The sequence below is a fragment of the Rhizophagus irregularis genome, chromosome 13 (assembly GCF_026210795.1).
Source record: "Rhizophagus irregularis chromosome 13, complete sequence".
In the NCBI taxonomy this organism is placed as follows: Eukaryota; Fungi; Glomeromycota; class Glomeromycetes; order Glomerales; family Glomeraceae; genus Rhizophagus; species Rhizophagus irregularis.
The window spans coordinates 172513-315594 of NC_089441.1; the positions used below are offsets into that span (position 1 = coordinate 172513).

Sequence of the window (143082 nt, forward strand, 5' to 3'; positions counted from 1 at the left end):
GTTATTTGCCGAACACTGATTATCATCAGCATCATATTTTTCTGTTTTGGCCATTTTTTCAAGTGAGATTGTCTCATTATGTTTTTTTCTTTTTTTAATATTGGATCAATTAGAACTGTACCTTTTAAATTTCTGTTACATATGTGATGATAAAAGTCACACCAGATGATACAGTATTTTTAACTAATCTTTGATTTTGATTATGAGAAGTGTTACCTTAGGAGTTGGTTTTATATTAATTTGTTCATAAATCTTTCTTTTGATATCAATCCACTTGTTTTCAAACCACTTACACATTCTGTTTTTAAACTCTAAAGACAATCTACAATAGAACATAGACCTAATCTATATTTAAATAACTATTCAAATTAAAAATATTTTTTCATTCAGTAATTATATCAACTATAATAGTATTAAATCATACCTGATAGTACTCAAGATATAAGGTATTTTTTTCTTACTTTTATTAACAACAAGATTCACTGCTTTTGTTACTAATATATCAACAATATTACATCCATCTTTAAACATCCAACCAGCTTTATTTTGTTTATAAATATATTAAATAACATAGTGTTTAGTCAATTTTTGATTCCATATCAAAGTTTGACTTTAGTTAATCTTTAGAATCAAGCTGTATAAATTTTTCTTTCAGTTCAAATATTTTGATTGATAAGTTTTTCAAATGCTTTCTTTCTATGTTATGTGGTGAAATCGCAAGTTCTTTAACCTTTATGTGATTTGAAATGTATAACAATTGTACCCTCTAAGCAAATATTATTATCATTGTAAATAATTTTATCACCAACAACAAGCTTTTTTTCATTGACACATTTTTTGAAGGTAATATGATCAGAAGGTGGATCAATAACAATATAGTATTTCCTAGTATCAAAACACTCAGAGATAAGTTTTGTTAAAGGCAACTCTTCACCTCCTAGGAATGTCTTAATGTTGACAAAAGATTTAGATTCTATGAGGATTTGTTTATCACTTAACTTGTCAAGAGAAAGATTCTAACTTTAAAATTTTGAGTCTGTTGTCATATGAGAAAAGTGGCCACCTTTTTCACAAGACCATAACAAGTGATGTTAAGTTAAAATTAAATAAAATAAGAACTTTATTAAATAACTTAGTTTATTATTACATAAAAATATTAAGACACAAATTTTGGGTTATAAAATATAATATTTATTGGGTTAAAATTATTACATTGTAAAAATAGTACTTAAAAATAAAGATTATATAATATCTGAATGTAAGAAAGTTAGGGTACTTATTTTAGGATTGTTAACTTATAATGTTTCCATAAGTATTAGTTATTTACTGATCTAGTAGTACACAGTGAAATTCGATAAACTGGATCTATCAGTTTCACTAAAAATATCCGGTTTATCGGGATATCCGGTATAGCGAAAAAATTTCGATATATTGGAAATCTATTATACTGAATTTTTTTAAAGAATTCATGCTAATAAAATTAATATACACTATATTTTAATTTTTTATCTTAGTTTTAAGTTGAAAATAAATATAAAATATTTTTAATTGAATATATAAGTAATATAGGACCCCAGACATCACATATATAACTCACATTTGAGTTTTAGCAAATTCAATCAAAATTAGGTTAAACTCATAATTTTAGAAAGAGCAAATTGATTGAAAATTAATTAATAGTCATAATTATGAGTTTTAGCAAATTGTATTGATTTTACAAAGTCATATTTTATATTTGAGCAAATTGGTACTTTTTTTTAAATTTAACTTATCCTTTGTTTTTAACTTTATAAATAATATTTTTAAAAATATTAGTTTCGGGGTCCGGGTCATATTTTGGCCAAAATTAAGTATAATTCCGGCCAAAATTAAGTATAATTCCGGCCAAAATTAAGTATAATTCCGGCCAAAATTAAGCATAATGCGGGCCAAAACCCGTCCGTTTAGTTTCGCAACATTTTATTTTTTAATAATTATTTATTTAATTTATTATTTTTATTAATTATTATTTTATCTATAATCTACATATTTTAATTATAAAAATTGGCAGTTTAATTTATATTAATCATTTATTTTTTTATTGATAATAAAAAAAAGATTATTAACTCATATTTTGAGTTTTAGCAAATTAGTATAGATTTGAAATGTGATAATTTGATTTTTAGCAAATTAGGTCTATTTTAGCAGGAGCAAAAAGTACTTAAATTCATGCAGATCAGTTATGAGTTATATATGTAGTGTTCCGAACGGATCAAATCAGATCGGATTTGAGATGAATCTGATCTGATCCAAATTCGGATCAAAAAAAATGGATCCGATCCGATCTGAATCTGAAACAGACTTGATTCGATTCGGTCTGAATTCAATTCGGATTTATCCAATCCGATCCAAATCCGAAATTTAAAAAACATTGCAAAACATTTTTTATTATTAATTTATTGAAAAAAAAACGTTTCACAACATTTTTTTAACGATTTTAATAAAAAACGTTGCGAAACGTTTTTATTTTTAATTTAAAATAAAAAATACCGTTTTGCAACGGTTTTTTTTACTATTTTAATAAAAAACATTGCGAAACATTTTTTATTATTAATTTATCGAAAAAAAAACATTTTGCAACATTTTTTTAACGATTTAATAAAAAACGTTGCGAAACGTTTTTTATTTTTAATTTAAAATAAAAAATACCGTTTTGCAACGGTTTTTTTTACTATTTTAATAAAAAATGTTGCGAAACGTTTTTTATTATTAATTTATTGAAAAAAATACCATTTCGCAACGGTTTTTTTAACTATTTTAATAAAAAAATGTTGCGAAACGTTTTTTATTATTAATTTATCGAAAAAAAACTTTTTTAACGATTTTAATAAAAAACGTTGCGAAACGTTTTTTATTATTAATTTATTGAAGAAAAAAACGTTTCGCAACGTTTTTTTTGATTTTAATAAAAAACGTTGTGAAACGTTTTTTATTTACCATTTCGCAATGGTTTTGAACTGGATCCGATCCAGATCCATTCGAATCAATCCAATCCAATCCAATTTTAATGAATTGTTGATCCGATCTGATCCGATCTGAAACGGATCAAATTTTTTTGATTCGGATCGGATCATGGATCATAAAATATATGGTCCAATCTGATCTGTCACGGATCAGATCCACGGATATGAATCGGATCAGTTTTTTTTCAGAACACTATATATATGTGATGTCCAGGGTCCTAGTAATATATAACTTCGGCTGGAATTAAGATTTTTATAATTCTGGCCAAAATTAAGATTTACCGCATCACGTTACTTAAATTTTATTGGTTATATACTTTTCGTCAAAATGACAAAATACTAATTAAATTTATTTTGACAGACGTAATGTATTTTGACAGACGTAATTAATTCATAGTAATTTTATAATAAATAGTGAATTGGTCCGTTCGCCGAAATATGATGTAATTAATTAGCGGAGAAGTATAATTGGTTAGTGGTCACATGACCCGGTTTATCAAATCATTTTTACTATAGCTGGTTAGAAAATTGATCCGTTATATCAAATATCGAGCTTTTACTAATAAACTCCGGTATATCAAAACTATTTTAATATACGTGATTTAGTTCCAGCAAAAAAATCTGGTTTAGGGCCAAATCCAGTTTATCGAAGATCCAGTTTATCGAATTTCACTGTGTATATCAATGGGTTATCATCTGAAGGATGATGACCCATTTATATACTAAACTAGATCAGTAAATACTGTATATCACAGGCCATAGTACCCCCCTATGCATAGTACCCCCTTGAAAAATTTCATAGAATTGTATAGTACCTGAGGGGATATTTTACAATTATCTCGTGATCTAGTGATCAGATTTGAGCCATCTTTTTTTTGTTTGATAGCTCTCATTGAGGTCTTCAAAATAAAAAAAGATCGTTCAAATTGGACTGGTAGATCGTGAGATATTCGCAAAAAATGGAATTTTTAGGCTTTGTTTAGTACCCGGGGGTACAGGGTCAACCCCCGATTTTTGCAAGATACCCGGGGTACTGTGGCCCACTATATATGGTAACTTTTTTATCATCCTAGATATACTAATTGGTCCGCCAGTTTATAATTGGCGGAAAAAATCCTAAATACCAATTAGTAGCCAGGTGATAATTACTATTATTATTTTAAAATGTTTATCACCATATGGGTCTTTTATTTTCATATTCGTTCATAATAAAATGATCTACATCACGTGATAATTAATTATTTTAATATTGCGCCACATATTACGAAGTAGTTACTGACCTATCTACTATTTTTAATGATGGTAAAATAATGACACTATACCGTTACCGCCAAAACCAATGTTTCTTTTCTTAATGGCTTCCACGAGATTTCCAACTGTCACATTTTCTTTTTGATTTTAAAAATGTCTTCATAAGAATAATCGTCTATGATCAAGCAGTTTATAAGTATTGTAGCCATTTTTTTGTTGTATAAAAAACAGAATAACAGATATTTGCCAAAAAAACAAAACTGTTAATCAGGGATATACAAGTAAATCTAGTTTGCACCTTTAGTCACTAACTACACAGAGCACCCCCAGTAATAAAAGTCAATCCATTTTTTATATTCCATCTTTTTTCTGTAAAAGGCTCATATTTCTGGAATTAATAACCTTATATCACGGAATTTATCAAATTATTTACATTTTCCGTGAATGGATCCGTGAAAGGCTCATTTTTACGGAGTTTTTACAGAAATAACGGATAAATTTTTTTATAGTGACCGTAACCAAAAGTACAGTCACGGGATATTTTGATTGTACTACAAAACAAAATGTCCAATCAAAAACATCCCTCCTATTCATTAATAACTTGCCGATAAAAATTTGTATTATGAATATTAAGTTTTAGGTATCTGATCAAAATCTCAACAGTCACTTGCACGACTAACACAAGATTGACAACAAAATCTCAACAATCCAAAATCTCAGCAATCCAAAATCCTGACAAGTCATTATATTGACAATTTTGTGATGTGTGTTCTAATAAAATAATTTTTGCAATATGTAATATTTAGTTTAAGTGTGTTATAATTTTGTTGGGATTTTGACTTTCAGGATTTTGACTTGTCATTGTCGAGATTTTGTTGTCAGTCTTGTGTCAGTCGCTCAAATGATTTTTGAAATTTCGTACCAAAACCTAAATTTTGTTTACTTTTTATTATTTTTTTATATTTTTAGTAATCTCCCGTCTTGAAATCCTAATGAGGTGCATCATTGTATGCTACTTTTACCATAAAAATGGTATTGAATAGAAATTTATAATACAATAACTTTAAAATAATTATTAAACGTGTACATATTAATAAAGAAGCTACTCTAAGAACATTGTAATCCTTCCAAGTGTGTGGAAAAATTATTCTTCTTGAATATGATTTAATATCATCAACTACCTTTTTCATTTCTGAAAAATTTTTAATTACTGAATTGACCCAGTGATAATTTTTTGCTTGATGTTGTTCTATCACGTAAAGCTTATAAATAAAAAAAAAATGAAAAAATTAGCAATATTATAATTATTAAATCAATAAAATCTTTTGAAAATTTATCATTTGAGTTTGAAAATGCTATACATGTTTTATTCTTTTGTGAATTGTCACCATTTTCTTGATCTCTTTTTTCATATTTCAAGAATGGATAAACTCCTTATCATTTCACCTTTGTAAAAAATGACAAATCATTTCCTAAACCTTTTTGTAATAGTACAAGGTGATAACACATAGGTCACCGGCTTAAAAGAAATGCATAACAGCTACAAATCCATTTTCAGTATTTGTTACGTCTTCACCTAAGTCACCTTTTCACTTTTGTTGTCTAAAATTTTCATTCACTCTCTCCCTTCTCGCCTCTCACTCTTTGCTACCCGCTCTTGTCTCCCTTCCACTAATGTTCATTTTATCATACTTTTTTTTTCATTGTTGTCTAACTGTTTAAAGTAATATAGCGGGTGGTGGATAAGGTAGTACTTTCATTGATATTTTGGGTATTTCGATGATGCTATGCAGGGATGGTAGCGTGCTTACTTTGCAAGCCCGTGAGTACCAGATTTTCTGCAGTCTCACAGTAGGGCTGATTGGAAAATTGTTTAAAGCGGTATAGTACTATACGAGGGTTGTAGTATAGGTGCTTGCTTTTTAGTAAGCTTATAGGTACCAGCTTTTGCTGCAGTCCTGCGATAGGACCAGTTGGTGTAAAACGGCATGATGGAAGAGAGATAAGGAGGATGATTCTACTCCAAGGCTATGCGTAATATTTTTTTACAGGGTAGAGCATAGTGAAGTCCCTTTGTTGTAGGACCGGAGTACTTTTATATTATATGATAATGAGAGAATCAATACTTTTAATGAAAATTTTCTGTTTTTTTTTGTATATGTATTATTTATTTCATGGGGAGTTGGGAATAATAGGGTTTTTCCCTTTCCCATGAAATAAATGGGTAATCCCTGGAGCCGTGGAGCGTGTCACTCATTAATATTAATTATTTTAACTATTTTAAACTAAAATTAGTAATCTCCGGCTATCTATATAAGGCTGGGAAGTAAGTAAAAGAAGATTCCCAGTCATTTATAAATTCAGCTAATAGGTGGTAAAGAATTTGTTATGCAAAAATATTATCTGTTATAAATAATGAGAATATTTATAAACTCAAATTTATACCTCATTTAAGAACTGATGAAGAGTTTGTAAGCAAAGAAGATTTAGCAATGGTAATTACTCGCAATTTTAAAAAATTAGTATGAAGGTGATCATGAGTGACACTTAGTGCGATAGCCGATAGGGGATTAGTTTAATTATTTAATTATTTAATGTCTTTTTTAATTCATATTTAATTATTTTAAGATGGTATTTAAAAGTGAGGTAGGTTTGTTATGTTGCACATATCATTAATTAGTCCGTTAATAATTATAGTTTATTTTGGTTTTTTTCACGGTGTAACTTTAATAATTTTAAGACTTTATATAATTTCTTAAAGTGCAATTCATATTATAAATTTCTTTTGTGTAAAAGTAAACTCTTTTTCAAATAAAAATAAAATTAGCTATTCGGAAGGCATCGGTGTATATTGAGTATTTATTAGAGATTCATGGAATATCAGGCTTATTTCATTGTGTATTATGTATAACACCGATAAATTTTATACTTTTTATACTTGTGGAGCAATTTAAAATAAATTGAGTTGTTAGTATAGATCCGACAAAAAAATCCATCAGTGTATACATAATACCGATGGGATAACTAAATTTAAACCCTTTTTAATATCGACAAATTTGGTTATATTTATGTAAAAAAATCACTAACATGGCATGAGTTTATTGTAGAATTATTCGCATTTGTATAGCTTCATTTGATGAGCTTTTTGATCTAATATGTTAAAAATACTGTATTATGGTCGTTTCGCTTTGAACAATAAAAAAAAAATCAATAGACATTAGACAGTAAATTTGTATTAATTTATTAAACCTTAAATTTACTTATATCACTTTAATGAATATATATATATATATATGAATTAACCTGCTCTTTTTGTCAATTAATGTCATTTGAAATTTGTATTATTAAATGAAAATAAAATTTTGGCAAGGATTAATAAATAATTTATTTTTAACATCCATGTAAATAATTTTTTTTCGCAGATAATGATAATTAAATTTTTGATGCATAATTAGCTTTATTTTTTATTGGGTGTTTAGATGTTGTACTTCCAGTTTTATTCGATCGGATAAATGCGGATACCTACGATTATGTCCGCAGTTTATCCGGATTTGCAGGTTTCGGATAGGTTGAGAATTGAAGATCAAAATTTATAGTTCATTATGAAGTCATTAATTCTTTTTAAGTATTTCAATCAAAATAGAAAATTGTAATTTAATTAATTTAATTAAATTTATAGTTAAAATTAATTACTGGTATTGGAAACGATGCGATGGAGTATCATTACTTTGATATTATTGCAACAAATTTGGAAGCGTTCTAATTGAAAATATGCACGTTATGCTTATAGTTTAATAATTATTGTCTGAAATGTTTGCAATAACGAAGACATGAAGGTACATATGTCAGGATTTTTACCTGGGTTACTGCCAAAAAAGCAATAGTTCTTCCTTTTTTGAAACAATTCATTCTCACATGTGACATTATCGTTGAATGAATCGAATGAATCCATTTTTTGCTAAAGGTCAGGCATACTCCACATGGTTTTTTGGATATCGATAATGAAAAGAATATTAAAAATATTAAAGTATTTTATTGTAACTTTTGTCGCGGACGCAGGAACACGTGATCATAAATAACGATGACGTAAGTCGTGACGTGTCGTTCGTTTACAAGTTTTTTTTAAAAAATATATGGAATATTTTCAATATTTTTAGTATTCTCATTATTTCTACGTTCTTTAAAATTTTTTTTAATTATAATCAGCAACCGAGAGAAGAAACAGCAATAATGCTACAACGACTCAAACAGAAACTACAGAATTGATGAAAAGCAAGTAGAGGAAGTAGAAGCTCAACCTAAGAACCCACGAAATTGACGACCATATAATATACAAATTTCTATAAAAATTTTACAACAGAATTTTCCTAAATAAAGTTTGTTACAGATAAATTCTAATATAAAAAATAATATTTCTTAGCATTTCACATTCAGTTAAACCGGTTACCTAGTTTCGGTAAATCTTCGGTATTCATTATTAGACGAATCGCAATTAAGTAATTATGTATCGTTCCTACATTTAGCCAGAATTTGACACTATTTTCAATAATAATTGATTATTTATTTAAATTATTTAATTTCGGGTGTTTTATTGGCAGGAGTGACGGCATTAACAGTCAAACTCTGGTATGTATCTTCATAATAATATAAACAAAGTAACGACCCGCTGCGAGATTTAGTTAAATTGTTCTTTACCATGAAAGAGGAGATATATTCCACGATAGTCCATTATTCTTATCTTTCGACGAGATATACAAATATACCAACCAATAAGACATAAATAGTTCGCCAAACGGCCACAGAACGCTCCCAATATAGTAATCATATATGACCCCCTAAGTAACCCTAAAAAAACGCCCACAGAACCTATTCCTGCCTCCTATAATTCCTACCCCTCCGGACCAATTCCAGATATGGTAATTAATAACCTGTAAATTATATTACACATTTGTATAAGTTTATAATTTAATTAATTTAAGAATATATACTTTAGATGAATAGCATGACGTACCTAAATTATTAAAATATTTATCATTAGTGATAGTCATTCTCTTTAATGTGGTAAATGTGGTATATATAAATATATATACACATTACAATAATAACATAAAACTCTCTTGTAAAATTGACGAAAATGACGGGTTGACAACATCCCAGAAAAAAATGGTTAAAGAATCTTCCCGCTATTCACTAATCCTATATTTTCAAGCAAGTCTCCGTTAAGTTACTGTTAATATTAAATAATTTAATATGCATGTTAATAAATATGCAACAACTATAACTCAATCAACAATTATAATATAAAATTCTAATAATATAACAATGTAACAACTATTATAACAACACAATAATTAAAACAACTATAACAACAATTACAACACAATAAATTTATCAAGAGTACCTCCTGTACGATTAAAGTCGATTAATCCTTAAATATAGATCAGAGTGATAAATAATAACCCAACACAAGAAATTCGTATTTGACCATATCGTTCGATATAATGTTATCGTCGTTGAGAATTTAAAACGGAATATTTCTCTTTTGTCGAGATTTTTCTGAAATAAAATCCAATTAAATAATAAATCATTTTAGTTGTTTTGATCATTTGTTTACTAAAATACCATGCATGCTACTATTAATAAATGTAAAAAGTTAAGAAATACCGACAAACGAATAGGAGAATTTTTGAATTTATGATATTATATATATTTTTTTTATTTATTAGATTTACTTTTTTATATGTATTTGAGTCACTACTTTTAAATATTAATTAAAAAGAAAATGGGATTTTTTTTCTTTGCTCAAATTTCAGTTTAAATTTCATAATTTCATGAGAAGAAAAAAGAGGCTGGTGAAAAAAAAAATCATGTGTTTTAAAGTTTGTAACATAAAACTCGTGATCGAAAAGATTTTTATATTGTGTTGATGGGTACAATGTTACCTTTAAAGAAAGAAGGAGACAAAAAAGTAAAATCTTGCACAATAAATCAGGTTAAATATATATTTATATAAAAAAGAATTTTTTTTTGTGTAAATGGAATCGAAAATGGAATGTATCGTTGACTACAAAAGTCGGGTAACTTTTATAGATAGCCCCACATCAAATGACCCAAACCAATTGCACATCAATTACCCTTTACATCTTTAAAGAATAAGATTTCGAAATAAATATATTGATTTTAAAAATAGATTAGTTTAACAAATAATCAAGCATGATCTTACGATATAATTACTTCTTTTGTAATTAAAAAATTCTTTATGGGAACTCGTTAAATAATTTTAAGGATAAATAATTTTAAGGGTAACGTTTCAGAAATAATTCGGGCAACCCTAGTAACTCTTAATTTTTTTTTTTGTAAATCACGTATGATATAATATTTAAATTATTCTTAAAATTTTTTAATTGTTGTACATTTTATCGAATAAGTCTTAGCTAATACTCTTTTTTATTTTATTTTATTTTATTTTTTTCAAACAAAGAAACGAGAAAAAAAAAATTTCGAGAATTTTCAACAAGATTCATAATATTTTGATCGATCATATCAAAAAAATTAATTAATTTTTTCGTGTTATCTTCGCGATACAGAAACGCCAATAGTGCGTAACACAAAACAAAAACAAAAAAATATATGATTCAAACTAATTCTAATAATTTTTTTTTTTTTTTCACCGAATCTAAATTATTTCGTAACCTTTTTCCCAAAGTTATGGAGAAAGTAGTTTAGTTAAAGAACAATAAACAAATAACGTGCGGATCGGCTCTGTGTGTAATTGCGTCATAGTTTGTTGCGCATGTGCAATGTTAAATATGATTATCACAAATCGGGGAAATTTCTTGGGATCGGTTAATTAATTACCGTAAGATTTTATTATATATTTTTTGGAAAATTTTAATAAATTTTTTTTTTTTTCTAATAATAATATTACATCATAATTTCATAAGTTTTTTCATTGATAATGTTTTAAATCGATTATCATGGAAAAGTCTTAACAATGGGAACGTATTTTGAATTATTTTAACTAAATACAGTATATTTTTTTGTTTTGTTTTGAATGGCTTTTAAACTTTTTTTATCATTGAAATTCTTTATTCATAATAATTCGGCTACTCTCTATCAAATGAAAGAGATATGAAGAAAAAAAAAAATAATCTTATTAATTGAGTTGAGTTGTATATTTTTTTTAATCGAAATCACGTGATTTAATTGAGATCGTCAAAGAAAGAAAATTCGAAAAGGGATTAAAAATAAAAAAAAATTCGAATATAATTATAATTTATATATAACAAAATAATCATATTTAAACACGTATTATATTGTACACATAAATAATAATTTATAGATCTATGACACATTAAATTACGCTTTGTTTATATTCCTGCATCACAGAGTACGAATAAAGTTCAAAGATATTCTTGATATTCTTTGTAAAAAAAAAAAAGAAAATAAATTAGGAAATTTGAAATCCGATAACAGTTAAAGAAATTATATTTGATTATATTTAATCTAATCTTTATTTAGATAAATGTCTCGGAAAACAATTTTCAAAGATTTATGATTGTGAAACATTCTAAATATTTTATTAATATATATGTATTATATGTACAAAGTAATTTACTTTATTTAGTTTATTTTATAATTTTTTGTCTTAGGTCTAAATGTTAAGCCACCAGTGACAATAAATGGTTTAGAACGTTTAATGAGATTTTCAAAACGTAAAAATTTTGTGTAATGGAGTCATTTTGGAATTACCAAAAAAAAAAAAAATTTTTTTTTCATAGGTTTTGAAATTTAATATATTTTTTTTATTTGAAAAAAAAAACGCCAATTTACTTAAATTAGTTTTAACATGGCGGAGTAAATTTCTTTAATCGGTATTGAGCGGCCGGCATTATAGAGTGATGTCAGTGAGGCTTTTTTTCTCTCGTGACATAATAATTCCGGGAAACAATAATGATACAATAATACATTTGACAGAAAACTTACAGGAATTTTGTCATTTGTTACTCAAATTTTTATATTTAGTAAAAGAATGCATTACAATTTATTTTAATTAGGTAACAAACAATGTTGATCATTTTACTTTTTACTTTCGCTTTAAAAAAAAAAATTTTTTTTTTTACTTTGTTTTTTTTTAAAAAAAAAAGAAATTACTATTAATGTATGACAATCGAAATCATTCGATATGAATAAAAAAAAATATAATATTTATCGTTTAAAATTGTATATTCTAAATAAAAAAAAACAAAAAAGTAAAAAAAGAAGGCTTAAATAATAGTTAGGGAATATAAATAAATGAAATCATCATTTTTATAAATTAGGGAGAAATGTTCCGTCATAAAAAAATGATTTTCACGGGAAATAAATCGATGATTGTTTATTTGTTTAAAAATTATCACCTGAGGATTTTTTTTTTTTTTAATGATGAAAGTGGTGTAATAACCAATACGTGGGGCATTGTTCCAATATCACCTTTTTTAATCATTTTGTATATGCAAATTAAATTGTTACGTAATAAATAAACGATTTTCTATTCTCTTGATATATTTAGTAACATATAAATATAATACAATATATTATATATATATAGTATCATATAGTATCATATAGTATATAATAGTATAATATAGTATAATATTAAGTATTATATATATAGTATAATATATAATATTATATATATACTTTATACAATACAGCCGAAGTGAAAAAAAAAACCCGAATTAATGTGACTTGTAATATAAATAAGGAATAACAAAAAGTTGTTTAGTAATTATTAGTCAAATAATTCAAATAAATATTAATAAAAGTAGTAATTTGATATTCTAAAGTAGATCATTTTTATTTAACGTTTTATATAAATTATATAAATTATGTGTAATCTTATACATTTTATGACATCAAGCCACATGTGGTTGTTACATATTTGGTTTAGTTCATCTTAACATTGACATTTCATAAATATATTACGAATGTTTTATTTATGTTGTATAACAATCATTTTTTTTTATTTTATTTATGCATTTCTTACCAAATATATTACGTGTTATACTTTGCAACATTTATAAATACGCCCGAATTTTGGTTCCAAAAAAAAATTTAGAAAAAAAAAAAATAATCAAAAAATAATATATATTTTTTTTTAAAAAAAAAACATAAAATAAATAATTATATATATATATTATATATATTAAGATATTATTAAGATATTATTAAGATATATAAAAAAAAACACAATGTCAACAACAGCAACAAGAACACAACAAAAATCAAAAAATTCTTACCATACATCACAACCACCGACAGAATCAATGATTGAAGCAGCAAAAATTGATTACGCTACTCGTCTTTTCTTACATACTCAACAACAACTTCAACAAGTATATTCTTCACCATCAGAAGATAAAGAAAGGAAGAATAATAAAGGTTTTATGAGAAAAGACTACGGTGAAATTCGTGATCAAAAAGTCAAGAAAACGAACAAAAGAAATTGGTGACTAACCGCCCTTTGCGATAAATACGATAAATATTGTTGCAGAAGAAATAAAACTGGTATTGATTCAAGCTAACTAAAAGAAGTGATGATGATCAAATGATCAAAATTACAAAATTAGTATTATAAAGTTAGTTATATATATTATATATATATTATATATATATAGATTTACTTTTTAGCTAGAATTTTTTTTACTTTTTTTTTTTTTTGTATTGATAATTAAAAAGTCGTTGCATTTATTATCCAGGGAATAATTTTTGACTAGCTCATTTAATTCCGCTAATTAATTTTACTTTAGCAATAAAAAAAAAATGTTCAGCTTTATAAGAATATGTTTTTTTTTTAGATTTATAATATAATAATTCTGTGAGCGTTATTTTTATTTTTTTCTTAAAAAAAAATTCCAGATAATAATAATAAAAATACTTTTTCTTTTTTTCGTTAAAATTATTTCGTTATTTTCTTTATTTGTGATATTACTTTTGCGTAATTTTTGTGTAATAACTTGGTGTTTTTTTTTTCGTAAGCCAATATAGGAAATATACTTCCCATTGATACCGAATTTTGGAATTTTGAGCCCACGCATGATTTAGAAGGCGTAAACAAAATACACAAATTCAAAAGGTAACTAAAAAATTTAAACAATTGTATTATAACTTATTGTTTGTATCTTTCATCTAATTTACGCCAATGTAAATCTACTAGAACTACTTTGAAACTATTACGCAAAGGGGATTGTGGAATGATGAAACTTAAAACAACTTTGGAAACAATCACACTTTTGATCATAGTATGAATGATTTTTTCATCATATTTCGATTTTACTATTTTTATTTTTTTTTAATGATGATGAAATCTGATTTCATTTCAAAAATCTTACGACACATTCAGTGATTTCATAAGATTTTCATAATTTTTAACAAATTTGTTTGATGTTTATATATATCCATTTTTTTTTTTTTTAAAGTTGTAGATCTGAGATTACTCATAGTTCTGCACAAACATAATGACGCAATTACACAAATGATCATTCATTTTCACACGTGTGGTTTGAAATTTATTCAGAGTTAGTTTGTTTTTTATAATATATCAATTTTCTTGTATATTAGATCTTTTAAAAAAAGGTGAGAATTTTTAATCATATATCAATTTTTTTTACTTTCATATAATTTATTTTTTTTAAAAAAAAAATATAATATAATGCTAATAAATCATCACGCCACATTTTAAAAGACGCCATTACACAATATAACGCCATAATACTCTTTAATTCTTATTTGGTAAAAAAAAACAAATCTCAATTTTAAATGTTTGTAACTAATTCTGGGTAATCTGATTAGGTTTAGTATTAATGTTTAGTATCGTGTGATGTAAAAATTTCTTATTGATCTTGATAAAAAAGTTATGATTGTTCGATTGAACGAATCTTTATGGCGTAAATAGCGTAAATAATTCTAAAGTTCTAAGATAAGAAAAGTTTTCTTAGATATTAGGTACGAGAAATCTCTTTTTTTAATGGCGTAATTACATAAATATTTGTTATCATTTTCACTATGATATATTATTTTACCACTAAATCATATCCTACTACTTTAGGTAAAGCCAATTTTTAGGTGTGAAATAAAGATGATTATATTTGATCTTAAAAAAGAATATTGACGCCTAAACTAAAAAAATTTATAATAGATCATTTTTTAAAGAATTGGGGTAAGAAAATAGAAATTCCGTTTATTGAAAGAATAATTACTAAATTTTATTTTACTTTTATTATTATTTACGATGATATTATGATCATCACTTGATTCAAATATTAAAAAAAAAATTCTTACTGCGGTAGAAAGATCACGTTACAAAAATTATTGGCTCAAAATTATTTTCCAACATTAGCTCCTAAGAAATATTTGCTTTTAGTATTCCATCTTTGATAAACCATTCTTGGTCCACGTTCTGTAAGAGAAGAATCTTTTGAACACACGTCTTTCCATCTCCCATTAACAAATGATGTGACTGCATCGAATAACGCCTGATCCTCTTCCTTAGTCCAAAATGATTTCGGTCTTTTATTAAGAGATTTTTTATTACTAGACTTTTTGCGTTTTTTATTGGTTGATTCTTCGGTGGATGAGTTGAACTTTATATTGATTTAATTATTAACGTTAATTTTTTTTTACAATTTATTAAATATATTTAGTTTTATACAATACCTCAAAGGAATCTTCGTTCTCTTCTTGTTTAATAACCACGTCCTTTTCTTGTTTAATAATCACGTCCTTTTCTTGTTTAATAACCACGTCCTTTTCTTGTTTAATCACATCCTTCTCTTGTTTAATAATCACGTCCTTTTCTTTTTTAATCACGTCCTTCTCTTGTTTAATCACGTCCTTCTTTTTTTTAATTGAGTTCTTTTTTTTAATCACATCCTTTTCTTGTTTAATCACATCCTTCTTTTTTTTAATCGTGTCCATTTCTTGTCTAATCACATCCTTCTCTTTTTTAATTGCGACTTTTTTTTCTTCTTTAATCAACATTTTTTAGATATGTGGAAATAGAGGTATCGACCACGAAGGATTTCAAAACGAAAAAATTACTATAGTAATAAAAATAAAATTATAATTCCAAAAAAAAGAAAAAAAAAAGAATGGGAATATTTGATAAATCAATCTTTGAGGGCTGAAAATAATGTGATTAACTATTGTGATTAAAATCAAAATAAGTTATCTGTTATGACGTTATTTTTCAAAGATGTTTCAAATGATTTTTATGTTGTTTGATTTATATTTAATAAAAAATTTTTTTAATAAGAATTCATGTCAAATTATAATTTTAATTAAGTTAATAAATATTTCGTTTTAATTTAACGTATTTCTTATAAGTACAAGTTATATAAACAAATTATATAAATATAATGTCAAAATTATATTATAATTTTAAGTTAATAAATATCTCGTTTTAATTCAACGTATTTTTATAAGTACAAGTTATATAAACATGTATACAATAAATGATCTGATGAAGAACGATGTTCGACAAATGAATTGAAACGAACAAATGAACAAATGACGCCATCAAATGCTGAGTTTGGGATTAATGTTGGTAGCACTATAATTATGGCCTACATTATATTAAATCATGTGATAAACGAATAAATTGACAAATGATTATGACTGAAACTCATCCATTTTTTTTTTTTGAAATGAACGTCACTTGTCATTTGTCATTCAAACGCTATTATTAAAAATTCATACTGGATGTAAAAAAATCAATGAATGAATAAATTCTTATTAAGCGCTCAAAATTATCATTAATAAAAATAATCTAGTTTAATCCTATTTACCTAGCAATTGTTGCTTCAACCTAAAATGTAAATTATTGTATATTATCATCGAGGAATTTTTAGGAAATAAATATCGATAATTATTGATCTGTGGTTAAATGCAGACAATTTACTATATTGATAATTATCAATAATAACCTCAAAATTAAATAAGTTAAGTGCAGACAATTTGCAATATTGATAATTATCGTAATTAATTATCATGTTAATTAACGATATTGATAATTATCATAATTAATCATCATGAGATAAATTTCGATAAAGGGATAATTATCAATATTCATCCCCTAAAAAAAAAATTTCCCCTCAAAAAAATTAAAATACGATTGTCAAGATCTTAGACTAGAATCGAACTAGTCAAAGCATAGACATGCTCTCCACCAGGATAAGATTTTAAAAAAATTCTGTTTTCTTAATCTTTTAAACACATAGGAGAAAGAAAAGAAACAGAAAAGAAGAGAAACACCTTAAAATATGGAAGAACTCTAGAGCTATGACCTCAAACACCAATCGGCAAACTCAGAGGGATGCTATGGCTGACCAGCCGGGAGACAGGGGCATATGCTATGGGTTTATCACGTTTCCAATAAACCAAGGTCGTCTACAGTCACATTATGTATATTATACTATACAATGGTCTAGAAAGTTCAACCATCTTTATTATACTGGTGACCAGATGTAAAACCTAGACATCACCAGAAATAACGGGCGTTTTTACTAATAAAACTGCAAAACAAACTCCTTTTGTACGAGAGAGATACCTCGTTACGCGTGACGACCAGATGTAAAACCTAGACATCGTCAGGAAATGGGCGTTTTTACTAATAAAACTGCAAAACAAACTCTTTTTGTACGAGAGAGATACCTCGGTATAAAAAAAATATATATATAAAACGTCATTATAAAACAACGTTATAAAAAAACATCGTTATAAAACGTTGTAAAAAACGTCATTATAAAAAAAAAGAGAGATAAAAAAAAATATAAAAAAATATAAAAACGTCATTATAAAACGTTGTAAAAACGTCGTTATAAAAAAAAAGAGAGAGATATTAAAAATGCGAGAGAAAAAAATGAGAGAGATATTATAAAGAAAATACGAAAGAGATATTAAAAAACGCGAGAGATATTATAAAAAAGGGAGAGATATTATAGAGAAAATACGAGAAAGATATTAAAAACGCGAGATATATCATTAAAAAAAAATGAGAGAGATATTATAAAAAAAAAACGCGAGAGATATTATAAAGAAAATACGAGAGAGATTAAAAAATGAGAGAGATAAAAAAAAATTCCAAAATGTGGTTTATTTATAGAAAAAAAATAATCAGTGGGTATACACAAAATTACGTAACTATTACAAAAAGTTATTCAAAATATAAGTAACTCATTGATCTAGACCTAGCACTTTTAAACGGAGATGTCTCAATAAATAATTATAGGAGTAAAATCAGTACAGTCTAACCTCATATTCTTAAAAACTTGATATACCGATAAAATTTTATTTTCAATATCGGTATAACTTTGATATAACGATGTTTCCTAAATATTTCATACATGTTTGACTGTAAAACTTTATTCCAACCAATAATCGAAGATTTGTAAGTTATTAACAAAATAATGTCTGAAAGTTAGATTTATGATTATTTATCTCTAGAAACCGCTTCTATCTTTTTTTTTGTACTTCGTATAATTCTTTAAGTAAAAATTAATGAACTCCAGCTACAATAACTTTTCGAACAGGAGAAATTCTCCTAGTCTATGGCCTACCATTCTAAAATATCGTACGAATTACTGTACGTTTCTTATCTCTTTTTGTAAGAAAGGGATACGTGTACGTTGAAACGGTAAATTTCGAACGGTTAGTTTCGCGTTGCAAAACTTTGAATATTTTATTATTTTTTTTAAGAAACGCATTTAGTTTCGGTAAGTTTCGCAACTATTTAGTTGCGAAACTTTATATTTTGGTTTTTTTATTAATAGAAACGTTTTTAACGTTTCGTTTATTATTACCCGTGGCGAATATGATATATATGATATATTCATTCAGCCAATCATTCACCGAGTTGAACGGTTAAAAATTTGAAATACTTATCCGTATTTTGTTTGATCGGTAATTGAAGTTTGTAATTGTGGTATCAATTAGTAATTTTGTTTCGGGAATTGTTTCAATTGTGAGAGATACTAAAGGTATAAATTTTCTTAAGTTCGTTTGGTTCAAAAAACTGGTGGTAAACTGAACCGACTGTACTGCGGTTTAAGCCACAGTTTGAACTTTTGGCTTCGAAAAAATTTTTTTAGAAAATTATAATATTTACACTGCCATCCGTGAAATAATTAAATTATTGATATTATCTAAATAGATAATTTTTAGCTCATTATTGATCACTTAAGCAATCTCTTTTAAATTAATTAACACTTCATATGTTTTTATCGGTCAATATTCCATTTAGGGGCAATTCAACCCAAATTGTACTGTACATATATTAGATAATAAGCAATTAATTTTATACTCATAAATTTTGAGTTAATCCACCCGTCCTATAAAAAAGAATGCCCAGAAATTGGTCATCGAAAATGTCCGGAAAATTAGTCACTTTCAGGACACCAGTCCTAGACATTTTCTGGACATTTTCTGGAAATTCAAAATGTCTCGGCGTCCGGAATATTGCACCAGACATTTTCCGGACACCTGGACACATTTTTAATGCCCTATAAAAAAAAGAATGTCCGGAAATTGTCATCGAAAAAACAGCTTTATATGTTTTATGCATGCAAGGATGATGATTTTAATTTTAATAAAACTTCGTAAAATTTATTTCTTCTATTTTCTTTATTTTCTTATTAATATACTGAATGTCCGTCTCATAAATTTCTATAGTGAATCAAAAAATTTAAATATGATATCCTTGATGTTTCAAAGTTAGATAAATGAATACTTTTTTATATTTTTAATATTTTAATAAATTCCAGGGTTCGGCCAAAAATTGTTTTCTGAGATTTTATTACACGCTAATCTATCTAACCTTTTAAAAAAGATAAAAAATATAATTTTTAAGAATTTGTAATTTTTGTACTTTCTTTTATTATATTGCCCTGTAGAAAATGTTTGATCCGTGTTTATATTTCCATGTTTTTTCCGTGAATGTATCATTTTCACGAAAATTACAGAGAAATAATGGAAATATTCGGATAAAAAATTTTTTATAGGGTTGATATAAATTTATTAATACTTTTAATTAATTCCTTGTAAAATTTTACCCTAATTTGTATAATTCAAAATTCCGTTTAGGAGTGCAGAAACCCTACAAAAAAAATTAATGAAACGTTTGTCAACGTTCCGTTTGAGTAAAAAAAATAATTTCAAAGTTACCTTCGAAATGGAGCCTGGGACCAGTACCTTCGTGTTCTGACCTACAAAAAAGTTAACGTTTGTTAAAATAAAAAATTTTTTTTTCAAAGTTTAGCTTCGAAATGGGCCCGGCGGTACAAAAGATAAAAAACGAATGTTAGTTAATGTTTGTTAAATAAAATTAATAGTAAAGAAAAAATTAATTTTCGAAGCAAAATCTTATAATTAGCCGAACCCCATTTATCAAAGATTTAAATTGTATTTGTACCATAACATTGTATAATTATCAGCGTGTTGGATTATGTATCTTTGCATGTAAATTCATAGAGTCTATATTTATAAAAACAGTAATTTATTGAATCATTTGGATAATTTTACACAATCAAATGATATAAAATAGAAAAGAGGATAATTAATAATACATACGTTTATTTATACGTAAAAAAAATGAAAAGACTAAAAAGAATTAGTCAAATAGAAAGAAAGAATAGTAAATAATATCGGCAATAAAAAAAATCATATTTCTATTTTATGAGAAACACCAGTCGAAATTACTTGAATTCACCAACTAATTATGTCTGTATTATTAAATTTTTTCTGTCGAATTTAAGTGATCAATAAAGTTTAAAAATTGTATGTGCGCGAGCGTAATGGATGAATACTATTCGCTTCTTCATCTATTATTAGTGGATATTTCCGAGTTGTGAAACGTTTCCATATATCATTTAATAGAACGAGGAAGCTGGAAGCAATAATATTAAATGAAGTTGATATTAGTACATTGACTACATTAAGAATGATTACTTTGCAACGGGTTTATTTTCATTTATCCGAAGAGTACTCCTATATGTACGTGAGAAAAAAATCATAGAATTCATAGAACTCTATGCTTTCTTAGAATCGGGGAATTCTATATGAAAATAAATGTGTTTATCATGTTTGTTACGTTAGTTTTAAAAAGGACATTTTTATTCAGAAAGAATTTTATTTTTATTTTTATTAGCAGATGAACCAAATTGAAGTACAAGATGTAAAGACAACAATAAATTGAGTCTAAAACAAACATGGCTACAAACAAAAAAACCGCCACAACAGGCAGTGACATCTGATCATTAAAGGACAACAAAACGGAACAGTTCCACAAACTGTCCCAGAATGCGCCGCCAAAGAACTTAAAATAAAATAAAAAAATTAGTAAAACTAAATTAGGATTATACACGACCACTAGGTGACCAGAAGTTTCAATAATTGGGTAAGCAAAGAACGTGTATCATCAGTCCTTTTGACATGTTGTAATTTGCCACGCGAACGAGTCGAAGGCTTAGGCTTACCGCCCACAGCTTTCCCTTTGCCTGAGGTCGTGTTTTTCTTTTTGTCGTTAGACGACTGTCTCGAAGGTCGAGTGAGCGAATGGGATTGGGCGACTTTCCAAAGATGCGGAGCCTCCAAACAACGGAGGAGGTGTTCATGCGATTCAAAGTAAAAGATCCCATATCTTTTGCTCTTGTCCATAACTTGCGTACAGGACCTGGCTTTTTTATTCAGAAAGAATTATTTTTGCGGAACGCTATTGCCAAAATGGAAATGACCGACATAGCCGTGAATTATAATTCAGGCCAGGATGGCCAGGATTATATATTGGCCTGAATAACTGCTGATCAATAGTAATCATGTAATCATGTAGTGATACGGATTATCTGACGGATGAACCTTTGGATTTGGATTTGGATTTTTCTTGACGTATGACGGATCAGATGGTTCAAATTTTCCCGGATGACGGGTGACGGATGATTCGCGGATTGGAACAGATACAGAATGATGGAAATTCGAGGAATTTGTGGAAATAAAAAATAATTAACTATGTATGTGGGTAAGAACGTATAGACTAATTGGAACTCATCGTTTGTTCACATCACACGACAAAGTATATAGCAATGTTAAGTAAAAATGCGTCTTTGGTTTATTATTTGTTTAAAAGAAAAAAATACATATTGCGATAATAAAAAAAAATATTATAATTCATTAGGGCTTATTGCCAGACATCTTATTAGTAAAGAATAGATTAAGAAATTGTGTATAAGAATCATGATTAGGGAAATACCCCAATCCCCTAAACCATCTTCCCACTATATGTCTTAACATTAAGTAATGCCCATTTGGTAAAATCATTGCGTACATGTATGACTCCTTAGGAACGATATTATAAATGTCTAATTTTGATCCGATTAGCTCCATTCGATCACGTTTTTTATTATATTTAAATTCTCTAACCACTCCAATAATATCACATCCAATCACGTCGTTAAGAATATTGTCTTTTTTTAGATCTAATCATCTGATTCGTATACCTCGCTAACGTTGGGAACTCGTTTGAGTCCAGAAGCTTGACCACAATATTCACCTTCCTTACGGTTGGTGGTTTTGGTTCTTGTTGCGGAAGGAGTTCCATTGCTTGTTTTCCCGGCGTTTCGATCCGCATTCCTGGGGTTTCTCTGAGTACTAACTCCATTTCTGCATTCTCTTCCTCCGTCAGCATATTTTCTGGTTCCTTAAAAAGAATTTTATTTATAAGTTTGACTATATAACCAAACATATACATGAAAACGAAATAGTAGAATGAGTACAAATCAATAGACTTACCAACTGATCTTTTCTGAGATTCATATTCATGTTTCAGATTCATAAGTACTTCTTCGTGTTCCTCATACGGTCTTCCCGCTTCAACCCACTTATTGTATTTATTCCAATTCACAGGGCACTTGGAAATTTCTATTGCCTTTTTTAGTACTTCTTCCTTAAATTGAGGAAAAAGGGACCGGAGAGACTGATAATCAGACATATTTACGAGTTTTTCTTAATAGTTTAAAAAAGTTTAAAGAGTAAGTGATGTAGTGATGTCATTTTGTGGTTTTTATTAAATTTAATGTAACACAAGCTCGGCATATTTGTGATTTGTAATGTCGCGAACAGATCTCACATGACCGACCTAGCTGCGGCACGTTATTATGAGAATTTACCCCACGTGATTTTGTGGCGTCTAAATTTTGATTGGCTTAATTGATTTTCGCACATCTTAAGAGAAATTTATCGATGACATAATTAGTAATACTTTTTTACGATGGAATTATTTAATATTATATTGCGAATGTAAAGACTTTCAAAAATAAATATATATATCGGACGTTAAAATACAGGATCGGGACTTTGCCCATGATTTACTACGCTAAGAACTATCTGTAGTATCAGATTTTTCCGCAAGACTGCTCGATGACCCATGATTTTTTCTCCACTTTTGAGAATCTGAATCCGGTTTTTGTACCTCCTCTAATAACCATGCAATATGACCGAGAACTTTCCTAACCATATTTTCCATATTCTCGTCTTTGTATACAAAGACCACCGGTTCAGATAGTTTGAATTTCAGCCTATCTTGGTCGTCAAGCGAGCATTCCACATTCCATAAAGTACTACTTTTCAGCATCTGTGACAATTCCGAATACCTTACCTACAAATACACTCTCTTCCTCCATCTCATTCGCCTTATGTTTACGGTTTGATCGAGTTGAACGACATTCTGTTAAAAAAATCTTCGTCTTTTACCTCTGTCACACCGACAGTTTTTGCGGTTTGGAGTAAGTCTATTGCGAAATCGACTGATCCGTGTCTATTTTGTCCTGTGATGTTTTTCTCTGGTCGGAGCTCAAACTTGCCTTCGTACAGATTTACCCGGCGACAAGATAGGAGAAGACATATTGTGATTTCGATGCTTCATTCTCGCTGATTGGAATGGACTTGAGACGAGCCTTCAGTAGTTCAGTTCAATTACAAGGTTGTTAAGTATTACCTTGGGAGAATCCTCTTTCAGTTCTTTATACTCGCAAGTGAGAGGCGGGAACACTGATAATGAGAGATCGTCTGATTCGCCAAGACCATAAAGCTGACACACCTTCGGAACGACCAATCTGAAAATGATTTCGAGGGTGTTTCAATGAACACGGTAAACTTGAGATTGTTCTTTGATACGAATATGTGGAGCATATCATGAAGGCTCTGATCATTTCGAGGAGAAAATTTTCCACTGTCATTTAACATGCTAAGTTCTGCTCCATTGGTTTCAAGTGCTGGTGCCTTGTACACTCCGTATGTGTTCTTTGAGGCCATCGAGGGTCGCAACCGGGTCAGTAAAAAATCATAACCTAAATTTCGTTTACCTCAGGTAAGGAAAAAATATGTACTATATTAAGTAATGGCGCAATGTTGAGTATATTCTATAAGATTCTTTGGATTGTGATATCATTTATTCTCTACAGTATAACTCTAATTGGCAAGATTTGAAGCAAGACAATAATTAATTACGTCATTTACGTGTTACTCTCTACTATTATGCTGTGTAATTTTTTTAAAATTTTTTTTTCTTTTAAGAGGTATGAATTAAATTGTGCAGCGCTTTTTTTGAGTTTTTGTAAAAGCTAAATAATTTATTATCTTCATAAAAAAAGTAAATGTTATAAATAGATGAAGTGAACTACCAACAAGTACCCATATAAAAATTTTTTAAAAAGATTACTCAATTTGTTTGTTTGTCACTTGCTCAGAATTATTTTCATCATCTATAGTTTAAATAAGACATTAAATATTTTAAGAATAAATATTACAAAGTAAGTAGTAGATTATATTACCTCTTAATTAGGAACCTCCAAGTCAAGTATTTGAGAATCTTGACAATCTTTTAATAAAGCGACAAAATTAGAAATTAGGGAATTAATTATTTGATGATAAAAAACTTAAATACCTTACCGTTATTATTTTCTTCATCATTTAGGTATAAAGATGTAATAATCGATGAATTAATAGGTTTTGATAAATTGCTAAATGTAAATACTCTACTAGTATAAATAGCATCAGAATTCTTTTCATATGAAGTTGAAATATTTGGTATTTCTTTATCGGCTTCTTCAAACATAGCCTTGATTTGTTTTCTTTTATAACCAATTTTTTCTTCTTCTTGATTTTCATTACGTCTAGTACAACCATCCCAAACCGCTAATATATCCAATAATTCATCTGCTGCTGGTCTTTGATCAGGGTTAGCATCCATACATCTATAAGCTAATTTTTTATAAATTTCAGGAGTTCCTTTTCCAAATTCTGGCCTGAGTCCATTACATATTTCTAATGCTAAGGTAGCATCATGTTTTCTTTTATGAAACGGTGATTTTCCAGATGATAATTCAGCCATAATTACACCAAAAACTGTAAATATCAGAGGATAATGTATATGGTTCTTCATTCAAAACTTCTGGAGCAATATATGGTAATACTCCACGTATTTTATTACATGATTTTTGTTCATTTGGTGACCCAGATAGTCCAAAATCTGAAACAAAAGCTCCTCCACTAATATTTTGTAATATATTTCCACTATGGAGGTCTCTATAAAAAAAACCTAATTTATGCAAACTATTGAGGTCATCTGCTAATCCACATAAATAAACAATTTTATCTTTCCATAAAAAGTTGCTGAAATTACTTGAAAGAAAACATTTCAAATTTCCTTTTTCTGCAAATTGTAAAATCATCATGAATTCTTTAGTTGCTGGATCTTTAGTCATTCCATAAAATTTTAATGATGATTTCAGCGATTTATTTAAATTCCAATGCGTTTGAAGCTATTATTTACATTAAATTGAATAAAGTAATAAGGTAGTTGTAATTAAAACATTTATAACTAAAAAATCATAAATGTAAAATTCGTTAGAAAATACCTCATTTAAATATTCAGCTGACATACTCTGCGATCCATTCAAATTTTTCAAAGCAACTTTCATAGGTTCGGGATCTAATTTTTTCCAACCCTCATCATCTTGTCTTTTATATTTTGCCCGACCATCAATCCATGTTGCGGAATACACTTTGGCAAATCCGCCTTCGCCAATTTTCTTTATATCTTCAAATCTATCAAATGATACCCATTCAAGAAATTCTGGATAATAATTACCATAATAATTTAATGCTTCATCATAAATCGTATTCTTGATAAATTCATCAATATCATGATTTTCACTGGTCCATCCTTCAATCATTCTAAATGGATCACATTCTTTACACCATGATTCTTCAATAAATGGCTTATCGCATTGAGAACACTTTTTATGGTTGATAGTCATCGCTGAATTACAATCTTTATCAGAGACATTTAAATTTTTAGATACAAATTCTATTGTAACTTTAGTTTCGTTTTCTTTGTTCATATTAATTTAAATCGTACTTTTTTTAACGGGAATGAATTATTATTGGGCGTTATTTGCAATTAGGCGTTACTTTTATTTACTTTTTACGAAAAAGGAATTTGATTTTCAAAATTAGTTAGTCGTAGATCACAGATACGTCATTTTAACCATTGAATTGATCAAAGTGAAAAACAATCAATTTTTTCATAGTTTCCTATACGAATTTATTATAATAATTAATTCATTAAGAACATAATTTGGATTATTGTTATTCAAATATTCCAAGTTTAAGCTTAAAATAAATTTATTTGTACGACATGTGATATAAAAGTAGGAAAACGGTAACCGTTAAAGTCTGTTGTTACAACATTAAACAAAAAAAAATTGATTACGAAAAATAGCAAATTATCAGTATTACAAAAAAAGGAATATGATTTAAAGGATTTTTCAAAACATATAAAAAATCATTGTTTAAATTTGATCGTTAACAATTTTTTCAACATGTCAAATTATTTATTTAGTTATGTCCTAAATAGCTAATAAGCTAATAATAGCAAATGGCGTCTATAGAATTTGAATTATTATTTTTTTTAACGTACAATGTATTTTATTATATAACGTCTGAGTAAAATTCAAAAATAATCTTATGGAAAAAGACTCATAATTTTAAGTTTAAAATTTAAAATATCAATCCAGGGTTATAAATTGAGTGTTTAAAATGGATAAATTCATACGAACTTTTATTGTATTATATTGCATCGATCATTATTTTTACATTTTTTTCTGTACAACGTTAAAAATTAAACAAACATTTTCTACTATACTATTCTATTTTTGGTATTTATAATAGAATTTATACTTAAAAGAAACAGAAATTAAGAAAGAAGCTTGATCTTCGCAATTAACTAATTATGTGGTAACATAAAATAACAAAAAATGTAAACTGAAAAGATTAGAACTGATTTAATTTCTTGAAGTCCTGGAATTCTCTTTGTTGCATTTCTTTCTGCCACAGGTTCCTATAAATTAACATTAAAAGCTTACATTAGTTCTAGCTCATTCACTTCAGGCTATAATAGCGAATACCAAAATGGTATTGTAAACAGTGACCATTTTGACAAGTGGTTGTACACCACAACCCAACTACCTTAGGGATAAGCATACGTTTCGGGAGTGACTATATATATGGTATCCTTCACTACTATCTATGTCCTCCAGATTGGACACCAAAATGGTATTGTAAACAGTGACCATTTTGACAAGTAGCCATACACCATAACCCAATTACCTTAGGGATAAGCATACATTTCAGGAGTGACTATATATATTATGGTATCCTTCACCACCATCTATATTCTCTATTATGACCATCAGATCCTTTGCAAGAGTGGCTCCAGAGCACTTGGCAGACCAACTACTATATCTTTAAGACGGTGAATTTGAACCTGATGACTTATATTCAGGTACCTTAACCAAGGCTCCACTTTCAAAGATATAACCTTGGGGTGGGTTCTCGTATGATGGGCCCCAGTCATCTGTTTGCAACCCTTTAAAGCCGTCCGGTCAGCCCTCATAAACCTTCGCACGTTGCTTTCGCGGTGTGCAGTCAAGGATTATGGCCAGTGGGTGATAGAATACTCTTTACCCACCTCTTTAAAATCCAGTTAGGTCGGAGGTAACATTATTATCTATAAAAGCCTTTTGTTGTTCGTCATCTTTTTTTTTTTAGGAGAGTTTAGTTTTATCCAAAAAAGCCTTCGTATGGAAGAGAAGGATAGACCTAAAAGGAAGACGAAAAAAAAGAAGTTATAACACCACCCACACACAAACACACACAAACCCACACTCCCGACCCACATACCTAAAGGAAGACGTGAAGAAAAATCGTCTTTTTTTTTGTTAGAAGAGTTTAGAACTCGGAAACAACTTTATTATCAACTTTTTGTTCATATTGTTCATGGTTTTTTTGTTAGGAGAGTAGGTAGTGACTTTTTTTTTTGTTAGGAAGGTGCCCCCTTTTTATATTATTTTCTTATCACGTGAAATAAGTCTACAATTACAACAATATTTATACTTTATAGTCTGAATATTGTTATCAACCATGATTAATAGTTTGTTTGATATATGAGTCATCTTATATAGTAAATTAGATAATACAAAAATTTTCTGTATTCAGACGGACCTTTAAAAATACCCGTTCTAATAATTTACATCGTAACATCATTGTGATCAAATTTCCAATAAAAAAATAATCAGTCGGCATTTTTTTAACTATTATCTTTTCAACCAAATAGAAATATATAATCAAAAAAGGAAAATGCAGGGGTGAATAAGAATGATGTAGACGAAGGAAGGAATATTACATGGGTTAACTATCAAATCGAGAATGTCCTTCGCTACGCTACGCTCCAGACAATTATTCTTAAAAGCTGTATTATGAACTATTGGTGTGAGTCAGTTTTTGTCTAACCGGTGGATAAAACTTTAAATACTTTGTAAGACAGAATAAAATTTTCAAAAAAACTATAAATAATACAAATACTAATCCTAAGAGAATAGAGTACTTTAATCATTTTACCCAAAAAAAAAAAATAATTAAAATTATTTTGATAATTCGATCTTGTCATCCAATAAAAAGAAACAATTTCATCTCAAAAATACATTTATTATAAATAGATAATTAAAATAGTTTACTCTATTTATTTTTCATAATTGAAACGTCCAAAAGTAATTTTTCCAAGTCGATACCCAATTGTACTAGTGTTTCGATCCGTAACAGTTTTATCCGGTATCCAGTACGGCTAATTTAGGGTGGAACTACAGAACAATTATATTAATTCCGGTCGAATTTATAGTCCATTCAGAGCTGAGGCTTATAATATTTTTTTTCAGCCATAATCTTATTTAATTACGAAATGACAAATCCTATATAAATTCTCATCATCGGCCGTGTCATGTTTGAGGAAAAAAATTTATTTGGTCGTGTGATGACGAGTTTGTCCGATCATAATAGTTAAGAAATGAATCTATTCATTTATTAAATATTTAGATAAAGTATAATTTATATAAATTATAAAAGAATAGAAATAATATTACTAAATATATATCAGAAAATGCATGTTGTCTCAAATAAAAAGGAAGTTATAGGTAGATGAAAAGAACAAACAAAATCTCTAATCAATGAGATATTTAAAAAACGATACTACAATACTACATTTCTCATCGTCCTTAAATCGCAATTTGCTATAGCTTAAAAATCAATCATCAATCAGTATCATTTTCATGCGAGCTAGAAACTTCCAAGTTAAATAATTGAGAATCTTTACAATCTATTAAAAATGTAACAAAGTTAGTAATTATAGGATTAATTATTCGATAATAAAAGCCTTTAAACAAAATACCTTTGTTATTTTCTTCATCATTTAAGTATAAAGAAGTAATAATAGGTGAATTAATAGGGTTTGACAAGTTTCTAAATGTAAATACTCTACTAGTATATATAGCATCAGGGTTTATCTCATATGAAGTTGAAATATTTTGTATTTCTTTATCAGCTTCTTTAAACATAAATTTAATCTCTTTTCCTTTATAACCAAAATTTTCTTTTTCTTGATAATTTATACTTTTGATACACTTATCCCAAAAATCAATTATTTCATATAATTCAATTGCCGTTGGTCTTTGATGAGGATTAGCATTCATACATTTATGAGCTAGTTTTTTATAAAATTCAGGAGTTCCTTTTCCAAATTCTGGTCTGAGTCCATTACATATTGCTAATGCTAAGGTAGTATCATGTTTTTTTTTATAAAATGGTGGTTTACCAGATGATAATTCACCCATAATTACACCAAAACTATAGATATCAGAGGATAGTGTGTATGGTTCTCCATTCAAAACTTCTGGAGCAATATATGGCAATACTCCGCATACTTTATTTGATATTTGTTCATTGGATGGTCTAGATAATCCAAAATCTGAAACAAAAGCTCCTCCACTAATATTTTGTAATATATTTCCACTATGAAAATCTCTATGAAAATATCCTAATTTATGTAAATTCTTGAGGTCATATGCTAACCCGTGTAAATTGAAAATTTTATCTTTCCATAAAATATTGTTGAAATTACTTGAGAGAAAACATCTCAAATTTCCTTTTTCTGCAAATTCTAAAATCATCATAAATTCTTTAGTTTCAGGATCTTTTGTCATTCCATAAAATTTTAATGAATCATCAAATGATTGATTTAAATCCCAATGTGTTTTAAGCTATTATTTAAAGTAAAAATTATAACTGAAATATTAATATTTAATACATAGAAAAAAAATAATAATTAATATGCAAAAAAGTCACCTCATTTAAATATTCAGCTGATATATTCTGTGATCCATTTAACCTTTTTAATGCAACTTTTATGGGTTTAGGATCTAATTTTTTCCAATTTCCATCATCTTGTCTTTTATATATTGCTTGACCATCGATCCATATTGCAGTATATACTTTGGCAAATCCACCTACACCAATTTGTCTTATTTTCTTAAATCTTTCAAATGGTACCCATTCAAGAAATAATAGAGAATAATTATCAATACTAGTATGACGTAAATTTGTATTGTAAATCGTATTCTTGATAAATTCATCAATATCGTGATTTCCACTGCTCCATCCTTCAATTATACAACAAGGAACACATTCTTTACACCATGGTATACCATCTTTTTCAGTAGAACAATTTTTATGGTTGATGGCTAATTTCATGTTCAATTTTATTTCGGAAATAAATTGGAAATATTAAGGCGTTATTTTCTTTTATATTAATCAATCAGGACGAAAATGGTATCTAATTTCCAAATTTAGTTAGTGCCCTGTAAAAAAGTCGATCCGTTTTTATATTCCGTCTTTTTTCCGTAAAAGGCTCATTTCCGGAATTAAGAATAATTTACATTTTCCGTGAATGGATCCGTAAAAGGCTCATTTTTACGGAGTTTTTACAGAAATAACGGATAAAATTTTTTATAGGGGCGGTGGAACATAATCGATTTTTTTTTTACCGCAGATTTTATACTATCATAATCAACCAGATTGAATTTATTAAAAATATTTATATTTTCAAATTAAGTAAAATTTAACATAATCAAACATTGTGATATTTTGTTATATTTCACTGACATATTCTTTGATCCATTTAACGGTTCAGTCTTTTATATTTTGCTTTACCATCAAATCCATATTACCACCTTCACCAATATGTTTTATATTTTCTTGATAAATTCATCAATATCATGATTTTCACTGGTCCATCCTTCAATTATGCAACAGGGAGCACATTCTTTCACCATGATCTTATGTCTTTTTCGTTATAACAATTTTTATGGTTGATGATTACTTAATTAGAATCTTTATCAGAGGTATTTAAATTATTAAATTTAGATTCTATTTTAACTTGAGTTTATTCAATTTATGTAATACTTTAGCAGGAATGAACTGCGCTATTTGCGATTAGGATAAGTGAAATCAATTATCAAGATATTACTATTGATTTTTTTTCCTATCACATGTTCACACCTAGATTATTAATAAACTAGTACAGTATAATTTATATAATTTATAAATCTACATGAAGAAATAAATTGTAAAAAAGGTTGAACACAATGTTAATATTAATAATATGTAAATGTAATTACCAATATAAATAGCAGCAAATATACAGTATATATGTTACCACACAGTTGCAATGAGTTAGAGATATTCATATTAAATAATTTAGAATCTTTGAAGTCTATTAGTAAAAAATAAAATTAATAATTATAGGATTAAATAAAAATTACATACAAATTACCTTTATTATTTTCTTCGTTATTAAGGTAAGAAGTACAGTAATAATGGATAAATTAATGGGTTTTGATTTTTATGTTATACATATATTCTCTCTTTATTGAAAATCACGCCTTAAGGCTCAACGTAGACGACGTAGACGTATTGAAATATACATGTACATCCACACAGTTATCGAACACCGCGTCACGTGTCTAAAAAACTTAAACGAAAAAATAGAACGTAGATTAGAAAACTCTTTGCCCAAGTGACAACCGAATATCTCTCTTGATCTCATCAAGATGATGCTGCCGGCTGAATTTCCAATTTCTGGGTAGATATAGGTGTACAAAATCTGCAAGTTCCGTACTTCCGTCTCTCAATTGCCTCATCTCCTTGAAATTTCATCCGTTCCCTCCTTTGCCCTATACCTTCTTTTTTGATTACCACTAACGTGAGCATCTTATTTACTACTTCACCCTCAATTGTCTTCGAAGGTCGAAAATTATTTGTCAATAACTTTCGTATGCCTGTAGTCTTCATAAAATTTGCGTAGTGCATGCACTACTGTACTGGCGCTTAATAATCTTGTTGAATTTTGTATCGAAAGAAACGTGAAACCTTTTTTTCTTCTTGTAAAACGTCTTTGATCGATATTTCTCTATTTTTTTTTTCAAAACAAAACTTTAACAAGAATATATGTGAGTTATAATAAAGGAGTGAAAAAAGACACAAGTATAGTTTTTAACTCTTTATAAAACCTTTGATCTTTTTTTTGACCATGATAAAGTTTTTGGTCGAATGATCGACAAAAAGAGTTTTTCTGATACCATTTTAATAATTTTAAGAGCATTTCGAATCTCTTGTTACCCAGTTAAATGAACTAATTCTGAAACTTGTACACGAACAACTATTAACATACATGTGGCCGAAATTTTTTTCAATTTCGGCTACATCACGGCCCCAAAGTAAAGCTACTCCAGACCTGCAGCAATTTTTAGCAGTTTCGGCCAAATATACAATAATTTCGGCCAGGACTTTGAAATATCGGCCATATCAATCATATCAATATTTTATTAAATACAAGTTTACAAAAATCCCAGGCCGAAACTCTTTCCAAGTGTTGTATAGACATAGCAGAAGCCTTATTTCATTCAGATCTACAAACTGCAGATGATTAATAGCCGACATATTTTCGCCCACAAACCCATAAATGGGTAACAAGAGATCGGCACTCATATTACTATTAGTTCTACGCATCTCTTCGGGTAGAATTACATAATACCGCCGGCATTATCCAGCTCCGCATTCTACGCATTGTTACCTTACTCGAGGTTCTATATATATATACTCTAATAAAGGCGTTTGCCTTATTTTTTAGGAAAAATCTCAATATAATTTATTGTTCAGTAATGGCTAATAGTAACGACGAAGGTAAAAGCATATAGAATTAACGTAGATATTAAATACAAAATTGGAATTCTAAATTTTTTTTATAACAAATTTGCAATATAATAAAACTAGTTTCAATAATTGAAGAAAATAAAGGTAGGCAAAAATACAATGATAATATTACAGCCTGTAAATTATAAATATATAATTTTAAAATTTTAAACTGCGTTTTAACTATTTTAGCTCGTAAGTTATAGTTTGAATAATAGTTGAATTACTTACTCCTATTATATTTTAAATAACCAAATAATTTATTCTATTATTAATGTTATTATAGTTGGTAAGTTAATAGCCATATATTTTTTATTGTATTCTAAATAATATTTCAATTAACTAAATTCTTCACTAAACTAATTGTTTAATAATTAATGATGTTATAGAAAGTAAGTATTTAATTTTTTATATTAATTTAAAAATATTTACATATAATTCAAACTAATAATATTATTATTTAAATAATTAGATTGTAAGTCACTGTATATATTCAATTTTTATATAAGATTATAATATTTTATTAATTGATTATAATTATATTACTTTAAAACTATTATTAATTAATAATACTACAGGGTGTAAGTTACTTATTATTTATGTTTCTGTGACTTTTATATGCAAACTTAACTAAACCCTTTATTTAAAAATTTTAGTTGGTAAGTTATAAATTATTTATTTTTAATTGAAAATTTCTAAATATACACGGGCATTTCAAGCACGGAACACGTGACCATATAACGAAAAAATAATGCGAAAAAAATTGATAAATATACCTTAAAAAAATGTACAGTAAGTGTAGTTTACTTGAAGTGTCAAAGATGATTTTGAATGTTATTTTTGACTTAACTTAATTAACAGTTCTTTTTTCTTCGTTAAATTTAATAGTTACCTTTTGAGCCCCCCGTGTACAAATAGAAATATTGATTTTATTATTATATTCGTATAATATTTACTTATAATTTAAACTAACTAAATTCAAAATATTTTAGATGGTAAGTTACAAGTTATTTATTTAATTCTATAAAATATTAAAATATGATTTAAACTAACTAAATTCTTTATTTATTTAATAATATAGAACGTAAGATATTATTTATTCTATTATACTGTATTTATATAATTTTTGCAAGTAATTTAAACTAACTAAAATCTTTATTTTTAGTTGGCAAGTTATAATTTATTTATTTATATTTGTATAATATTTACATATTAACTAAATTCTTTATTTAAAATATGATTTATTTAATAATATAGAACGTAAGATATTGTTTAATTTTATTACGTTTATGTTATATTTACAAACTAACTAAATTCTTTATTTATTATAGAATGTAAGATATTATTAAATTCTATTATGCTTATATAATATATGCAGATAATTTAAAAACTAACTTTTTATTCAAATTATTTATTTAATTAATAATAGTGTGTAAGTTATTTGTTTAAATTTATATAAGGTTATATATAAATTATACCAACTAAATTTTATATTTTATTTAATACTATAGGGAGTAAGTTATTTATATAATTCTATTATATATTTTTATATAATATTTGCATATGATTAAACTAATTAAATTCTTTATTTGAAAATTATTCAAATCTTTTAGTCGGTAAGTTACAGTCATTTAACTAATTCTATTATATTTATATAATATTCACATATAATTTAAACTAACTAATTTCTTTATTTAAATATTATTCAAATCTTTTAGCTGGTGTGTTAGAGCTAATTATTTCATTCTATTTATCATATTTATATAATTTAAACTAACTAAATTCTTCAATTATTTAGATAGTAAGTTACAAGTACTATATTTATATAATATTTGTATATAATTTAAACTAACTAAATTTTTTATTAAAAAAATTATTCAATATTTCAGTTAGTAAGTCATAAGTTATTTGCTTAATTTCTATTGTATTATATAATATTTACATATAATTTAAAATAACTAAATTCTTTGTTTAAAAAATCATTTATTTAATAATATAGGAAGTAAGTTATTTATTTAATCCTATTATATTTGTATTATATTTGTATATAATTTAAACTAACTAACTGTGAAATTTTTTATTTAAAAAATTATTCAAATATTTTAGTTGGTAAGTTATAGTTTTTTATTTATTATATTTACATATAATTTAAATTAACTAAATGCTTATTTTAAACCATTCAAATATTTTAGCTGGTAAGTTATAGTTATCTATCTGTTATATTTATATAATTTAAACTAACTAAATTTTTATTTTAAAAATCATTAAATATTTTAGACGGTAAGTTATCTATTATATTTATATAATATTTACCTATAATTTATTCTAACTAAATTCTTTATTTTAAAAATTATTCAAATATTTTAGATGGTAAGTCTATTATATATTTTTGTTTATACAATATTTACATATAATTTATACTAAATTCTTTACTTAAAACAATTATTCAAATATTTTAGATGGTAAATTATTTAATTAATTTTATTTATGTTTATTCAATGATATTTACATATAATTTAACCTAAATTCTTTATCTAAAAAATTATTTGAATGTTTTAGTTGGTAAGTTATAACTATTATATTATATAAACATTTCCATATAATTTAAATTAACTAAATTCTTTATTTAAAAATTTATTTAAATATTTTATTAGTTTGTAAGTATAGTACATTACATCATCCAATTATAAAAATCCTGAATTTAATTTATTATATATACTAATCTTTTTAAAAATTTTTGGTAATTTATTTTAGTTGGTAAGTTATAAGTTATTATATATTATTTGTATAAAAATTAATTAATTATTTATTGTATTAAACTTCTAAAAATTTATTTAGAGTAAGTATAATTAACATTATTTAATATTTAAATTTTCGCTTTTATGTTTTATTTTAAATTTTTAACTTATATAATTTTATTTTTTATATTTAAAGATCTGGTACTAGTGGAAGTGAAATTATGGATCAATTTATTTCCGAAAATAAATTAAAATGGATTCCTTATAATAAATTTGAAAATATTAAATATCTTAATAAAGGTGGATTTGGTATTATTTATGAAGCTACATATAATAATTATAAAGTAATTCTTAAATCTCTTAATTATCTTAATAATTCATATGAAAGTTTAAATGAATTTTTAAATAAGGTATGATTAAATATTTTAATTTTAATTACAATTTATTTATGCTAATATATATTCTAATATTATGTTTTTTATAGTGGAAAATTATTGATTCAAATAAAATTATTAAAATATATGGATTTACAAAAGATCCAGATACTTTGAATTATATGTTAGCAATGGAATATGCAAATAAAGGTAATCTAAGAGGATGCTTAACAGAAATAACAAAAAATTGGGGACAGAAATTATATATGTTGTATAAAATTATTATTGGTCTTAAGGATATTCATGAAAAAGGTCTTATTCATTATAACTTTCATGATGGTAATATTTTATGTAACAAATATTCAGAAAATGTATATGAAATTTATATTAGTGATTATTTAAGATCATATCAACTTGCAAAACCTTTCTCAAAAGAAAATAGTATTTATGGCATTATACCATTTATGGCACCTGAAATTTTAAGAGGCAAACCTTATACTCAAGCTAGTGATATTTATAGTTTTTCTATGATTATGTGGGAATTTACATCTGGTATTCCACCATTTAATGATAAGGCACATGATCTTCAACTTGCTTTAAGTATTTGTAAAGGTGAACGTCCTGAAGTCATTGAAAATACTCCACAATGTTTTATAGATTTGATGAAAAAATGTTGGGATGAAGATTCATTAAAAAGGCCATCTGCATCAGAAATTTTAGATACTATTGAAAAATGGATTTTCCTTTCTTCTAATATAGAAAATAATAAAGTATTAAAAAGCAATATTATGGAATTTATAAATGCGCCAATTGGATACAATAACCTTATTGTAGAATCTCATTTACAAGCATATTATACAAGTAAATTACTTGATTTTACTAGTAAAGAATTAAATAAAATTCTAAAAGAATCTCAAGGGTTAAAAGATGATGATGATATTGAGCAGGAACTACTCAAATTAGGAATGATTGCTGAAACCAGTTCTCAAAATGAGCTAAAAGAGGTATATCAAAATATTCAAATAAAATTAGTTGATTTACAACAAAAGAATTTTCAATTTGAGCAAGATAATCAAATTTTAAGGCTTAACTTAGCTGTACAAATTAAAGAATTTGCAGAAAAAGAAAATACTTTACAAACACAAATTACTCTCCTGCAAAAGCAAGCCTTACTAGCCAGTGATTTAACTGAAAATTTGGAACAAAATAAACTGATTAACCAGCAAATTCAAATTCAAATTGACCATTTAGAGCAAGAAAAAATTGGTTTGCAAGAAAAAATAATTCAAACAGAAGCTAATAATCAAGAATTAAAATTTCAGCAAGAAAGTCTAATTGAACAAAAAGAGCAATTAGAAAATAAAATAAGTCAACCTCAAGATAATTATAAGGCAATAGAACAAGGAAAAATCAAGTTGCACAATATGGGAAGAGGCCTCTCACAAGATCATAAATTGAAAGCCAAATTGGAAAAGGAAATTGCTCAATTGGAACAAAAATTGATTATTGAAGATCAAATCAAAATGCAATTAACTCAAGTTTTACAAATCAAAGAAGATAAAGTAAATGAACTAGAACAAAGATTAGTTGTCCTTGATTATGAACGCATTGAAAGGCTAAAAGACAAAGAAAAAGAATTGAGTAAAGTCATAGAGGAATTAGTAAACAAATTAACTAGTGGAGAAAATACTAAGGAAATTCATAAAGAAAAAGAATCTAAACAAAGGGAAATGGTTGAACTCCAACAAGAATTATCAAAAACTTCAGCTTTTTATTATTCCAATAAAAAGAAACAAGTTCTTAATCAAGCAAATAATTTTCTAAAAGCCAAGGATAATTTTTTAGCTTCACGAGAAGAAGCTATTAAAAAACTGCAAAATTGTTGCAATAATCTGGAAAGGTTTACTAATAAAGAGAGAAATACTATTGGTTCTATCAGTGATATGAAAATCTTCAAATTGGCTGATAAATATACTAAAGAGTTTCAAAATACTCTTGTAAAATATAGTGATGGATTACTACAGTTGAATAAAGTTTATGACTCTTTAGTGGATATTGTTCAAAAAAATAAAGAGTTGGAAGTTAGTCTTGTTGTTGAAAATATGCTTAAGTTGAATTCTTTTAATCTTGACAAATACAATATTTTTAAATTTGTTACTAATTCTCAGGAAGGAGCTAGAACTCAATTAAATTCTAACATGATGATGGAAGATATAGATTCATTAAGAAAGAATTTGAATGAATTGAAATCAGAATTAAAACAAGAAAAAAAGGAATTGAAAAATTTAGCGGAGATTAGAATTAACTATATTGATGGAAGTTTATGAATGGCTATTGATTCATTGAAATGAACGTCTTAAGTATTTATTAGAACGTACAAATATACTCTAAAATTTATTAGAAATTTTGAGAATTTTTTTTTCATTGATCTATCATTATCTTATTATAATATTTGGATACTTTCTTGTTTGGTTTATCAAAAGGTTTTAATAAAAGTGTATTAAAAACTTTTTTTTAAAATGTGGTAGAGGAAGAATTCTTTCTCGTTTATTTAAAATAACCATTTTATATGGTGTAAATATTTTTCTTATATTTAAATTAAAACAAGTAAACTGTATACGATATATAAAATCATTTTTATCACGGTCAGTCATGGTCGATCATAGTTGGTCATAACCAGTCAGAGGCTTGACCGACCGTTTGTCTGACCTGCTAAAAAAAATTGGTCAAACGGTCAGTCAAATGGTCGATCGGTCAAACGGTCAGCCAGAAGTCTTTGACCGATGATATCAGTCACGGTCATGACCGGTTCCATCCCTATTCACTTCTAAAATTAACTGACTTCATTTTACTGACTTACAATATTTCACTAACATGATTCATCTACCATTGAAATTTTACTCAAGAATACATGGATAACATTATGATAAATAAATATACACCAAATTCTGAACTTGTCCTGAAACCTTTCCAAAGGATTGACTATCCAGTAACTCTTACCAATTTTTTTAGATTTTCAATTATATCACCTGATAATTTTTTCGTACTTTGAGCTTCTTAAAAATCCATTAATTAATTGATTTATTGTCACTCGTCCAGTTTAGATCTTGAAAATGCTATTTATTGCACTAATACTCTTCAGTTACTCTCATATTTATAATTAATAAAGAAAAATCCACTGCATTAAAATGATGTGATGTCGCAAGTTGGAGAGTTTGTACAAAAATAATGAGTAAGTTCTTCCTTTTCGCTGTAAAAAATTTTATCCGTAAATTTCTGTAAAAGCTTCGTGAGTATGATAATACATTTACAGAAAAATAACTAAAATCTAAGCAGCTTATAAATTATCTGAATATGATACATTTTACGGAAATGACATGGAATAAAACACGTTATAGGATTTTTGGATAATGTCAGGTGGTATTACGTAATTCCGGCCTTAAAGAGCTAATAGTAAACGAGTGGTGGTCATGTTACCTATTTATAAGTAAGCAATTTTATGCATGTCGGATTGTTGGTAAAACAGGTGTCGGTAAAATATTTTATTGTATATGTTCTATGTAAGCACTGGACATTTTTCACGTATGTTATTGATCACTTTATAATAGTGATACACAAATTTTGGTCACTTTATAATTAGTGATATACAAAATTTTGATCACATTATTATAAAATAATAAATAAGATACGCGAAAAAGGTCTCAGTTGCTTTACGTCATACATATCCAATAACTTTATTATCAGTCATGTTTATGATAACTGATTTACACTAGGATGCTACTCTATCATGTGGCCTTCGGCCATATGATATACATAGCAATTCTAGTGGTAAATCAGTTATCATCTACAACATGACCGATAACAATTACGTATTTTATTAGTTTTATTATGCAGTTTGATATTTTTGACGTATTATAATCATTCAGATTAAACATGATCTCGCCTGTATAATAACACAATTATTGGGTATGGTGGTTAAAATACCCTATAAAAAGTCCACATCCTTAAAATGTTCTAGTTTTATGGTTAAAATATCCTTATACAGTGATAATATTCTTAAAATATACTAAAAATTGAACAGACGGTTTATTTAAATAGAATTTTATAATAATAAATTATTTTAAATTATACAAAAAATATACTGAACTTTTGAATTGTAATATTAATGGATATTTAAAATATTCTTATTGGATATGCAAAATATCCTTAAAATTAATTTACCAATAATTTAAGTATGAAATATTTCGATATTAAAATCGATCGGCAAAAAATATACTAAATATATTCTTAAAATAAAAATAAAAATGCCAACGTAATTAGATAATTTTTTTTTTTTTTATCTGATGTAGTTCGATTTTTTATTTCAGATTTTTTTTTTTAAAAAAGTCGAATTACGTATTACGATTAAAAAAATTTTATGAAAAATATTTAAAATTTCGTTTTTTTGGTTTCTCTTTTTTTTCAAATTACCGAATTTCTTTTACCAATTTTATTGCAATTTGAAAAAAAAATATGGACTTCTCAAAACCAGTAAAAATACGAAATATTCACCTACTAAAAACAGCTATTTTACCTTTTCAATTTAATAATACTTCTGCTCAGTCTGAAGAACATCCTGAAACAGGTTTGCAAAGTTAACTAATTAGATATTCTATGATTTCTATTTACGATTTTTTTTTTACTTTAATAGAAACATCGTCTCAACAATATGATCATGAATCATCATCTCGAGTAACTACTGAACAGGAGGAAAATTCGCAAGTAAATAATAAAAAATGTAAGTCAATACAATACCACTTTAATTTATGTTACTTTTTTTAAGCAAATGATAATAATGAAAATAATTTAATAATTCAGACAAAAGAGTCAAGACTAAGTCATCACCTCAAGAAACAGGTTTGCAATTAAAATTATTATTGACGTTTTATTAAATTTTATTATTCCTGCCCGCGTAATAAATATTTGATATTTTCGCAGAAGATTCAAGAGAGATGGAACGAGAGATCAATAAATTTGGAACCAACTTTATCGATGTATTGTTTCATTATTTAGATAATATGAAACAACATGGAGTCTTAAGTGTTACATTTAACATCTCTGAAGGCACCATATCAGTCGTTGATTCTGAGAGTACATTAATATTACGTTCAAATCAGTACGCTGATTATTTTCAGAAGAAAAAAATTAAAGAAATTTGTCCCAGCGCTATTAATGTTGGCAAAGATTTACATATCTTATTAGGTTTATTCTTGAGACTTCCTCAAGAACCTCCTATGCGTGATAAGATCATATTTCCAAAAAAAGAGATTTATCGTAAAGCCTTACTAGACCATTTAAAGATCATTTCTCAAAATAACCAAGAATTCAAATTCTTTAAAGGGACTTAGAGTGTAAATTTGAATCAAGTTGGAGGTAGTTTGGAATTGGTTACTAAAGTACCAATTAAGGTTCAACAAGGAGATAATTTTTCGGTTAATTTCAAATATATTGCAAAAAAATTAGCCGAAAATATTTATCAATCTGTTAATGGTGAAGTAAAGGAACAAATTAACAAAGAAATGTCCAGAAGGAAGGAATTAAGATTCCATGTTGAGGTGTTTAAGGCGTATACACGACTTCAAGCATTTTGTGCGTTAAATCTAAGTCGAAGTAAAAGCGAGACGGCAAGATCACAAGCAAAATCAATTGTTGTCAAATATTTTCCACAAATTTCTTTGCAAAATATGAGTTTAATGTTACAGCGGGCACCGAGAATATACCGATTACTCTTACTTTCAAATGAAGACTGGCGTTTAATTGATTCTTTTGAAGAATTAAGCGCGTGTTTTTTTAAGAGTTCAATGAATTCTGCCGCCAATTTTGAAATTTGGCTTAATTTGGTAAGGACGGGACAGATAGCTGATTACAAAAATGGTACAAGTATGTGCGAAGAAGGAAAGAAGTTCATGAAAGAAGTAAAGCTTAATATTATTAAAGAATATTTTGATGAAGTCGATGAAAAAAATCTAAAGGATTTTATTACTGATGATGACGATGAATAATAAATAATAATAATGTAGAAATTTGTATAATAATAATGTAGAAATTTGTATTTTAGATGTAAAAGAAACAATTTGTAGTATTCATTATAATGCTAATAATGCAATATGTTTAAATAAAAAATTTGTTAAATTTGCTAAATTCGCTTTATTACATTTATCAAAAAGAAAATTTTACTTTTTGTATAATTTTTTTGATTGAAAATAATATACACGTATTACAATAATCTTCATATATTATGGTACTTGTTCGCTATCAATAATAAATTATAGTTTTTTTTCTTTTAACTAATAATAAGTCTTTTTGGGATTATTCATTTCGGGATTTTGCCTTTCAGGCTTATGAAGTATCGGTATTATGAAATTTTTCGAAATTATGGCAATTCAGGATATCATTGTGCAACCAAATAACGATTATTCAACATCAAGCTTTATTCGTTTATTTTCTTGTGATTTTTTTATTACAAATTTAAACATATTTGAATTTTCTATTTTTTCTATTTTTACTTTACTAGTTAATTCAATTCTATCATATCAATAAAAGTTAGTGGATATGCATAATAATAAATATATAATTTATTAATTTAACAACTTACTTTGATGGTAATGTTATAACATATTCGAAATCGCCGACCGGTATCGATTTTTTTAAAATGCTTCCTGCAAAATCGAGTTCTTTATATTCTCCGGAAATTATTATATTTTCTTCGCCTTCCGTGAATAATTTGATTTCGTCCTTATTTGTAATAGAAGGAAGGCAAAGAACAATGATGAAATGGGAACTATATAATGAATATTAAAAGTAAACTATCAGTAAATTTTTTAATTTATATATTAAAATTAAAATGAGAACGTTACCTATCATCATAAAGGTTATAATATGGTTGCCAAGTAGAACCCTATAAGTTAATAAATACTTTAATAATAATAACTTAATAACTTATGCTTTGATATTTCTTAAAAAATTATCAAATTACAGGTTTATTACGGTATTCGCTATGAAGAGATTCGTTACTCTTTCTCTTGATAGGTTGAAATTTAACAGTAATATTTTTCTCCTCTTCAATTTTAAATTTAGCTCCTCTTACACTGTAAAAGAAATTGTCTTTTTCTTGTACATTATTAAAATGTATAAACCCATAACTAAAAAGTTTAAAATTCTCCATTAGTTCATTAAAAATTTAAAATTTTAAACCATTATTAATAAGTTTATACATACTCATCTTTTTTTTTTTACCACATGAACAAAATTTTGTGGAATCTCATCATTTTTTTTAATCAAATCTTCTAATGCTGAGGATTTAAGATCCTCAAGATTACTTCCGCCAAGAAACAGCGCGCAAGTGTCGGGGTGGCAAGATTCTTAAGTGTAAATGAGAAAAGAAAGGCATCATAAAAAGCCTTTATCAGAAAAAGGCGACATAAAAACCTTTATCAGAAAAAGGCGACATAAAAACCTTTATCAGAAAAAGGCGACATAAAAAACCTTTATCAAAAAAGGTGGCATAAAAAACCTTTATCAAAAAAGGCAACATAAAAAACCTTTATCAAAAAAGGTGGCATAAAAAACCTTTATCAAAAAAGGCAACATAAAAAACCTTTATCAAAAAAGGTGGCATAAAAAACCTTTATCAAAAAAAGGCAACATAAAAAGAAAACGCGACATAAAAACCTTTATCAGAAAAAGGCGACATAAAAAACCTTTATCAAAAAAGGCGACATCAAAAACCTTTATCAAAAAAGGCGACATAAAAAACCTTTATCAGAAAAAGGCGACATAAAAAACCTTTATCAAAAAAGGTGGCATAAAAAACCTTTATCAAAAAAGGCAACATAAAAAACCTTTATCAAAAAAGGTGGCATAAAAAACCTTTATCAAAAAAAGGCAACATAAAAAGAAAACGCGACATAAAAACCTTTATCAAAAAAGGCGGCATAAAAAACCTTTATCAAAAAAGGCAACATAAAAAACCTTTATCAAAAAAGGTGGCATAAAAAACCTTTATCAAAAAAAGGCAACATAAAAAGAAAACGCGACATAAAAACCTTTATCAAAAAAGGCGGCATAAAAAACCTTTATCAAAAAAGGCAACATAAAAAACCTTATCAACGAAGGTTAAAAACCTTTATTAAAAAGGCAACAGCGACATAAATGAAAAAGAGCAATATAAAAAACCTTATCAAAGAAGGTTAAAACCCTTTATACAAAAAAACTCACCACTCATTTTACTCTTTTTTCAAAAATAATAAAAATATTTACACGCTAGTTAAAAAGTTAAAACAATTGTGTATTTATTTGTGATGAAAACAGGGTGCATAAGATCATTAGCATGTGTACCCCAAAATAAAAAATTTTTTTTTCAGATGATACTAGCGCAGCCCTGTCCGGGAATGGAAGCTGGCCATCAAATTAAGAAAGTAATGATATGCCTTATTTGCAATGTGAATAGGTCTAGTTTTTTACTGTTATTATCATAAACTAAGAAAGTAATTATGCCTTATTTGTCATGTGAATAGGTCTAGGTTTTTATTGTCATTATCATATAAAAGATAAATAGAGTAATGTTATATATAATTTATGCAAATATTAATGAATCGTGTGAATGTTACAATTGTTTAGCGATTCGTCACAAAAAAATTTGTCTCAAAATAATAAATACATTAGTGATCTATTTTACTTATTAGGATTAGTACAAATACGAGGTAATCTAAACGTTTACATGTCTCACAATCTTTTTTTTAATTATATAGATTTAAGATATCGTTACATAATGTGATGTGAAAAAAAAAACTTCTAATTTACAGCTCTTATAATAATGCAATATTTTTGCTCTTGCCGTACCTGTAAAATAAATCCTGGTGGTGGAAAGTGGTTGTCTACCAAAAAAACTTTTAAAAAACATCAAGAAAAAGAAAAAGCATGTATTGAAAAAATTAATGAATCAGAAACAGAAAGCAGTAGTGAATCAATTTCAAGTTATAATGTAGCTGAAAAAAGAAAGTTTGATGAATTAGATAAATCGGATATAAATTCGGTGAATAGTCTTTCAGATAATGAGAGGTAATTAATGAAATTATAACAAAAAGTAAATTTTACTTTTTGCTAATTATATTATTCATCAAAGTAGTCTTGATAATGAAGACGATAATAATAATCCAAGTCAAGAAGATTATAATGGTGACAATGACAATCCAAGTCAAGATTATAACAATTATAACGAAAATTATAATGGTGATAATGATAATTCAAGTCTTGATGAAGATAATGGTAATAATAACAATCCAAATCAAGATTATGATTGTGATGATAATCCAAGTCTTGATAATGATGAAAATGATAAAGTAGAAGATATGGAAACTGAAAGTGATGTTTCTGAAGAGAATGATGAATTTACAGAAATGGACAATTAATTTAATGACATAGAAGACATAAACGATGGTATATATTTAATATTACATCGATAATTGTGATTACAATTTTTAATTACTTTTTTTTATTTATTTTAGACGAATTGATCAAAGGCTTACGCCTTTTACATACAAAAGTACTTCATTCGATATCCGATATTGCATTTAACAAAATACTCGATAATATTAATTCTAATTTAACAATTTATAAGTTGAAAAAAAATCAATAACATAATTCCTTTTAAACCGCAAAAATATGATACTTGCAAAAACAGTTGTATAGCGTTAAATATGAAAGAAAAGCATATTTTTGGAATGATGAACTTTCGGTAAGTTTCATCAATGGACGAAAGTTTTTTAAAATTTTTGTTTTACTGTTGTCTTACCATTATTTCTCCTATTGTCAGGGACCTCTCGCTACACTAAATTGAGATTGTCAAAGTGAAAACCTTCCCTTATTTGTTAAAATTGCCCTTATTTAAAATCAGCATAGTCAATTTTTTTACTTTATCTACGAATAATTAAAATTATCATTATACCTCCTAAAATATTAGCTAATATATCGTACTGTCATTGCTAAAAGTAAAAATTACTTTTACTAATTTACTAATTGTTGTTATAATATGACTTTAGTGACAGTAATAATCAAAGCTTTGATGTTCCATTTCCTTCAGTGTTAGAAGATACATCTAAAAGGTAATTGATCGATTATTTATAATAAAAAATATAACTTACATTTTCCTAATAATTACAATTATTTTAGCGATGATCAAATTCTTGATGATTATGATTATGGACCTTTTAAGATCATTGATAATTATGATAATGATAATTCAGAGACAGAAAGTGGTACTTCTGAAGAGTATGATGGTTTTGAGGAATTTGAAATAACAGCAGAAAAAGAGAATAAAATATGGGACGGTATGTTTAATATTATAAATTTAAAATTTTAAACTAGATCATTAATTAACATTTAATTTTTTAGATAAATTAATTCAAGGACTACGTCTTTTACATGTAAAAGTACTCCATTCTATATCTGATGAAGCGTTTAACAAAATATCGAACCAACTGGAACAATGTTCCAAACCATTAACAACAAATTGATGTAAATAATAAATGTATTAAAAAAAAACGTTTTTAAATAAATACATAAAAACGTATACATAAATAACATATCGGAGTTTTTTTCATGTAAAAATAGGCTAAGCCACAAATTGATTTATTTATTTATTTATTTATGATAGTAAACGATAGCAATTATAGCAAGTTTATTTAGCAAATGTTAGAATGCGCAAACAATAAAAGATTGCATATTATTTAGCCTTTTATTCATGTAAAATTACTAAATTACTTATAATGTTAATTTATAAATACCTACTCATTACCAACCATCTCGTCAAAATTAACCCCTGAAATATCAAAATATTCCTTAATAATTTCAATTTTAATCCTCTTGTTTTCCCTATTTCTTTCTTGAGTTTTTAATTCTTCGTCATAACTAATCAGCTTGCCTGTACGGACCAAATTGATCCATATTTCAAAGTTAATTGCCGTCTTTACTCCACTCTTAAAAAAACATGCGCTTAATTCTTCGAAAGAATCTAAAAGTCGCCAATCAAAATTGGCTACTTCTAGTAACCTGTATATACGTGGTGCTCTCTGAAGCATCAATTCCAAATTCGGTAAAGAAATTAAGGGGTAAAATTGAGCAATTAATATTTTTGCTTGAGATTTTGTCGTCTCTGATTGTTTTCTGTTTAAGTTTATCTCACAAAAAGCCTGTAATTGTATGTATGACTTAAAAAACCCGACATGGAACCTTAGTTCCTTGCGTCTGGCCATTTCTTTATTTCCTTGCTCATTTGCTTCTCCCATTACGGATAAAAATATATCCTCCGATAAATCTTTTGCAATCTTCTTGAATTCATCGGATAATTCAGTAAGTGATGAAGTCTTTTCTTGCACACGAATTGGTAAAATTTTAAAAGAACTGCAACTTTTTTGATTGTCATCAGAAATCAAATTAATACGTTGAGTACCACGAAATAATTGAAAATCTTGTGTTGAATTAATCTTTTCCAAATGACTAATGAGGGCTTCTCTATACTCTTCTTTTTTACTGAAGATTGACCTATCACGTATAGGTGGATTATTTGGCAATTTACCAATATAACCTAGCAGCTTATGCAAATCTTCCGCCAATCTTATACTTGCCATATCCAATTCTTTGAATTTCTTTAATTCGATAATATTTGCCTCGAAGCTGAGATCCGAGGCTTGATTATAATCATAATGAGGAAAACTGGCATTAATTGTTATATCATCGGAGTTAACGTGATTTGGCTTTATCACTAATGTTCCTGTGGAATCCATAAGTCGTATATTATTATTAACCAAGTTCATTGTTACACTTTTAACTCCGGTATTTTTCAATTTGCTCAATGAATATAATAACGAATCTATTGTGGGACCTCCGATCTTATTAATGGCCAATAATATTTTTTCGTCTAAAGAAAAATATATATATTATTTCAAATTCAAGTTTCAGAGTTTACTTTCTGTGAATTATACAATACCCGGTTTAGCCCTTTTACGCATCGAGGTATCTAATATAATTTAAAATAACAAAAAGTAAGTATCTCTTTTGTTAATCAACAAGGTAAGAAAAAAAATGCGAAAATTTACCAATTTTCGTTCTTTTTTTATCATTTTTTTGGGTTGAACCTTATACATTACAATAAATAGAAAATAATAAACATAAATTTAAATATTACTGTTTGCTCTAAATTACTAAGATTATAAGATATAAATTGAAACTTACAAAAATCTTCGTTAGCATCATCAGTATTGGTATCCAATACTTTTACTTGATCATCTATAAAATATAAATAAGAAAAAAAGAATTTACTTTTTGTAAATAACAAAAGAAAAAGACGAAACAACCTACAAAATCATATTAATTTTAAAACTAACCTTGACCATGATCCTGTTCTTCATTCCTATCATCATTGTCAAAAAATTCATTATTTATATTTGGTTTTTTAGTGCCATTATTACTAAAAGTTTCAGAAACCCCAACCCCGACACTGGGAGAACCAGAAGAGCCATCGTCACTTGTAACACTTGGAGAAATTATTAGGACCAATGGTTCTTGTTTATCTTTAAATATATCCAATTATGAAATATTGATTCAAAATTGAAGTAGATATTAATTGATTGAAAATTTCTAAGTTTACACGGGGTGTTTGCACACGGGTCATATAAATATAATTTTTAATAGACTAATTTTTTGTTTTTTAATTTGAAATTGAATGCTACCGACATTATACTCTTTTACTTTTTATTCTTATTATATTACAGATAAATATATGTATTTTCACCTGCTCTGCAAGTTTACTTAAGGCATTAAAGGAGGTTTTGAATGCCGTTTTTAATCTACTAATATGACCCGTGTTTAAACACCCCGTGTACAAATAGAAATTGCCTAATTGATTTATTAGAATTAGATACAAAATAAATAATTAACTTTGCAAACCTGTTGCAGGCTGTTCTGTTTCGGGTTGTTCTTCAGAATCAAAATTATAAGGTAAAATACTTTTTTGCAGCTGGATAATTGGTATTTTTACTGATCTTAAAGAGTCCATGTTTTAAAATTGCGATAAAGGTGGTAGAAAGAATTCAGTATTTTTTTAAAAAAAGAAGAGAATTAGAGAAAGAAGAAAAACCAAAAAATGAATTTTTAATTTTTTTTTGATAAATTTATTAATCGTAATATGTAATTCTATTTCATGGCTTTTTTGCTGCGACATATTAATCGTAATATGTAATTCGATATTGAATTACATCTTTACATCTTTTAATGGAAGCGGTGTATTTATACTTTAATGGCAAAGTGGGATTTGATGAACCAAAAATGGGTAAGATTTAATTGTGTTATAATAATGATGTTCCACCACCTTAGCGTGACACATTAAACTCTGTGCAACATCCACATTTCTCCCATTCGGTATTTTTTTTCGCAAATAAAAAATTTTCTCACTAAAAAAAAATGACAATTTTGATGGTAGCAGAATGTAACAGTTAGGATTGACAAAAAATTTTTTTTTCTCTTGTAAAAATAATTATTAGATATATAATAAATAAATAAAAAAAATAATAGGTGGGTTATTAAACTTGCGCAATGTGCAATGCGATCATAAATTGGAATCATTACGTTAGACGTTTTCGTCTTACGAACCGAGAGACCTAAAAAAATCTTCAGGTAAAGAAAATTTATCATTCAGTTACACGTCGATTTTTTTATTAAGATTTATTTGAAATATATATATATATTTGCTGATTGACTTTAATATCACAACAGTGTTCGTACAGTATAACATATAATGTATAACGTCAGGTTAGGTCTGCATCATTTTCGTTTACATTCATTTATATCTTTCTTTTTTTCATTCTGTCTTTTGGCTCTTTAGTCATTTTATTCGCAATACCTGTAATTTTATTGCACTTTGTATTGTCACTACTCTTGCGCTAGATTTTATCCTTCATTCTTAAAACTAGTTTACCAAGCACGTCAATATTTACAACTTACAACAACGATAATAAACAATTTGTAACATATTATATTATTAATATTTATTAACATATAGATGAAAAAATATATTAGGAATATAAATAACATTATACAAAAATTTATTTTCCCCTTTTCCCTCGTCCCTGTCCCCTTCTTTGTCTTCTTTCTTGGCCTTCTTCATCCCTTTCCTCCCCTTCTAAACGAGTAATCCTAATAAAATAAAAGTGAAAAATTATATTAATTTAAGGAACCTTATTAGCAAAAAAGTTGATTACTTACTTCCTCTCTGCCTTCTTTAATTCATTATGTACACGCAGCAATTCTCTCTGGTCATCTCTGTAAGCCCGATCCATACCATTCACTTGCTCTTGAAGTTCCTGCACCTTTTTTTCCAATTCCTTTATGTAATCTAATGGGGGAAAAAAATTGGTTAACTTGATCTATGCGCAGCTCGACCAAGCGGGTTTCTCCATCTTAGGTTGACACCGATACCGCTTAGACGTCCACAGATTCGTTTTAGAACAGACGTCCACAAGTCACCTTTAGAACAATCCAAAGACGTCCACAGGATCATTTCAGGACAAACGTCCACAAGCCCTCTTTAGAACAATCTAAGCCCCCAGGATATCATAGAGAGGAACCCACCTGCAACTACCTGACGAGCACTTCCTCTCTTGCTCTTAATGCGAGCAATTCGTTTTTCCTTCGAACGTTGAGAGCGGTGTCTGACCATCGTGAATCTATTATATAAATTAAAAGTTATTCCTATCATTAAAACTATCTCGGCAGGCTAAAACCATCCAAGCAGCCAACCGGTTAAGCGCAGACTTACCTAAAGAGAGTACCACAGTTTTAGACGTTACGAAAACTTAAAATAATTTTTACGTAATTGGATTGTATATATAGGAAAAAATGCGTGAGAAAATACATGTTTCAAAAAGAAGGATTTTAGCAAATACACGAGAACGATAAGATTTTTTGTGAAATGGGAAAAATGGGGACAAAGAAAAGTACAAAATTAATTACAAACAACGTGCTAGAAACTTTAATCGGAATAGTACAGTATGCCGATCTGGTTGTTAACTGAAAGTAAAATTTACTTTTTGTCAGTATTCGTATTTTATTTTATAAATTATACAAATATTAAATATGAGCTATTAGTAATTACGTAAAAGTAGCAGATCTTCAATGTAACAGGATTGTTTGACAAACTCCTTTTCTCGTGAAAAAATGATTTTTTTTCTCACAAAACTTGTTTCGTATGGGAAGATATATCATTTTTATTTCATATGGGAACATATCATTTTTTTCTCCCATGAAAAAAAAAATTTTTCACGTAGTTCTTTGGGGAACAGAATAGTTGGGAGAACTGAATTATAATAACATATAATTTATTAACAAAATTATTCATTTTCTATACATTTGCAATTTAATAGTTTCATTTTCTAATTTATTTTCTATTTCTATTATTTGGTTTAACTTTTGTTGATATAATTCAACGGCAAATGTTTTTTGCCGTTTTAATTGTGTAATTTCTAAATAAATGTTAGTAATTGATATATATTATTTATACAATAATAATTTATAATTACCTTTATCTTTATTTTCAATTGTTTCGTTTAAAGAGTTGACCTAAACCAATTTTTTAATTAGAAACCAGATAACAACCGAATACAATTATATACTCCATCTTTTATTAAACCCTCCAAAAAAAAAATAAAAAAATAAAAAAATAAAAAATAGAAGAAAAAAAATAAAAAAAGCTATCTAAAAGATCTGAAAAACTACGGGCGAACCTAGTAACCACTCTAGGCGGTTCTCAAGTGTTCACTCACCTTATCTCTTTTTCTTTTATTATTCGAAAAGGATTTATTTTTTCGTTCTTGTAATTTATTTTGACTTCTTTTGTGAACCATCTTCATTTGTAAGTTATCATAATTGAAGGGAAAGGTATTTATAAGATTTAAGCGATTTTTTAGAACAAAAAAGATTAAATGTGTAAAATTTCTTATCAAAGTAATTTATAGTGTGTAGATTATTTATTAATGATTAGAACAATTAAACATTGCGTAATGAGGCGTGGACAAATTACGCGTTACACAATTCAAATTATTTATGCGGAGGTAATCTAAACGTCTTCAAATTTTTAATTTAATTCGAATGAAATGCCGAATACTGATATAGTGTATGAGAAGATGAATTAACCAATAGTTTATCATAACAAGATTTATTGAACTAATTAAGTCAAAACTATGTATGATTCGTTTTATACAAGAACGAAGAAATTGTCATCTCCGAGATCAAGTTTATTTATTTACTTGATTTTGCTTTTCTTCCTCTTTTTTTGGGGACATTATTTTGATTTTCTTTGTCATTTACACGTTGTTTCCGGACCCTTTTTGGAGGATCACTTTGAACTTTTTCATTAGTACGTGGTTCTGGAGGCCGGACCTGAACTTGTTCATCAGTACGTGGTTCTGGAGGCCGGATCTGAACTTGTTCATCAGAAGGCTCAACTGGAGGCCGGATCTGAACTTGTTCATCAGAAGGCTCAACTGGAGAAGGAGGATCTTGTTGTGCTTGAGGAGATGGTGGAGGACGGTCCTGTAATGCTGGAGAATTTTGTGGTGGAACTCTTAAATTATTTTCTAATTCATTTTTTTTTTTCAGATAATAGCCTATTATAAATAAAATGAAATAATTAATTTCTACTATAAACCAACTAGGTATAAATAAAGTTATTATTAACTTACGTTTATTTTGTATAGTACTAACAAGCATCTCCTTTACAGCCCAATCGGCTGCGGTTATAGGGAAGTCAGGAGCCTTTTTTTTAAACTATAATATAATAATTTTTAGTATACTTCAAAAAAAAAAGAAATGACGAAAATTAAAATTTAATATTTACAGAACGAACTATTTGTGCAGTTATTGTATGCTTTTGACTCCTATAATCGGCGGTAAAATCTACATTCTTTTCGTAGAGACATTCTCGCATTATCTCCTATTACAAAAATTTACTATTAAAAAACAATTTTTATCTTTTATTAAAAATTAATAAATAGTTACCAAATAAGCAAGCCAGCGTTGCTTTTCATTTTTTAATCCTAACGCATCTTGTAAATTATATTTAGACGTAGGCTTATATATGGGCCTGAGCTATAATATAGTAATAAAGTAAGAATTTTTGATTATAGATTATTAAAAATATTTTTATATTTTTACTCTTATACCTCAGTTTCGGGTGTTTGTTCCATTTTCTTAAATTTTTTTAAAAAAATGCGTAAAGAAATGAAGAATCACTAAAGATAGCATGTATTTATACTTTATACTTAAACGTGACGCGACTGACGCGTTGTTTATTTTTATTTTTTATTGATCGCGAAATACCATTTATAGTTGTTCGACACCATTTTCTGATTTTCTGTCCTGATGGTCTGACAAAGTGCCTCTCCAAAAACTGACTCATTACCCCTGTGAATAATATATTACGACTCGTTTATGCATCAAAGCCCAGCTCGAGGACACTAAGGAGACCAGTATCAAACATGTCTAATAACCGATATAACTTTATTTTAGGTTCTGACTGATTGAGAGCCTTGCGAACAATTGGTGAGAGGGAGTTACCTTTAAATATAACTTTTGCATTTCACTGTAGTGTTGGTGTCATAAAGAAAAAAATATCATGAAAATTATATTATGAAATTATTAATGAAAGATTATTACAAGTATTAGGACTACATTCTTGTCAGTATTAACACGGTTAAATTAACTTCATTGATAATAATACATAAAATATAATGATTCAATTTATCGGTCATCAGTACGAGCGTTGCTCATAACACAATCTCTTAATACAATTAGTATGGCTTTGTATGAACCGTTGCTCATAATAGGCTTTGAACAATTATTATGGCTTTTATATGAACCGTTGCTCATAATAGGCTTTGAACAATTAGTATGGCTTTGTGTGAACCATTGCTCATAATACAATCAGTATAATTATTACGAATATTGTCATTATTATATCATCTCTAATAACGATACACAATCTTGTAACACAACCTCTAACTTTAATGCGTAAATTTAATACAATCATGTAATACAAACTATGTGATTGTTTATAAAAATAGATCGTTACATAAATTCTATCACGTTTCAAAATGCCATTTCTTTGTTCTTGTCGTATTTGTAAAATAAATTCTAAAGATGGTAACGGAAAGTGGTTGTCTACTAGAAAAACTTTTAAAAAACATCAAAAAAGAGAAAAAGCAAATATTGAAAAAATTAATGAATCTGAAGCAGAAAGCGGATCAGAAACAAAAAGCGATAGTGAATCAATTTCAAGTTGTAACGCAGCTGAAAAAAGAAAGTTCGAAGACGATGAATCGGATAAATCAGATACAAGTTCAGAAAGCAATGTTTCAAATAACGATCATGTTCCTGTAATTTTAAAAGACATACCAAAAAGGTAATTAATTAATTGTTTTATAAAAAAAGTAAATTTTACTTTTATTAAACATTATTGTTATAATAATACTTTAATAATCATCAAAATCATGTTAATTGCAGATCAGAAGATTATGATGATGACGATAGCGATGAGCCATTTCTTGACAACGAAGATTATAATAATGGTAATCCAATTCCTAATAACGAAGATTACGATAAGAATAGTGATAGGCAAAGTCTTGATAATAAAGATTGTGATGAAGAAGATGATAAAGGAGACATAGAAACTGAAAGTGATTGTTCACAAACAAGTGCATATATTTCTGAAGAGAATGATGAATTAACAGATGATGATAAAGAATTTGAGGAATCTGAAATGACAAACATAAACGATGGTACAGTTAATACTATGTTTATTGATTTTAATTTTGATAGAATAATAATATTTATTTATTTTAGATGAATTGATTCAAGGTTTACGTCTTTTACATACAAAAGTACTCCATTCAATATCTGACATCGCATTCAACAAAATACTTGATAATGTTAATTCTAATTTAACAATCTATAAGTTGAAAAAAAAATCAATAGCATAGTTCCTTTTGAACCTCATAGATACGATACTTGCAAAAACAGTTGTATTGCATTTACATCATCATATGAAAATTTAGCCAGTTGCCCTATTTGTGGTGAAAACAGATTTGATGATAATGGCAAACCTGTAAATACAACATTTTTTTTTCGGTAAAAGAACGCCTAATAATTCAATACAAGAATAAAGAAAGAGCCGAAGAATTACAATATAGAAGTAATTATTCCCAAAACAAAGGAGAGGAGGAAATATATGCTGATATCTTTGATGGATTGTGAGTATAATTTAATTACTAAAGTAAATTTTTTTTAAAAAAAAGGCCATTAAAATATGTTTCTTTCAATAGGTTATATAAGGATTTATTACAAAGGGGTTTTTTTAAAGATGAACGGGATATCGCACTATCTGGGACATGTGATGGATATCAGATCTTTGAACAACGAACCGATGATTGTTGGGTCATCTTATTAATAAATAATAATCTTCATCCTTCTATTCGTGTAAAAAAAGAAAATCTACTGGTAACAATGATAATACCAGGTCCCCGTTCGCCAAAGAATTTTAATTCTTTTTTATGCCCTCTTATAAAAGAATTACAAGAACTCGAAGGTATAGCTAATTTTAATATCTAATAAAAATGTATTTTTTCTATAATTGAAATTTTATTTTGTTAAATATTATAGAAGGAGTTCAATGTATAGATGGACGAACAAATGAACCTTTTATTTTACGCGCACATTTATTAACATGGACGGGGGATGTTCCAGCGTTAAGCAAAAGCTTAAACCTCTCTGGACACAATTCGTATAAAGGTTGTCGTTTTTGTATGATAAAAGGGACTTGTCACCCATCAAATAAACACATATACTATCCATCATCTGCTCTTTGCAATATAAGAAATCATGATGACACGATCAATATGGGAAAATTAATTGAAGAAGAAACGAATAAAGATCGAAAAGATGAAATGATCAGAGAAACAGGTATGATTTTCTTGAGAAAAAAGTAAAAGTATACTTACATCTCTGTATTAATTATTATTACTTTACTATACAGGAATTAAAGGGTCCAGTGAATTGTTAAAATTACAAACATTATTATTTCCATGGTCTTTCCCAACAGATATAATGCATTTATTCTTCGAGAATGTGGCACCGTCAATGTATGCACATTGGAGTGGAAAATTTTTTTATAACAATCTATTATTGTCTAGTGATTATGAGTTATCAAAATCACAGTGGGAAAGTATTGGCATACAAATGGAAAAAGTAAAAAAAGATATGCCTATTGAAATTGGTCGCCCTCCACGTGACATATTTAAATATCATAATGGTTACAAAGCGGTAGAATGGAGAAATTGGATAATTTTATTTTCATTACCATTACTAAAGGTGTATCTGGATAAAAGGTATTTTAATAAAAAGTAAAAAGTTAAATTAATACATTTTTAAATTTTTTTAACTAATCAAAAAGTAAATTTTACTTTTCGTTACATAATAGGCATCTTCAAGGATGGGCAAACTTTGTGAAGGCTGTAAAGCTTTGTTTAGAACCTGAAATATCTGAAGAACAAATTGATGATGTACAAATTTTGCTTAAAAAATTTTCAGATTATTATGAAAGGTAATGATTTCTGTCTTATAATTTATAATTGTATAATAATTAAAATAATGATTAATTATTTTAGAGAGTATTATCAGAACAATGGCCAACGTTTAGCAGCATGTAAGATAAGTTTCCATTACCTCTTACATGTAGCAGATTCTATTAAATATTGTGGCCCTAGTTGGACCCATTGGCAGTTTCCTATGGAAAGGGTGTGTGGTATATTACAACCACTCATTAAATCAAAGATCAAGCCATATAGCAACCTTGCAAATATGCTTACTTTGTTACAGCAATTTTATATGTTACCATTTTTTTCTATCTCAAAAGCTATTTTCAAAGAAAAACCGCTAAAACAATGGAGTAAGGAACGGGTCTTTAGTACTGAAGGGTATGACGAAGAATTTTATTCCCCTTCTACTCAATATTCTCTGCTAAGCCAAGAACACAAACATCTGATTAAATTTTACGAAGGATCAAGCAATATAAATCGTAATGATTTAGAAATGGTAATATAAAGCTTTATTTTATTTAATTTTAAATTCATCATTACAATAACAAAATAATTTCGTTTTTTAGGAGGTTAATAATTATGGTGTAAGATATGGAAGATTAAGAACTTCAGATGGACAATATATTAGTAGCTGTTGTATAAAAAGAAATAATAAAATTGCAAGAAATAATTATTGTGCTCAGGTAAAATTTATAATCTTTGATTACTATCATTGCTATTTTTTTGATATAATTTTGATTTAATTTTGATTTTATATTTTATTTATAAATATTTTAGATAAGACGCACAATAGATAAACTTGCCCACAGACCCAATGCGCCTCCTCAACTCGTTATTGTAGATATATATGGAATCGTAAATTATTATCTTGTCCATGAATTAAACCATCAGGTTTACATGTTAGCCTATGTACAATTAACATCAAAAATTGTAGAAGATGAATATGGATGTAAACATTTTACTCAATTCAGATCAAAAGAATTTATCGATGTAAGATGTTTAGATCATTGTATAGGTTTTGCTAAAATAGATAATAGATATTATATAATTGATAAAGAAAATGCATTTGATGACTCTAATTGGGAAAATATTGGGCATTGATTTCTTGCAGCAGTTCGCACTTATAATAAAACTTTTTATGTTCTAGTAAAAAACCCGATAATTAAGAATATTTGTTGTATATTGATTAATTTCTAAAAATAGCTAAACACGAATAAGATTATCCCATTAACTTTATTTGTATCTAAAAATAGTTAAACACGGATAAGCGATGATGAAATAGATGAAATAGCTATTATAAGCAAAACATTTCACTGTTTTTTTATTTTACCTTTTCTCTTTTCTGATAAAATATTGGTAACAAGTCTATGTTATTCTGGTAATAAGTCTATATTATTTATAAACTTACTGACGAAAAATATTTTACCAGGAATAAAGGATACAAGATACAAAACCTTGAATTTCTGGAATTAGAAAGTTTTAATTAACCCTACTTAGAAGAGAAGCTGACTATATTACAGGGAAAGACGGTATGAATACATAAATTTTCCACCACAATATCAATTATCCAATAGTTAGTTACTGTCGAAATTAATATTAACTGATTCTTTTATTTTTTCTATTTTAATGTAGCCGTGTCAGGTGTTAACTGTAGAGTGTAGACGTGTATAAGTATTTTTTTACTTAAAAATTATGTTTATTAACAGGTATGCATCAAACTTTATTGTATTGGATTTAAAATTAAATAATTAAATTACTAATATACCTTTTTTCCCTCTTTAACAAGTACATTAAATTAAATAGGTCCGTGTCGAGGTGTTAATTGTAGACGTGTATAAGTATTTTTTACTTAAAAATTATGTTTATTAAACAGGTATGCATCAAACTTTATTGTATTGGATTTAAAATTAAATAACTAAATTACTAATATAACTTTTTCCCCTCTTTAACAAGTACATTAAATTAAATAGGTCCGTGTCGAGGTGTTAATTGTAGACGTGTATAAGTATTTTTTACTTAAAAATTATGTTTATTAAACAGGTATGCATCAAACTTTATTGTATTGGATTTAAAATTAAATAACTAAATTACTAATATAACTTTTTCCCCTCTTTAATAAGTACATTAAATTAAATGGGTCTCGAGTTATTGTGTAATGGGTATGAAAAATAAGTTTTCCTAACTGTATCTTCTTTTCTTTATTTATTTTATTCTTTATTTAAAACATTTTACTTTACTATAGAAATTATTTGTATCATTGGTTATTAGCATAGCCTTTAAAATGTACACGAATTATTATTGAAATATAATCAAACCATATCGATATTGTATTTATATACTAAAAATATCATTATTATCAAATGTAAAAATGTAATTAAAATAATCTTTAATGCAAGTAAAAATGTATGCTATTTTTAATTAAAAGATACATAAAATATTATTTTATTTGAACTAAATTGACCTTTAAAACTACTAAAAATATATGTTATTTCTAATTGAAATATTATTAAAATATATGCAAAATACAATTGAATCATATTTATAATACACTGAAAATGGGCTTTAAATATACTTAAATATATATAATAACACGAAATAAAATTATCCTGAAATTAAGTAGAAATTAATGACATAAAATTTGCACTGAAAATATACTTAAAGAGGCAAAATTTAAGGGTGTTTTATGAGCTTTTTACATATTAAATACAGTATATTTAAACATAATTTAAGCATTATTTATGGATATAAATATCTTACATAAAATATGCTAAAATTATATTTAATTTATACTTATAATATACATGATTATATAGTTAAATATTCTTAAAATTCAGTATATTTTCAGTATATTTTCAGTATATTTTCAGTATGCGAATTTTCTTACTGGGATACCATTCAAACTGCTTCGCGGTTTGGTGATATTTCAACCTTACACAATAACTATTATTTATACTATATTAAAAAGATTAAAGTCAAATATATTTGGTAAATTTGATACAAGTATCCTTATTCCAATATTTATTGGAAGCCAAATATGAAAGGCATTAATAATTGCTTACAATAATTACTTATTGTCTGAAGTGGAACGGGAGGACATTTCGTCTGTCCAGTCACGTGATCGAGAATCTTAATTACAAAAATTTAGTACAGAATTTGCTGTCAGCGGTGCCGATTTATTTTAAAGAAATGGGTAAAAAGTCAATATTAGAATAAAAGTCTATCATTATTAGTCAAAATAAGTACGGTATTTTAGAAGGCTTATGGTATAGAACCGGGATATAAATCAGTTATTTCACAAAGTCACTTTGGAATATCATTATTTTTCACGGCGCAATAAAACAATATGTAAAATAGAAAATTTATATAGTTACAATAGCTATGAATATTTTAAAAGTATTTTAAAACTCAATGAATATTGTTTAAAAGTTTTTTTTATAATTTTTATAAATGGTCTATTTTTATATTTTTCAAGTCATATAACTAATTTGCATTTATTTTACACATTATAGGAACTCTACACTCAAACTGATTGTTAAACATATACAGTATACTTTCAATCTCACAAAAAAAAATGCGCAAAGTGAGATCCCATAACGGATATTATCAATATTATCAGAATCATATATATTATATTTTTGGCTTAAAATAAGTATTTATCAAATTATTGTATAGCAAAACCAAATAAAAATTTTTTTAATGTTCGTCTCCAATCTTACTACGCTTATGTAATGTTTTGTGAAACACGTTGATTATAGGGTAATCAAATCCGCCGATATGTATTAATGAAAACTTAAAGATATCTGTAAGTAATAATAGTTCACGAAATTTTGATTCAGTTCTCAAACCAACTAATTCTTTAAATGTTTTGGAATCCAATCACGTGTCATATGATTTTGGCTAATTCATCGTGTTATAAAACATTATCCTTTGATCGGTACCACTTAAGTAAAATCTGACATAATAAAAAGTTTTCAATATATATATATTTTTTATTGTGAAGTTAGATTTATTGACGTAGTTAATAGTATAATATTTATTAAAGCATCAAGGCATTTCGTGATAAATTACAAAAAAATTCATACACAAAGAAAATAGGCAACAAGAGATCGGCACTCATTATCCTGTTATCCAAAAAAAGAAGGAACTACACATTATTTACGCAAAATCTGTATTGTTACCTTTTTATGTATTGCTCGAGGCCCTAAGAAAATCAGTGTATCACGATAATTATTACAGAAGCTGTTACTGCAACAATAATAATGCAGATTAATACATCGGAAAAATTATGCCCCGAAATAAATTAACCAATAGTTGGAGTAAGGTACTTTTGGATAAAAAAAGATCAAGTACCCATAAAATATCGTAAATTTTTCTGTAAATAAAGAGGACTTCTTAATGGAAATCGAATTTGATAAATTAAATATCTTGGAAAGAAACTTCAATCTTGTAAACATTAAAAATTGTTCGTACTGCAATGAACTTTTCACTGAAGAATTATGGTGTAAAGAGTGTGACCCATTTAGAATAATGGAAGGATGGACCAGTGGAAATTCTGATATTGATAAGTTTATAAAAGATACAATGTATAAGCCAAGATATAGTGATGAATTTCTTGAATGGGTGCCATTTGATAGATTTACAGATAAAAAAGAAATTGGCGAAGGTGGATTTGCCAAAGTATATTCTGCAATATGGATTGATGGTAAATCAAATTACTATATTAATAATGATGGAGATTACAAAAAAGTGGAGGCTGATCCTAAAAGAGTCGCTTTGAAAAGATTAAATGGATCACAGAATATGTCAGATAAATATTTAAATGAAGTATGTTTAATATTTATTATTTCTAATAAAAATTTGTTTCATCTATTTTGTTTAAATAATAAGGACTATTTAAAATTTTATTTTCAAATACAGCTTAAAATACATTGGAATTTATTTAGTAAAACATCAGGATTAAGTTTGTATGGAATTACTAAAGATCCTGAAACTAAAGAATTTATGATGATTATAAAATTTGCTGATAAGGGAAATTTGAGGAGTAGTCTTATAAATAATTTCAACAACATTTTATGGAAAAATAAAATTGTTTTATTGTTCGATTTATCAGAAAATCTACAAGATTTACATAAATTAGGATATTTTCATAAAGATTTTCATAGTGGAAATATATTACGAATTAATGATATTTTATCTTTCATTTCAGACTTTGGATTATCTGGACCGGTAAATGGACAAAAATCAGACGATAAAGTATACGGAGTGTTGCCATATATTGCGCCAGAGGTCTTAAATGGAGAACATTATACAACATCATCTGATATTTATAGTTTTGGTGTTGTTATGGCTGAATTATCATCTGGAAAACCACCATTCTACAATAAAAAACATGATCTAAATTTGGCATTAGCCATATGTAATGGACTAAGACCAGAATTTGGAAAAGGAACTCCTGAATTTTATAAGAAATTGGCTTATAGATGTATGAACGCTAATTCAAATGAAAGACCGACAGCTAAGGAATTGAAAATCATACTTACTATTTGGCGGAATGCTATCTATGGCTATTATAGAAATAAAGGAAAAGAAGGAAAAGAAATTAAAACAGCGTTTGAAGAAGCTGATAAGGAAATACCAAACATTTCAACTTCGTATGAAAAGAATTCTGATGCTGTATATACTAGTAGAGCATTTAATTTCAGTAATCTATTATCGAAACCTGTTAATTCTTCTATTATTACTTCATATATTAATGAAGAGAGTAATGAAGGTATTTTTTTTATCTCCCAAAATTTATATTTAATTAAAATTTTTAACGGTCACTAATGATTTACTGTGGTAACTAATTTTGGCGTTTTAATAGTTCATGATTCTCAATTAGTCAACTTAGAAATTCCTGATTTAAAAGGTATATATTGTTAATTATAATTTACTATTTAAATTATACGTTTTAAAATTATATTCTAATGATATTTATGTTATTTATAGATAAATTATGATGAGAATGTATATTATTATCGTTGAAATTTGTTAAAATTTGTTATTTATGCTTTTTATTTTCATTAATTTTTTACTTTATTTATATGTAGTTATAAGATAATTTTACGATAATTTAATAAATTATTCAATAATTTGCGGGAATAACTAAATTTGTGTTCTGATATATAAAGATCAAAATTATTATGAACTTGTTAAAAATTAATGACTTCATTCATTACAACATCAGATTTTGACAATTACAATTGGTTATTTTACAAATTAAATGATTTTCATTTTCAAGTACATCTGGGAATTATCTTAGATGTAAGAATTCGTAGCCTTGTTATTAGTCAAAATTAGTGATTGTATCCGGATTCATCATATCCGGTTAAGCTAAAAGGATATCCGATAAAAATGGATATCCGGATGAGTATCATGTGACCCGGATACACTCCGTTTTTGAATTGTGACTTAATTCTTACTTAACTCAAACTTTATTAAACTCGTGACTGATTTCTTTTTTATTTTATTTAACTCTTACTAAACAATAATAATAATTAAATTACTTGGCTTTAAAATTTATACAATTGATACATGATATTGACGGATTATTTTCAGATATCTGTTAAGAAACCCATTAAAAAATCCTTCAGCTGTCCGCGAAATTAACGGATTTATCCGGATGCTATCCGGATGTTATCCGGTTTATTTAAAACAGATATCCGGATATGAAAATCCACGGATTTTTTTATCCGGATACTTACCGGATACAATCACTACTCAAAATAAGTACCGTAATCCCCTGTCCGGCCTGTTGCACTAAGTGTCACTCATGATCACCTTTATATAATGCGAGTGATTAGCTGAGTTTATAAATGACTGAGAATCGTTTACTTATTTCCCGGCCTCATATAGATAGCCAGGAAATTACTAATTTAGTTTAAAATAGTCAAGTTTAAAATAGTTAATATTTAATGAGTGACACACTCCCCATTTATTTCATGGGAAGAAGAAGGGTTTTTTTCCCTTCAGGAAAAGTCATTGTGAAATATCATGATTTTTCACGGCTGCGCCGTAAAAATCATTGTTATCCAATATCTGACTCGCTCACAAATATTAATTTATATCACTTTAATATAAATTGATCTAGAAATTTTAGTCCATTATTGTAAAATAATAATAATGTTTTTAATTATATAATAGTTGATTATGAAAATAACACCTAAAGTGAGTATTTTAGCGTTTTGAATATTTTATTTAGTATAAAAATGTTCTTCTATTTCTCCTAGCCTACCCCTGTGAAATATCCAAACCAACCCAAATCCCCGCACAAAAAAGTACGAATTTATATTGTTAAAATGTTTATGAGATGGTCCTTTGAATATAACGTCTATATTGTAGAATCTAATTTGATACCAGATACCGTATTTATTGTATTCAATGACTAATGAAATTTCAAGAGTTTTATTAATTTGTTAAGTGTTTCAACAAATTGATTATCGTTGCAATTTAAATTAATGATAATTAAATCTTCTTGAGCTTCAACCAATTTAGTAATCTCATAATTATAACTATCCTTTTTAATAATAAGTTCCAATTCTTTGATCGAATTACAAATATTTGTTAATCCAGTCAAAATATTACGATTCGTATTAGTGCTACAATTAAGGTATTCAATTTTTGAAAAACAACTTTTTGCTCCAGGTATAAGATGTATTTGATAATCAAATAAACTTGGAATATAAAGGTGTGTAAAATTTGCATCTTCATTAATGAAAAGTTTTAATATTTCTTTTTTAATAATTTTTAATTTTGACCTTTCATTAATTGTATTAATTAATTTTTGAATCACATTTAAATTTAAATGTTTACAAAAACTAATATAATTAAATAAAGGTTTTTGAGTTGAAATATCGATACATTTGATTTTTAATTCATTTTTTGATTCCTCTGAAAAATGTGAAATAATAACATTCAATAATATCTTTTCTTTATTCCTTTTTAAATATTTCCATGGATTTTTCCATAAAATTGGAATAATCATTTCGCACCAAGTTTTGTTAATTAAAAGACATGATGGAAGTGCCTCTTTATCATCTTGTAATTTTTCAAATATCAAATAAAGAATATCTTTATTTAATTTGGACATTTTAAGAGACAAAGAGAAAAAGTGTTTTTTTTTCGTCCAACGGATCCCATTTGTTGCACATTTATAGTAAATGATCACGTTTGTGTAACTAAGCCTCAATGTCAAGCCTTTATAAAGAAATGTGGCTTGTTAGATTGTCATTTAAATTAATCAAATACAGCACCGAGTTAATTGGTTGTAAAGTTAGTCACCTGACTTGCACCATATTTTTTTATGATAAGATGTCAACTAACACCATTGTAATGTTGAGATTAAATCAGACGCTAAAAAAAAAACAATTATTATTGTTATTTATAATATTAAAAAAAAACACTTTTATAGACTTATAATGGAGAATAATTAATATTTTACAATATTTCTTTACATACTATAATAAAATATGAATTCTTTTGAATTTTTTATTTTATTTTAGAAAAACATGAAATTTTTTACGGTTCGTTTTTTTGAGAATTATCGCTTGTTAATCTAAATTAATTTATCATAGTCATCAATCGTAATCAATGAGTCATATGTTGAGGTTTTCGAAATTTTCTTTTAAATATTTATTTTGTAGAACGCACGGGTCGCACGGTCGTACAGATTATTCGGCCGAAATTATAAATCGGAAATCGGCAACAAAATAATCCGGAAAAAGTATTCCTTATTCGTATAACTCAAACATTTCCGTTTGATCAACGTTACAGTCGTTACACGTACTAAATAAATTTAAATATTGAAACTTAAAATTCCCCAAAATTTCAAAAATTGCAAGAAAATGTCTTTCGTGTTCCCTCGAGAAATTAGTAATGATTATGAAAAATTACTTGAAGTCGAAGAAGATCAAGATGTCATTATATATGCTGGTGAAAATGAAAATTTAAAAGAATTTCGTGCACACTCACTCATCTTATGTACTAGGTCTCAATATTTTTTTGCGGCTTTCTACAATGATTGGGTCGAAAAGAAAAATGGAAATTTTATTTTGAAAAAACCAAACATTTCTCCTCAATTATTTAAAATTATTTTAAGGTAATGAAATGAACAAATTCATGAATGGTATTTATAGCCGTTTTCAAAATAGTTGAGGCAGTTTATTTGTGATAGTATATTCAAATATCAATATTCGTCCGGTTTTGATCCATTATTTGTCCGGTATTTGTCCGGTTTCGGGTTTCTTTTTTTTTCATTCATATATAACTGCATCAACCATTTTGAAAACGACGATAATTTTGATAAATGCGGAAATTTATATTTATTTATTTTTTTTTTAACATATCATCTAGATTTATTTATTGTGGGAAAATTGATTTAACAAATTTTCAAGGTCCTGAAATGTTAAAACTTTTAACGGCAGTAGATGAACTTAATATTCAAGCATTGATAAATTGTGTTCAAAAGTATTTAATCAATGACGATGAAAAATTTTTACAACAGAATTTTACGGAAATTCTTCAAATAGTTTATCATAATGAACTCTTCACAGAGTTATTAAGTTATTGCCTTCATAAAATCGAAATATTATTTAATTCTGATAAAATTCTTAGTTTAGAAGCACATTTATTGGAATTTCTTTTAAAACAAGATGATTTAAATTTAGACGAGATTGAAGTTTGGGAGGGTTTAGTTAGATGGGGATTAGCTCAAGCACGAGAACTTGATTTATTTAAAGAGATTCTTTATAAATATATTCCTTTAATTAGATTTTATGCGATACCTCTTGAAGATTATAATAACAAAGTTAAATCTTATGAACAGATTTTACCTAAAGAATTACGTGAAGAAATTTCAAAATTTCATCTGGAACCCGAACCATCACTCAACTTTTTACCAAGACGTTTTGTTGATTCTACTATAATTAGTCGAAAACATGTCGCAATTTTTGCAAATTGGATTGCTAAAAGAGATAGAGGCAAATACAAAAATTGTAAGGTTTCTTATAAATTTAATCTTTTATTTAGAGCTAGTAAAGATGGCAATACAGCTGAATCATTTCATGCTAAATGTGATAATAAGGGAGCTACTTTAGTAGTAGTAAAACTTAATGATTCAGAACGTTTAGTTGGAGGATATAATCCACTTTTTTGGGATTCAAGTAATAGTGGTAAAAATACAAAAGATAGTTTTATATTCACTTTTGAAAATAAAAAGAATTTTCGAACTGCGGAATTTGTTTATAGTTATAATGGTCAATTTTCTATATATTGTGGTTCTTTTAATGGTCCGGTATTCGGTTATAATGACTTATCTGTAAATTATAATCAGCCTGATACTTGGTACAGTTATTCGGGAAGTTATCCTAGACTTGACTTACCACACATTATGATCGCAAATGATTATGAAGTATTTCAAGTTATTAGAAAATGCGTATAGAGAGATATTAGCTGTACGCATTCTTTCAGGGTCAAAATTACGACAATTTCAGTCGGCATTAACAAGTCATAATTCCTGGCTGGAATTATAAATTATATACAAAAGTCATAGAAAGAAATGGATAGATTTTGTTAATTTGAATGAAATCATATTTTTATTTGTATTATTTAATAAATCTAATAAATTTAAATTAATTATTATCATTAATAATATATTTAATTTTTATTTCTAATGAAAACTAATTGCTATTATTGTCCAATCGATTAGTAATGTGTGGGATTTTGCTGACCGGCTGACCGATATTTTTAGAGTGATACGGAAAGTTGTGGAGTCTGATGAGATTGATGAGTGGAGTACGGTCCCCTATGTGACAGTTTACTCAAGTGATAAATAACACGACGGGCCAAACACGTGATTCAGAGTGGGCCGAAATACTATTCATCACTTGAGTACGCTTCATATCCATTATTTTACACGCCGCCAAATGTCACCGTACTCCTCCATCGGACTCCACAACTATTATATTTTTATTAGAGAAACCAGAATAAGTAGCATTAATTCTATTGGTCACTGCTATTCTAATGAACAAACTATAACTCAGTTATATCAGCCTTCAACTATAATAATTATATATGTTAAAGATTATACTTATAAACTAGGGTTGCATCACTGTTGCATTAAGCCACCTACTCACCCGTTCACAACCGCACTAAGTCAATTATTGATGCACAGAAATTATATATACTTATAAATAAAATTTATTTGTAAATTTTGTAAATTTGTTATAAATAATTTCAATGATCAATTATTATGGTATTAAAAAATTTGAATATTTAAATAGTATACTAATTCATTAAATCAATATAGTAAGGTATTTATATATTTAATAATTTGAATAAATTTATTAAAATTATTTAAATTACAAACTAAGAATTTTGTAAAACATTTACTACTCTAGTCTTAGTGTTTAAATAATCCATGATAAATAAATAAGTTATAATAATTTAAAATATAAAAAAAAATATTGTTAATTTGATTCATCAAAAGACAATTTAAAATCCACCTAAAGATAATAAATAGATTAATTATTTGCTTTATAAAGAAATTTATTTTTTCTACTTCATTTATTTTAAGAGCTTACCATCAGGAATTTCCAGTTCATCTTGTTCTTTTGAATGAAAGTTTGGATTATTATATACTTCGTTATCATCTAAGTAAATAGAATTAAAATAGTATTAAAATTTATTATGTAAAATTTTCACCTACCATCGACATATTTTTGAGTTTTATCTTTTTCGTAAATAAAAGTCGCATTTAATAAATTAAATTGATATAGTAACTTTATTTGTTAGTAATTTACTTACTATTTGACTTTATTTGCAACTTTTTAAATAATTTAGACAATTATTCATTACTATCTAAAAATTAAGATATAAATTTAATATATAAATCAATCTCGATTTGACAATAATTGAAATATATTACCTCTAAAAATAGCAATTACTTTTGATGATTTGCTACTATTCTGCTCATTTGATTTATTAAAGTCGTTAACTAAAATAAAAATGAATCTTGCTAATTTGCTCTCCGGGTGAAATCACCCAGGTGATTTCACTCATATATAAATTTATTAAAATCAGGTGATTTCACCCATAATAAATCATGTATAAAATTTTTATTTTGATTTGCATATAAAAATAAATTTTTACGAACATTTATTGTGAATAGAAAAGTCTAGCTACACCATATATATGGTTTATATGATAACCCTTGATACCACCACTAAAGTTAAAAATAATTGAAATTATACTAAATTATAATGAACTAAAGATAAAATTAAATGAGATTAAATGAATTCAGAAATAAAAATATACAAGATTAGAATGAACCAAAACCAAAGAGAAGATAAATGAAATCAAACACAAGTAAAAATGAAATCGTATAAAGAAAATAAAAAATCCCAACCAAAGGAAAAGTTGCCCAAGAAGAAACCCAAAAAAGAAACTCAAAGAAAAAATCAAAAAAAACCCGAAGAAGAACCACGAAAAGAAATCCAAAGAAAAACAAAAAAAATCCAAAGAAAAGACCCAAGAAGAACCCCAAAAGAAACCCAATGAAACCCAGAAGAAATCCAAAGAAAAGACCCGAAAAAAAAATCCAAAAGAAATACAATGAAACCCAAGAAGAAATCCAAAGAAGAAGTCCAAGGAAAAATCCAGCCAAAATAGAAGAAACCCAAATGAAAAATGAAACTGGTTAGTTACTGTAAGGAAACTAGACTTCTGAAATTCTGAAAAACTTGAAACTTACCATTTACTACATTTACTAGGATACCGAAGTTGAAAAATCTACAAAAAGAAAATGGGTAAGTAAGGAACAATAGCAAATAAAAAAGTAAACAAATATTATAAAAAAAAGCTTACCTTCAAAAGTCTAAGAAAAAAGAAAAAGCGTTAAAGAGCGTTAAAAGACGTTAAAAATGTTAAAGGTTGTCAAAAAATGTTGAAGGATGTTAAAGAACGTTAAAAAAAGGTTATTCGTTATCTGATAAACAAATAAACAAAAGTGATATCACCTACGTTAAATAAATTTATTATCATTATAAAAATAATAAAAATTAATAGGTGATATCACCTAGGCGATTTCACCCCAAGTGAAAATTAGTTATAATCAATAAAAGTTAATTATTAAACATTATTATATGGTAATTAAACGTTATAATGTTATTAAATACTTACTATCGTTAGGAATGTTAAAATCATACAATTTACTATGAAGCACTATTAGCAATAAAATAAAGTATTTAAAACTAAATTATTATAGTAATCAAAAAATGGTAGAAATTATTATTTATACGGTTATACCTTCTTGTTCTTCTATTATATTAAAAAGATAACATTAATAATGTATTTTAAAATAAATATATTCATTAATAAAATATTATACACTTATACCTTCTGTTGCATTTCTTGGTTCAGGTAAATTTCCAAAGTTGTATAATCTGCTACTCGTATAATTTTCTTCTACTTTATTCATTTCTAAATTATCCATTTCTGATTTGAATAATTTATCTGACATATTTTGATAATATAAATTAATTTTTTCCATTCTTTTCCCAAGTGCAAAAGCGTTAGGTCTTTTTAATGGATCAGCATCCCAACATTCTTTCATTAAATTTTTATATTCTAATGGAGTTCCTGGCACAATTTTTGGCCTTATACCGTTAATAATATTCATTACAATATCATTTTCATGTTCATAATTTATTAATGGTGTTTGTCCAGATGAAATTTCCCACATAAGAATTGCAATACTATAAATATCAGATGCAAAAGTATATTCTCTTCCAACAATAACTTCGGGTGCTATGTAAGGAAGATTTCCATATATACTTGTTGAAGATTTATCAGCAGGTCCACAAAATCCAAGGTCACTAATATACCAATGATCATTTAACTGTGAATATAATATATTTCCGGAATGTAAATCTCTATGTATAGCTTTCTCTTTATGAATATAATAAAGTGAACGAATTATTACATTAATGATTTTCATTCTATCTTTCCATGTAAGTTGATTATGATTTTGTTGTAAATATTTTCTTAAATCTATATCCATTTTCCCCATTACAAGCATATAATTTCCATTTGATGGATTTTGCGTTAAACCATAACATCGAACAACATTCGGCCATTTATTACTTATAGTTAAATGCGATTTAGCCTAAAAGACAATAATTTGTAAAAATACTAGTGCTAATACAAGAATTATAACAATTTTATAAAATATAGAATACAATAATACAAACCTCTTCAAACCAACTTTGGTTTGCACTTTCAACATTTTCTAATTCTTTAAGCACTATATCAAGATTTCCGAATCTCGTTAATTGTTTTTTTTCAGAATCCCATTCATCATATCTTCCATCGATCCAGCCTGCTGTATAGATTTTAGAAAATCCACCTTTTGTTAAATATTTAATATTTTCTAAATTACTATATGGGATCCATTCAACTATTCTACTCGGCATAAGTGATTCCATTTGACATTTCTGTATTAAATTATCAATATCATCATTTCCAGATGTCCAATTTGAAAAATCTTCTTTTAAATAATTTCGAACACAATATTCACAATATAATGTGGCTAAACATTCTTGCTTACAATTTTCACAAATTCTTTTTGTTCCTGAATTAATTCTAACTTTATTTCGATCATAACCTTTAGTTATCCATCTTATTGCATAAGTTTTTTCATCATTTATAAGAATATTATCAGCATGGACTGTTTGTTTTTTAAATTCAAATTGTTTGTGTATATCATTGTAAATTTTAGTATCTATTAATGATGTTGCTCTATTAATTGCTGCACCAATTAATTCATATCGAAGAGTGGACATAATGTAATCAATAAGAAAGAAAGAATGAATGAATTTAAGTTCATTCACTTGATAAGTTAGTAAAATTGTTGATCAAAATTTCATGTTGTCCCACATAAATTTTGTGACCTTGAGGCGTAATATTTTACGCCTCATAACCTAAAAAAGAAAAATATTATCAATAATTTACGTTTTTTTATTTTTTATTTTTATTTTTATTTTTTTTTCAGAGAATATAATACAAATTTGATTAATGAATCAAATAATTTGATAAATAAAAATCAATGATTATTATTCAATAATTTTTTTGTAGTATTTTACTCAAAAAAATCAATATTATTTTAGTGTAATAGGTATGTCATGGGTTTTCATGTTACACAATCCTATGAAGACTATTCTAAAGTTTAAACGTCAGACATATTTTTTTTTGTTATATAGATAGAGTTTAAAAAAATTTACAAAAAAAAAATAACATATATGATTAAAAAAATACGAAATATAAATATATTAAATTATATTTCAATAATTTACTTGGTTTTGCTGTATTATTTTCATTTCTATTATTAAATTAAATTATGTTACAATAAATTTAATAATAAAAAAAATTCTTTTACATAGCGTTTAATTTTACTATAATAGGACTGAAGAATATATATAATATTAGGATCTAATTTTGTAATAAATAGACTTACTATATAATTTTCCAGTAAGTCAAATTAAAAGTGATTTATTGTAAGATTTTTTAATATTCATCTAAAATCTTTTTATTTAATAAAATTCATTTTTTAAAAAATCTTTTTTTAACGAGAAATTTTTTTTATAAAGTCTATGGAAATTTTTTAATAAAATCCATTTGAATTTTTGATATAGATTTTTGTTTGAGAAAACTAATGTGAGAGATTTTTTTGAGAAATTTTTGCATTAAGTATAAATTGATGCATTCGGAAAAATTTACAAAATTAATTTTAACTCTACGATTCATAGCTTGTTTGAAAGCTCTTAATACTACGAATGTGATCATAGTACTGAAATTTAAAAATAATCAGTTTTAGCCCGAATTTTATTTTAATAACTATTTTCATCCGAATAAAATAATTTATCCGGATAACGGTTTTTATCCGGATCGAAGCACTAAATAAATAATACTACTTTTTATTATCATTTGCTTTTACTTTAGATAATTCGGCAAGTTAATGTTTATTATTTCTTAATTTCTTAATTTATTAATTCAAAAGTTGGCTGGAAAAGGCTCATTCTAGTTGCATTGAAAATGAAAGTGCGAAAATATTTCCGATAATTTTACGCTTATTAAAGCTCAAATTGTAACGTAAAAGATTTTACTATTATTAATGATTTAAAGTATTGAAAGTGACAAGTCATTATGGTCATTATGGTAATTATACGCTATATATAAAGGTTTATTATGAATTATTTAAAGACAACAAGAATACAGTTATTGGCCAATACTAGAGTAGCGAAGTTGTTAGAATTTTAATTGCAATGTATAGATTAGCAAATTTTTTTTTGCAGACTGACATAACATGTGAGTGATTAGTCGTAAGAAATTGCAATTTATTCAGATTCATATTTTGATAATTATAATAGCATCCATTATAATTACAAAATAAAAGGTTAATCTCCATATAAAAAAATTGGTTATTTAAATGCTGTATTACGATCATATAATTCATGAAAATTTTTTAATGAGCTCTTTAACATCTTATTTTGCTTCTTTTTATCGTCAATGAAACTAAGTACTATATTATAATATTATTTTGTGAACAGTAAAGTTGAAAATAGCAGTTTAGTTAAGATCATATATAATTTTTTTATTAAAGTATTAATAATATATATGTAAAAAAAGAAATTTTTGTCTCAAATAACGACAATAATATACATTAAATTATTTACTAAAGTGTCTTTATAAAATTCGTAACTAACAATGTTTTTATACTCCAAATCCAAATAATTTTATACGTGGTAAGCTTTTTAAAATTAGAGGTTGGAACCGATTAACGTTAATCGATTAATTAATCGGTTAAGGCGGTTAATCGGTTAAAAGTATCAAAAAATCGGTTAATCGACTAATTAACCGACTAAATTAACCGATTAATTAACCGACTAATTTAGTCGGTTAAAATAATATGCAGATCATTTTCTCAGATTAGATGATTTTTTATCCCGAAATTCCGATAAGAAGTTTTTTTTAATATACAGTATTGACAAACTTGTCAAAAAAATAAACCCATTTAAACTTTTTATTAAAACTTGAGAAATTTTAATTTATTATAAAAAAAATTATACAATATGGGTGATAATGAAACAAATGACATTTTTTCAGAATATATTGATTATAGACCTATTGAAAATGAATCTCTATCTGGTCATTTATTATATATTTTTTTGTAACATATTTAAATGCTTTTATAAGTATTTGTTTTTATTTTAAGTTATTTATGACGTAGCTAAATGTCATGTGATATATATTATGCAAAATATTCAAATGGGCGGCGGAATAAAAACATTCCTAAAAACTTGCAATTCAATTCCACTATCATTAATATTGTTAATTTCCCATTTAAGTAAACCTTGAATTAAAGTCAGTTCTCGTTTCCCATTAAAATTTGATATAACTTTTTGAAATAATACATGTATATTATCCATATAGGGTGCAAAATTTATATATTAACCGATTAATTAATCGGTTAACCTCATCACAAATTAACCGATTAATTAACCGATTAATTAACCGATTATTATTCGGTTATGGTAACTGATTAGTCGATTATTAATCGGTTAAGGTTTTTTTGGTCGGTTCCAACCTCTATTTAAAATTTCCATATCTAAATCATCATAATACCATTATAACTATAGATTTTCTTTACAATAAATAATTATTATAATTAATAATAAATAAATAAATATTATTTGCTAAATATTGTAACTCATCATAAATTTATATATAATTGATAGAATTTGATTAATTATCCAATATTCTTGAACGATTATTAATTAATTCATTATAAGCTTTGTTCAAATCTATAATAAAGAATAAAAAAAGATCAATAAATGATTTAAGATATTAATTCATAAATTACTTACCATCTAAAGAAAATTCGTAGGTTTGTGTACTATATCTTGAATCTAACAATACTTAGATAGATGTCAATATACTTAAAATATTTATTAAAAAATCAATTACATTAAATATGTACCTTCTACGTTGTCTTCTTTGGAGGTACCTTCAAAAGGAACTAGTTGTATTGGAGATTTTGCTTCTATAATACAAATTATTAATTATTTAAAGTTATTTCAAAGAAAAAATTAATTATTAAATTCGTACCAATTTTCTGTATTTTATCTATTATTGACAAATTATTTGTTAATAAAATAATTAATGTAATATTATTAATAATAAATAAACTTACTGTAATTATCTTCGATTTCCTCTTTAAATTTAATATAAAAAATATCCCATTAATAATTTGTTGTTATCTTCAGTTAAGGAAAAAGACGTCATTTGAACTTACCAATTTCTAATAAGTAAAGTTATTTAATTATTAAACAATAAAAATAAGGTTAATATTTTGCTATTAGTCAATAATTTGTTATTAACTTACTATCATGATAACCTAATTAGTAATTAATAAAGTTATTAAATAAAAGATTTAATTATTATAATTATTATGCAATTAAGTAATGATAGAAATAAACTTACGTCCAACTTTAAAATTTGAATATTGTTTTGTTATTCAATAAGCGAAAGTTATTAAATATCGTTAGCGGATGATATAATTAATTTATAATGTGATAATGTAAATTAACTTACTATCTTCACTTTCTTTAAATTATAGATATAAAAAATGAAAAGTTTTGATATAGTTATCAACAGTAATTTGTCATTAATATCCTAAAAAAAATGATATAAACTAAAACTTACGATAATCTAATTAATTAAGCAAAATTATTTGATTATTGTTAGTAAATAATTTAGTTATATATAATTACCACTCACGGACCTTTTCCCGACAGGACATTTTCGACAGCCTAACGCTGGCCGTTTGATCACGTGTTCGTGCCAATGTCCTGTCGGGAAATCATCCGTCGGGAAGTCGTGCTGTAACCGTCATTACTGGATTATAATAAAATAGACTTACTTGCTTTAAATATAAATATAAGAAATATGATATCCAAATGTTAAAGATTAATACTTTGTTATTATTTGATAATTTGCTATTATCATTAAGAAAATAATTTTAATAACTTACTTTCGTCTGATAACGTAAATTGATAAAGTTATTTAATAACAGTTAGCAAATGATTCAATTATTATATAAGTTATTAATATAAATAAATATAAACTTACTTATCACTTTAAAATACAAATATAAATATATATTCAAATATTAAATATTTTGTTATTATTTAATAATTTTCCAAAAAAATAATGTTATTAAATCCAATTTACTTACATTCGCCTAATAATGTAAATTAATAATGTTATTTAATAATTGTTTTGCAAACGATTTAATTATTATGTTAATATACTTACATTTAACTTTAAAATATAAATAAAAATATATATATTCGAATATTAAATATTTTGTTATTATTTAATAATTTTCCAAAAAAAATAATGTTAATAAATCTGACTTACTTTCACCTAATAATGTAAATTAATAAAGTTATTTAATAACGGTTAATAAATGATTTAATTATTATACAAATATCCCTATAAAAATTTTTATCCAATTATTTCCATTATTTCTTCGTGGCTTTCGTAAAAATTCCGTGAAAATGATACATTCACGGGAAAAACATGGAAATATAAAACACGGATTAACATTTTTTACAGGGAAATATATAAATGAACTTACCAACTTTAAAGTGTAAATATAAAATTATATTCCAAAAGTTGTTAGCAAATAATACAATTATTACATAACTAAATTATAATATATATATATAGTCTTACCTTCTCCAAAGTCTTTGTAATATAAAATATTTATGATGTAAATATTAATATTCAGTTTTATTTTAAAAATTTGTTGCTATTTTAAGAAAGATATAACTTACCGACTTCTAGTAATTATAAAGTTGTCAATAATAATTAGCAGATATGGTCTAATTGTTGTATAATTTAATATGTAAGCAAATTTACCATCTTTAAATTTAAAAATATATTAGTTTGACATGTTGTTATTTAATAATTTTTTATTAAGAATAATAAGCAGCAAATGACTTAATCATTATATAACTAAGTTATAACATAAATAAACTTACTCATTACTTTATAAATAGATATAATAGATATTAAGTGGTTAAATGATTTAATATTAGTTTTGTTATCATTTAATAATTTTGTTATTTTAAGGAAAAAAATGTTATTGTTAAATTTGACTTTACCAATAGGAACTAGTAAGCAAAGTGATTTATTTAATAACTGTTAGTATAAGATTTAATTATTAAATAATTAATATAGATAAACTTACTAGCATTATCTACAATTGAAATATTGACATGATATACAAAAAATATATTCCAATGATTATTTAGTAATTTATTTAATGGAAAAGTTAATAATCTAACTTACCGGAACCTAATAAATTAGCAAAGTTATTAAGAATCATTAATGGATGATTTATCATAAATAGTTAAGTTAAAATGCAAAAAACTCACGCTTAAACTTTTTGGCTATAAAAGCTATAAAAAAAACAATGTTTCAAGTTAATAAAATTTTTATATAGATTTATATGTTAAAATTGGTATTAAGTTATATTGATAACTTTCTAGATAATTGCTTATATTAAAGGAAAGAGGATGTTGAAAATTAATTTAATAGTTTGACTTACATTTAAATATTCGTTTTAGAAAATATAATGGATGCTTGCGTTTTTCTTCTATTTTGATTTTAAAATAAATTATATTATGATTATAATTATTTGATGATATGTTTATATATTAACTGGCTTACCATCATCTATAATTTAATAATTTAATAGATAGTAAAATAATATGTATTCCAAAAGTTTCATATTTGATTATAATTAAATATATAAATATATACAATCAGACCTCTATGTACCGATATCCTATATACCTGTATGCCTGTACCGATAAATTTTCTATGTCCCGTTTCACAATTAATAAGAAACCGATATTATATATAGTTTCACGATGTAACAATTGTAACATGTACCGTTGTACCGATACTTTTCTTTGCCCCTTTATAATTAATACATAGTAAGATGTACTGATACTTTAGGTTACACTAGTATTAATTCGGGCCAACACTATAAATTAAATTTGGCCGAAGTTAACATAAAGGTTCCATCCAAATCACATGACATTTTAATATATTGAGTTTGCATAATGCTGGCAAGAATTGGATTTTGGCCTGCATTATGATTCACTGATGACGGTATAATCGGTATATGTAACGGATTGTAACGATAATTTGATATACCGATATATTTTCCCCAAACCAACAGTATCGGTACATAGAGGTCCGACTGTATTCTGTAAATAAATAAAATAAAATAAAAATGTTTTACATGAACAAACATACCTATAAATAAATAAATAAAAAAGTATTGTTAATGATAAATTTGTCAACTAGATGGTTTGAAATATAGTTTCGGGCGAAACTATTTTCAAATCCGAAACAAGCTTCGCCGAAACTTCCGAAACAAAATTTGGAAATGTTTTGTAGATCAGTTAGGTGAAACTAGTTTCGCCCGAAATACTAGTTTGAAAGAAATGATATTAAGTTTAACTTACGTTTTTGTCCTAATAATCAATTAAAATTATAAAGTTATTGGTTAATTTAATGTCATCCGGATGAATGAACTTATTAAGGATATTGATATAACTTACGTTTTCCTGATAGTTAGATGAAATATAAAAATGCAAAATTAATTTAATGAATAGATGTTTAGAAAGAAAAGGACAATTAATGTCTAACTTACCAAATATTTTTTTAAGATAGTAGAACGGTCGTTTATGATTAATAGATGCTTTATTACCTAAAATAATGAAATAATAATTATGCTTAATTAAGATATCTGACAGAATTCAATATTTTTAAAAAAGAATATCTTCATAAAAATTCAAATTTTGGAATTTTGGTATCTATAATTGAGTATTGCTAAATATCACCGCTGGTGATTGTCACCTTACCAGAATTAGGGTAGAATTTTGGGCAGAATTAAAAATGGCATGAAATTCTGCCCGTTAATATTTGCTAATGCTGGTGCGGTGAGAATCACCAGCGGTGAGATTTAGTAATACCCTCTACAATTTTGGAGCTTTCAATCTTAACTTCTAATTAACGAAGTGCTTTGTTTCATTCATTTCATACTCTAATAAAAATATTTATATACCATTAAAATTGGTTGAAAATCCAGAAATATTCTCATGCTTTTTGGTTTCATACTCTAAAAAAGGGACAAAATTCAATATATACTGTATAATATTTATTAATTCATAGTACGTTTTAAATTACTACAATAGTATACCTGCTTGAATACTAATTTCATTCAAGTTTGCTACAGGAGGTAGAGGAGATATTTCTATGTCCGCATCATTTGTTTTACATGTTAAACTAAGAGAATATGCTCTGGTTTTATATCCTAAAAAAAAAATCAGGATTATAACATAAATTTTTGCTTAAATGTAATACACATAAATATTTGTGCTTCATATACGGCACCTGATTCAATATTATCATTATTTACGGAATTAGATCGAGATGATAATGAACAAGAAGTAGAATTTGATGAAACATTATCATCAGTCATTTTGAATTGTTCTATCATTTTTTCGAATATTTCAGGTAAACAAGAAGCGTCAGGCCTTTTTAATGGATCAGAATCCCAACATTGTTTCATAATATTAGCATAAAAATATGGTGTTCCTTTAACATCTTCAGGTCTCTGTCCATCAAGAACCGCAAATGCAAGTTCTATATTATGAGGGTAATTTGAAAATGGAGGTTTTTTTGATGTTAATTCCCACATTATCATACTTATACTATACACTTCTGATCGCTTTGTATATGGTTCATGTCTTAAAACTTCAGGAGCGATATAAGGTAAAACTCCTTGAATGTTATTTGTATCTTTTAAGGTAAATAGAAAGGTTATTAGTAATATTTAAAATATCGTAAAAAAAAAATCGTTATTTTTTTAATCATTTACCTATTTCCGAGCCAATTAGTTGACAAAGTCCAAAATCACTTACAAAAATTCTATCACCTTCATCTACTAAAATATTTTTACAATGGAAATCTCTATGGAGTAAGTTCATTTGATGAAGAGAATTTAATGCTTTTGAAAGTTCAAGAAGAATCTTTGCTCTGTCGATCCAAGTTAATTTTGGAAAAAATTTATAAATATAATTTCGTAAATCTCCATACTCTGCATGTCTTATTATCATGGCGTATTTATTTCCGTCGAGTGAATGAGGTGATTTCGTTATTCCATAAAATGGGATAACTCTTGGACCACGGCATTCATGGTGAAATTTAAGCTAATAAATCACAAAAATAAATCACAAAGATTAATTTTTCAAAGAAACGATTATTATTATTTTTTTTTTTTACCTCGTTTAAAATAAGATCACTGATATTATCAGATCCATTAATGGATTTTAAAACAACTTTACAAGTTACTTGTTTTGGAATCACAGGAGCCAAAGACATATTTGAAGACAAATTCCAAATTCCAAAATAGACTTTTGAACTTCCTCCATTCGCTAAATGTTTTATATTTTCTAAATTTGAACTTGGTATCCATTCAATAAAATCATCACAATATTTTGAATTTAGTTGAGTCTCTTTAATAAATTCATCCAGTTTTAAATTTCCACTTAACAATTTAAAAAAATTATTTGTTCCACTATTTTGTATTTCATATGTACTAGTAATTCGCGGAGGAAGAAATTGCTTTCTACAAAGTTTATTTGGATAGTTCATTATTTTCTGATTACATTTTGTACAAATGTTATCATATTCTGGATCTTCTGTCACATTCATGTTTTGATTAAAGTATTTTCTAATAAAATTCAATACCTCGTTGCCTTACTTATATAGTTATTATGTTTATTTAGGGAAGGCCAGAAATGACGTAATTTCCTAAGGGGGAAGGGGTCAGCCCAAATCTGACGTTACACATTTCCTTTCTCGGGGATTAGTGAAAGGCTTAATGCCGACCAGAATTATAATTTTTATATTTCCTAAAATGGAGTATGATCTGGGGGGTTCAAAAATTGATGACGTCATTTCTTACCATCTCCCTACTTTTAAGCTATTGATATATAAATGTAAGTGGTTTCGAAATAAAAACAATGACGTTATACTGCGTTACACAATTATTAATTTTTTTGTCTGAAAGGAATTTTACGCACTTAATTATTTTTGTGTAAATAATAAATTAAAATATTATAATAACAGAATTTCTTTTTTCCGACTTGAAAGGAACTGAATATTAACGTTGAGTAATATAGAAAATCGATGTAGGTTGTTCTAATGATCTAAAGTTCTAAACCATTTTTGTGATATTATGAATCAATTGCATAACATATGAAACACCCCGTCATGCCAAATTAAATAAATATTTGACAGTATTTTAGTCACCAAATTTCAAAAATAATTTTTTGTACCCCAAATCTTGCGTCTAACCAATTTCCCATTATCTAACCAATTTTTCCAGTGTTAAAGGCGCGTCACTATTTGACATTTTTTAGGAAAAAAGCTTAATGTTTCTGTAAGTCAATTTTAACTCCCGAGGGTGCAGCAGGGTTTTTGCCAAATTTCATAAACTTGTATTTAGCAAAAACAAGTCCCGTGGTTGAAGAAGGGCAATCGAAATTTATCAATACGCTCCTTCTCCTTCCCCCTACGATCGTAAATTTAAAATGTGAACGTAAATATCAGGCGACACGATGTTAAAAAATTGGTTCTCGTTTCATGGATTTAAAATTTTGAGGTCGGCGGCCAGTATTTTTATTTAAACATTTTATATATACAGTATATTTGTAAGGTAAAAATGGTAGTCCCAAATTTTAATTTTTTTTTTCTTTAATTATACAAATTATAATCTTAGTAAAATCCAACCAATTAACATTCAAATGTCGCGCATTTAACAATTTTAGATATCGCAAAAATTTTTTTCTTGTGAAATATTATGTATAATATATCAACTTAACAAGTTTAATTAATTGAGACTTTGTAGAAAATAAGTGATCAATGAAAATAATGTTTTTACCCTATAAAAAATATTTTTATTAAAAAATGGATTGATTTACATCGACCAAAATCCTGATAATTAAACACAAAATCCCGATAAACCTAAATTCCAGTTGAATTAAAATCTCGAAGTTTTTTTTAAAATAAAAAAAAAAAGAATAAATAAATAAAAATTTCCTATTAACTTTTAAGCGTATAATTTTTAAAATTCCTGTGGCACAGTAACGTGTACGGTACGGTTGATCAAATTTCCAAAAAATTCTAAAAATTCCGTACCGTACCGTACTATTTATATAATATTAGAGCCAGTACAGTACAGTACGGTATGTCCAAATAACTACGGACATTAATGCCCAAATACTGTAACCATCATAGTTAAATGGACATTGGACATTGGTGTCCAAATAATCAATATGCTAAATGTACCATCAATATCCTAATGGTACACCAATGTCCATTTAACCATGGTAGTTATTTGGATACCAATGTCCATTTATTATGGTGATTAATTGGACAACAATGTCCATTTAATTATGGTGGTTATTTGGACATTAATGTCCGTAGTTATTTAAAAAAAATTAACTGTACTGTACTTGTTCTAATATAGTACGGTACGGTACGGAATTTTTGGAATTTTTGAACAGTACCGTACAGGTTTTCAAAATCGTACCGTACTGAATATCTATATGATCGGCTTTAACGTAAAGCCACATATTTTAAGGTACGTAATGTAAAGTGAAATTTTCGCTATTACACAAGTCACGTGACTCATACAGAATCTTTGTAGCGCGATCACAAAATTCTTTCCCCACAAACTCTTCTTTTTTTTAAAAAAAATATTCTTAAAGAACTTAAGTATGGAACATCATTATTAGCAGGACTAGCAGACTTGGGTGACTAATAAAAGCCATTTAACAAGTATGGAATACAAATAATTTTATTAAGAAAAAAAAAAGATATTTTTTTTTGAATTGTCATAATACATTTATTTTTTAATTTTACAGTGCGATTTCAACGCTTTTGCTAAATGAAACGAGTTTAGGAAGTTTGTTCAGTAGGCATGGAACCACTCAAGTAGAAAAGTTTTTTTTTAATATTTGTTGTTATACAGATCACGTGATACATAAAAGGAGTAATAAAAAAATTTCATCTTACCCGTGCCTTATTAAGGAGAGTAACATCATGCGAATTTTCACGCACCTTACGTTACGCACTTAGCCAATCTACCGAGTTTTCTATAAATATAATTTCTTTAAACATTAAACTATCATTTACTTCAGGAGACGTTCTTGATTTAGGGATATTTATTAACAGTACTAAAGTGTAAAATGCCAATCATTTTCGATTTTATCACATATCGTTAAGTCGGACATTAAGAGACATTATATTGAAAATTCTACATACTAATATATCCCCAAATTTCGCAAACACATTAATTTTATTTTAAACTTTGATCATACCTATTTTTATGGAAATCTATTTATTATTGATTAACTTTCATGTGTAGTAACGCAATCTACATAATTTTTTTAATATAAATGTCTTGGTAAATTAAAATCATACATAACAAATATATCTCAAACTTTACATTATAATTAATATTAATTTGTAATATTTGTATCTAAAATTTAATTAAAACCAGAAAGACTTTAATATGTACCATTCATTTAAATTTAAGAATCAAATATAATTCTTTTAGTAAAATTGTAAATAATTTAATTGCCGATTCGCCACTCAGCGATACAAAATGATCGGCAATCTATAATTAATCTCGTCGGACATTTTTATATTAAATACTATTGCTTCTGAATGGTGTTTGCACAAGTTTGAAAACGTTTTGTTGTAATATAAATGCCCTAAAAATACATTAAAAAAAGGTGTTACATTACTAAGGTATAATTTTATAAAACTGGTAAAACTAAAACATTGCCAAAAAAAAAAAAGATTTTTTTATTTTATTTTTTTTAAAAACATTATTTTGTTAATCTAAGCAAGAATTTACCATATATTATATAATAGTACAAAAAAACCTTGTAAAATTTGCAAAATTCGCGAATAATTGGTGTAAAGTTACCTAAAATATGAGCTGGAATGGTGACTTCCTCCAAAGTAAACTCTTTAAATTTTATAGCAAACGAAAAAAAATTTTTTTTTGTGACATATTCACGTTTTGCATTATTGATTGGTAAAGTATGGTTACATTAAGCATGACTTATGTAAGACAAAATCAGAGTTGAAATGTGCCGATCGACGTCATTCATATAAGAACTTGCGACGGATCTACTAATCAATTTTGTATCGTTGAGTGGCGGATTGGCAATTAATATACATGTATGCTAGAGACATGATTCCACATTCATTTGAAGGGGGAAAATGAGACCTATTTAATGATTAAAAATTACATGATTAAATCACTAGTTGATGAATAATTTCGTCCAATTTATTAATCTCCAATTTTTGAGTTTAATCATTAATATATCACATGTAGTGATTCAATATGTTTCGGTCTTTTATTCTAAAAATAGGATAGATTTTCTTCTTTTAAATGAATGTAAAATAATTTATTTAGCATATGTGTATGAGTGATTTACTTCAATCAACAAAATTTAAATTATACAGTATTTCTTACATAATAAAAAATTATAGAATTCTTTTCTTTAAGAATGACTCCTACAAAATAATCCTAAAAGAAATAGGAAAATATATATATAGTTAGTTTATAATAAAAAGAAAAAAAAATCTTCAAAATGCTTATTATAATAATCATCATGTATTTTTCCTAAAAAAATTTCCTAATTTTAGGAATTTTACATAATCCTAAATTTACCCCTGAAAATAACCCTTTCTGGAATGAAAACTATGGCCTTTTATTTTCAAATTAAACATGTTTTAATAAGTGGAGTGGCAGCATGTTGGCAGTACTTTTTTTTTAAAAAAAAAACCATGAAAACTATAAATAATAATAACCATTGATATGATTGAATTATTGATAATTTAAAGCATATAAAATTAAAAAAATTGTATTTTTATTTACTGAATTTTTACGTACAACCCACAGTTTTGATCCCAAAAGGGTGATTCTCAGGGGTAATTTAGGATTATGTAAAACTCCCGAGAATTAGGAAATTTTTTTAGGAAAAAATACATGATTATCTTATTATAAAAAGAAGAAAACCCCCAAAATCCTGTATTGAAAAACTAATTCTTTTATTCTGTAAAAATATAAAATATTTGGTCAAAACATTTAACTTGTTACTTTATCAATAGGCTGTTACGGAAGTAAACCTCTAAAAAATAATAAAAAGTAGCTGCATTAAATAAGAACAATGAAACGGAAACCGTTAAAGTCCGTCGCGCTTATTTACCCGGCATCTTTTTTTATTAAAAAAAAAATTGTTTGCATAAAAAATACGTAACCAAATAAAATAAGAAAATCATAAGTAGAAGGCAAAAGCAGGGGTAATTAGTGAGGTGACGTCAGCGGATGGACAGAAGGAAAATTTCATGGGTTAATCCAAAATTGTTAGCCTTCGTTACGCTCCGGACAATAAATAAAAATAAAAATAATCATAAAGTATAATATTACTAGGAAACGGGAACCGTTGTAAGTCCGGAGCGAAAAACTAAAATTTGCGATTTTATTGGGTGACGATCACGTGGCGGACAGAGAAATTACGTGATCGATTTTTTTTCATAGTGCGTAGACATATATTGTCCTTCGATTCGCTCCGGACAACTATTTTATGAGAAACTTTAACAAAAATTATTTTGTAAAGCGTCTAAAAAGAGTTTGATTTTTGCTTTGTGGCGCTATCAAATTAAAATAGTAAAGATACCACGAATTTAATAAAGATGCGGCACACTTGAGTTAGATAAATACATAATACAAAATTACACGTCTAATTTAGATTTTGCAATTTATTTTTTACATATCACTTCGTTAAATTATTATTTTTTTTTTTAATGAAAAAAAAGTGATCGGCAAAGTGATCTACACTGTGATAATACGAAAGCCCGCTACGAAATAAAAAAATTCGTTTTTTTTTTATTAATAAAATTCCAGTTTTTTAATAAAAATCATTTTTTTAAAATTTAATTAATGAACCAAATTTTTTTTTGCTTAATAAAAAAATCATTTTTATAAAAAATCAATATTATTTGAAAAAAAGGATGTTTGTCATAGTACGAGACTGAAATTATCTTCTAAATTAGAAACAATAGCATTGAAAATTAACAGAATTTCAGTCAAGGTTTTGATTGTCAAGATTTTAGACCATCAGGATTCCGTGACCATCAGGAATTTCAGGTGTACCATTTTCGCTGACCAGTAAATAATATTTTCCTTCTGTATCACCTAAATTATATTTAAAATTTAATAATTATTAAAAAAAGGTTCATGTGAATAGGTTTTTGATTTGATCGTGTTTATCGGTCTTATGGCTGTCGGGATTTACTTAAAATATACCGAAAATAAAAAATTATATTCAAATTATAAATAATGTAAACTTAAATTATAACTAAATTATACTTAATTTTTGCCATTTCTTAATACAATTTAAGTATAAAATAAAATTTAAGTATAAATTCTTTTAATAAGGTTCAAAAAGAAACAGCAGATACAAGTAAAAAAATAATTGTAAATAAACATAGATAAATAAATAAATAAATATATATACATCTATATATCAGTATTTAGAATGACCTTGGTTTAATCTTAACCTTTAATTCACGACAAGAGTTAATAAAACCAGATTCATATTTAATTGGTGCGTCATAATCCACCAAATCAACATCATAACTTCTGTAAATACATGCTATTAAACATTTTAATTCTATAATTGCCAATTTTCTTCCAGGACACATTCTAATTCCACCTCCAAACATAGAATAAGTATTTTTAAGTTTTTTCTTTTCAAGTAAATATTTATCTTTATCACTTTCTTCAACTTTATAAAATCTTTCAGGATCGAATTTTTCAGGATCTGTCCAATAATTTTTATTTTTCATTATTGAGCCAAAATACATATGAAATACAGATCCTTTTGGCCATTCACATCCTCCAACGTTATCACTTTCAGAACTTACGCGACCGATCATAAAAGCTACAGGACTATGCCGATTTACTTCTTTGATAACTGCATCGCAATAATGTAATTCTTCAATTTCTTTAAATGTTATAGGTTTTGTTGAGTCATTTCCAAAAACTTCATCTAATTCTTGACGTAATCGTTTTTTTACTTCAGGATGATGTTCGAGAAAATATACGACAAAGCAAAACACACTCGCCGACTATAATTTAAAAAGAAATGAGTTTATATAGGATATTATTTTTTTTTTAAAAAAAAAAAAAGATTAAAATTTTTAATTTACTTACAGTATCAGTTCCTGCGATAATCGACTCGAATATATTACCAAAAATCTCTTTATCTACCATTGGTCTCGACATATCTACATCGTCACTATGTTTAATAATATTTATATCACGTGGAGTATTTGCGGTTATATGTGACGTTAATATATCATGACGAAGAGGTTGATCTAATGGTGTATTCTCAATTTCATATCTTCTTTCTTTAATAATTTTTCTTATTCTATTAAAAAGAGTTTCCTTATTTTTTAATAACATCTTTATTTTTTCTCGGAAAAATGGAACATTATTACGTATAAACTTATTAAGAACAAAAAAATAACCAACACCACTCATATAAGTTTCGATTGATTGAACAAATTCTTCAGAATATTCCATTTTTGCTTGTTCAGTTTTATCTAAAGTCTTAATACTTTCAGGATCAACAACTGTATAATAAAAAGCAGCAACGGAATTATTTTTTACTCCAGTTGCAATATTAAAAATAATTTCATTTGTAAATCTATGCATCCATTTTCCAAGATCCAATTCTTGATTTTCACCAATTTTATTCCAATAAATTTCCATTTCTTTCCATAATTCATATGTCCATTCTATAGCTTGATGATTAAAACTTGGTGTTAACATAGCCTGAGTAAAAAATTGACGATTAAATTTCCAAGATTTGGGTACATTATTATGGCCAACTCCTACTGCACTAACTCCATATTCAACAAGTCCTTCTGTATTATTAAATCTAATAGGATATTTAGTTTTTGTTGAAGTTGTATTCATATTTTCAAGTAGATCTGGTCTACATAATACGACTATTCGTTGTCCTGCATAATTTACTTCAAACATGTCGCCATATTGTTTATGCAATAATTTATACCATTCACCTAAACTATAACCAATTTTTTGATGAATGTTACCAACAATTGGAAGTGGGATAGGACCTGGTATAGGATTTATACGAGTGAAATAACGATAATAAAAATGAGATACATAACCGATTATAAAAAGTATTAAGAGAGAGGGTATGTCAGAAAATCCGAACGGTAATATATTAATTGCCATTGTTATTTTTTGATTTTATTTTTATTTTATTTTATTTTTTTTTCTTTGAAGATACGCTCTTTATATAGCTTAAAAATTCGACATCACCCCATATTTTTTTTTTTCGTGAAGCTGTTGTGCAAAGATTATTATTAATTCTAAAAAAAATTTCATTTAATTCATTTCGAGTTCTAATTGAAAAAGTTATAAAAAATTTGTCGATTGTCGATCATATACCAAAATTTCCGTTATAATATGGAATATGGGAGAGGAGCAAGGAGCTATTATCACAGAGAATAATGGGTGATGAGTGATCGGCTATAAAATTTGCCATTTACACACTTACCTAATTTATTACATAAGAATTTAAATGAAACGCGAGTGATTAATTTCCGGTCAGGCTAAGATCGGCATTCTCGTCATAATTAATCCGGTCGCACCCGATTGGCAATAAATAAGCAATTACGAAATTCTTTTTTAATTTGCAAAATTAAATCTTAAATGTAAACAAAACTTAAGAAGAATAAGTTAAAAAATTATGCACTTAATATTGTAAAAAAGGAGTTCACATTATACACATCAAAAATTCTATCATGTTTCATGTTTGATAACCACTAAAATTATGAAAATTTGTTAATATGCTGTAGAAAAATAGAAAAAGTTATGAAATTATAGTCATTTAGATCACATATTAATTTTTATAGGTAAAATATCTATTGTTTACTATACCCTTTATATGGAACATGATTTTGGACTTCTGCATAATAACACAATTATTGGGTATGGTGGTTAAAATATCATCCAAACTGCTTAGCAATTTCAATTTCCTATCCCATAACTATTATTTATTGAACTGGAATGATATTTTAACCACCATACTCCAATTATGCAGACGTCCAAGATCATGTTTCATATAAAAAATAATAAATGAATTCTATAAGCTTATTCATGTATTTTATCTATAAAAATCTAAATGACATAATACGTCAAAATATCAAAATAATAATTTATCTAAAAAATATCAGTGCGTTAAAGACGAAATGTTAGCCAATAGGAAAAAGTTTAAATCTGGTGACCGAGGCCCAAATTACTACTGTAATTTAAGCAGCTCCAATTTTAAATATTAAATAATAAAGACTTTAATATGCAATCAAGAATCATTTATTAAAAGCAAATGAATAATATAATTTCTTAATCTTCATAAATATTTTGCAATAGTGTACCTACTACGTCTGAAATTTGATGGTGTGTGCGCCGCGTCACAGTGATATATACAAATCAGAAAATCGCGATCATCGTGTCGTGCTAGTCGATCGTTGTTACCCGCGGAAAAGAATTGGGGCGGTATTGTCATAAAAAGTGTACCATTTCATTTTATCTGATAATGCAGTATTATGCACATTATTCTTTATTACTAGAATTAAATTAAACTTCATATTCTTTTTTTAAAGATTCCGGAGATTTTTCCATTTTTAATTTGTATTGCTTTTACCTTTACCTTTTCTTCATTCAAATCAACATGAACTTGAAACATTATACCATTTATTATAAAATTATTTTTCACTATATAAAAGTTTATTGGCTGCAACTATATTTAGCTTCATCTGCAAATACTTATCTTTGAATTAACAAATAGGAAGTAGTTTAGTATGGAAAAATGATTTAGTGGTATGCAACATAATCTTATTATTAAATCCCATTATTGTTATAAGATATATATATATACGATAGAGTTTGTATCCGTACATCCGGATATCCAATTTTTGTGTTATCCGTTTATTTAGAATCAGTTGGGAATTGGGATAATCCGGATATTGTACCGTCATAAAGACGTTTACCACCACAAGCTACAAAAATAAATTTTATTAAATTCGATAAAAATTATAACAATTATAACAATTACCGAGTTTCATAATAAAATTAAAGATAATAATAAACTGAAATATTCAAATTCTGAATCTAATTCCAAGAAAATTCTAAACGTCTAATTTAAGCGTTAAAGAACCAATTAAAATAATAATTTCCTAAAATGGAATCTTTAAATAAAAATCAATCGAAATAATAGTTTCTAAAATAAAATATCGAACCAAATATAGAATAGTAAAATGATCAACTACTGTCCATCGCCATTAATGATCCTCATACAACTCCTGAAAATATAAAATAACATAACCAATAAATCACTAGTTTAACATCACACGGACCACCTTAATCCCTTAACCCCATTTGATGAGATAGTTTAAGGCCATTGGACCGCAGTAAAAAAAAATACTTAAAATTTTTTACACTTAAACTAAATATAATGCTGCGCCCCACAATTAATAATTTCACCAGGTAAGTTCAGACGCTAAAATATTCAGAATTCTGTATCCGTTCAATCCGGATATCCGAATATCCGCGGATATCCATTTTTTAACGGATAAAAGTTATAAACTCTGATTCACGAACAACATGTATGTTCTATTATTTAATAGAATAATATAGTTTGTTTTGGTTGAATCATACATTTAACTTCCCATATAAAAGTTATTAACATTATATAATCAAAGTATCTAATTCCATTTATTGTGATTCACTGTAATTTTCAGCTTTTTGCTACAAAAAATTAATTAACAAGTATTACATCTAAGTAAATATATTATGTTATACTGTATTTACATGTTTAATATTGTACAACTCATCAGGCGGTCATAATTGTAATCTTATAAAAGAACTTTCGACAATTGGAAAAGTTCCTGTAAGCACTTACAAACTCTTCAAGATTTTTTTAATTTTAGTTTAATTTCAAACTTTTTTTTTTAGACGATGATTGTTGGAGCGGATATTTCTCATCCTGGTGTAGGACAAAAAGTTGCTGACAATAATATAAAGTTACTTGATTCATTTATGTATGTTATAATGATAGTATTTCTGATATTAAATAAGTTTTATTATTTGACTAATGTTTGAATATTTTTTTCTTATATGTAGAAAATTTTATTACATTTAATATTATTAAATATGTAAAATATGTGTAAAAGTGTAGATTTTCTTCAATAAAGCGTGAATAAAGTTGTTTTTAAATACAAAAACACTATCTTTACTATAATTTATTAAGTTCTTCGTTTTTATTAAAAAAAATTGGAAACAAAAAATATCGTGAAAAATCTAATTTAAATGTTATAAAAAGCCAATCAAAACTCGGACGTCACATCACAGTCACGTGCCCGAGCTTTTACGGTTCTACTGGTAGTTAATGTTGATCATCACGTGAAATTAAAACCCACTCCGGCCCACGAATAGAAATATGACAGAAACAATTCCGGACCTATACATTATGCATCATTCCACACCTGACAGTATTTACGTGTGGTGTCCACGGACGAAAGAACATACGTGAGATTGAATATGTTAGAACTTCCTTTTTATTATAGCTTCTGTTCGCTCTTCTTTCTTTGTTTATTTTTTACTTTCCGTAGCCATTTTTACTCTAGTGCGTGGTGGGCGGGATGTGCTTAGCACTTCCCTCCACGGGATTATTTTCGACACCAGGGTGGCGCTGTCAAATTTGGCAGTTTGGTTCACGGTTTAATTTAGAATTACTTTAGGCTTACGTATAGTTCGTCCCTGTAATTTGTATCGTGACTTTGTTCACATGGAAATTAAAAATAAAAATAAAAATAAAATAAATCACGTGAAATTAAACCAGTGAACGGGATTTTACTAACTGAGACCTATAAGAAAAAAAAAGGAACATTAGTAAAGTCTTACTTAATGTTCCTTAAATACTTTTATTCACCATCCCTTCCATAGTTTATTTCAAATTTCCAAAGTCCAATAATTCAAGACAACCAAGGATTCTAATAGAAATATTAGCAAGTTCTTATAACATTTCCTTAAAGTCTCTACCATAATTCTTCACACTCAATCCTCATCTTATTTCTAAACAAAATAAATCATAATGGTACCTAAAATAATTTTTTTTTTAATAAAAATATTCCAAATTATAAAAAAAAAAGAATAAATAAAAAGAATTTGCTATTTTTTTTTTACTGAAGCTTTTTATATAAAAGTGATTTTAAAAAATTATGAAAGTTTAAAACCATGAAAACAAAAGCTCAAAAAACATGAAATATATTAAACTAAACAACATGAATAAAGTTAAGACTTTTTAGTTATCAGTGGTTGACATTGCAGATCATAATTTTTTTATTCACAAAGTTTCTTAAAAGATTCATATTTTTCAAATAAAATTAAAAAGAAACTTTGAATAAGAATGATTACTAATGATTACCAAAGATAACTGTGATTTAATACTTATAACAATTAGATTAATAGCATTATAATGATTTGTATAGGATATTAAGTTAGTAAAGTTATATAATTATGACTTATAAAACTAGTTTATGTTATTGATAATATTTCACATCAATAACAGAAATAATGTGTATTACTAATAATGATTACCAAGGATGACTATAATTAAAAAAGATTACTCACAATTACAAAGCAGAGGCAATGAGTTATTATAATTAAAATATATTTTAAACATCAAATATGGCTTACATTAAATATGATTAATAATAAATGATAAACTTTGAATCATATGACTCATAATTCATTAAAATTACATATATGATGCATAAGTAATTCATAATATGTGCTAACTGTATCCATGTATGAATACAACAATATATCATACTTATAACAATTAGATTAATAGCATTATAATAATTTGTATAATAGGATATTAATTTAGTAAACTTATATCATTATAAATAATGTGTCAGATTGACAAATGATAATTTGCATTGATGTATCAATCTGAATCATTATTACATTCAAGAACATTATTTATTTATTTAAAAACCCTCTAAAGTTAATTAAATTCTATAAATTTTCTGAAAATTATCATTGAACACTAAAATTAAATACTAAATTTATTTTACTTTTGAACCATTTGTTATCAATTTCACTTTTTTAGATATATTAAATATAATCAATATGAGTGTATATCCTGGTCAAGATAGTAAGTTTATTAAACAATATTTCAACTTATGGTAAATTTTAGCTTTTTACTAACTAATTCTTTGGCTTTTAGCTCTCATCTCTTATTTAAAAAAACAAAGCAATAAATCATATCGTGGATTCTTGAAATTACACCATGATATTATTATGAATTCATTAACTTCAGATCTCAAATGGTATAATCTGGATAATGCTTGGGCTAGTAATTATATAAGAGAAGCAGAAAAGATTTTTGTAGATCAACAAGTTATTGAAACATTAAAAAAAAGGGTGTGTATTTTTTTTTATTTTGCAGAGATAGGGTAACTCTTAAGACGAGCCACATGCAAGATGACTAGTTGATTGAGTTTGAACATATGCCATAATGGAAAGCCACATGTAATGATGATTTCAGTTTACTAACTGAGTTTGAGTATGTGTCTTGGATGTGCTATATGTAAAGATGACAAGATTACTGAGTTTATCAACCATGTGCTTCGACTTCTGAGAATTACTGTTTGGAGACACTTGGTAACCACTCCAAGCTCAATATTCAGGCACCCTAACTTTGTTGTTGGTAAAAGTCTGTTAATTCTGGAGGAGGAATTGACTATGTACCTTCTTTTACTACTAAATAATAAATTTTACACACTGCTAACAATATTTTCTTTTTATTAATAGATTAATATAGAACGTTTAGAATATAAAAAGGAATTACAAGCATATTGGCAAAGGGTAATCAAAGAATATGAAAAAGAGAATTTAGTTCCTAAAAAGAAATCACATTCAAAAGATACAATTAAAGTACTTACCAAAGATCTTTCTGAAACTTCTCAAGTAAATTGTAATAAAAGAAATAATAATGATACAGAATATTTATTAGAACTTAAAAAGAAACAAAATCAAAATGAAAATTATATGACAAAGCAAGATGAATATCCTGAAACTTCTAAAGTAAATCAAGAAGAAATTAATAAAAGCACTAAAAGAAATAATGATAGTGATATAGATAATTTATTTATTGGTAAGTTTACCTACTATCATTATTAAATTGCAATTATTTTTTTATTTTTATACAATTTACTAACTTATGCATTCAAATATTAATAGAACTTAAAAAGAAACAAAAACAAAATGATGATCATATAAAAATAGCTGAAGATATTCTTCATATTGCTTTGGCATATGAAGATCTTATTTCAGATAATATCACCAGGTTTACTGAACTTCTGAAAGAAACATTATTAACAAGGTCACGAATGTCATTAACTTCAGCAAATGAATCAGTTCTCCAAGTAACTGTAGAACTTCTTTTGCCATCAAAATATCATGTTCCTGAACTTTGCTTAATAATGAATGCTGCAATGAGTAAAGGAAATGGTAGATTTGGTTTCCTTGATGTTTTTGTTCTAGGAGAAAGCTATATCAGTATAGAATTAAAATATATTCCACTAACTGGGTTAGTGAGCAATATTAATGGAAAACAAACAAAAGATTTTAATGCAAATGAATTAAAAGAATTAGATGAAATACTTGAAAAAGAAGAGGAGGAGATTTTATTAAAAAGACAATATAAATATTATGATAAAAAAGCTAATAAATATAAACAAACAACTATAAATGAGATATTATACAAAGGAATGAAGCAGCTAAGAAGATACATAGAAGTAATTGCAAAAGGACAAGCAAACAAAGATTCCATGGGAGTATGTGATAAACGAATTAAGATAATTAATTCAAATCCTAACAAGTTAATAGGATTTGTTATTGTGGTAGTAGGATTTCGTCAAATTATATGGAGATCTGTTGGTGAAAAATTAACTAATTATAAATATATTAAGATTAAATAGAATATATATATATAAATTAATTAATATCATACTATTAGTTAGAATAATTATTTACTTATTTTTAACTTTTTTTTTCTAATCTTATATTATATACCTATAAAACAATTCTCACCACTTATTAATTTTAGTGATTTAATTTTTTTTTAGATCATGTTACATTTGATTATCTTACTTTAAAATTTTTTTACTTCTTATTATTAATTTTTTAAAATATTTTTAATACTTATTTCCTTACTCATTATTTTCAGCATTTAATTATATCTTAAATTATTATTTTTCTTAAATATTTTTAAAGCTTAATAAACTGCAATACAAAAAATCTCTGGCAGTGGCATATAACATTTAATTATATCTTACTTTGAAATTATTATTTTTTTTATAGATTTTTAATTCATTTATTTTCAGTGATTTATTTTTTTAAATTATTACTATGCTTGATTAATAATAAAATAATAATAAATCAATAAAATTGATATCTTTTTTAAAATTTTTATATTTTTTTCAATATTTAGCTATATACTCCATAGTAAATTGTAAGTTCATAGTACTAAAATGTATTAAAGCAATAGTAATAAATAACTTATTTTAGAAAAAATAAAATAAGTAATTTGATCAGATAGTCAAAATTTTATAATGTGTCCATTTCAATTTTCTCGTTCATCCTGAGCGTCTCAAAGATCATATAATGTCTAAGATTTTTCATCTTACCCCGTAACTTATATGTTAACCAGGAAAAAATTTTTAGAAATGAGCTATTGAATTTTTCATAAATTAATCTGCGTATTTTTGCCTATACTATATATTTCATAATAAATTAAAAAAGTGATATCAGCTTAAGTCATTCTTCATACATACAATACAGTACTATAAAATACTAATATATTGTTAAAATTCCAAAATAGTATTTGATTCTTGTTTTCAATCATTATTCTGTTTGTTAAAATGGGATTATAAATGTCCTAACTATGAACGTTACTCCACTATGATGGCGATGCATCTGTGTACCCTACCCCTGTATATCAGAATTGATTTAAGATTAAAGTTCAATTTTTGATTAATTAATCATTTCTAATTGATTGTGCACTATTAAATTTGTAGCAGAGCAATTTCAATGATCACAAATTTAATTAAAATAAAATGTTTATTGCATGAGTAACAGTGATTGATAGTAAGTTTATAATTCTGACCAGATTTAGATCTATAACAAAAAGTTTGTAAAAGATACTTTAAATTGTTTATCTGAAACCTCATGATTTAGAATTTCGTAATTTGGGCTAGAACTATACAAATTCAAATTATAAAATTAACCAAAAAATATATTTTTATAAACTCTACGTAAATTATTATATAAGTTATATCACATATTAATTGAATTTGGGCATATGAAATATCGTAGCACAGAAAATGTGTTAAAATATATTCAAATTTCATAGTGTTCAAGTGAAAATGAAATAATACAATTTAATTATTATAACTCATTATAAATAACTTACTTCATTGTAAAAATTGGTAACTTAATTTACCAAATGTAAAATAATGAATAATATTCTGTTAATGGAAAATTAGTAATCAGGATTTGTAATTATTCATCTTATTGTAAATATTAATAACTATGACTCATTATTATTTTATTGAAAGGATGGAAATTAGTATTTGTAATTATTCATATTATTATAAATATTAATAATTATGACTCATAAATTTTTATAAATAGGAGTAGTTTTGAACCTTTATAAGCATTTTTATAATGTTCAGAATGTAATTATTAGTTATTCTTGTAGAATCCTGTTAATACCACCCACCTTATTCTTAACAATATTAACAGAAATTTACTGATATTAGGTGAGTTATTGTGTTCAATCAAGCTTTAATTGCAATGAAGGCTTTTTTACGATTTAGTTCATGGGTCTGCTCACGTATATATATGTCTAAGGTTTTCCAAATATATTTATTTGTCGGGATTCTTTGTGAGTCTAGATGAAATCTGGTATATATGCCTGAGTAAGCGTGGATGAGCGTTCTGATATCAGCCTAGTAATTCAATAACTCATTTATCTGAGTGATCATAAGATAACCTTTTTATTTCTATTTATAGATCATTATTGATTATTTAATTATCTCCCAAGTTATTATCAAGACCAAGTAGAAACCCAAAAAAATTCTTATATATAGGTGAAGTCCCAAAAGATTTTTTATTAATAACAGCTTTAGTTTTTTGTAATTAGTTACTAACTTTATTATTACACAAAATTTTTTTTTAAAATCAATATAAACATGTAATTTTAAAAAATTAGTTAATATTATATTAATATTTTACAAAATTATTATTTTTTTTTTTAAAAAAAAAATGTAGGAAAATTGGCAGAAAAATGATTAAGATTTTTTCAATTAAATTGAACACTGGATAAATAGTTTGTCATAAAAATCAAAAAAAAAATTGATATTTTTTACAATATTTTATATATAATAATTGAAGAAATTGTTGATTTAATTAATAATAGATTATTATAACCAAATCCATATTTAAAATTCTCTAAATAATCAGATCTTGAATAAAAATTTTAATTACCCGGATTTTTGTAATTCTGGCCAAAATCGCCTTAATTGGTTTAGTTAAATAATAATTTATCGAGTAAAATGAGTATCAAAAGATGAAATTGAACAGATTCTAATACATTTAATTGTTCAAATACATTTAAGATTGACGTAATATAAAATAATAAGTATTTTCATAATATTAAAGTTTTTTCGAAAATGATTTTAAAAAATCAATCAATTACAGTATTATTGCGGTAAAATTTTTAAACCAATTAGTCGATTAATGATCGGCATAATTCTGGCCAGAATTATTATTGACCAGAATTCTGCCGATCTGTATGACTCATCGAAAATAAATTGGACGATATAGTGTTCTTTTTTTTAATATGCATATATATTAAACAAATAATTTAGTTTTATTTTAAAAGATCATGTCATGCGGAGATATTAATGATCATGCTAAAAAATAGAAAATTTATGTATTAGACGAAATTAATCTTCAACCAGTAATTCAACTAATGCAATTTTTAATTACTGGATAGCTTTCATTCTCCGCTTTCAAATGATTGTAGGATCATAATAATTTTCCATTCCAAATTAACAAACAACAATTTGATATATCTGTTTCTAAAATTTTATTAAAATTTGAAGTAAAATGAGGGACTTTAATATGTTCCATTATTTAAAATTAAATCAAATATAATTCTTAAGTTTGAATAATATTTATTATGTGAAATTTTAATCCGCCAAGACTTTTGCAATGTATAAAATCGTTAAATCAAAAGTTATTACATATAAAAGTTGATCAATAACAAATAGATTTAATAAAAATAATTATGTTCAAATTACCAACTAGACAGGAATATTTTAATATATAGAATTTTTCAAAAAACAAAATCTCACAACGGTACTTATATCGTGTGATAAAATTGAAATGATCGGCAAAATTCATATGATAAAATTGGAAAGCCCGCTATATTTTCCATTATTAAGTTATCCTAAAATGAAATGGTCCAAGTGAAAATAAAAATTTAATTAAATGGGAATTTAGAAAAGCTAAATAAAAATTTTTAAGTTTAAAACAGATGGTTTCCAAGTTTCTACGTATAATACCATATAATACCTTTGAAGATATCGTGATAATGAACAATTTGATAAATTCTAATGGGATCATTTCGTGAGAAATTTTGTTTATTATTAATGAAGTTGTTTTCGGTAATTATAATTAACTTTGTTTAACAAAAACGATCGTAATATAAAAATTATTTGCATATTTAAATTTGAATAAGTTGTATGTGTTTAATTAAGAAACTTTTTTTTTAAATAATAAAAATTACAAAATGTGAAATTCCTGATTTAAATTATATAATAGTCTCAAAGCTATGCGACATTAACGCGTAAAAGTAAAAATTATTTTTTCATATAAAAAATATACTTTCGCATAAATCATGACTTCATTATGTATTTATTGCTATTACAAAAAAAGTATATGAAAAAATATTACTTTCCTTTTTTTTTAATTACTTTCATATAAAAAGTGACCAATGCAATACCCGATAAGAAATTTTTTTCTCTATAATTATCACAATGTCTCCAAAGTATAGGTTCCTTTTGCAAGTAAGTTACGAAGCCTATTGGCCATAGACTATTCAGTACTTCAGGCAATAAAACACTGGTGAAGTATACTGCAAGAAGTCGCTTCCAAAGACTTGCTTCTTCTTCGCTTTCTTGTGTGGCGCAGCAACAGGAACTGTAAGATATATTGCTAATGCGTGCAACTGGTTCATAAAAATTATTAACAAAGTAATACCATTGTACAACTTGCATAAATTTTTATTCTTAATAAGGGCTAATTTCCTGCTTATTGAAATAATACACTAAAGAATAAAGATTATCCAAGTGACGGATGAACGGAACGTAGCACCGCTTCGACGCTGTAAGACTGGGGTCGATGGTCTTACGTGAATATTCCTTTATTAAATATAATAAAATATTAATTTTCTCGATTATCTTCCCACTATTGGGGAAATACATAATAGTATCAACCTAAATATAAATTATCTAAAAATAAAATAAAACATGATAAAAATAATAAAATAATAAACTAAAAATAATATAAAATCATAAATTCATCAAAGAAAAATTAAATGTTGAAAAACGATAATTCCCCTTCCGTTTTTCAAAAATAAGATTATTCCCTTAATAAAAATTCACCAAAACCCATTTTCAAACATTATTTCATCAATAAAATATTATAAAATTCATCGAATTCCCAAAATTCCCATCCCAAAATATGAAAATAAAATGAAATTCACGAATAAAATCAATAAAATAACTTGTTGCCCCGGTGAAACCACAAGAGTAACTTAGGTTAAATTACCAAATAGAATTCATAAATTATTAAGAAATGTACTTTTTCATCATAAGAAAATAGTATAAAAGAATCGAATATTAGGGAATGTGCAAAATATAATAATTTAAGGTCCAAAATTTAAGGTCGAAGATTATGTCCAAAATGGTCAAACTTCATGTTATATACTTATATGTCCTCTTCTCTAACTCATTATCGTCATCTTTCCACGTGATTATTTCATCAATTTGTGATCAACATACGTAATTCCTTCCAAAATTATGATCATTAAATTAACAATAACCAATAAGATAAATTATAATCTTCATTAAAAAATTGACAATCGTCATAAAAGTATCCCGCAGTTGATAAATATTATATCATCATTTCCATTTTGTTAACCAATAAAATCCATTATTCCCTTAATTATTAAAATGATATACAACACTAAACTTTGTATATAATCAATTTAACCTCATGACCCAGGAGGTTTTTATACGTATTTCACTTTAAAACATTTCAAAATTCGTAGGTTATGTACCTACAATAAATAAATTGCTGTGGTTTATAATTAATATGATCCCGGCATTACTGTAATGCCGTGAGCCCATGAACCTAGTGAATTATTAGTATAAAATTTTTAGTATTATAATTGTGTAATGTTACAAGTGTAACATCTGTAACGATTTTTGTGTTCACTTTTATTTTTAGATTTAGAATTGGGGAACTAGAATCGAGATATTTCTATAATAAGAAAAGGATTTGAAGATCGAAAATTGAAAATTTTGGAAAATTAATATTTACGAAAAGTGAAAAACGACATTTTTGAAAGGATATTTTGTGAGGAAAAAGATTTGTAAGTCAAAAAGTGGAAAAATCAAAATTGAAAAGTTTAAAAATGAAATAATTTTATGAACTTAGAAAATATTTTAGTGAAAAATAATGATCGACAGAAATTATAAAAAAGGACAAAATTTGGAAAGAGGATCTATTATTAGAATTTATTAGAAATTATGGTTATACTTTAGAAATTATCTTATGAGCATTGTCATATTAACCTCTTGTAATTTTATTTTATTAATAAAGTATCTTTATGTTAAGACTACGTGATTTATCACGGGCGTAGATCTTACAATACCAATCTCTAAAACTATCCAAGTGACGGCTGATGAACGGGATCGTAACACCGCTTCGAAGTGTAATGTTTGTTATATGACATCAAGAATACAAAATAGTCAACATCATGTCCATAGATTTTGAATCGATATGACCAAAGGAAAGGACACATAATTAAGTGGTGAGTACCATTCCGGATGGACGTTCCGTCCTAAAATTTTTTGACATGAAAAATTTTCAACTCCATTTTTATGATTCATAAACTATACATATTCCGTCGATTTCTATTTTACCAAAAATTATTTAATATTTAAGATTTTTCAATTAAATACCTTTTTTCAACAAAAAATTAATTTTGTAAATTTTTCTGAATGCATCAATTACTTGATGCAGAAATTTCTCAAAAAATCTCTCACATTAGTTTTCTCAAACAAAAATCTATATCTAAAAATTCAAATGGATTTTATTAAACAATTTCCATAGACTTTATAAAAAAATTTCTCGTTAAAAAAAGATTTTTTAAAAAATGAATTTTATTAAATAAAAAGATTTTAGATGAATATTAAAAAGTCTTACAATAAATCACTTTTAATTTGACTTACTGGAAAATTATATAGTAAGTCTATTTATTACAAAATTAGGTCCTAATATTATATATATATTCTTCAGTCCTATTATAGTAAAATTAAACGCTATGTAAAAAGAATTTTTTTTTTCTTTTATTACTAAATTTATTGTAATATGATTTAATTTAATAATAGAAATGAAAATAATACAACATAAAAAACCAAGTACAATTTTTGGAATATAATTTAATATATTTCGTATTTTTTTTTATCATATCTGTTATTTTATTTTTGTAAATTTTTTTAAACTTCATTTATATAACAAAAAAAATATGTCTGACGTTTAGAATTTAGAATAAGTCTTTATATAAATAATTTGGATTGTGTAACATGAAAACCCATGACTTGATTTTTTTAAGTAAGATACTACAAAAAAATAGTCATAATCATTGATTTTTGTTTATCTTCATTAAGTATGACAATCAATTTGTTAAACGCAATTTATATTCACTGAAAAAAAAAATAAAATTATTGATCATACAAATGGTAGTAATATTTTTCTTTTTTTGGTTATGAGGCGTAAAATATTACGCCTCAAGGTCACAAAATTTATGTGGGACAACATGAAATTTTGATCAACAAATTTGCATTTTACTAAACTTAAAATAATTCATTCATTCTCTCTTTCTTATTGATTACATTATGTCCACTCTTCGATATGAATTAATTGGCGCAACAGTTAATAGAGCAACATCATTAACAGATACTAAAATTTACAATGATATACACAAACAATTTGAATTTCAAAAACAAACAGTCCTTGCTGATAAAATTCTTACAAATGATGAAAAAACTTATGCAATAAGATGGATGACTAAAAGTTATGATCGAAATAAAGTTATGTTTAATGATGGTACAAAAAGAATTTGTGAAAATTGTAAGCAAGAATGTTTAGCCACATTATATTGTGAATATTGTGTTCGAAATTATTTAAAAGAAGATTTTTCAAATTGGACATCTGGAAATGATGATATTGATAATTTAATACAGAAATGTCAAATGGAATCACTTATGCCGAGTAAAATAGTTGAATGGATCCCATATAGTAATTTAGAAAATATTAAATATTTAACAAAAGGTGGATTTTCTGAAATCTATACAGCAGACTGGATTAATGGAGTTTATGAAGAATGGGATTCTGAAAAAAAACAATTAACAAGATTTGGAAATTGCGACGCAATATTAAAAAAATTAGAAAATGTTGAAAGTGCAAATCAAAGTTGGTTTGAAGAGGTTTGTATTATTGTATTCCATATTTTATAAAATTGTTGTAATTTTTGTATTAGCACTAGTATTTTACAAATTATTGTCTTTTAGGCTAGATCGCATTTAACTATAAGTAATAAATGGCCAAATGTTGTTCGATGTTTTGGTTTAACGCAAAATCCATCAAATGGAAATTATATGCTTGTAATGATAAAAATGGATATAGATTTAAGAAAATATTTACAACAAAATCATAATCAACTTACATGGAAAGATAGAATGAAAATCATTAATGTAATAACTCGTTCACTTTATTATATTCATAAAGAGAAAGCTATACATAGAGATTTACATTCCGGAAATATATTATATTCACAGTTAAATGATCATTGGTATATTAGTGACCTTGGATTTTGTGGACCTGCTGATAAATGTTCAACAAGTATATATGGAAATCTTCCTTACATAGCACCCGAAGTTATTGTTGGAAGAGAATATACTTTTGCATCTGATATTTATAGTATTGCAATTCTTATGTGGGAAATTTCATCTGGACAAACACCATTTATAAATTATGAACATGAAAATGATATTGTAATGAATATTATTAACGGTATAAGGCCAAAAATTGTGCCAGGAACTCCATTGGAATATAAAAATTTAATGAAAGAATGTTGGGATGCTGATCCATTAAAAAGACCTGATTATAATACATTTTGGAAAAAAATACAAAAAATTAATTTATATTATCAAAATATGTCAGATGAATTATTCAAATCAGAAATGGATAATTTAGAAATGAATAAGGTAGAAGAAAATTATACGAGTAGCAGATTATTTACAAGTAAAATTCACAACTTTGGAAATCTACCTGAACCAAGAAATGCAACAGAAGGTATAAGTGTATAATATTTTATCAATGAATATATTTATTTTAAAATACATTATTAATGTTATCTTTTTATTATAATAGAAGAACAAGAAGGTATAACCGTATAAATAATAATTTCTACCATTTTTTTATTACTATAATAATTTAGTTTTAAATACTTTATTTTACTGCTAATAGTGTTTCATAGTAAATTGTATGATTTTAACATTCCTAACGATTGTAAGTATTTAACAACATTATAGCGTTTAATTATCATATAATGATGTTTAATAATTAATTTTTATTTTAGTTAACGACTTTAATAAATCAAATGAGCGGAATAGCAGCAAATCATCAAAAGTAATTACTATTTTTAGAGGTAATATATTTTAATTATTGTCAAATCGAGATTGATTTATATATTAAATTTATATCTTAATTTTAGATGATAGTGAAAAATTACCCGAAGAATTTAAAAAGTTGCAAATAAATTCAAATAGTAAGTAAATTACTAACAAATGCAAATGAAGTTACTATATCAATTTAATTTATTAGACGCGACTTTTATTTAAAATTTAGATGACGAAAAAGAAAAAACTCAAAAATATGTCGATGGTAGGTGAAAATTTCACGTAATAAAAACAATTTTAATACCATTTTAATTCTATATACTTATCTATTACAGATGATGACGAAGTATATAATAATCCAAACTTTCATTCAAAAGAACAAGATGAACTGGAAATTCCTGATGGTAAGCTCTTAAAATAAAGTAGAAAAAATAAATTGCAAATAATTAATCAATTTTTTATCTTTAGATGGATTTTAAATTGTTTTTTGATAAATCAAATTAACAATATTTTTTTTTTATATGTTAAAGTATTATCATTTATTATTTATTTATCATTGATTATTTAAACACTAAGACTAGAGTACAAAATTCTTAGTTTGTAATTTAAATAATTTTAATAAATTTATTCAAATTATTAAATATATAAATACCATACTATATTGATTTAATAAATTAGTATACTATTTATTTATTCAAATTTTTTAATGTTGTTCTATTATAATAAGAAAAAAAATTAACATTTCGATGGGTAGTAGCTAAAGTTTAGATTCGAATATTCAATAAAATTTATTTTCCAAAAAAAAAAAATCAATAAATATTAATAAACAATGCTATTAAATTACAGAATTATCGAACGTTCTCTAATCTTATTACAAATTATTTCAATTTATTCGCGATACAACAGCCTTAAAAAAAATTCTGGAACACTCGTTTCCAATACCTTTGGTAACATTCGCTTCATAAAATTTTTGTTTAAGATTGGACATAAAATTACGGCGAGAACGGCGAGAGAAAATCTACATATCATTCGGCTTTATCTTTATCCTTGCGTATTATACAAAAACATGAAATTAAAAGCACGGAATATAGTGATTGCTTTCAATAGGAAAATAAGTACGGGAAAGATCTTTAAGCAGGAAGATAAGGAAGATCTTTCAAATTCAAAGAAATTTGCATGTTATTTAGTAACCATTTTTTCTATTTGCGTAATACATGTGATATTTTTTCATGATTGATATTAAGTATTAAAAAAATGCGAGAAAATACTAGTTAAAAAGTTTGAAAGCAAAATTTTTTATTGTATTTTTTCATAAAATAATATGTGAGAATAAAAAATGTAATAGTGTTTAAAGGTTATTGTTAGAGCATTTGAATAGATAAAACGGATAACGTAATAATAATTATTTACTTATTTTTAACTTTTTTTACTTTAACCTTATATTATATACCAATTAATTTTAGTGATATGATTTTTTTTTAGATCATTATGTTACATTTGATTATCTTATTTTAAAATTATTATTTTTTAAAAAAATCACCCATAATTTTTTATTACAAAATTATTATTATTTTTTTCAAATATTTTTAATACTTATTTCCTTACTCATTATTTTTTAAAAGTTAATGAATTGTAGTATCATTTCAGGTTTTTGCCATATTTCCTAAATTTCATAAAGTGTTTGTTTTTTCCTCCACTTCTTCCAGAGTAACACAAGATGTATCTCATGATAAAATAAACTATATAATAAGAATATGTTAAAATTGTTATCATATACAATCAAGCATAGTTTTAGTTGGAATATCTTTAAGTCCTAAATCAGTTAATACAAAAAATCTCTGGCAGTTACATTTAATTATATCATTCTTTGAAATTATTATTTTTTTTTTAGAAAAAAAAAAATTTATAATATTTAGCTGTATATCAATAAACTCCATAAATTGTAAATTAATGGTAATAAAATGTTTTTAAAGCAATAGTAATAATTTACTAATAAATAAACTTATTTTGGAAAAATAAAATAAGTAATTTGATCAGATAGTCAAAATTTTTATAATGCGTCCATTTCAATTTTCTCGTTCGTCATGAGCGTCTCAAAGATCATATAATGTCTAAGATTTTTCATCTTACCGTAACCTATATGTCATAATCTAGCTTAATCAGGAAAAAATATTTAGAAATGAGTTATTGGATTTTTCGTTGTGATATTGCAAATTAATCTGTGTATTTTTGCCTGTACTGTATACTTCATAATAAAAGCTTAAGTCGTTCTTCATACATACAATACCGTACTATAAACTATTAATATATTGTTAAAAATTCCAAAAATAGTATTTGATTTCTTGTTTACAAATTATTCTGTTTGTTAAAATGGGATTGCAAATGCCCCAACTATGAACGTTACTCCGTCTAACTCCACTATGATGGCGACGCATCTGTGTACCCTACTCCTGTATAGGTCCTATTTGAACACTAATAAAAAATCATATACTTTCCAAACATATTAAGTGAATAGATTGAATTTTCATTTTTTTGTGAAAAATTAAAATTTGATCGTATAATTTTGGTGAAGTAACAAACCATTGGAAAGAAAAAAATTTTTTTTTTTATAGATCATAAATAACTTTTAACGAAAAATTCGTAAAAATTAATAGCAAATATTAAATAATTTCTGATTAAAAAAATCTCAATTGTATTAATTTTATCGAGATAAAAGAATCCTATGATACAGTAATTATTCATGTTCTACATTGTTTATCATAATTTTATTCCATAAGACTTCAAAACGGTAGTCTAGTTTATCGAACCCCAGTACGAATTCATTGTTTTCATATATATTTATTATTTATGGATTTATAATTTATACTATGTAGAATTTTCGATATTTTTATATAAATAATGATCAAATAAAATAGCCATCAGTGATCATGTTACTTATTTCCGTAATCTGTTTTTTATTAGCTTATTATACTGGAGAATTTTTTAAAAGATTTTCTAAATAATATTTTAAAATAATTTTAATCATTTGAGAAAATTTCAATTGAATGAATAAAATACAAGCTTGAAAGCAATTATAAAAATTCTGTAAATTTTCTTAATGAAAAATCATGAAGAAAGTAAAGAAAGCTTTGTACGTTTCACAAGTGTTAATAAAACAATGCCACTTACTTGCCTATTGTTTTTGACATTATTATTCCAAACGCGATAATAAAACTTAATTACTGATCTGATATTCGTACCGGAATAATAACTCCATCATTGAATCGATCACAACGCTCTTTCTATATAGTGGCTGGTATATATTTTTTATATTCTCCTTGTGACCTAAGTAATATGAAAATCACTGATTATAAATATAAGCGGTTTTATAATTTATTTATCCTAATATGTACAGTACATACACGTATTAAAGCGACCTTCTTTGATATGATCCAATACTTTTTGCTTGAATATTGTTTCAGATGCATTTACTGTATATCCAATTAACTAGGTTTCGATGGTTCCTAGCTTTTAGTTTCAGCAATGAGTTGACGAGCTTCTATTTTTAAAGTAATTTTTTACGTTAAAAATAATTCAAAAATATAGCACACTCAAAGACAACTTGGTACCTACCAGTATTACGATATATTATAGAATCAGTAAATGCAACAACTAATCCATCTCTAACCAAAGTAAATATAATAATAGAATCCATTATACCTTACTTAATCAAGCAACCCGCCAACCTATTATCTAATTATTTTAATGAAAACAAACTTTATTTAACTTATTAGTACCAAAATTAAAAGACATGACAGATCAACTACAGCTATTAATAATTTTCCATTGGTCGCTTCTTCTAAAATACATAACCATTTATTAGTTAAATAATAGTTAATAATAATCTTTATTATAACAATAAAGATATAATCAAATATTTACAATAAAATTATCAATAATTGAATACTTTACCCATATACATTTTAAACACATTCAGGTTTTTTAGACAATTCTTTTTGAGTTTGCTTTTACTTTTCCTTGACTGAAGATAGGGAGAGTAGATCGATCGAAATATATTTTTTTTTTTCACGAAAAAAAAATGGTGTTACAAATAAATGGGCACGTGATTAAATGATCGGTATTATCACGTGTAAATAGAATTAATTGATGACGTTATTGTTTATTTAAATTGGCCGTATTTAATCCTTGGCCATCTTAAAATGGGGAAATGAGAAAGCTTATTTTGAGAATTTTGCAAAACCAATTTCATTTTAATGTACTTTTTGCATAAAGGGAAGCATAGATTAGTAGGTCTATATAATTTTTCAAGAAAATATTACAGTAAATTATTTTATTCTAAGCTCAATATTATTGTAAACCGGTTGTAAAAAGTAAGGGGAAATTAGTTAATATATACAGTATACTTATGGGTTAAACTACAATACATCTGATTAAATACAAGCATAATTTTATCTTACATATTTTTTTAAATTTCTGCGTCGCTTGCCCTGTAAAAATGTTTGATCCGTTTCCATGTTTTTTCCGTGAATGTATCATTTATAGTCTTAAAATCATTGAAATTTTCATCTCTTTAACACGAATATCCGTGAATGTATCATGTATGTATCATTTTCACGGAATTTTACGAAAGCCACGGAAACTTTCGGATAAAAATTTTTTATAGAGTTGCATTGGATGATTCGTAAATTAAAATATTTTTTTTTTCTAATTTTAGTATTAGCATCATATTACCGAATAAAAATAAAATAAAATAAGATAAAAAATTTTTAAATAACGTAATTTATTAGAAGAAAATAATTTAATACAATATCAGATTAATTCAAGTTCAGATAAACAAAAATTTTTACATTACGGCCTAGAAAATAAACCTATATATTTTTACAAGAAGTCAGTTTAAAGAACATTTTCTTAGAAAAAATATTGAAATTCTAAGAAAAATTTAATTAGTCTTGATTTATCATAATTGAGTTTAAAAACGTATGGGTGTAAACTATAAAGGAAAAATTGTTATTGCTATTACTACGTAATTCATAATTAGTTCTAAAAAGATTTATTTTCGAGTAGAAATTAGAAAATTTTTTGTATATTAACTAACGTTTGCTTTCAAAATTAACGTTGTCAATAAATTAAAGTCGATCGAAAGATAGTTTTAGAATTTAGGATACTTTCATTATGTAAAAATTACTTCTATTATCGAGTTTCCATTTATTTTCAGCCTATTAAAATAACTTAAAGCTTTTAAAGTCACATTTATTGTCGAGTTAATTCCATAAGAATATTGCAAAGCGATTAGATTGGTACTTGTTTATATATTTAACATCATTCACTCTATAAGAATGTAGATTCCAAATTTTTTTCGTAAAAGTAGTGAATGTAATGGAAGTATTTAGATAAAATCTTATAGGCTAAATATAATGAGTTAATGACGATTTAATGATCTATATTTTTCAATATGTATATACATATATATATATTTGGTTGGTTCTTGAAAAGAATTTTTTAATACTCTTTTTTGCATTTTAAAATCAGAAACTATAATCTGAAAAATAAATTTTTTCGGCCTTTTAAAATGTACAGATTCACTTATCACATTACATCCGTTCGATATGGCTTTTTTAAAACCCTAAATTGATCTTCTATTAAATAGAATAACAAATATAACCTATACACATCAATTATAATTAAGGTATTTATGCAATGTGCAGCTTAAAAAGATCCAATTAATCTTCTTTTCCATTTACGTCTTGAAAATTGTCACTTATACTTATAAAAATTCTGAACCTTTACCATTGTTCCATATATTCACATCTTTATATTATTTGAAATATTATGAGCGGCATTTTGAAATTTTTTTTATCCAGAATTGTTTCAGCATAGTTAAAGAATTGCTTGTAAGTTCCAACTCGCAGGAAATAAGCATACCATAATACCATCCAAATTCATTAACCATAGTCCGTGGTCAAATAAAGATATGTATCTCGTCGTAACAAATTGATAATAGTGTTGTATCTTGTGTAATATTAACAGTATCCTGCCCATAAAGTTAGTTTTTTCTATTTTTTTCGTTATGTGATCAGTGATCCCGTGGATGGTATGTTGTGAAACATCACGTACTTGCGGCGACTCATTACTCGGTTATTTTTCATCGTGATTTTTGATTTTTGTAATATTTTTCCCACTAGCACTCCCTATTTCGCTATTTCTTTCCTGCATGATCGTCATGATACAATTTAAACCTTAATTTTTGTTAAAAAATGTTATTTTCATAAACACAAATGATCCACAGTTATAAACAAACAAATATCAAAATCGGATAACAACTCATTAATGATAACCATATAGAGAGTATCCAGTAACACAATGATCATTCAATCATTTGTTAGAATAAAGAATTTTCTGTCAAAGTACCCAATAAGATAAGACGGATCGGAAAATATGTATTTCTGATAAATTTATTGTTTAATCTTATCAAATCTTTGATTATCGATTTCCAAAAAAGAAAAAAAAATAAAAATACTATAGGCTATAGAAAGTCTATAAAAGGGGTAAAAATAATTTTTTTTTTCGTATGACCAAATTTATTAAATGCATGTTTTTTTTTTATACGTCCATTAAGCCAAATATTACACAGTTTCTACACGATAAAAAATACGTGTTACTTTAAATTATTTTAAATAAAATGATAATAGACGTTTTCAAAGCGTTAATTATTAAAGGAAAATATACTTATATATTCCTTATTATCAAATGGATGAAATTTTCATAAAAGTCGACGAAACCTATCACGATAAAGTCGATAGTGACGTTCATAATAGTGAAATTATTGAAAAACTACATAATGGACATAATGGTAAACCTATTACGAAAATAGAAATATCACCAAAAGGAAAATATCTCGTTACTTATAGTGAAGGAGATAAATCACTTATTTGTTGGAATGTCGAAAATGTAGATGGGAGTCAACTTAAATCGGAATTTTCTGTCAATTCTGATAAAAGATTAAACCAAATATGTATTTCCGATGATAAGAAATTTGCGTATACTTATAGTTGGTATATAGGTAAGCATTTTTATAAATTTATGCAGACTAAAAGATTAATTAGCGTGATTTAATATCTATTCGATTATATTTTATTAGATATATACCGATATGACATGATGAATAATCGTCAAAAAATTGAACTAGATTGTGACCTCATTTACGATGACAGTAATCCATATGATTATTGTACTTTTAATTTAAAAGATGAACTTATTTTATATTGTCGTGGCACAATTTTTATCTATTCAACGCAAACTAAAAGTAATCAATGGAATTGCATAAGAATGTATAAAAAATCAGGAAATTTTAAATTCATTAGCATATCAAAATATGATAAGCTTTATTTATATTCAAATAATTCCATTTATGAATGGAATCTTGTTACTGAAAAAAGTATAAAGATATTTGGTAATGACAAAGAGATGAGATATATGGTAATAAAATATTAATCATTCAAATATTTCGTTATATGAAGTATTTTGTAATTAATTACTATTTGTCTATTTTATAATAGAAGTCAGAGCTTGTCAAAATTTCCAGTGATGAGAAATTTATTTGTACAAGAGTTATAGATAAAATAATTATTTATTCGATTGAATTAGAAGTATCAATTGCTTCTTTTGATATAAATAATGGTATTGTATATCTTTAAATTTATATCTTACAACTACTATTGCATTTAATTAATAATAATATTTTTTTTTTTAGTTATCCAATTACATATGCTTATAAAGCATCCTGTTTTATATTCTTTATTACGTCCTTTACTATTTTCTTTATTGAGTAATATTCCAAGAAAAGGATTTTTGAATTCCATGATGGATCATTTACCAAAAAAACATTTTTATCTTCCTAATACTATTCGAACTACGAGCAAATACGCGTTTGGAATTTTGGATGGAGATGTTTGGAAGATTAACTTGGAAAAAATGGAATTAAATATTAGTTTTTTAATCAAAAATTCTAATGAATTAAATAATGTTAATAATTCTGATGAAATTGTTGAAAATTGGTATTTTGAGATTAATGAGGACCTATATCAAAACATTGTTCCTGGTAAAGATGATAGGAATAAAAAATATGGTGATGAATTAATGGACCTAATAGATAATACTCTTTCTAAACCACTTAATGATAAGGAAACATTTTTAATGTATGGTGTTGGATTATTAAAATTTGCAATTAAAGAAAATAACTTGGAATTAATAGATGATATCTATAAAAAATGTATTAATTATTTTAAAGAAGATTTAGGAAACAATAATATGTCTTTAAGTATTATCACTTCTACAATGTCATTATTGAATGAATATTATCCAGAATATATTTTAAGATATTCATTAGAAACTACAATGATTATAGATACACCCTTTTATAGTACAGTACATAAAAATAACAATTTACATCTAAGTTCTTTTCAATATCCCCAAATGGTTAATATAACTCAAACTATTTTGTGGGCAAGATATAATATATTTATGAGAAAATTACATGATAGGAATATATATACATTCATGATATATATAGTACTAAATATTATTCAATTTTTAATAATTCTACCCCTTTCACCTATTTATTTTACTACATATTATATATTATTAAAATACCATCTTATTAATAATATTTATGTAAGTGATATGCTTTCTTATTTTTATTTAATTCCTAGTTACTTTGTTAATGTTTATTATAAAATATTTCCAAGATCAACAATTACAACACCAACAATTATTTTTATGAATCCTTATATTAAATTTGTTAACTATCCACAAAAATATAATTGGTTTTTGGAATTGATTAAACCTAAATCTAGTCCATTTGTTAAAACAATAAATAGAGATATTTACAAAACATGGAATGGAGAAGCATTAATTAATTTTAAATGGGATACCTATGGAAAGTATTATTATGCAGTGATTTGGATTGGATTTATAGCTTTACTTGGATGTTTTACGGCTGCTGCAACAATTCCTCAACAATATATCAATGAAGAAATTCAAAATCAACTTCTAATTGCTTCAATCATACTTGGATTTATTCATCTTAGTTTTGAAGTACGTCAATTTATTTATAATCCAATTAAATGGGCTCATGATTTTTGGAACTTATTTGGTATATATAATATTTTATTTAATCATTTTAATAAATAAAAAGTATCATATTATTAATTATTTTATTTTATTTTATTATTATTATAGATGTAATTGCATATGTGCTCCCAATTTATACTTCTATTCGTTGGCTTCAAACAAATGAAACAAATTTAATTCCATTACTTTCCTTTTCATGCTTATTTTTAGATATAAAATTTTTGTTATTTTTTAGAGCAATAGAATATTTTGGTATATATTTTGCAATAATTATCAGTGTTGCAAAACAAATTGTTTCTTTTTTAGTTGTTTTGTTAATTATTATAATAAGTTTTGCACATGCATTTTATATTTTATTAACACCAAGATCTATATTTTCTTTTGATGAACTTACAAATAATAATGATCCTAATAATCCTTGGAATATAGTCTCTTCTTATTATCAAATATTTAAAAATGGAACCATTGATTCTCATCAATTTTTAATACAACAACCTAATGGAAATACTAACATGTTTAATGATTTTAGAACTTCTCTTTTTGCAATGTATCTATCCTTAACAGGTAATGCAAAGGATATGTATGATATTATTTTTTTGGTGATGTTATTATTATCGGTATTTAAATTTCCTAATTTATTGCTAGGTGATTCAAGTGCATTATCCAATTGGTCGTATACTGATAATCCATCACTTGCAATATTAATTGTTTTATTCTCATTATTGATTGTTGTATACCTTATGAATTTATTTATTGGATTACTTAATAATGCAATTGAAAAAGATAATGATAGAGTCTCATATTTAATGCAAAAAGCAGAGGTGCGGTATATTAATATGATTACAAGTAATCTACCTATTATTATTTATAATGATTATTCAATTATTATATAAATTACTAAAATTTTAAAATTTTTCTTTTTAGATTCTGGCTGAAATTGAGTTATTTTATTTGTTACCACATCAGAGACGTTGGAATTCATGGTTTCCTGAAGTAATGTATGTAAAAAAAAAAAATTTTTTTTTTTATTATTAAGTTTAATAATTACAAAATATTTATTAACCAAATAAATTTATTTTTAGATATTATTATGCCAATGTTGATATGACTAGAAAAAAAATTAAAGAATTAATTGATGATAATGAATGGGATTCTAATGAATTCATAGAACTCAAACAGATTCTAATAAAAAAACTCAATATTAAACATAATTTTAACAAATAGTGTAGTAAGATACTGTACATAATGGTTATTTCATGGACATCATTGAATTTTTTATGGTACAACCACAATAATCATTATATGTAATTTAATTATTAATGGTTCCATCATGTAGTCTATTTGGTTATTTATTAACATTTTCAAACCATGGTTAAAAAAAAATAATAAAGTTTACATAAACTTAACATCACGGATATTAATATTTTTAAAATGATGAGAAGATTTCCAAAAAAAAAATTCATCATAAAATTATCAAAAAAAATGATTTTAAAATTATTTTTGAGAAGCTTGAATTCTTGAATTGATAAAAAATCATAAAAGAATGTTAATTTTTGATTCGCAATTGTTTATATTGAAGTTGTTGATAATTCTAATTGACAAAGATAGTGATGACTTCTTTAATCACTTAAGTTTATTTAGACGATAAATATTATCTACTAAACAAGTTATTACTAAGATAATTATTTCTTAAAGTGAACGAACTTTGGTAATATACTATTATTCAATAAACGCATATTAAAAGAATAGAAATCGTTACCTTCAATGCACATACAGCTGCAGCTGCAGTAACATTTTTGAAAAATCCGGCGCAACAATCATAAAAAATAATACCCGAAATCTTGGCAGGTATATTTCATGGTTTTTGGGATTTGTATGATGTTGAGAGTTTTTGGTTTCTCGTTTTACTATTTTTATAATTTAAAACAATACCACAAAGTAATGCATGTGCTAATATGTACACAGTGAAATTCGATAAACCGGATATTTGATAAACCGGATTTGGGCCTAAACCGGACTTTTTTGCTGGAACCAAATCACGTATATTAAAATAGGCTCGATATAACGGAGTTTACTAGTAAAAGCTCGATATTTGCTATAACGGATCAATTTTCTAACCAGCTATAGTAAAAATGATTCGATAAACCGGATCACGTGACTGGGAACCAATAAAATTTAAGTAACGTGATTCGGTAAATCTTAAATTTGGCCGGAATTATAAAAATCTTAATTTCGGCTGAAGTTAAGTATTACTTATATATTCAATTAAAATATTTTATATTCATTTTCATGACCTCTATAACTTAAAACTAGATGAAAAAATCAAATTATAGTGTATATTAGTTTTATTAGCATGAAAATTTTTTAAAAATTCAATATAATAGATTTTCAATATATCGAAATTTTTTCTCTAAACCGGATATTTTTAGTGGAACCGATAGATCCGGTTTATCGAATTTCACTGTGTAGTTCTCAACTGGCTATTTCCGTTGGATATTCTTGACTATAGCTTAAAACTTTTTCCTTTTTCTGTATTGATTTCTCTAAAAAAAAAGTATGAAAAATAATTTATTTATTTAATTATACAATAATATATAAATTAACAAGTCATTTTCAAGATTTGGTTATGTAATCAAATAAAATTTTAACTGAATATTAACTAGCTAAAAAAAGGAATAAGTATAATATTTGATAATTTTACGTGTAAGTAAGGATTATTTTGATTTGTTCTTCATTGATCAATTTTTGTTCCAATTGAACAATCTTTTCTTCCAATTGAACAATTTTTTTTTCCAACTTGGCCTTTAATTTAATAGTAAGCTTTTGATTTTGTGAGAGACCTTTTACCATATCGTGCAACTCAATTTTTTCTTGTTCTATTTGTTCATAATTAATTCGAAATTGATTTAATTGATTTTCTAATTGCTCTTTTTGTTCAATTAAAGCTTGTTTTTCATTTTGCAAACAAGTAATTAGAGACTGTAAAGTATTTTCTTTTTCCGCAAATTCTCTAATTTGTGCAGTTGAGTTAAATCTCAAATCTTGATAATTTTGTTCCAATTGAAAATTTTGTAGTTGTAAATTAACTAATTCCGATTTATATGCTAAAATCGTTTCTTTTAATTCATTTTGAGAAAATTGATAATTAGTTTCAGCAAACTTCTCTAGCTTAATAAAATTTTCTTCCGTTTTCTTATAATTAATTCGGAATTGAATTTGTTGAAATGTTAATGCTTTAATATCAGCTTTTAATTGATCTTGCAGATTATTTTTTCCTCGATTTAACTGACTGGTTTGTTTTAACCATTCAGATAAATTGCTAGAAAAGCCTTGCTTTTCATTTTGCAAACAAGTAATTAGGGTCCTGAAAGTATTTTCTTTTTCCGCAAATTCTCTAATTTGTGCAGTTGAGTTAAATCTCAAATCTTGATAATTTTGTTCCAATTGATTTTGACGTGTTAAAATCATTTCTTCTATTTCATTTTGAGAAACTTGAAAATGACTTATATTTTCATCTTCTATTTTCTTCTTATTAATTTGAGATTGTGTTAATTGGTGACTTTTATATTGACCTTGTTGAAATTTCAATTCTTGAATATCAACTTCTGATTGAGCCAATTGTTCTTGCGGATTATTTTTTTCTTGATTTAACTGACTGGTTTGTTTTAACCGTTCAGATAAATTTCTAGAAAAGTCTTGCTTTTTATTTTGTGGGTTTTCTATTTCTGCAAATTAACTGCTAAGTTAGATTTCAAATTTTGATTAATTAATTATATAATTAAATAAATTACTTACCCTCTAATAATTTTTAAAATAAAGAATTTAGTTATTTTTAATTATACGCAAATATTATATAAATATAATAGAATTAAATAAATAACTTACTAGTAACTAAAGAAAATATTTGAAATAAAAAATTCAGTTAGTTTAAATTATATATAAATATCATATAAATATAATAAATTACTTACGATCTAAAATATTTGAATAATTTTTTAAATAAAGAATTTAGTTAGTTTAAATCATATGTAAATATTATATAAATATAATAAAATTACTTACGTTCTAAAATATTTGAATAATTTTTTAAATAAAGAATTTAGTTGGTTTAAATTATATGTAAATATTATATAAATATAATAGAATTAAATAAGTAACTTACTCGCTATATTATTAAATAAATAATTTTTTGAATAAAGAATTTAATTAGTTCAAATTATATGCAAATATTATATAAATATAACAGAATTAAATAAATAACTTACGAACTATATATTATTAAATAAATAATTTTTTACATAAAGTATTTAGTTAGTTTAAATCATATGTAAATATTATATAAATATAATAGAATTAAATAAATAACTTACTCCCTATATTATTAAATAAATAATTTTTTTAAATAAAGAATTTAGTTAGTTTAAATTATATGTAAATATTATATAAATATAATAGACTTACTTACGTTCTAAAATATTTGAATAATTTTTAAAAAAAGAATTTAGTTAGTTTAAATTATATGTAAATATTATATAAATATAATAGAATTAAATAAATAACTTACTCCCTTTATTATTAAATAAATAATTTTTTTAAATAAAGAATTTAGTTAGTTTAAATTATATGCAAATATTATATAAATATAATAGATTTACTTACATTCTAAAATATTTGAATAATTTTCTAAATAAAGAATTTAGTTAGTTAAATTATACGTAAATTATTATATAAATATAATAAATTACTTACGTTCTAAAATATTTGAATAATTTTTTAAATAAAGAATTTAGTTAGTTTAAATCATATGTAAATATTATATAAATAATATAGAATTAAATAAATAATTTACCAACTAAAAGAAATTACAAAATAATTTTTAAAGAATTCAGTTAGTTTAAATTATACATAAATTATTATATAAATATAATAAATTACTTACGTTCTAAAATATTTGAATAATTATTAAATAAAGTATTTAGTTAGTTTAAATCATATGTAAATTATTATATAAATATAATAATAAATTACTTACGTTCTAAAATATTTGAATAATCATTAAATAAAGTATTTAGTTAGTTTAAATCATATGTAAATATTATATAAATATAATGGAATCGAATAAATAACTTACCCGCTATATTATTGAATGCTTTTTTAATTTTTTAAATAAAAAATTTAGTTAGCTTACATTATATGTAAATATGATATAAACATAATAGAATTAAATAAATAATTTACCAACTAAAAGGAATTACAAAATAATTTTATAAATAAAGTATTTAGTTAGTTTAAATCATATGTAAATATTATATAAACATAATAGAATTAAATAAATAACTTACAAGCTATATTATTAAATAAATAATTTTTTAAAATAAAGAATTTAGTTAGTTTAAATTATACATAAATATTATATAAATATAACAGAATTAAATAAATAACTTACAAGCTATATTATTAAATAAATAATTTTTTAAATAAAGAATTTAGTTAGTTTAAATCATATGTAAATATTATATAAATATAATATAATTACTTACGTTCTAAAATATTTGAATAATTTTTTAAATAAAGAATTTAGTTAGTTTAAATTATATGTAAATATTATATAAATATAATAGAATTAAATAAGTAACTTACTCGCTATATTATTAAATAAATAATTTTTTAAATAAAGAATTTAGTTAGTTTAAATTATATATAAATATTATATAAATATAATAGGATTAAATAAATAACTTACAAACTATATTATTGAATAAATTATTTTTAAATGAAGAATTTAGTTAGTTTAAATTATATGTAAATATTATATAAATATAATAGGATTAAATAAATAACTTACAAACTATATTATTAAATAAATAATTTTTTTAAATAAAGAAATTAGTTAGTTTAAATTATCATACATAAATATTAGTATATAAATATAACAGAATTAAATAAATAACTTACAAGCTATATTATTAAATAAATAATTTTTTAAATAAAGAATTTAGTTAGTTTTAATTATACGCAAATATTATATAAATATAATAGAATTACTTACGATCTAAAATATTTGAATAATTTTTTAAATAAAGAATATAGTTAGTTTAAATCATATGTAAATATTATATAAATATAATAGAATTAAATAAATAAATTACTCCCTATATTATTAAATAAATAATTTTTTTAAATAAAGAAATTAGTTAGTTTAAATTATATGTAAATATTATATAAATATAATAGATTTACTTACGTTCTAAAATATTTGAATAATTTTTTAAATAAAGAATTTAGTTAGTTTAAATTATATGTAAATATTATATAAATATAATAGAATTAAATAAATAATTTACCAACTAAAAAAAATTACAAAATAATTTTTAAATAAAGAATTTAGTTAGTTTAAATTATATGTAAATATTATATAAATATAATAGAGTCAAATAAATAACTTACACCCTATATTATTAAATAAACAAGTTTTTTAAATAAAGAATTTAGTTAGTTTAAATTATATGTAAATTATATGTAAATATTACATAAACATAATAGAATTAAATAAACAACTTACAAGCTATATTATTAAATAAATAATTTTTTTAAATAAAGAATTTAGTTAGTTTAAATTATATGTAAATATTATATAAATATAATAGATTTACTTACGTTCTAAAATATTTGAATAATTTTTTAAATAAAGAATTTCATTAGTTTAAATTATATGTAAACATTATATAAATATAATAGAATTAAATAAATAACTTACTCCCTTTATTATAAAATAAATAATTTTTTTAAATAAAGAATTTAGTTAGTTTAAATTATATGTAAATATTATATAAATATAATAGATTTACTTACGTTCTAAAATATTTGAATAATTTTTTAAATAAAGAATTTAGTTAGTTTAAATTATACGTAAATTATTATATAAATATAATAAATTACTTACGTTCTAAAATATTTGAATGATTTTTTAAATAAAGAATTTAGTCAGTTTAAATCATATGTAAATATTATATAAATAATATAGAATTAAATAAATAATTTACCAACTAAAAGAAATTACAAAATAATTTTTTAAATAAAAAATTTAGTTAGTTTAAATTATACATAAATCATTATATAAATATAATAAATTACTTACGTTCTAAAATATTTGAATAATTATTAAATAAAGTATTTAGTTAGTTTAAATCATATGTAAATATTATATAAATATAATGGAATTGAATAAATAACTTACCCCCTATATTATTGAATGATTTTTTAATTTTTAAATAAAGAATTTAGTTAGTTTAAATTATATGTAAATATTATATAAACATAATAGAATTAAATAAATAAATTACTCCCTATATTATTAAATAAATAATTTTTTAAATAAAGAATTTAGTTAGTTTAAATTATACGTAAATTATTATATAAATATAATAAATTACTTACGTTCTAAAATATTTGAATAATTATTAAATAAAGTATTTAGTTAGTTTAAATTATACGTAAATCATTATATAAATATAATAAATTACTTACGTTCTAAAATATTTGAATAATTATTAAATAAAGTATTTAGTTAGTTTAAATCATATGTAAATATAAATAATATAGAATTAAATAAATAATTTACCAACTAAAAGAAATTACAAAATAATTTTTTAAATAAAGAATTTAGTTAGTTTAAATCATACGTAAATTATTATATAAATATAATAAATTACTTACGTTCTAAAATATTTGAATAATTATTAAATAAAGTATTTAGTTTTAAATTATATGTAAATATTATATAAATATAATGGAATTGAATAAATAACTTACCCACTATATTATTGAATGATTTTTTAATTTTTTAAATAAAAAATTTAGTTTAGTTTAAATTATATGTAAATATTATATAAACATAATAGAATTAAATAAATAACTTACAAGCTATATTATTAAATAAATAATTTTTTTAAATAAAGAATTTAGTTAGTTTAAATTATACATAAATATTATATAAATATAACAGAATTAAATAAATAACTTACAAGCTATATTATTAAATAAATAATTTTTTTAAATAAAGAATTTAGTTACTTTAAATTATATGTAAATATTATATAAACATAATAGAATTAAATAAATAATTTACCAACTGAAAGAAATTACAAAATAATTTTTTAAATAAAGAATTTAGTTAGTTTAAATTATATGTAATTATTATATAAATATAAATAGAATTAAATAAATAACTTACTCCCTTTATTATTAAATAAATAATTTTTTAAATAAAGAATTTAGTTAGTTTAAATTATATGTAAATATTATATAAATATAATAGATTTACTTACGTTCTAAAATATTTGAATAATTTTTTAAATAAAGAATTTAGTTAGTTTAAATTATACATAAAATATTATATAAATATAATAAATTACTTACGTTCTAAAATATTTGAAAAATTTTTTAAATAAAGAATTTAGTTAGTTTAAATCATATGTAAATATTATATAAATAATATAGAATTAAATAAATAATTTACCAACTAAAAGAAATTACAAAATAATTTTTTAAATAAAAAATTAGTTAGTTTAAATGATACATAAATTATTATATAAATATAATAAATTACTTACGTTCTAAAATATTTGAATAATTATTAAATAAAGTATTCAGTTAGTTTAAATCATATGTAAATAATATATAAATATAATGGAATTGAATAAATAACTTACCCGCTATATTATTGAATGATTTTTTATTTTTTCAAATAAAAAATTTAGTTAGTTTACATTATATGTAAATATTATATAAACATAATAGAATTAAATAAATAATTTACCAACTAAAAGAAATTACAAAATAATTTTTTAAATAAAGAATTTAGTTAGTTTACATTATATGTAAATATTATATAAACATAATAGAATTAAATAAATAATTTACCAACTAAAAGAAATTACAAAATAATTTTTTAAATAAAGAATTTAATTAGTTTAAATAATATGTAAATATTATATAAATATAATAGATTTACTTACATTCTAAAATATTTGAAATAAAGAATTTAGTTAGTTTAAATTATATGTAAATATTATATAAATATAATGGAATTGAATAAATAACTTACCCCCTATATTATTGAATGATTTTTTAATTTTTAAATAAAGAATTTAGTTAGTTTAAATTATATGTAAATATTATATAAATATAATAAAATTAAATAAATAACTTACTCCCTATATTATTAAATAAATAATTTTTTTAAATAAAGAATTTAGTTAGTTTAAATTATATGTAAATATTATATAAATATAATAGATTTACTTACGTTCTAAAATATTTGAATAATTTTTTAAATAAAGAATTTAGTTAGTTTAAATTATATGTAAATGTTATATAAATATAATAGAATTAAATAAATAACTTACTCCCTATATTATTAAATAAATAATTTTTTTAAATAAAGAATTTAGTTAGTTTAAATTATATGTAAATATTATATAAATATAATAGATTTACTTACGTTCTAAAATATTAGAATAATTTTCTAAATAAAGAATTTGGTTAGTTTAAATTATATGTAAATATTATATAAAAATAATAGAATTAAATAAATAATTTACCAACTAAAAGAAATTACAAAATAATTTTTTTAAATAAAGAATTTAGTTAGTTTAAATTATATGTAAATATTATATAAATATAATAGATTTACTTACATTCTAAAATATTTGAATAATTTTTTAAATAAAGAATTTAGTTAGTTTAAATCATATGTAAATATTATATAAATATAATAGATTTACTTACGTTCTAAAATATTTGAATAGTTTTTTAAATAAAGAATTTAGTTAGTTTAAATCATATGTAAATATAAATAATATAGAATTAAATAAATAATTTACCAACTAAAAGAAATTGCAAAATAATTTTTTAAATAAAAAATTTAGTTAGTTTAAATTATACATAAATTATTATATAAATATAATAAATTACTTACGTTCTAAAATATTTGAATAATTTTTTAAATAAAGAATTTAGTTAGTTTAAATTATACGTAAATTATTATATGAATATAATAAATTACTTACGTTCTAAAATATTTGAATAATTTTTTAAATAAAGAATTTAGTTAGTTTAAATCATATGTAAATATTATATAAATAATATAGAATTAAATAAATAATTTACCAACTTAAAGAAATTACAAAATAATTTTTTAAATAAAGAATTTAGTTAGTTTAAATTATACGTAAATTTTTATATGAATATAATAAATTACTTACGTTCTAAAATATTTGAATAATTTTTTAAATAAAGAATTTAGTTAGTTTAAATCATACATAAATTATTATATAAATATAATAAATTACTTACGTTCTAAAATATTTGAATAATTATTAAATAAAGTATTTAGTTTTAAATTATATGTAAATATTATATAAATATAATGGAATTGAATAAATAACTTACCCACTATATTATTGAATGATTTTTTAATTTTTTAAATAAAAAATTTAGTTTAGTTTAAATTATATGTAAATGTTATATAAATAATAGAATTAAATAAATAAATTACTCCCTATATTATTAAATAAATAATTTTTTTAAATAAAGAATTTAGTTAGTTTAAATTATATGTAAATATTATATAAATATAATAGATTTACTTACATTCTAAAATATTTGAATAATTTTCTAAATAAAGAATTTAGTTAGTTTAAATTATACGTAAATTATTATATAAATATAATAAATTACTTACGTTCTAAAATATTTGAATAATTTTTTAAATAAAGAATTTAGTTAGTTTAAATCATACATAAATTATTATATAAATATAATAAATTACTTACGTTCTAAAATATTTGAATAATTTTTTAAATAAAGAATTTAGTTAGTTTAAATTATACGTAAATTATTATATGAATATAATAAATTACTTACGTTCTAAAATATTTGAATAATTTTTTAAATAAAGAATTTAGTTAGTTTAAATCATATGTAAATATTATATAAATAATATAGAATTAAATAAATAATTTACCAACTTAAAGAAATTACAAAATAATTTTTTAAATAAAGAATTTAGTTAGTTTAAATTATACGTAAATTTTTATATAAATATAATAAATTACTTACGTTCTAAAATATTTGAATAATTTTTTAAATAAAGAATTTAGTTAGTTTAAATCATATGTAAATATTATATAAATAATATAGAATTAAATAAACAATTTACCAACTAAAAGAAATTACAAAATAATTTTTTAAATAAAGAATTTAGTTAGTTTAAATTATACGTAAATTATTATATGAATATAATAAATTACTTACGTTCTAAAATATTTGAATAATTTTTTAAATAAAGAATTTAGTTAGTTTAAATCATATGTAAATATTATATAAATAATATAGAATTAAATAAATAATTTACCAACTTAAAGAAATTACAAAATAATTTTTTAAATAAAGAATTTAGTTAGTTTAAATTATACGTAAATTTTTATATGAATATAATAAATTACTTACGTTCTAAAATATTTGAATAATTTTTTAAATAAAGAATTTAGTTAGTTTAAATCATATGTAAATATTATATAAATAATATAGAATTAAATAAACAATTTACCAACTAAAAGAAATTACAAAATAATTTTTTAAATAAAGAATTTAGTTAGTTTAAATTATACGTAAATTATTATATAAATATAATAAATTACTTACTTTCTAAAATATTTGAATAATTATTAAATAAAGTATTTAGTTAGATTAAATCATATGTAAATATTATATAAACATAATAGAATTAAATAAATAACTTACTCCCTATATTATTAAATAAATAATTTTTTTAAATAAAGAATTTAGTTAGTTTAAATTATATGTAAATATTATATAAATATAACAGAATTAAATAAATAACTTACAAGCTATATTATTGAATAAATAATTTTTTAAATAAAGAATTTAGTTAGTTTAAATTATATGTAAATATTATATAAATATAATAGGATTAAATAAATATCTTACAAGCTATATTATCAAATAAATAATTTTTTAAATCAAGAATTTAGTTAGTTTAAATTATATGTAAATGTTATATAAATATAATAGGATTAAGTAAATAACTAAGTTCATTCTATATACTTTGCCTTTTTTATAAATTTGAGCCATTATTACTGAATAATATTATATTGAAACTCTTCAAAAACAACAGGGTAAATATGTTACCTTTTATTAAACGCCTTTATTAGTATATATATATAGTTGTGCTCTGTGTAATATGCAAAATGCAGATGATCGTCAAGTTTCAGAGCCAGATTTATCTAGTAAAAATGAAAGAGCAGTTTAAAAACTTCCCTTTAAAGAATCACGACATTTAAAGATTAAAATGCTTTTTGAAGGGGCTGACTATAAAAATTCTTACTGATTATGAAGTTGTATCTTTTTTTTGTTTATTCTGTAATTATTATGATTTTTTTTCTGATGTTAAAATAAGAAATGTTGCGCAGTAATTTTATGTAGATCATTTTGTAGATCATTTCGTAGATTTTCTGAAAAATTTGCTCCAATCGGCAATCATGCAATTGCTGATCTCTTTTTTTGGTAATGCCAGCAGAGTTTTGTGACGCCTTAAAATCATCTACTGGCATTATGCGCCCGATCATTATTATTTTAATTATTAAGTCATGATCCGTGAAAGATCGACACAAAATTACTATTAAATTTTGGGGTAAAAATTTGTCGATCATTTATTAAATAAAAATAACTGCTATCATTCGCAATAAGGCAAGTATTACTAAAACAAATTCACAGCTCAACCAGATCACATGACAAGCTGCGCAATAATGTAAAATATGGTTTGACAAAAAAAATTTCATTTAACCGACTTGACGAAAAATTTTTTCTTTGTAGCAGCTGTAGATTTTAGAGGTATACGTATATATAATACATAAATTTCACCTTTTCAATTTACGAATTTTTAACATTTATTAAACATTATTTATATTTCTCTCTTTATAAGTACTTGCTACAAGTATTTATTATGAATTTTCAGAGTCCATATTTTCTTCCAAAGTACGCAAAGCCATAGCCTCTTTCCATTTGCGTGAAAAAGTTGAAATCCAGTTTGTTATTGTAGTTACTTTAGGTATGTCATTTTCTTCAATTTCTCCAAGTTCTGCACGCTTTAAAAGTTCTTCATGCATCTGTTGTGCATTTAATTTTTGACAAGGATTTGCTGTTCCAGTATGGAACATTGATTCTAAAAGATACTTTACTTGGGGAGATATTCTTTTTACTGGTCCACGCTGACGAGTTTTTTTATTTTTTTTTAGAGCCCATCCACTGGTAAACGTTTGTTGACTACGCAAAAAAAAAAATAAATAAATAATACAATCAACAAATAAAGATGTGATTGTATAATATTTATACCTTTTGGTTTCCAATGATCTATTGTTTTCCAGGTTAGTCAGATCAGAAAGTATTTGGTTCACATATTCTTGGCGCTTATTATTGGTAATACAAATACATAATAGCAAATAGGATTATAATAAAGAATATAACAAAAATTCTAGAATTGAATATAACCTACCGATTCACTCTGTGTTGGATCTTGTTTGTCTAACAAGCAAATATGTTACTTTTATTTAGGAATAATATGGAAACAGGTAAACTCACTTTCTTTATTTAAAATTGGTATATTCCATTGCTTAATTGATTGTGTATGAGATGTAAAAGTAGGATTTGGTTTTTCAATTTTTCGCTTTTTAACAATCTTTTCTATTTTTTCAAGTGACCATTCTTTCCACTCTCCAATTCCTGGTAGTGCACGTGCATGAATATATCCTACTTTTTCTTTGTCTGTGGGCCAAGTCCATTCTTGCAGGTTGGATATTCCCGTAATTGTGCCCAATTTTGCTTTATCTAAATTGAAAATAAATATTAGATTTATTTCAAGTTTTACAGCATGCTAATTAGAACTACAATTTACCATTATCTCTGTTAGGATTCAAATTAGAAACTTGGATGCCTGCTATACCTTTTACTGCTAATTCGATATCATCTCCAGAAATAACATCATATCCAAGCTTTACGTATCTTTTCATTGCTTGAGAAACCTTATTATTATCAATGAATTGATCAATCACTCAATCAGTATTATCTTTGACTCTCAATATAATAATATAGCAGAATGCACCTGTGCATGATGTGAATCAATCAAAGTTTTGGCTTCTCCTGCTTCAAGAAAGATCCATTTGCGAGGAATTATATTATACCACTCCTTCCAATGTGCAATAATCAACATTAACTCTGTACAGTGGTAATGCATGCCGTTATCTGACATTATTGTTACCCATTTGGGTTTTGGATTCAATGTTTCAATTACAGTATGGAGGGAAGATGCAGTAAACCATGCATCTTGGCACGTATCGTTAGACCAGTGATCAAATACTTGAACATCCAGTTGATTTTGTTCCATATTTTTGGTATATACAAGTACAGAATGAAAACTCCAACCGCGTTTTCCAAAAAACTCTGTTTTGGTCTCATGTGCACTTTGAGGTAATATCCTCATTTTGTAATCTACAATCATTACAGCACCTTCTTCATCCAATTCTTCTAAATTTGTTCGTACATGAATATTCAAGTATGTTTTACGGGCATGATGTGCCATCCATGCTATAAGTTTTTGCTGATATTCATCAAGAATTTCAAAATACTCTTCACTCATTGCTGCTTTTAATTCTTCAAAAAAACTAAAAATACTTTCACATTTTGAACAGGTAACTGGATGATTAAGATTACAGTCTCCAAAGGCATGTCATATACAATGACTAATACAGGAATTATGAACCGTGATACCAGCTGCTGTAACTTCCAGTTCTTTTGAATATTCTCGACGTATGTATCGACGCAATTCTTGTGATTTTGTTAATAAATGTTTCTAATAAGATAAAATATATTAGAATTCATACTTGCAAATTTTAATAAAATTTATTTTTACCTTTAGAGGTTCATCCATAACATGGGCAGAAATAATTACTCCAATATCTCCAAATACCAGATAATCACAGTCATTACATGTAGAACATAATCCACCTAAATTTTCTCGGTACACATATTGACCACCTTCAAGACATGTCATAAAAGATGTATGACGCATACCATTAGGATACTCTTCTGCAAATCTTTCCCATAATGCTTTTTTTGTGTCTTGTAAGTATTTGATTGGTTTTCCTGATTTTGCATCAGTTTTGTATGAACTCATATTGACAAATTCTTTATCATTTAAAAATCTGTAAACCTTCTTCAGCAAATTATTGGTTTTACAAGTGAAGGGGATCCATAACCATTGATACGTGCATGCTTGCGAGATTCTACAATAGTATGTGAACCAACCTGTATATATTTATTATAAAAACAATATAAAATTTTACATTATTGTATCAGTAATAATTTTTTGCAAATTTTTCATTGTCTTTTTTATGTCTAGTTTATTTACATAATTTTAAAAATAAAAGAATAAATAATTCAAGAATGTGTACATTAAAATTTTACATATAAAGCAAAACTATAAAATATTACATTCAAATTTTGTTTTAGTTCTCCATAGGTAAACTCATTGGAAATTATAGAAAGTATACGTCTTTTTCCATCAGGAGTTTTTTTGTTGTTAGCAAGTGCACGTTCAAAACACATCCAAAATGTATGTGTTGCGTTTGGCATATTCTTTGGAATACTAGTAAGAAAACCACTTTTATATAAAGCAGCAAATGCTACCTTGTCTGCTTCTCCATTTGGTGATTTTGTCCATAATTGACACTAATAAAAAAATATTTATTTTAGTGTTTGAAGATAAAAAAAATAACAATAAAAATATCACAAATTTACTGACCTTTGATTCTTCAGATAACCAAGGAGTTATATTTGTTACACCAACTGCTTTTAGCATGGTTTGCCATGCACTTAATTCACGTTCACTAAATTCATATCCTTTTGGATATATAGCATGCAAAGCAGGTTCTACTTCAATTATTGGATTTTCAGTTTTAACCCAACTTGTAAAAAAATATTTCCAATTAGCATTTGCCAGAGTTCTTCTTTTTACATGATAATCAAATAACCTTTTTAAAATATATTCATCATTCCAGTCATTAAGAGTGCATTGAGTTCGATGCTGCTGAATTAGATTTTTTGTAATTGGATTATCAAGACCATAAAGTTGTGTGCCGGTAAATTTTTTCAGTTGTCCTGTTTTTTCCCACACTTCATCTGGCGTTGCGCCTTTAAATTGTTTTATTAAAGCAGATTCTCGGTAAATTTCAACAATGCATTTTTCCCCTCAATCCGTGATACAAAAATTGACTGCTTTCTTCCATATATATGAAGAAGGGATGATTGAAAACCTGAACCTGCATAACGCCATTTTTCACGTGAAGAAGTCCCTATACCATAAATAAAAATTATACAATTTTTTACATTAACAGTAACGGGAATATGTTGAATATCTTGTTTTAAAGTTTCAAGGATATTTTTGTCATTCCAACCCATTGCTTGATACCCTGAATAGCGTGTTAAAGTATTGAAATGGTTTTTATAAGCTGTAGAAATAGCCTTTGTAGAACTTGGCTCTGTAACAACATGTAAACCACTTTGACAACAATATATTGGCATTAATTTGTTATTACCAGAATCAGTTTGTATAGTTAAAATGAAATCTACTTCGTTAAGACAAACTTTAGTCTGTTGTCCCAGCCTAATCGGAAATAAAGTTTCATTTTCATTTGAAATTATCCACCAATAAAAAGAATAAGGTCCATAGTGAAGTTCAAGAACTATAGTTCCTGGTTTTATTAAAGTAACGTGTAAAGTTGAAGCCATTATGACAGTTTTTAAAAGTTGTCAACGAGAGATTTAAATTTATTACAATTGGTTATAATGTATCTTATCCCCAAATTTACTATACACAACTCATATGATCTGATGCCGATCATTCACAGATCATGACTTAATAATTTTGATAATTCTCTAACTTTCCAGATGTACTCTACGTCAGTGTTGGCACTTGGCCGTTTGGCAGGGGTTGGCCATTTGGCCATTTGGCCAGTTTGACCGGCCAAACTGGCCAAAAAAATCTTTGGCCGTGGCCAAATGCCAATACAGCCTTAATAAAGTATTAGTATTTTGTTATTTGGCCAAAATTTGGCCGGGTTGGCCATTGGCAGTTTTGCCATTTTGGCCGCGGCCAAATGCCAACACTGCTCTACGTATTCTTCTATTATCAACCCTAATAAATTTTACTTCAAATATATAGTAAAGATGACATGATATAGCAAGTAAAGTATATTAATTATGTACAGGTACGATGGGTACGATTCCAATCGTACCGGAATACCATAGGAATTACAATATTACATGAATAACCTTTGGGTATAATTAATCACATTATAGTTGTACTTCATACCTAAAAAATAATAAAGCATAATGCCATAACAAATACGCAAAAACATACCGTAACCAAACAAATAACACCTATTTTTTCATAATATTGATTTGCAAGCCTTGTTCCTCCCTTTTCAAATTATTATATTTTCATCTTTGTGGTAAAATCAGGACCCAGAAATATATATACAGGGGTAGGGTACACAGATGCGTCACCATCATAGTGAAATTAGAAAGAGTAAAGTTTTGATTTACGTACAATCTAAGAATTTTCCATCCATAGTTAGGTCATCAAAATTTTTATCAAAATTTTTATATGTAAAAAATTAGTTTGCATATATTTGGCCTAAATTGGCTAATCTTATATATTTACTGTATATTAACCGCATTGTAATATTTAGTATTAATTGAAGGGTTTAAAAAGTTAAATTTTAGAAAAATATTATTAAAAAAATGGTAAATTGGAATAAATTCTATTTTTTCACATTAGTATTTGGTTTTATAAATAATATAGAAGTCATGATAAAATAATTAATAACTTAATGTCTGAAATTTTATTTGCATATTTTTGCAGGATTTTCAATATCAGGTGTCAATTATGCGTATTACTCATAATAAAAGTCTCTGCGTACAGCTCATAGTAAAAAAAATTTTTGCCACCTGACCCTTATATATATATTTCTGGGTCCTGTAAAATCCATTATTCGCCTTTATACCATCTACCTACAATACCATAAAAAATTTATTTTATACTATTTATCTGCTTCTATCTATGTTTACTATTTAGTATTTAAATAATTTCTTAATTTTGATCCTTTTTTACCTGTTCATTGTATATCATAAATGCGTTATTTATACATTATTCCCAGAAAATTATTGGTATCTCAGATCTTTTGTTGCCTGATACACTCTAGTTTGTGTTTCATTCTGAATATTAGCCTCGTGATCTAGTATTAAATCTGTTACGTAATTGGACAGCATTATGGGCACTTTAACAGAATTATAAGAATTTGGCCGGCGCTAGAAAAATTCAATATGTGACATCTAACATCATCCCTCCCTATAAAAATGAAATGTGTTAAATTTGTGTTCATGTGTAAAAAACGTCCAAAAAAGCACTTTTTTGTCCGATTTATGTCTTATTACAAAAAAAACAAAAATTAAACAAAATGGTGCTTTTTTAGACATTTATTACACATGAGCACAAATATTAAACAAATTTACCTCATTTCGCTTTTATAGGGCCTATAAAAAAGGAATGTTTAGAATATATACGTAAAATATACAATATACATAAAATGTCTATAGAATGTCCATAAAATATATAAAAAATATACAAAATGGGCTTACTGTATATAAAATGTACAAAAAAGTATATGAGTCCCCTTTGCATATATCCTATATATTCTATGGACATTCTATAGACATTTTATGTATAATGTACATTTTATGTTTATTTTATGTATGTTTTCTGAACATTCCTTTTTTATAGGGCGCATAGGATTTTAAGGCGATACTAGACTGGTCCTTTGATCTGATTTTTTCTATACAGTATAATAAATTAACAAGTTATTTTCAAGATTTGGTTATGTAATCAAATAAAATTTCATTTAATTATTAATTAGCTTTAAAGGAAATAAGTATAATACTATCTGGTAATTATACATGTAAGTAAAGGCTAATACTACTTAAATTAATTTACTCTCTACTTATGAATTGAAAATATAATTGATAAATTAAAATACTTAAAGAATATGAATAGGTAAATGCATATTTATATAAAATATTTCTGAATGCATGTAATGTACCATTTGTACTTTCAAAATCTATCATTTATCTGTATTTTAAGCAATGTTTTAATGGCAGATTATGAATAGAATTGGAAAAATATCATATTAATGAAATTGTAAAATCAATTAATGAAGTCAGTAAATTTTATGTTATGTATACTAACTGACTATTTATTTTAATTTACAGTAAATACATCATACATGTATATTATATAAATGTTATTTTAATTTACCCATAAAAAAGAATTTTTTTCTGTTACATAAAAAAAAGGTTTTTTAGTGATCTTTTTATTAAAACCTCTATAAAAAAAAAATAAATAAAATATAAAATATTGTTATAATTTAATAAAATAAAAATATATATATATTTTTCCTATACTTTCTTGCATTAAAGTATGATTCAATTGCTCAAAAAATTCTAGTATGATATCCATATGTTTCAAGATGTTTATGATTTAAATAAATCAACAGTCATTTATAAACTGTACTGGATTCTAATCTGTTGCTAAATTTTTTAATTCTTTTTTTTCTTGTTTTATTTCTGATTTCAATTTATTCAAATTCTTTCTTAATGAATCTATATCTTCCGCCATCATGCTAGAATTTAATTGAGTTCTGGTCCCTTCCTGAGAATTGGTAGCAAATTTAAAAATTTTGTATTTATCAAGATTAAAAAAATCCAACTTGAGAATATTTTCAATTTCAAGACTAACTTCCAACTCTTTATTTTCTTGAACAATATTCCTTAAGGAATAAAATTTTTTGTTCAGCTGTAATAATCCATCATTATATTTTGTGAGAATATTTTGAAATTCTTTAGTATATTTATCAGCAAACTTTATTTTAGAGATTTTATCTTCTACACTAACCATATCTTTAACAAATCCAAAAGCAATTCTTTCTTTATTAGTGAAGATTTCTAGACGATTGCAACAATTTTGCAATTTTTTAATAGCTTCTTCTTGTGAAATTAGGAAATCACCCTTGGTTTTCAGAAAATTATTAACTTGATTGAGAACCTGTTTTTTTCTATTGGCATTATAAGAAGCTGAAGTGCTCTCTAATTCTTGCTTGAGTTCATTCATCTCTTTTTGCTTAGCTTCTTTTTCTTTGTGAATCTCCTTAGTATTTTCTCCACAAGTTAATTTATTTATTAATTCTTTTTCAATTTCACTCAATTCTTTTCTTTTATCTATTAGCTTTTAATATGCTCATAATCAAGGTTAATCAACCTTTGTTCTAATTCATTTATTTTATTTTCTTTAATCTGTAAAGTTTGGGTTAATTGTATTTTGATTCGTTCTTCATTGACCAATTTTTGTTCAAATTGAGCAATTTCTTTTTCCAACTTGGCCTTTAATTTAGTAGTAAGCTTTTGATCTTGTGAGAGACCTATTACCACATTGTGTAACCTAATCTTTTCTTGTTTTATTTGTTCATAATTAGCTTGGAATTGATTTAATTGATTTTCTAATTGCTCTTTTTGCTCAATTAAATTTTCTTGCTGAGATTTTAATTCTTGAATATTAGCTCTGTTTAAACTAACATTTCCTGCAAATCAATTTTTTCTTGCTCTAACTGCTGATTAGTTTGAATTTGAATTTGCTGATTGGTTAGCTTATTTTGTTTCAAATGTTCAGTTAAATTGCCAGCCAAAGCTTGCTTTTCATTTTGCAAACAAGTAATTAGAGTCTGTAAAGTATTTTCTTTTTCGGCAAATTCTCTAATTTGTGCAGTTAAGTTAAATCTCAAATCTTGATAATTTTGTTCCAATTGAAAATTTTGTAGTTTTAAATTAACTAATTCCAATTTAATATTTTGATATGCTGAAATCATTTCTTTTAATTCATTTTGAGAAACTTGATAATAAGTTTCAGCAATCTTCTCTAGCTTAAGATTTTCATCATCTATTTTCTTATAATTAATTTGGGATTGTATTAATTGACTTTTATATTGATCTTGTTGAAATTTTAATTCTTGAATATCAGATGCTGATTGAGCCAATTGATCTTGCAGATTATTTTTTTCTTGATTTAACTGACTGATTTGTTTTAACTGTTCAGAAAAATTGCTAGTAAAGTCTTGTTTTTCATTTTGCGGGTAAGAAAGTAAAGAATTTGATTCTTTTGCAAATTACATGCTAAGTTAGATTTCAGATTTTGATTGATTTATACAAATTAATTATATAATTAAATAAATAACTTACGCCCTATATTATTAAAAAAAAATTTTTAAATAAAGAATTTAGTTAGTTTAAATTATATGTAAATATATATAAATATAATGGAATTAAAAAATTATTATTTTTTTATAGTTTAAATGAGTATAAAATGAATTATTGCTGTCTTCCACTTAACGTAACTCTTTTGAGAAATATTTATCAATGATTAATGATGATGCTTTTCATAGTTACCTTCAATGCTCATTTTGCTATTTGTTGATGCATTTATTGATGTATTTGATGTTGGTGATAAATTTATTGTCAAAGCGGGAGCTTGTCCACTTGATGTTGGAGGATTCCCATTGCTTGTTTTCACTAATGGTTCCAATGTTTTAATTTTAAATTGAACCCCCCTGAAAGATTGAATTGCCTTGCTTGCTTCACGTGCATTCCTGAAAATTGCCAGAATAATTGGCTTTTTATTTGGTGAATTATTTGAAGGATTAATATGCTTAATGGTTACATCCAATAATACAATATCCATAAGATCATCAGATTCAGCAAAATCGTAAAGTTCAAGTATGTGATTTGGTTTTTGTGGTTCATTGGCTAAAAAATAAGAGCATTATTTTTAATACGGTACTTGCATAGAATTGTCAAATAGAAGTGAACCGTTTTTATTATTCTTTTTATTGCTACTATTATTATTGTTACCCGATGTTGATGTGGACGCTCGATTGTCAACTAAAAAAAATATTTGAACAGTTTTTTAAATAAAGAATTTAGTTAGTTTAATTATATGCAAATATTATATAAATATAATAGAATTAAATAAATAACTTACGAACTATATTATTAAATAAATAATTTTTAAATAAAGAATAAATAACTTACGCTCTATATTATTGAATAAAAATAATTTTTTAAATAAAGAATTTAGTTAGTATAAATTATATGTAAAATATTATATAAATATAATAAATTACTTACGTCCTAAAATATTTGAATAATTATTAAATAAAGTATTTAGTTAGTTTAAATCATATGTAAATATTATATAAATGTAATAGAATTAAATAAATAACTTACTTGCTATAAAATATTTGAATTTAGTTAGTTTAAATTATATGTAAATATTATATAAATATAATAGAATTACTTACAATCTAGAATATTTGAATAATTTTTTAAATAAAGAATTTAGTTAGGTTAAATTATATAAATATAATAGAATTAAATAAATAACTTATAACTTACCAACTAATGAAAATATTTGAATAATTTTTTAAATAAAGGATTTAGTTATTTTAAATTATATAATTATATGTAAATATTATATAAATATAATTAATTACTTACGATCTAGAATATTTGAATAAAGAATTTAGTTAGTTTAAATTATATGCAAATATTATATAAATATAATAGAATTAAATAAATAACTATTATTAAATAAATAATTTTTTAAATATAGAATTTACTTAGTTTATGTAAATATTGTATATAATAGAATTAAATAAATAACTTACGTCCTATATTATTAAATAAATAATTTTTTAATTAAGAATTTAGTTAGTTTAAATTATATGCAAATATTATATAAATATAGTAAATAACTTACTTTCTATATTATCAAATAAATAAGAATTTACATAAATATTATATAATAGAATAAAGAATTTAGTTAGTTTAATTATATGTAAATATTAAATAAATATAATAGAATTAAGTAAATATCTAAATTCATTCTATATACTTTTGCCTTCTTCATTACTTTGAGCCATTATTACTAACTCTTCCTAAATACAACAAGGTAAATATACTGTACGTTAAACGGCTCTATTATATATAGTTATCTGTGTAATATGCAAAATGCAGATGATTGTCAGGTTTCAGAACCAGATTTATCTTGTAAAATTAAAAAGCAGTTTCAAAACTTTCCATTAAAGAATCACGCCATTTAAAGATTAAATTCTCTTTGAAAGGGCTGACTATAAAAATTCTTACTGATAATGAGGTTGTATCTTTTTTTTGTTTATTGTGTAATTATTGATTTTTTTTTTCCGAAAAATTTTGGGCTAACAGCGATCATGTGATCGCTGATCTTTTTTTTTTGATAATGCCAGCAGAGTTTTGTGACACCTTAAAATTATCTATTGGCATTATGCATTTCCGACCAGAATTAAGATGCGTAGTTAATTTGCACCGATCACTTGTTATGGTCCTGATGACCTTATTTATTCTTTTAAAATTACTACGTAACACCAGTGGTGTTCAGCACCAGTGTCACGTGTTTCTATTTGTTATTGCGTCACTCATCAGATTTATTAGTTTATTTTTTGTTTTTTTTACGCGATTTTATTTTTTTGTAGTTGCTTCCTTTGCTTTCAGTAAGTCTTTTTTCCTTTATTAATATTAACTATTCTCTCTTCTTTTCGTTCCACTTTGTCACTTCTGCTTCCATTTTGTTCTTCCACCTCCATTTCATTCCACTTCATCACTTCTACCTCCATTTCGTTCCACTTCACCACTTCGTCACTATTTGTAAGTAGTTCTTTCCACATTTTAACGGCTTTAAAACTTTGGCACCAGTATCCTTATAAATAGTAAGTTCATTTTTGGTCTTTTGGGATTGGGACTTAATTTTCTTTAACTAACTATATATCTTTCTTTTTTTGGTCGGACTTTCACTTTTTTTTTGGGCTTTATGGTTTTTTTTCTTTCCTATTATGCCTATTGTTTCTTTTTTTACCATTTCGTCTCCTATCATTCTTTTACCATCTCCATTTCGTTCTTTCATCTCTATTTCATCCTATATCATTTTTTCATTACAATTTTGTTCTGTATCATCATTTCATTCCTTTCATCACCATTTCGTCTTTATCATTTTTTTCTATCCCTATTTCGTTCTATATCACGTTTTCATCATCATTTCAACCCATACCATTCCTTTAATCACCTTTTTGTCTCCTATTTTTCTATCATCATTTCATTTTATATTGCTTTTCATCATCATTTCATCCCATATATACTGTTCTTTTCATTGCTATTTCATCTGAATCATCTCCTATTATTCTTTTCCATTACCATTTCGGTTTATATCACTTCATCATTATAATTTCGTCCTCATACCATTCCTTTCATCACCATTTCGTTCTATATCACTTTATAATTTTCTTTCATCACCATCATGTCCTATATCATTTTTTCTCTATCATCACTTCATTCTATATTGCTTTTTCTTCATCATTTCATCCTATACTTTTCTTTTCATTGTTATTTCGTCTCCTATTGTTCTTTTTCCATTATCATTTCATCCTATATTGTTTCTTATTACTATTTTTGTTCTTTCTTATTCCTTATACTCTTTTTGCCATTATTATTTATTTGACTGGGGTGTTCTTAAAAATTAAAGGTGTACGCAATTTTTTATTTTTTAGTCGGTCGTATAAAAAAATTACACAAATAAAATAAATAAGCTTCATTAATTAATTATAATCACGTGATACTGCTGCTGACCACCAGGGGTGGTAAATAGCAAACTTCTTATTCTTTTATGCGCCATAAAAGTTCTTTTTTGGGAAGAAATATGCGAAGACATCAAAATCAGCCAAATTATGAATACTTGTTAAAATAAAACGCCTTAATTTTTCTTTTAATAGATGCAACAGGATACTTAGTATTTCGATCCGGATGAAAAACTGTCATCATCCGGATAAAAGCGGGATAAATACTTTTTTGCAAAAATCAGGATTAACCCTGATTATTAAGAAATTTCAGCACTACGATCATATTTGTAGTACTAAGAGCTTTCAAACAAGTTATAAATCATAAAATACTGATCACTAGTTCATGAAATATTTCAAGTTATCCGAAATCTGCAATCCGGATGAAATCCGACATAATCTGGATGAAAACCGCGGTTTTCACCCAGATATTCACGGTTTATGCTATACATGTTGCCGAAACTCGGCAATTTCAGAATAATTTCAGGATTTGACCTTCGGCCAATCATTCCGAAACGAAACTCAAGTCGAAAGTCGAAAATCAGGCCGAAATCCGAAATTAGGGCCGGAGTACGAAAATCTGGACAAAACCTTTTTTATATAGTCCGAAATAGGAGTTGCATAATTTGAATGTTACTTTTTCGTTTAGGGAAATTATTGACATCTTTATTGCAGTTTTTTCTTTAGTGACAGCTACTTTGATTTTTTGGAAATTAATGGTGAGTTCTTTTTTTTACTCTTGTTCTTTTTTTTCGTTTAGGGACGTTATTGACGTTCCTTTTGCTTTTTTTCTTTAGTAATGATCTCTTTAGACTTTTCGTAAGTTTTTATCTTTCATTCATTTTTCATTTTCTTTTCATTTAGGGAAGTTATCAATATCACTTTTTCAGGTTTTTTTTTAGTGACGGCTACTACTTGACTTTGGATACTAATGGTGAGTTCTTTTTTACTTTAGTTCATTTTTTATTTAATTTCTTTCATTCAGGGACGTTATTGACATTACTTTTGCCGTTTTTTCCTTAGTGGCTTATTAGTTTATGTTTCTTTTGCTTTCTAAGTGACAAAATATAATTAATTTCTAAGTTATTGCAAGAATATTCAATACTTTTGTGTTTATTGTAATTTATCAATTCAAATTATTTTTATTTCATATTTATTGGGTAAAAATTTATAATTTTATTTATATAAAATAAAGTTCATATATTGTATATATAAAAATATACATTGCACATACAAAAGAACTTAAAGCTCACCAATTCCTCTAACTAAGGCTTCAATATCAAAATCATCATGCTGTGGAGACAATACGACAGCTTGCACTCTTTGGCTGATACTTTGGTCATCTTCATATTCTTGATCTATATCAAAAATTTGAGATTCAAGTTCTACCTCTTCTGTAATATTTAACATATATAATGTAGATTGATCTACTTCCGTATCAACTATATTCTCTTCATCAAAAATATTAAAGTCAGCCTCTGTAATTTCTTCTAATTCATCCCCAATTTCCATAATAGAATCAATTATTTGAGTATGCAACTGATCCTCAGAAATATCTATTGCATAATAGGATAATTCTTGCTTAGCATTTGTAATATAATAGGTATGTAATTTACACATTCCTTCTACTCTCTCTAGAGCTAAATTAGTACGCCTTTGACCATAAAACCACCCAAGAATTGAAAAAGAACGTTCACAAGATGCACTATGTGGAGTTATAGCAAAAAGTCTAAGTGCTAAAGCTTGTAATTCATCTGAATCCTGAATTGTTTCCCACCAGACAAGTGGATTATTTGAATTAGAAAATGACAGATTAAATGGCGCTCTTTTAACTTTATATTTTCGTATTTGATCAATGATTCTTTTACATGAAGCTTGGTCATGACCCATGTCTTTCCAAATTTGGCCTGCTTTAATACAAATAGCATTAAATTTTTCTTGATTCATACCCTTTCCTAAAAATAAATAAATGCTATTAATTATAACTTCATTTAAAATATTGAATTGTTATTTGAATTTTGTCTTACCACGATACTGAGGATGCAAAAAAAATGCTAAAAGATTCGTGTCATCAGTGAATTCATTCCAGCGCTCATTAAATTTTTCTATACAATAATATTTAAATTGTATATTTTGAATTGGTAAACGATAAATTGCACCTGCCAATGATACTAAATGAATATAACAGTCAGCAAGAGTTGAGGTTCTTGATTCCAAACATCCTACAGAAACTTTAAGAGGATGAAGAATAGTTGCAATAATTTTGCAATTTTCAAAAAAACTTCGATCAGTAAGAATATCTTTAACCCGACTTTTAATTTCACTTTCATGGATTGAAAGAACCTAAGTAAATAATAAAAACTTAATATTATTTACGTATTCTTATATATATTAGTAAAAAAGTGCATTTTTATATATATAAATTAAAAATTTACCCTTGCAAAAGCTAGTTCAAGTCTTGCAACTGAATTGACACAATCCCACATAGTGGACCAACGAGTTTTTGTATGACTTTTTAATCCTCCTCCTTTAATTTCTAAAACTTGAATGGCATCTTTTAGAAATTGGCACATGGCATGAGATTTTACAAAATACTGGTGAATAATGCCTACTTTTCGTATTGTTTCCACTACAAATATATGTTTGCATAAATCCTTTGTAATTAAATTAATTGAATGGGCTATACATCGAATATTTAGAATATGGGGATATCTTTCACAAAGAATTCTACGAGCAACACGAGCATCTGGTGCATTATCAGAAACTACTGCAGCCAATTTTTCTGGGCCAATCTTCTCTACAACTTTGATAATTTCATCACCAAGAAATGCACCAGTATGATGAGCAATATTAGAATAATCCTTAGATAACCAAAGGTATTCCTTACGTTCTTCAGTAATTAAACAATAATCATAAATGGATTGGCCAGAAGAATTGGTCCACCCATCAAAAGCTATGGTAAGATTAATTTCATTTTCAATGATTCTTGATACTTTGACATCAATTCTGGCAATCTCTTGAGCCAAAAAAGTATTAGATAAGATCCAACGAGTTGGAAGTGTATAAGTAGCACGCAAAACTTTCATAAATTCTTGGAAAAAAGGATGCTCAATGAGAGAAAATGGTAAATTACAGCATACAAACAACTTTACTAATGCTTTACTAATTTGAATTTCCTTATCTAATGAAGTAGGAAAATTTTCATTATCCTCATCAACATCTGTTTGTGATGTTTTTCTCCTGGTCATTGATGTTGAATTGATATTCTCATCTGAATCTTCTTGATCAATTAAAAGTAATGTTAAAACCTTGATTTTGGTGTCAGAATCAACTTTTTGACAATTATATGCAATATGCTTTTTAAGTCTTAGTGGTTTAGCAGTAGCCCAATAATACCCACAAAACGAGCATGTTGCTGCGTAATATCCTCTAGATACTTGTGCTCCTTTTTCAAAATATTCCCATATTTTGCCAGCTGGACGCCCACCTTTCTTTCTAGTATCAGTAGATCCTTCATTAGATGACATTTTAATTATTTAGTACTAATTTTACAAAAGGGACGAAAATTAAAAAGGTATGAAAGGTATAAAGAAGATAAAACTGTGTGGGAGTTTTTAATCACATATAACGCACCGTTTTGTACTAAGATTAAAAAAAGAAATCATACTCATTAATTGAGTTTCTATATTAGCATAGTTGTTTATTTAATGCAGTAATTGTTTGTTTGTTTTAGATAGATCTGTTGTACAATATACATTTAGAATAATTAAATTTATGTCCGAATTATTAACTTAATTTTGAATATTTTGAATAAAAAAAAAAATAAAAAAAAATAAAAAAAAATAATAAAGTAAAAAAATAAGTATTAACAAAGAAGAATGCAAAAATCCCTAAATCAAAAGAGATAAAATCCTATACCTACCCTATATCAGTTTTTCCTTTGGATTAACTGAAACGCT

At 25.4% G+C, this 143082-nt stretch overlaps 28 protein-coding genes across 28 annotated transcripts; 9 read left to right on the plus strand and 19 right to left on the minus strand.

The window, feature by feature from the left end:
* Positions 1–13486: 13486 nt before the first annotated feature.
* Positions 13487–14719, plus strand: OCT59_004683 (uncharacterized protein; the record flags this gene model as incomplete). Its single annotated transcript, XM_066137855.1, has 4 exons — positions 13487–13676; positions 14274–14370; positions 14452–14536; positions 14714–14719. 4 exons carry the CDS (start codon positions 13487–13489, stop codon positions 14717–14719), a joined length of 378 nt encoding a protein of 125 aa, XP_065997055.1.
* An 897-nt stretch (positions 14720–15616) lies between these two features.
* OCT59_004684 (uncharacterized protein) lies at positions 15617–16274 on the minus strand (the record flags this gene model as incomplete). The annotated part of the gene is made up of 2 exons (XM_025312031.1): positions 15617–15877; positions 15951–16274. The coding sequence occupies 2 exons, from the start codon at positions 16272–16274 to the stop codon at positions 15617–15619; spliced, it is 585 nt and encodes a 194-aa protein (XP_025165961.1).
* A 5382-nt stretch (positions 16275–21656) lies between these two features.
* On the minus strand, positions 21657–21944 carry OCT59_004685 (uncharacterized protein; the record flags this gene model as incomplete). The annotated part of the gene is made up of 1 exon (XM_066137856.1): positions 21657–21944. One exon carries the CDS (start codon positions 21942–21944, stop codon positions 21657–21659), a length of 288 nt encoding a protein of 95 aa, XP_065997056.1.
* A 419-nt stretch (positions 21945–22363) lies between these two features.
* OCT59_004686 (uncharacterized protein) lies at positions 22364–23313 on the minus strand. Its single transcript, XM_025328591.2, has 2 exons — positions 23073–23313; positions 22364–22980 (listed from the first exon to the last, which is right to left on the minus strand). Exons 1-2 carry the CDS (start codon positions 23269–23271, stop codon positions 22760–22762), a joined length of 420 nt encoding a protein of 139 aa, XP_025165962.1. The 5' UTR covers positions 23272–23313; the 3' UTR covers positions 22364–22759.
* Positions 23314–23655: 342 nt separating this feature from the next.
* OCT59_004687 (Coronin-like protein crn1) lies at positions 23656–23913 on the minus strand (the record flags this gene model as incomplete). Its single annotated transcript, XM_066137857.1, has 1 exon — positions 23656–23913. One exon carries the CDS (start codon positions 23911–23913, stop codon positions 23656–23658), a length of 258 nt encoding a protein of 85 aa, XP_065997057.1.
* Positions 23914–25114: 1201 nt separating this feature from the next.
* On the minus strand, positions 25115–26683 carry OCT59_004688 (uncharacterized protein; the record flags this gene model as incomplete). The annotated part of the gene is made up of 4 exons (XM_066137858.1): positions 25115–25158; positions 25230–25541; positions 25963–26101; positions 26198–26683. 4 exons carry the CDS (start codon positions 26681–26683, stop codon positions 25115–25117), a joined length of 981 nt encoding a protein of 326 aa, XP_065997058.1.
* A 3243-nt stretch (positions 26684–29926) lies between these two features.
* OCT59_004689 (uncharacterized protein) lies at positions 29927–31421 on the minus strand (the record flags this gene model as incomplete). Its single annotated transcript, XM_025331247.2, has 3 exons — positions 29927–29991; positions 30064–30931; positions 31017–31421. The coding sequence occupies 3 exons, from the start codon at positions 31419–31421 to the stop codon at positions 29927–29929; spliced, it is 1338 nt and encodes a 445-aa protein (XP_025165964.2).
* An 807-nt stretch (positions 31422–32228) lies between these two features.
* Positions 32229–33287, minus strand: OCT59_004690 (uncharacterized protein; the record flags this gene model as incomplete). The annotated part of the gene is made up of 4 exons (XM_066137859.1): positions 32909–33287; positions 32503–32514; positions 32348–32442; positions 32229–32276 (listed from the first exon to the last, which is right to left on the minus strand). Exons 1-4 carry the CDS (start codon positions 33036–33038, stop codon positions 32229–32231), a joined length of 285 nt encoding a protein of 94 aa, XP_065997059.1. The 5' UTR covers positions 33039–33287.
* A 3592-nt stretch (positions 33288–36879) lies between these two features.
* OCT59_004691 (uncharacterized protein) lies at positions 36880–39549 on the plus strand (the record flags this gene model as incomplete). The annotated part of the gene is made up of 3 exons (XM_066137860.1): positions 36880–37068; positions 37143–37242; positions 37690–39549. 3 exons carry the CDS (start codon positions 36880–36882, stop codon positions 39357–39359), a joined length of 1959 nt encoding a protein of 652 aa, XP_065997060.1. The 3' UTR covers positions 39360–39549.
* A 1995-nt stretch (positions 39550–41544) lies between these two features.
* On the plus strand, positions 41545–43073 carry OCT59_004692 (uncharacterized protein; the record flags this gene model as incomplete). Its single annotated transcript, XM_066137862.1, has 5 exons — positions 41545–41656; positions 41723–41809; positions 41890–41928; positions 42010–42345; positions 42439–43073. 5 exons carry the CDS (start codon positions 41545–41547, stop codon positions 43071–43073), a joined length of 1209 nt encoding a protein of 402 aa, XP_065997061.1.
* Positions 43074–43484: 411 nt separating this feature from the next.
* On the minus strand, positions 43485–44293 carry OCT59_004693 (uncharacterized protein; the record flags this gene model as incomplete). The annotated part of the gene is made up of 6 exons (XM_066137863.1): positions 43485–43596; positions 43667–43852; positions 43929–43969; positions 44048–44066; positions 44159–44213; positions 44290–44293. The coding sequence occupies 6 exons, from the start codon at positions 44291–44293 to the stop codon at positions 43485–43487; spliced, it is 417 nt and encodes a 138-aa protein (XP_065997062.1).
* A 1593-nt stretch (positions 44294–45886) lies between these two features.
* Positions 45887–46481, plus strand: OCT59_004694 (uncharacterized protein; the record flags this gene model as incomplete). The annotated part of the gene is made up of 2 exons (XM_025329084.1): positions 45887–46131; positions 46196–46481. The coding sequence occupies 2 exons, from the start codon at positions 45887–45889 to the stop codon at positions 46479–46481; spliced, it is 531 nt and encodes a 176-aa protein (XP_025164127.1).
* A 339-nt stretch (positions 46482–46820) lies between these two features.
* OCT59_004695 (uncharacterized protein) lies at positions 46821–47811 on the plus strand (the record flags this gene model as incomplete). The annotated part of the gene is made up of 5 exons (XM_066137864.1): positions 46821–46830; positions 46886–46919; positions 47112–47174; positions 47242–47399; positions 47464–47811. 5 exons carry the CDS (start codon positions 46821–46823, stop codon positions 47583–47585), a joined length of 387 nt encoding a protein of 128 aa, XP_065997063.1. The 3' UTR covers positions 47586–47811.
* Positions 47789–50125, minus strand: OCT59_004696 (uncharacterized protein; the record flags this gene model as incomplete). Its single annotated transcript, XM_066137865.1, has 6 exons — positions 47789–48988; positions 49058–49087; positions 49167–49205; positions 49303–49356; positions 49455–49640; positions 50017–50125. 6 exons carry the CDS (start codon positions 50123–50125, stop codon positions 47856–47858), a joined length of 1551 nt encoding a protein of 516 aa, XP_065997064.1. The 3' UTR covers positions 47789–47855.
* Positions 50126–51170: 1045 nt separating this feature from the next.
* OCT59_004697 (uncharacterized protein) lies at positions 51171–52973 on the minus strand (the record flags this gene model as incomplete). The annotated part of the gene is made up of 10 exons (XM_066137866.1): positions 51171–51261; positions 51331–51460; positions 51697–51706; positions 51763–51791; positions 51884–51919; positions 52011–52134; positions 52220–52265; positions 52472–52586; positions 52644–52683; positions 52887–52973. 10 exons carry the CDS (start codon positions 52971–52973, stop codon positions 51171–51173), a joined length of 708 nt encoding a protein of 235 aa, XP_065997065.1.
* Positions 52974–53361: 388 nt separating this feature from the next.
* OCT59_004698 (uncharacterized protein) lies at positions 53362–54444 on the minus strand (the record flags this gene model as incomplete). The annotated part of the gene is made up of 6 exons (XM_066137867.1): positions 53362–53729; positions 53805–53889; positions 53960–54055; positions 54121–54210; positions 54285–54311; positions 54442–54444. 6 exons carry the CDS (start codon positions 54442–54444, stop codon positions 53362–53364), a joined length of 669 nt encoding a protein of 222 aa, XP_065997066.1.
* Positions 54445–62108: 7664 nt separating this feature from the next.
* Positions 62109–63712, plus strand: OCT59_004699 (uncharacterized protein; the record flags this gene model as incomplete). Its single annotated transcript, XM_025332920.2, has 4 exons — positions 62109–62537; positions 62631–63483; positions 63577–63621; positions 63702–63712. 4 exons carry the CDS (start codon positions 62109–62111, stop codon positions 63710–63712), a joined length of 1338 nt encoding a protein of 445 aa, XP_025165379.1.
* Positions 63713–64860: 1148 nt separating this feature from the next.
* Positions 64861–65870, minus strand: OCT59_004700 (uncharacterized protein). Its single transcript, XM_066137868.1, has one exon. It carries the CDS (start codon positions 65839–65841, stop codon positions 65137–65139), a length of 705 nt encoding a protein of 234 aa, XP_065997067.1. The 5' UTR covers positions 65842–65870; the 3' UTR covers positions 64861–65136.
* A 9678-nt stretch (positions 65871–75548) lies between these two features.
* OCT59_004701 (uncharacterized protein) lies at positions 75549–76194 on the minus strand (the record flags this gene model as incomplete). Its single annotated transcript, XM_066137870.1, has 6 exons — positions 75549–75607; positions 75671–75712; positions 75784–75846; positions 75912–76017; positions 76099–76104; positions 76189–76194. The coding sequence occupies 6 exons, from the start codon at positions 76192–76194 to the stop codon at positions 75549–75551; spliced, it is 282 nt and encodes a 93-aa protein (XP_065997068.1).
* A 3748-nt stretch (positions 76195–79942) lies between these two features.
* On the minus strand, positions 79943–81602 carry OCT59_004702 (uncharacterized protein; the record flags this gene model as incomplete). The annotated part of the gene is made up of 6 exons (XM_066137871.1): positions 79943–80004; positions 80086–80199; positions 80280–80531; positions 80595–80687; positions 80824–81097; positions 81171–81602. The coding sequence occupies 6 exons, from the start codon at positions 81600–81602 to the stop codon at positions 79943–79945; spliced, it is 1227 nt and encodes a 408-aa protein (XP_065997069.1).
* A 5904-nt stretch (positions 81603–87506) lies between these two features.
* Positions 87507–88260, minus strand: OCT59_004703 (uncharacterized protein; the record flags this gene model as incomplete). The annotated part of the gene is made up of 2 exons (XM_025309682.2): positions 87507–88103; positions 88189–88260. 2 exons carry the CDS (start codon positions 88258–88260, stop codon positions 87507–87509), a joined length of 669 nt encoding a protein of 222 aa, XP_025165384.2.
* A 5940-nt stretch (positions 88261–94200) lies between these two features.
* OCT59_004704 (uncharacterized protein) lies at positions 94201–96053 on the plus strand (the record flags this gene model as incomplete). The annotated part of the gene is made up of 4 exons (XM_025328716.1): positions 94201–94225; positions 94298–94494; positions 94885–95227; positions 95314–96053. 4 exons carry the CDS (start codon positions 94201–94203, stop codon positions 96051–96053), a joined length of 1305 nt encoding a protein of 434 aa, XP_025165385.1.
* An 8634-nt stretch (positions 96054–104687) lies between these two features.
* Positions 104688–105758, plus strand: OCT59_004705 (uncharacterized protein; the record flags this gene model as incomplete). The annotated part of the gene is made up of 8 exons (XM_066137872.1): positions 104688–104784; positions 104863–104874; positions 104959–105000; positions 105071–105139; positions 105206–105259; positions 105340–105375; positions 105446–105514; positions 105579–105758. The coding sequence occupies 8 exons, from the start codon at positions 104688–104690 to the stop codon at positions 105587–105589; spliced, it is 390 nt and encodes a 129-aa protein (XP_065997070.1). The 3' UTR covers positions 105590–105758.
* Positions 105759–111857: 6099 nt separating this feature from the next.
* OCT59_004706 (uncharacterized protein) lies at positions 111858–113830 on the plus strand (the record flags this gene model as incomplete). Its single annotated transcript, XM_066137873.1, has 5 exons — positions 111858–112170; positions 112249–112586; positions 112667–112787; positions 112861–113585; positions 113819–113830. The coding sequence occupies 5 exons, from the start codon at positions 111858–111860 to the stop codon at positions 113828–113830; spliced, it is 1509 nt and encodes a 502-aa protein (XP_065997071.1).
* Positions 113831–116936: 3106 nt separating this feature from the next.
* OCT59_004707 (uncharacterized protein) lies at positions 116937–117707 on the minus strand (the record flags this gene model as incomplete). The annotated part of the gene is made up of 1 exon (XM_025322796.2): positions 116937–117707. One exon carries the CDS (start codon positions 117705–117707, stop codon positions 116937–116939), a length of 771 nt encoding a protein of 256 aa, XP_025165389.2.
* A 9557-nt stretch (positions 117708–127264) lies between these two features.
* OCT59_004708 (uncharacterized protein) lies at positions 127265–129492 on the minus strand (the record flags this gene model as incomplete). The annotated part of the gene is made up of 8 exons (XM_066137874.1): positions 127265–127586; positions 127656–127729; positions 127816–127844; positions 127902–128147; positions 128215–128341; positions 128422–129011; positions 129087–129168; positions 129229–129492. 8 exons carry the CDS (start codon positions 129490–129492, stop codon positions 127265–127267), a joined length of 1734 nt encoding a protein of 577 aa, XP_065997072.1.
* Positions 129493–129533: 41 nt separating this feature from the next.
* Positions 129534–131105, minus strand: OCT59_004709 (uncharacterized protein; the record flags this gene model as incomplete). The annotated part of the gene is made up of 4 exons (XM_066137875.1): positions 129534–129623; positions 129810–130046; positions 130120–130508; positions 130631–131105. The coding sequence occupies 4 exons, from the start codon at positions 131103–131105 to the stop codon at positions 129534–129536; spliced, it is 1191 nt and encodes a 396-aa protein (XP_065997073.1).
* Positions 131106–133950: 2845 nt separating this feature from the next.
* On the minus strand, positions 133951–136161 carry OCT59_004710 (uncharacterized protein; the record flags this gene model as incomplete). The annotated part of the gene is made up of 4 exons (XM_066137876.1): positions 133951–134655; positions 134769–134868; positions 135003–135579; positions 135870–136161. The coding sequence occupies 4 exons, from the start codon at positions 136159–136161 to the stop codon at positions 133951–133953; spliced, it is 1674 nt and encodes a 557-aa protein (XP_065997074.1).
* Between the last annotated feature and the right edge of the window lie 6921 nt (positions 136162–143082).

Bases quoted from the DNA above. Each gene is read 5' to 3' on its own strand.
- OCT59_004700 (XM_066137868.1), bottom strand. From the start codon at position 65,841: ATGTCCAAATTAAATAAAGATATTCTTTATTTGATATTTGAAAAATTA.
- OCT59_004686 (XM_025328591.2), bottom strand. From the start codon at position 23,271: ATGTCTGATTATCAGTCTCTCCGGTCCCTTTTTCCTCAATTTAAGGAA. The intron at 22,981-23,072 runs GTAAGTCTATTG...ATTCTTTTTAAG, and splicing joins ATCTCAGAAAAGATCAGTTG to GAACCAGAAAATATGCTGAC.